Source organism: Salvelinus namaycush, chromosome 7 (assembly GCF_016432855.1).
Source record: "Salvelinus namaycush isolate Seneca chromosome 7, SaNama_1.0, whole genome shotgun sequence".
Taxonomy (NCBI): Eukaryota; Metazoa; Chordata; class Actinopteri; order Salmoniformes; family Salmonidae; genus Salvelinus; species Salvelinus namaycush.
This window is the reverse complement of record NC_052313.1, coordinates 28,404,916-28,549,094: the sequence shown is the minus strand read 5'-3', so window position 1 is coordinate 28,549,094 and position 144,179 is coordinate 28,404,916. Positions and strand designations below refer to the sequence as shown.

The 144,179-nt window shown below is 42.4% G+C and overlaps 2 protein-coding genes across 4 annotated transcripts; one reads left to right on the top strand and one right to left on the bottom strand.

The window, feature by feature from the left end:
* Nucleotides 1–58,168: 58,168 nt before the first annotated feature.
* Nucleotides 58,169–66,341, top strand: LOC120050426 (sonic hedgehog protein A-like). The gene is made up of 3 exons (XM_038997016.1): nt 58,169–58,676; nt 62,576–62,837; nt 64,807–66,341. The coding sequence occupies exons 1-3, from the start codon at nt 58,368–58,370 to the stop codon at nt 65,499–65,501; spliced, it is 1,266 nt and encodes a 421-aa protein (XP_038852944.1). The 5' UTR covers nt 58,169–58,367; the 3' UTR covers nt 65,502–66,341.
* Nucleotides 66,342–73,558: 7,217 nt separating this feature from the next.
* Nucleotides 73,559–131,932, bottom strand: LOC120051173 (RNA-binding protein 33-like). Of its 3 annotated transcripts, none has more exons than XM_038997893.1 (19): nt 131,776–131,932; nt 131,099–131,174; nt 126,224–126,272; nt 125,597–125,667; nt 125,218–125,467; nt 123,472–123,579; nt 113,267–113,447; nt 112,824–113,044; nt 95,987–96,281; nt 92,644–92,705; nt 88,848–88,974; nt 87,875–88,245; nt 86,853–87,158; nt 86,308–86,619; nt 84,067–84,717; nt 81,787–81,954; nt 79,593–79,799; nt 79,109–79,197; nt 73,559–78,935 (listed from the first exon to the last, which is right to left on the bottom strand). In XM_038997893.1, exons 1-19 carry the CDS (start codon nt 131,792–131,794, stop codon nt 78,887–78,889), a joined length of 3,612 nt encoding a protein of 1,203 aa, XP_038853821.1. In that variant the 5' UTR covers nt 131,795–131,932; the 3' UTR covers nt 73,559–78,886. The 3 variants fall into 3 exon arrangements, with proteins under 3 accessions (XP_038853821.1, XP_038853823.1, XP_038853822.1); XM_038997895.1 differs by having other exon boundaries at nt 87,887–88,245; XM_038997894.1 differs by having other exon boundaries at nt 95,987–96,278.
* Between the last annotated feature and the right edge of the window lie 12,247 nt (nt 131,933–144,179).

The following is a 144,179-nucleotide window of genomic DNA, read 5'->3' as shown; positions in this document are numbered from 1 at the left end:
CGCACATAGAAAATATCTACCGCTTCTTAGACCGGCTTTTAATGAGAATGACAGATCTATAACTCAAATATCTATGACAATTTGGTCGGGTCACCCAAAAAAGTTACATATTGCAGCTTTAAGTATTGACAATTCAATGAAGTGAACACTCCATGCCTATGGAAACCATCCACCTTACTAGCCTTTGCTTCCAGACTACATGTATGCCCTCTAGTCTATCTACAGATGAAACAAACATTTTTGCCCCCCAAAAAAGGATAAGCTTCCTGAAAGGGGCAATCTCCTGTTGCTACATCAATTTTTTGGAATTAATAAAATATACCCATTGATTCTTGAAGAATATAACTGATAAATGCTTCATGAACTGTTCAACTCTCGTACGCCATCAGAACCCATGTAAAACCCATGTAAAAGCTGTTCACCTTTCGTACGCCATCAGAACCCATGTAAAAGAAAAACACTGTATAGCCTCAAAGCATGGTTAAAACTATCATTTTGATATCGTGGATGATCAGTCCTTGCATCCATATCTCTGTCTATGGTGTTAACATTTCCCCAGGCCAATCCCTCATATTATTTACCAAAACAGAGGTGGGGTGCCACTTTGTTATTATTTCAACTGCGGATTGGCCCTTTAAGCCAGGCCAATTGCATCTTCATTATAGCTGAAGTTTCCCATCTCTGCCGTCTCCTCTGCAAGCCTTTTCCATTTGCCCTGCCACATTGTTCATATCTCAATGCTGAGCTTCAGACAGCGGTTGCTATAGCAATACAGTAGCTGTATCTGACAAAGACTCAGGCAAACTCCTGATTGAAGAAAATATTACCTTGTGGAGAATTTCTGCCTTTAACAGGTTGTGCTGCTGTGGCTCAGAAATGTCCTCATAGATTTTTCCCCTGTGACCTGACATTCCTATTACTATTAGTGAGCAGTTAGGTAGAATTGAGTTTTGAAATGAAAGGCAGCAGAAATTATATTGACTTGACCTTCAGAATTATTTTCACCTATAATACTTTGCTGTTCTTCCTTAGAAATGCAATTATATCATCTGTACGTTCAGATTTGTTTTGTTGCTATTTAGAACCTGAAAGGGTTCTTCGGCTGTTCCCATATGAGAACCCCTTGAAGAACCCTTTTTGGTTCCATGTAAAACCCTTTACACAGAGGGTTCTACATGAAACCTAAAATATTTCTCCCTGGAACCAAAAATGATTCTCATATGGGGACAGCCGAAGAACCCTTTTGGAACCCGTTTTTCGAAGAGTGTAGGTATTTTAAGCAACTGGTAAAGAGATAAGGAAAAGTCTATGACAAATTGTTGAGGGGCCAGTGTCTTTACCACAGGTACACGTAGTTTGCCTTTCTGGCGGTTTAAAGGAGAGACAGATTTGAAGTATATTTGGCTACAGATGTTATATTAAAGGAAGGTTTGTTGCACTCCTCGCTTCACTTCAGACCAGCTTCACGACTCGCTCGTTTTTAAATAGAAACACTCTCTCTGTTGGTAGTGCTACCTTGGTTAAATAAGGGAATTCAATTATTCAGTAGAGTTGGTCTTTTAATGGCATTAACCTCCATCTCAACGGTAGTGCAAAAGCTAGACAGTAAATACTGTGACTAAAAATAAATAATTAACCAAATAGATGCATAAGTAGACAATTGCAAACCTATAAGGGATGCATAGGGGCTAATCATCTTTGATTCAATTACTTTTGCCATTTGAGAACCTCTGAACAACAGATGCCTTCGTTGGACTGTCTGCATATCCACTGTATAAGGATACATTCTTTTGAAACGTAGTCTGTATTTGTCAGTATTTTTATGGGTTAAAAGACGTTATAAATAAAAGATGTATTACTCTTCAGGGGCACTTTGCTAAGACGTTGTGTTGCTGAAAACATCACTTTGCTGTCAGGTCAGATAGAAAGTTAGTTTTGACACATTTCCATGTTGGAGATGGATAAAATATACACTACTAACGACATTAGAAATAATAATTGCTTGTGTCTTATGGATCTTTGATGTTATGAAGCTATTTTGCTTCCACTGGTCCTGGTGCCCTTGTTAATGACTTGGCCAAAAACGTGGTTGTCTCTTCCAGGAGGCTGAAACTTGGTTGCAAGTGAATCTTCCAGCAATACAATAACCCCAAGAACACATCAAAATCCACAAAGAAATGGTTAATTGGCAACAAAATCAACATTTTGTTGCCAAGTGTCCGGACTTCAAACCCATTGAAAACCTGTGGTTTGAATTGAAGCGGGCAGTCCATAAGTGCAGACGAAGGATATCAAGGATCTGGAAGGATTCTGTATGGAGGAATGGGCTAAGATCCTTGTCAATGTGTTCTCCAACTTATAAAACATGTTAGAAAAAGTCTCACTGACGTTATTCTCGCAAGGTGAGGTATTGAAAGGTATTGAAAAAGGGTACCAATAATTTTGACCCTTACCTTTTTGACAAAGAATTATTACGATTGAAACGATTGATATAGCCTCTTTCTCTGAGCAAATGTATTAGTATAAAATAACATAATTGTAACGAATGTCGTCGGGAGAACGAGAAGAGGACCAAGGTGCAGCGTGGTACGTGTCCATATTTATTATATGAACACTGAAATAACAACGACCGAAACAGTTCTGGCTGGTGCAGACACACAACAGGAAAAAACTACCCACCAAGCACAGGTGGGAATGAGGATACCTAAGTATGGTTCTCAATCAGAGACAACGATAGACAGCTGCCTCTGATTGAGAACCACACCAGGCCAAACACCTAGAAATACAAAACATAGAGCAAAACATAGAATGCCCACCCCAACTCACGCCCTGACCAAACCAAAATAGAGACATAAAAAAGGAACTACGGTCAGGGCGTGACAAAAATTCTCCAATATTTTTTTAGCAATCAGTATAGCTCATTATTTGAATTATTTATTTTATAGTCATTTTTGCTCATCTTTATCAAGGGTGTCAATAATTTCAGACCCCACTAAACAGTATATCATACAAGAAAACAAGGCTGAAAACAGTAGACACGGGGAAATAAAAAGACAAACAGACGCAAACAAACAAACAAACAGACAGACAAAACAAGAATAAAACATATATAAAAAAGACCATTAATCAGTATACCGATCATAGACACCAGGGATGTAACGATTCACTGATACACATCGGTCCCCGATTCAAATGTTTAAGATACGCGGACCCCAAACCGATCCAAATGTAGCGTGCATCAGTCAGAAAATCGATTCAAACGTCATGAATTGCCAATTCACCAAAATGTTTTGATCTCATCTGGCAACCTGTTGAACGGGGTATACAATTGGTTTTATTTTCGATTGTTCAGGTTTACCATCAGCAAAAGTTTTGGTAGTTTTACTACAATCAGTGTATGGTCATATGGTCATTTGTACATATACAGGGTAAAGTTGATCATTTCATAACAAGGACAGTAATCACTTTGCGAGACGCACTGCATGGCCAAAGCGGGAGGAGAAAAAAACTCACCAAAAACTTCCAAATGGTAAAAAACATTTGATTTTGAGATGGGGGTGAAATCCAAAGTTCTGTTATGTATTCATTGGCAATGCCATAGCTTTTTATTTATTTTAAATTTTTAAATGTAATCTTTATTTAACTAGGCAAGTCAGTTAAGAACAAATACTTATGTACAATGACGGCCTACCAAAAGGCAAAGGGCCTCCTGCATAGACTGTTCTCTCTACTACCGCATGGCAAGCGGTACCGGAGTGCCAAGTCTAGGACAAAAAGTCTTCTCAACAGTTGTTACCTCCAAGCCATCTCCAAGACTCCTAAACAGGTAATCGAATGGCTACCCGGACTATTTGCATTGTGTGCCCTCCCCCAACCCCTCTTTTAAGCTGCTGCTACTCTCTGTTTATCACATATGCACAGTCACTTTAACTATACATTCATGTACATATGTACATACTACCTCAATTGGCACAACCAACCAGTACTCCCACACATTGGCAAACCGGGCCATCTGCATTGTGTCCCGCCACCCACCACCCGCCAACCCCTCTTTACGCTACTGCTACTCTCTGTTCATCATATATGCATAGTCACTTTAACCATATCTAGATGTACATACTACCTCAATCAGCCTGGCTAACCGGTGTCTGTATGTAGCCTCGCTACTTTTATAGCCTCGCTACTGTATATAGCCTCGCTACTGTTTTTCACTGTCTTTTTACTGTTGTTTTTATTTCTTTACTTACCTTTTGTTCACCTAATACCTTTTTTGCACTATTGGTTAGAGCCTGTAAGTAAGCATTTCACTGTAAGGTGTATGTTGTATTCGGCGCACGTGACAAATAAACTTTGATTTGATTTGATTCGATTAAACATTTAAATATAAAAATATAGGGCAAAAAACACATGCCGACAAGATAGACAACACAATGCTAAGTAAAGAGAGACCTAAGACAACAACATAGCAAGGCAGCAACACATGACAACACAGCATGGTAGCAACACAACATGACAACAACATGGTAGCAACACAACATGGCAGCAGCACAACATGGTAGCAACACAAAACATGGTACAAACATTATTGGGCACAGACAACAGCACAAAGGGCAAGAAGGTAGAGACAACAATACATCACGCAAAGCAGCCAAAACTGTCAGTAAGAGTGTCCATGATTGAGTCTTTGAATGAAGAGATTGAGATAAAACTGTCCAGTTTGAGTGTTTGTTGCAGCTCGATCCAGTCTCTAGCTGCAGCGAACTGAAAAGACGAGCGACCCAAGGATGTGTGTGCTTTGGGGACCTTTAACAGAATGTGACTGTCAGAACGGGTGTTGTATGTGGAGGATGAGGGTTGCAGTAGAGATCTGAGATAAGGGGGAGTGAGGCCTAAGAGGGTTTTATAAATAATCATCAACCAGTGGGTCTTGCGACGGGTATACAGAGACGACCAGTTTACAGAGGAGTATAGAGTGCAGTGATGTGTCCTATAAGGAGCATTGGTGGAAAATCTGATGGCCAAATGTTAAAGAACATCTAGCCGCTCGAGAGCACCCTTACCTGCCGATCTATAAATTACCTCTCCGTAATCTAGCATGGGTAGGATGGTCATCTGAATCAGGATTATTTTGGCAGCTGGGGTGAAAAAGGAGCGATTACGATGGGAAAAAAACAAGTCTAGATTTAACCTTAGCCTGCAGCTTTGATATGTGCTGAGAGAAGAACAGTGTACCGTCTAGCCATACTCCCAAGTACTTGTATGAGCTCTAAACCCTCAGAGGTAGTAATTACACCTGTTGGGAGAGGGGCATTCTTCTTATCAAACCACATTTCCTTTGTTTTGGAGGTGTTCAGAACAAGGTTAAGGGCAGAGAAAGCTTGTTGGACACTAAGAAAGATTTGTTGTAGAGCGGTTAACACAAAATCCGGGGAGGGGCCAATTGAGTATAAGACTGTATCATCTGCATATAAATCGATGAGAGAGCTTCCTACTGCCTGAGCTTTGCTGTTGATGTAAATTAAGAGGAGCGTGGGGCCTAGGATCGAGCCTTGGGGTACTCCCTTGGTGACAGGCAGTGGCTGAGACAGCAGATGTTCTGACTTTATACACTGCACTCTTTGAGAGAGGTAGTTAGCAAACCAAGCCAAAGACCCCTAGGAGACACCAATACTCCTTAGCCTGCCCACAAGAATGGAATGGTCAACCATATCAAAAGCTTTGGCCAAGTCAATAAAAATAGCAGCACAACATTACTTAGAATCAAGGGCAATGGTGACATCATTGAGGACCTTTAAGGTTGCAGTGACACATCCATAACCTGAGCAGAAACAAGACTGCATACCAGAGAGAATACTACAGACATCAAGAAAGCCAGTCAGTGGATTATTGACAAGTTTTTCCAACACTTTTGATAAACAGGGCAAAATAGAAATAGGCCTATAACAGTTAGGATCAGCTTGATATCCCCCTTTGAATAAAGGACAAACCGTGTCTGCCTTCCAAGCAATGGGAACCTCCCCAGAGAGGAGAGACAGGTTAAAAAGGTCCGAGGTATGCTTGGCGATGATAGGGGCAGCAACCTTAATTAAAGAAGAAAGAGTCTAAACCATCTGACCCAGATGGTTTTTTGCAGTCAAGTTTAAGGAGCTCCTTTAGCACCTCGGACTCAGTGACTGCCCGCAGGGAGAAACTTTGTAGCGGGGCAGGGGAAAAAGAGGGAGGAGCGTCGGGGCTAGTCGCATTAGAAATTAGGAAATGTTGGACAGGCAAGGAGGTATGACTGAGTCAAATAGGAATCCCGACTTAATGAAATGGCGATTAAAGAGCTCAGCCATGTCCTTCTTGTCAGTAACAACCATATCATCAACATTAAGGGACATGGGAAACTGTGAGGAGGAGGGTTTATTCTCCAGGCCTCTAAAGGTTTTCCAGAACTTCTTGGGGTTAGAACCACAGGGTTAGACCCACTGCTCCTTAAAGTAACTAACTTTGCCTGAACGAGAGCCAGTCAGCCTGAGTATGCGTGTGCCGAGCCTTTTGCCAAATGCAATTCTTGAGGTGGAGTAACTCTGCAAGATCACGGTCGAACCAGGGCCTGAACCTGTTTTTAATTCTCATTTTCCTTATGTGGGCGTGTTTGTTAACAATACCACAAAAAATATCAAAAAAGAATGTCCAAGTGTCTTCGACAGAGGGGATCAAGCTGAAACTATACCATTTTACAGAGGCCAGTTCATGAAGGAAGGCTTGCTCATTAAAGTTTTTTAGCAAGCGTCTATGAAAAATCAGGACAGGTCATTTCACTGAGCAGCCGTTATGAACACAGGCTGTAAAACAGTGATCACTAAGGTCATTACAGAAAACACCAGACTGATACCTCATGATTATTTGTGAGAACAATACAGAGGAGAGTAGCCTTTTCTGGGTGTTTGGATTCATACCTTGTGGGATTGGTAATAATCTGAGAAAGATTTAGGGAGTCCTATTGCTTTAGGACTTGGTCAATTGGTTTAAGCATGTCCCAGTTTAGGTCACCTAACAGGACAAATTCAGACTTAGTGTAAGGGGCCAGGAGAGAGCTTAGGGCAGGTAGGGTACAGGCCGGTGCTGATGGAGGACTACAGCAGCCAGCAACAATCAACAAAGAGCTATTTGAAAGTTTACTGCTTAACCAGCAAATCAAATTGTTTCAGGACAGACTTGGTGGAGACAACCGAGCACTGAAGGTGATCCTTGGTAAAGATTGCCACTCCCCCACCTTTGGAAGATATGTCTTGCCGAAAAAGGTTATAACCAGAAAGGTTAACAGCAGTACTCAAAACACTCTTCCTTAACCACGTCTCAGTAATGACCAACACATCTGGATTGGAGCTGTGAACCTACACTTTCAATTGATCCATTTTAGGTAATAAGCTTCTAGTGATAACGTGAAGAAAACCCAGGCTTTTACGAGCGCAGAAATCAGTGAAGCAGATATTAGAGCACAAATCAGAATTGGGGCTAGCAACAATAGATGGGCCAGGGTGTACATGCACATTTCCAGATATCATCAACAGTAATACAATGAAGGCATGGCATAGTACAGGGAGAGCTCTGCAGTGTTGATTTATGACATTTGAATGTGCATTAGATGGCAACAAGATCATATTGTACAGCAATTGTATCAGGTAACATGAATACAAAGCCGGCGAGAGGTGGTTAGAATAGGACGGGAGGCCAAAAGTCAGTGTAACCAATAGAGAGTCAGAGTCCCGAGTGTGGGAACGAACATAGTCTGTCCCACGGTTGGGTAAACAAGAAATGTCATAGTCAACTAAGCATGCAGGAGTCAAATAGCAAAATAGCAAAATGCACAAGAAAAAAATAAAATATATACCGACTTCTGGCTAGCCGTTGTAAGTTCAGAGTCACTCGCCCCAACAGTGCGTGTGTGCTGGAGGCGAGTGAAAGCTCGGGAGAGAGGGGGGAGTGTGGTGGGGGTACCTGTACCAGACAGGGGGAGACAGGCCAGGGCAGACAGTAAACAGATGCCAGGTGGAATCCAAGCAGCAGTGCAGCAGGCAACAGGAGTAGGTGTGACACCCACTTGGGAGAAGCTTTTATTTCTGGAGGAAGATTTCTTGTAGAAAAGGCCAGTGGATGGTCTCTGAACAGTGGGAGGGGGCTTCAAGGCCTCTGGATTTAGGTGGGGGGCAGGCTGCGAGAGACTCCTGCCACTTGTTGGGCCCAAAGGCCTCGACACCTCTCACTTCACACCTCAATGCTAATTGAAGTTGTATCTGGTCGGTCCTTGCAAGCCTGGCAGCCTTAACTCAGCATTCAGTCCCCATAAAGTGAAATATATCATTGTAATGTACTTTATATTTAATTTTTCTTTTTCTTCTTGGCTTTCAAAATAGCATCTGACAAAACACTACTCACTCAGTTCCAGGTTGGATAGTGTCCTCAGGTCTCTGCTGTTTGTTTGCCAGAGCACCCTCTGTATAGCTTGGAAAAAGGAATCCTTGGTAGCAGTTATCCCTCCAGGTAATTTAGTCTAAAATTAGGTTGTAGGTTTGGAGTTTTGATCTGGAGTGAAGGCCATGCTGTGGAGGGTAGCAGTGCACGCTGACCAGGTCGCTAGGTGTACAGTGTTTCCTCCGACACATTGGTGCGGCTGGCTTCCGGGTTGGATGCGCGCTGTGTTAAGACGCAGTGCGGCTTGGTTGGGAGGACGCATGGCTCTCGACCTTCGTCTCTCCCGAGCCCGTACGGGAGTTGTAGCGATGAGACAAACAGTAACTACTAACAATTGGATACCACGAAAAAGGGGGTAAAAGAATGTAACTAAAAATAATTGATAAGGCTTATTTTTCAATGCTGTAGAGAGTTATAGCCTCTTTAAAACATTGCTGACTCAGTTATATCACCTCAGTTTGAGTTATGCATATGATGTGGCCTAAGAGCAGGCAAAATGGGATCATGACCAATCTTGACAGTATTTTCTCAGATACTGTATGAGAGGGTTATGCATCTCTTGAGGAACATGCTTTCCAATTAAATAGTTACAGGTGTAGGATTGTGGATAGGATTGGATAGTTATTGCAGCTGTGAGTCTTTCTGGGTAAGGCTCTAAGAGCTTTGCACACCCAAGATTGTACAACATTTTTTTTTTTTTTTTTTTTCAAACTCTGTCAAGTTGGTTGTTGATCATTGCTAGACAGACATTTTCAAGCAGTCTTGCCATAGATTTTCAAGCCGATTTAATTCAGACTGAACCAGGTTTTCCTCTAGGATTTTTCCTGTGCTTTATTCCATTTCTTTTTATCCCAAAAATTGCCCTAGTCTTTGCCGATGACAAGCATACACATAACATGATGCAGCCACCACCATGCATGAAAATATGAGGAGTGGTACTCAGTGATGTGTTGTGTTGGATTTTCTTCAAACATAACGCTTTGTATTCAGGACATAAAGTTAATTTCCTTGCCACATTTTTGGCAGTTTTACTTTAGTGCCTTATTGCAAACAGGATGCATGTTTTGCCTTCTTTTCACTCTGTCATTTAGGTTACTTTTGAGGAGTAACTACAATGTTGTTGATTCATCCTCAGTTTTCTCTTATCACAGTCATTACATTCTGTAACTGTTTTAAAGTCACCATTGGCCTCATGGTGAAATCCCTGAATGGTTTCCTTCCTCTCCGGTAACTGAGTTAGGAAGGACGCCTTTATCTTTGTAGTGACTAGGTGTATTGATACACCATCCAAAGGGTAATTAATAACTTCGCCATGTTCAAATATTCAATGTCTGCTTTTTTGTTTTTACCCATCTACCAATAGGTGCCCTTCTTTGCGAGGCATTGGAAAACCTCCTTGGTCTTTGTGGTTGAACCTGTGTTTGAAATGCACTGCTCGACTAAGGAACCTTACAGATAATTGTATGTAGGGGGTACAGAGATTGTATGGGGTACAGTCATTCAAAAATCATGCTAAACACTATTATTGCACGTAGTGTGAATCCATGCAATTTATTATGTGACTTGTTAAGCACATTTTTAATCCTGAACTTACTATAAATAAGGGGTTGAATACTTATTGACTCATGACATTTCAGCTTTTCATTTGAATTCATTTGTAAACATTGCTAAAAACATAATTTCATTTTGAAATTATGGGGTATTGTGTGTAGGCAGGTCCGTGACACAAAATCTCAATTTAATCCATTTTAAATGTAGGCTGTAACACAACAAAATGTGGAAAAAGTCAAGGGGTGTGAATACATTCTGAAAGCACTGTACATCTGTAGATTGTGCTATTGACATTTTTCTCATGATCTAGTTAGCTAGTCCAGATCTCAGAGTGCTAACTGCTCTTCGCTTGTCTCATAAAGGGCTGGGTTATGTTCACTTATCTAACATATTAGTTGTTAAGGAATAGTGTCTGAACCATGCAATCCTTTTATGAAGGGTTTCTAATCTCTAGATTTGGGAGTTCCTTCACACATATACTGGGAATGAATCAATTCCTCTTATCCCTTGGTAAAAGTGTCACATTTAGCCTGTCTTTATCAGTAGAGCTCGTGTTCCTTCTTGACACTGTCAGAGCTCATTTACTCTCCTATAACTGATAGTGTTCTGTCATTGGGGTTCGGTGTAGGGTGAAGTCCCTAGATGCTGATCTTACGTCAATTTTGCGTTTCCCCCACAAATGGTTAAAGGGACAATCTGCAATTCAAACAATAACAAATCTTTACCCCGTCAATGCATCCGTAAACAGCTGATGGATGGAGCTGGAGGAATGTAACCACTCTCAAATTCAGAGACAGAGTTATGGATGCAAGGACTGACCATCCATGATATAACAATTATTTTTAACTATGTTTTGAGGCTATACAGTGTTTGTTTACAATTTCATTATTTAAATATAAAGTTTATATTTTCGGTTCTGATTGGTTAAAAAAGTTGAACTAAGCTCATGAAGCATTTATAAGTTATATTCTTCAAGAATGAATAGGTATATATAATGCATTTAAAAGTGAAAAAATGTGATACAGCAATCACAGATTGCCCATTTAAGGTTATGATTTGGCGAGCAAAAGCTGAGCCTAGATTTGTAAATAGGGGAAACTTCAACCCGGAGCGAGTTCTTCAAGGGATGAAAAGTTATGTTAAAGAATAGGCCTACATCAATTTGGTACCTCTTGGAAGTTACTAGCTTTTAACTGCATTGTTTTGAATAATAAACATGTTGACTTTTATTGTGTGTAACTTCTAATCTGAAAGAGGCTGTCGGAACTTGTGGAAAATGACAATACTGGTATAAGAATCAAAAAAGTAAATCATATTTTGGCAGTCATTTATTTGTATATTTATCCTGACCAACACAGCGTAATCATTTACACTGTGGCATAGAAAAACATTTCCATGGACATGCTCTTCTAAGGAATCATACCCACACCTATGCATTAATAATTTTAAACCCCCATAAAATGTATTGTTATGTGGGTAAATCTGATAGGGTTTGGTGATAGCAACAACCGAAGACCGATACTCGCTTAGGCGAGGACAGATAATCTACTACAACAACAGTTTCTGAATTTTTTTCCCCAGTTAACATTCTGGTTAAATATAAGTTTCCCTGTGGGAATGGCATTCCACTGAGCTCATTATAATCCATTGGTGTTATTGTGTTATTGTGACTGTATGGATCCGCTTAGGACTCAGGAGAATGGTGTTGACAGAGGAATGTGACTAGGTACATAGTCTACATACAAAGTTTGTTCTTGCTTTCAGCTGACAAACCAATGGGCTATGGAGATAGATTTCTGTCAAAATGTTGTAATTGAGTAACGATGTGAATTTTGACAGAAAGCTATCTCCATACTAACCTCTACAAGGAGATCAGGGCATTAAATTACCCCAAAAGTAAAAAGTATAAATAAGTATAAATAATTTCAATTTCCTTATAATAAGCAAAACAGACGACAGTTGCAGCAATGAAACAAGACTTTAACTACCAATTGGATACCACGAAATTAGGGAGAAAAAGGGGAAAGAAATAACAAATACAAATGTAACGAGTACTTTTGAGTGTCAGGGAAAATGTATGGAGTAAAAAGTACATTATTTTCTGTCATGTATATTAACAGTTTTTGTGACAAAGCCATCAGTAGAGTTGAAAATGAGATAGAAACCCATTTAACTTGTATTTTTCATTTGGTACACTTTAATTTAACAGCAAATGTTAGTTTTATGTGCACTACACTGAGTAGTGCGTTCGGAAAGTATTCAGACCCCTTTTTCTGTTTTTCATTTTTTATAAATGAACTACATTTGATAAAAACCTGTTTTTACTTTGTCGTTATGAGGTATTGTGTGTAGATTGATGAGAAAAATACATCTGTAAAGTAATGAAATGTGGAAAAAGTCAAGGGGTCTGAATACTTTCCGGATTCACTGTACAAAACATTAAGAACACCTGCTCTTTCCATGACATGGACTGACCAGGGGAATCCAGGTGAAAGCTGGTCAGCCTTGAGACATTTGAGACATGGATTGTGTATGTGTACCATTCAGAGTGCGAATGGCCAAGACAAAAAATGCAAGTTCCTTTGCTTGGAGTATGGTAGTATGTGCCAGGCGCACCAGTTTGCAACGCTGCTGGGGTTTTCACCCTCAACACTTTCCTGTATGTATCAAGAATGGTCCACCACCCAACGGACATCCAGCCAACTTAACACAACTGTGAGAAGCATTGGAGACAACATCGGTTGCAATTCAATATTAGGAAGGTGTTCCTAATGTTTGGTATACTCAGTGTACGTCATCACGCACAACTTTATATTAGCAAAAAGTAAATTTGATGAAAAGACATCTCCGGTGGGAAATTGTTGTTTTATGTAGATTTTAAAATATTTGCATGAAAATCTGTCGAAAATTGGATGGAAAGCTAGCTATTGACATGGAAATGCTGAGACGGCCAGCTTTTACACTGACTACATTATAAAGAAAGGGGGTAGTACCCTTTTAAAAAGCACCGGACAAATGCCCAGGTGACCCTTGATATCACCAGTCCTAGAATATGTCTCATTGCTGCACTCAGTGGTTTGAGTAGGAACTGCATGTCATCCCTGCTCCATCTGTGACTCTGGGTGTGTCCAAATAATATCTCCTTTCTCCTGAAGTGTGCACTCGTTCACTACTTCCAACCAATCTAAAAGCATTGGATTGAAAAAGCAGGTCCGGAACAACGTAACGCGTCAGGTGATACAAGGTAGAATGACCAAAAGTTGTCCGTTTAGGTAGTCCTGAGGCATGGTCTTAGGGGCTCCTCGAGCGAGACAGCGCGCGAGAGAAAGAGAGAGAGAGAGAGAGAGAGAGAGAGAGAGAGAGAGAGAGAGAGAGAGAGAGAGAGAGAGAGGTTCGAAACAGCAGATAACACAGGACACCAGATAGGACAGGAATATTTGAGATCATACAGTACACCAGATTGGACAGACTGACCCTAGCCAAACACATGACCGAAGCACCTCCAATCACATGACCAATGTTTAGAGTGAGCGTGTGCAGGCGGAGCTCTAGTAGTCCTTGTGAAATATCCTGATATCTAAGCCCCACTGCCAGACCATGTAATTAGCTTTTGACCTACATTTCTCCAAGGCTTTCAATGCATAAGGCAGTTTCACTGGGATTACATCTTGCCACTTCCAGGCAATTATTTTATTCTTCCCATCACAGATGTGACTTTAAAGAAGAACAAGTACCTTGACAAATGTCTCATGACATTTGCCAAACAAAAATTACATTTCCATTTCACAGCTAACAGCTGTTCATGGTTGCGTGGCCTCAAACTGGGTTATGACGGTGTTTTAGCATCCGTCATTCAAATAGTACATGTTAAAAGATTACTCTGAAAGGCGGAGAATAATCTTGCCTTGAGGAGATAAGGGCATGGGTGAAGCAAAACTTCCTTCAACTGAACAACAGCAAAACTGACACCCTACTTGTTGGCATCCTACACCAGGTCCAGCACTCCCCAATAACACATTGCTGGACAGAACATCCCTCTTTCCCCCTCAGTTTCCAATCAGGGTGTAAAGCTTGATTCCTCCCTTTGACAGCCACATCAAACAACTGTGTAAAGCGTCATTCTATCACCTCGAGGACATGGCCAAACTGTCCCACCCTCACTCAGTCTAATGCAGAGAAGCTGATCTCCTCAAGGCTGGACTACTGCAATGCACTCTTCATTGGGATCGCTGGCAGGAGTCTCCAGACGCTCCAATACATCCAGAACAGCGCTGCCAGGATCCTGATGAGTGCGGAAACTCCATCACATCGCCCCCATACTGGCATTTCTGCACTGGCTCCCCGTCTCATTCCGGATTGAATTCAAAACCCTCCCGCTGACTTTCCGGTGTATTCATGGAAAATCTCCCCCTTATCTAAAGAAAATGCTCTCCCTCCATAACTCCACCGGCACCCTCAGGCCAAACGATAGGCTGCTCCTCCACGCCCCCAGGCCCAAGCTTCGCTCTTTGGGGGATCGGGCTTTCAGCTCGACCGTCCCCAGCCTCTGGAATGCCCTCCCGGACCACCTGAAGGCACCACCGACTCTGGGTTCCTTTAAAACGGGCCTGAAGACCTTTCTCTTTAGGAAGGCTTTCTGTTGACAGCTGTGCTCCTTGGTGTCCTTGTCCCTTGTAGTGTCAGCTATGTTCTTTTTGTCAGTTACCGTGTCTAGTTCTGTCAAAAACTATTCTATTTGGTATTTAATTTTTATTTTATGCACTTGATGAAAAGTGATTTACAAATGTAATAAATTATTATTATTAGCTTTGATCAACACGTGGACAGGCAAGTCAGTCCAATGATTCTTAAGTTATTATGCTTACAAGTTGACTGACAGTACCTGTATGTCCATCCACAGTTTTGATCCACTCAGGGACGGACTGGGACCATAAATTGGCCATCCATTTCTAAAACACCAGAGGTCTCACTATTAGCCAAATAAGGATTATTATGCGCAAAACCCCCAATCTACATAGAAAGTTCACTGGGCTTAAGGTGGACCAGCCCATCTGGCAGTTGCCAGAACTGCCCAATGGTCAGTCCATCCCTGGACCCACCTGTTCTCTGAGTCTCCTTTTTGACAGTTTCTCTTGGAGGTAATGCCGCTGCCCATTGAGACTTCTTACCCCCCAAAAGAGAACAAAATAAAGCTTTTCAAAATTAATCTTTTAATCTCCATAAAAAGGTTCCAATGTACATACCGCTGTTAAAGGATGGAGATTTATGAGTCGATACAGTTCCATGGCTGTTTAAAATGAAAGCACATCATAGCTGCCAAAACGTCTGTGGATTAATGACAGAATTTATTAAAAAATTAAGAGACTCTTAATTTATGGCAGAAACTCCTAGCAGGTAGCATTGCAACCAAACACAACTTAGTACACAAACTATATTCCGGAAGGAATGACTTCAAGTTTCAAAGTTTATTTGCCAATGCAACAGCTGTAAAACAGGGCAGTGAAATTCTTACCTTGAGAGCTCTTTCCAAAAAATACAGTCACAATAATAATATAGATAACAATAGAAAATAGAATAGAAAATACAAGTATGAATAAAAACCACACGAGAAATACGATGAGAGTTAAAGAACAGAGAATGCAAGTACATCAATGTGCAGGGGTACTGGAGAGGTTGAGGTGGGTTTATACATAACACGTGTCTGGTAGTAGGATATACTGTACATGTAAACAGGGCTGAAAAGTGACTAGTAGCAGGAATATACAGTTGAAGTCGGAGGTTTACATACACCTTAGCCAAATACATTTAAACTCAGTTTTTCACAATTCCTGACATTTAATCCAAGTAAAAATCCCCTGTCTTAGGTCAGTTAGGATCACCACTTTATTTTAAGAATGTGAAATGTCAGAATAATAGAAGAAAGAATGATTTATTTCAGCTTTTATTTATTTCATCACATTCCCAGTGGGTCAGAAGTTTACATACACTCAATTAGCATTAGGTAGCATTGCCTTTCAATTGTTTAACTTGGGTCAAAGGTTTTGGGTAGCCTTCCACAAGCTTCCCACAATAAGTTGGGTGAATTTTGGCCCATTCCTCCTGACAGAGCTGGTGTAACTGAGTCAGGTTTGTGGGCATCATTGCTCGCACACGCTTTTTCACTTCTGCCCACACATTTTCTATAGGATTGAGGTCAGGGCTTTGTGATGGCCACTCCAATACCTTGACTTTGATGTCCTTAAGCCATTTTGCCACAACTTTGGAAGTATGCTTGGGTTATTGTCCATTTGGAAGACCCATTTGCGACCAAGCTTTAACTTCCTGACTGATGTCTTGAGATGTTGCTTCAATATATCCACAATTCTCCATCCTCATGATGCCATCTATTTTGTGAAGTGCACCATTCCCTCCTGCAGCAAAGCACCCCCACAACATGATGCTGCCACCCCCGTGCTTCACGGTTGGGATGGTGTTCTTCAGCTTGCAAGCCTCCCCCTGTTTCCTCCAAACATAACGATGGTCAGTATGGCCAAACAATTCTATTTTTGTTTCATCAGACCAGAGGACATTTCTCCAAAAAGTACGATCTTTGTCCCCATGTGCAGTTGCAAACTGTAGTCTGGCTTTTTTATGGCGGTTTTGGAGCAGTGGCTTCTTCCTTGCTGAGTGGCCTTTCAGGTTATGTCGATATAGGACTCGTTTTACTGTGAATATAGATACTTTTGTACCTGTTTCCTCCAGCATCATCACAAGGTCCTTTGCTGTTGTTCTGGGATTGATTTGCACTTTTCGCACCAAAGTACGTTCATCTCTAGGAGACAGAACACGTCTCCTTCCTGAGTGGTATGATGGCTGTGTGGTCCCATGGTGTTTATACTTGCATACTATTGTTTGTACAGATGAACGTGGTACCTTCAGGCGTTTGGAAATTGTCCCAAGGATGAACCAGACTTGTAGAGGTCTACAATTTTTTTTCTGAGGTCTTGGCTGATTTCTTTTGATTTTCCCATGATGTCAAGCAAAGAGGCACTGAGTTTGAAGGTAGTCCTTGAAATACATCCACAGGTACACCTCCAATTGACTCAAATGATGTCAATTAGCCTATCAGAAGCTTCTAAAGCCATGCCATCATTTTCTAGAATTTTCCAAGCTGTTTAAAGGCGCAGTCAACTTAGTGTATGTAAACATCTGACCCACTGGAATTGTGATACAGTGAATTATAATTTAAATAATCTGTCTGTAAATAATTGTTGGAAAAATTACTTGTGTCATGCACAAAGTAGATGTCCTGACCGACTTGTCAAAACTATAGTTTGTTAACAAGACATTTGTGGAGTGGTTGAAAATCGAGTTTTAATGACTCCAACCTAAGTGTATGTAAACTTCTGACTTCAACTGTATATAAATACTTATGGTAATATACTAATGGCAATATACACTAGGTGTCCTTATTTAACCTGTCTCCTCCCCTTCATCTACACTGATTGAAGTGGATTTAACAAGTTACATCAGTAAGGGATCATAGCTTTCACCTGTATTCAGTCTATGTCATGGAAAGAGCAGGTATTCTTAGTGTTTTGTACACTCAGTGTATACATACAGGAGTAATATTGACCAGTAGCAGGATAAATAGATAAATATTAATGGTAATGGCAATCAATAATCAATGGACAGCAGCGTAAAGGAGTAATAATTCGAATCAATAATAATTTTAGCAGCAGCGTTAGTTGTGTCTGAGTGGGTAGAGACCTGTGGATGGGCATACAGTCAGTATGGATAGTCTGTGGGAGAGGGAGAGCAGTAGTTGTAAGCCACTTAACAGTCTTATGGCCACTGGATAGAAGCTGTTTAGGAGTCTCTTTGTCTGAGCTTTGATGCACCGCTACCGCCTGCTGAACGGGAGCATGGAGAACAGTCCATGTCTCGGGTGGCTGGAGTCTTTGGCAATTTATTGGGCCTTTCTCAGACACCGCCGGGCATGTACGTCCTGGATAGCTGGGAGCTCACACCAAAAGTGATGCGCTGGGCTGTCCGCACCAAACTCTGTAGGCCCTTCTGGTTGCGGGCGGTGCAGTTGCCATACTAGACTGTGATATAACCAGTCACGATGCTCTCAATGGTGCACCTGTAAAAGTTCCCGAGGATATGAGAGGCCATGTCAAAACTGTTCTGGTGTGAGAGAACCATGTTAAATCCTCAATGATGTGGACACAGAGGAACTTGAAGCTCTTCACCATCTCCACTGTGGCCCCTGTAGTCCATGGATGAGCTCCTTGCTGAAGTTGAGGGAGAGGTTGTTGTCCTGGCACCATAGTGCCAGTTCTCTGACCTCCTCCCTTTTAGGCTGTCTCATCGCTGTTGGTGATCAGGCCTATCACTGTTGTGTCGTCAGGAAACTTGATGATGGAGTTGGAGTCGTGCATTGCCACACAGTCATGGGTAAACAGGGAGTACAGGAAGGGGCTAGGCACACACCCCTGGGGGGGCCCCGTGTTGAGGGCCAGTGTGGCAGAGGTGTTGTTGCCCACTCCAACCACCTGGTGTCAGCCAATCATGAAGCTCAGGATCCAGTTGTAAAGGGAGGTGTTCAGTCCCAGGGTCCCGAGTTTAGGTGAAGAGCTTTGAGGGCACTATGGTGTTGAACACTGAGCTGTAGTCGATGAACAGCTTTCTTACTTGTCCAGGTGGAAGAGGGCAGAGTGGAGTACAATTGAGATTGCATCGTCTGTAGATCTGTTGGGTCGGTATGCAAATTGGAGTGGGTCTAGGGTGTCTGGGATGATGGAGGTGATGTGTGCCATGACCAGCCTTTCAAAGCACTTCGTGATTACAGATGTTAGTGCTACAGGGCGGTAGTCATTCGGTAGGAAGCCTTAGAGTTATTGGGAACAGGAATGATGGTGATGATCTTGAGACATGTGGGGATTACAGACTGGGACAAGGAAATGTTGAAAATGACAGTGAAGATGCCTGCCAGCTGTTTTGCACATGCTCTGAGAACGTGCCCTGGAATACAGTCTGGTCCCGTGGCTTTGCGAGTGTTGACCAGATTAAAAACATAACCCACGTCGGCCTTGGAGAGCGAGATCATCCAGTCCTCTGGGACGGTGGGGGCCCTTATCCACAGCTCGGTGTTGTTTTTCTCGAAGTTAGTTCCAGGTAAATGTTGCAATTCTTCAGCCATTCCTGAACCTGCAACCATAAACAAGCTACATATGGATGGTACCAAAACAAATGATCTAATGATTCATTTTAGCAAATGTATGAAAAATACAAAACTGAATTATCATATTTACATAAGTATTCAGACCCTTTAACCGTTACTTTATTGAAGCACCTTTGGCAGCGATTACAGCCTTGAGGCTTCTTGGGTTTAACGCTAAGAGCTTGGCACATCTGTATTTAGGGAGTTTCTCCCATTCTTCTCTGCAGATCCTCTCAAGCTCTGTCATGTTGGATGGGGAGCGTTGCTGCACAGCTATTTTCAGGTCTCTCCAGAGATGTTCGATCGGGTTCAAGTCAGGGCTCTGGCTGGGTCACTCAAGGACATTTAGAGACTTGTCCCAAAGCCACTCCTGAGTTGTCTTGGCTGTGTGCTTAGGGTTGTTGTCCTGTTGGAAGGTGAAAATTCGCCCCAGTCTGAGGTCCTGAGTGCTCTGGAGTAGGTTTTCATTAAGCAGGTTTTCTCCAGTCCTGAGTGCTCTGGAGCAGGTTTTCATCAAGGATCTCTCTGTACTTTGCTCCGTTCATATTTTCCTCGATTCTAACTAGTCTCCCAGTCCCTGCCGCTGAAAAACATCCCCACAGCATGATGCTGCCACCACCATGCTTCACTGTAGGTATGGTGCCAGGTTTCATCCAGACGTGACACTTGGCATTCAGGCCAAAGAGTTCAATCTTGGTTTCACCAGACCAGAAAATCTTGTTTCTCCTGGTCTGAGAGACTTTATGTGCCTTTTGGCAAACTCCAAGCGGGCTGTCATGCGTCTTTTACTGAGGAGTTGCTTTTGTCTGGTCACTCTACCATAAAGGACTGATTGGTGGAGAGTTGCAAGGATGGTTGTCCTTCTGGAAGGTTCTCCTATCTCCACAAAGGAACTCTAGAGCTCTGTCAGAGAGACCATCCGGTTCTTGGTCACCTCCCTGACCAAGGCCCTTCTCCCCCGATTGCTCAGTTTGGCCAGGCGGCCAGCTCTAGGAAGAGTCTTGGTGGTTCCAAACTTCTTCCATTTAAGAATGATGAAGGACACTGTGGTCTTGGAGACATTCAATGCAGCAGAAATGATTTGGTACCCTTCCCCAGATCTGTCCCTCGACACAATCCTGTCTTGGAGGTCTACGGACAATTCCTTCGACCTCATGGCTTGGTTTTTGCTCTGACATGCACTGTCAACTGCGGGACCTTATATAGACGGGTGTGTGCCTTTCCAAATCATGTCCAATCAATTGAACTTACCACAGGTGGACTCCAATGAAGTTGTAAAAATATCTCAAGGATGATCAATGGAAACAGGATGCCCCTGACCTCAATTTCTTGTCTCATTGCAAAGAGTCTGAATTCTTATGTAAATAAGGTATTTCAGTTTTTATTTTGAATCAATTTGCAAACATTTCTAAAAACCTGTTTTCGATTTGTCATTAGCTTTCTGTCAGTGGAGAGATGTGTGTCAGTGCTTGCATTCATAGGGTGATAGTTAAAAAAGTATTCTGCACTGTTACAATAGCACAGCCTCATTTTTCTATACACTTAGCATAATTACTTAATTGATGTGAGAGCTCATGTGTACAACAATGATAAACTGTCTAATCCCAAACAAAATGTCCTTGGATCGCAGATTAGTGCAATTATAAAACGATCAACTGGTCACAAAATCAGTATAGTTTCTGTATGGATAGGGAAACATCCAAACCAGGTGGAGTGGATAGAGGAGTCTATTGGTCAGTTGGGCTGAGGAATGGGGCCACTGGCTGGTATGCTGTGCAGGATCCCCAGTCTACTTATCAGAAAGTTCTCACCATAGGAAAATAAAAGATTTTCCAAAAAGACAAAGTAATTCGCCCATCTTTTGTATCAAATCCTACAAGAACTACTCAGCCCTTAATTTCATTATAAATCGGATTTACACTAATCCCTCTCCAAGTGGAGTTGCCCTTTGTCAGGTCTCTATCCCTGGGTGTCAGAAAAAGCTGAATGGAGAAAGTGGGAGTCCACTATTAAATTGGGGGTGGGGGCAGCTTGGGGATGTTGCGTGTTTATGATCATCCCAAGCCCTCAAGACTGTTTTTGTTTCCCACTTTATGAGAAAACTTCAGAGTAATCCCCTCAGGATTCCCCCTCGAGAGTTCATTAGCTGCCATAAATTACACATTCAACCGTCAAAACCCAACATAGTCTCTATAGAGACTGATATGATAATATTAGAGGATTGGTGGGGGTTTCATCTTCTCTGTCTAACCTTTCCCCAAAATAATGAACCTACAGGTAAGCGAGCCATGGGATTGGTGGACTGGTGGCATCTCTATTTATGTACATCCGGCCCTGGGTCTCTCCAACAGATGTTGTGTATTATAATTTATAATACTGTAATTATTTACTCCTGTCAGATCTCCAATGTCTCCCATTTTAAGTGGCTAATTCTGAATGTCTGCATTATATGAAGAAAGGATGTGGGTAGCATAACATTGGCAATGAGTTAGGCGACATAATGCATGGGCATGTCTTCTTTTCTTCACAAATATTCATGTCATTTGCACACATTGGTGGATTATGGGGTAGCTTAAAGAGCTTAAAATGAGTTCCTTTTGTATGTGATCAAGTCTGATCAGTGTGCCATATAATGAACTGCTGAAAAGCAAAGGGCCTTCTCACAGCACCCCTCTCCTACTGTCTGAATAGCTGACTATGACAGCCTTACCCCGATTGCAGATATGCCAATAGGTGTTACCATGGAAATGGCACTCAGTCCACCGTCTTTGTATGTATTCGATTCTGGGGCAAACTGCTGAAGTCATAAAGACATTTGCTGGTTAACGCAGTCAGTTTGTAGTTGCTCAGATTCAGATAATGCCAATTTACTCAGAAATATGAAATATGTATCTTATACACTGAGTATACCAAACATTAGGGACACCTTCCTAATAATGAGTTGCAATCCCCCCCCCTCCATCAGAACAGCCTCAATTCGTTGGGGAATGGACTCTACAATATGTCGAAAGCGTTCCACAGGGATGCTGGCCCATGCTGACTCCAATGCTTCCCACGGTTGTGTCAAGTTGGCTGGATATCCTTTGGGTTGTGGACCGTTCTCGATACACATGGGGAACTGTTGAGCGTGAAAAACCCAGCAGCGTTGCAGTTCTTGACACAAACCGATGCGCCTGGCATCTACTACCATACCACGTTCAAAGGCACTTAAATATTTTCTCTTGCCCATTTGCCCTCTGAATGGCACACATACACAATCCATGTTTCAATTGTCTCAAGGCTTAAAAATCCTTCTTTAACCTGTGTCCTCCCCTTCATCTACACTAATTGAAGTGGATTTAAAAAGGGACATCAATAAGGCACCATCACCTGGATTCACCTGGTCAGTCTATGTTATGGAAAGAGCATGTGTCCTTAATGTTTGGTATACGTAGTGCATATACCCTCATTATCTGCACTAATTGTCTCAGAATCCAGCCAACCAGCTTCATAAATAAAACACATTTTCATAAAATTCTTGACACAGATATCAGATGAGAAGTCGGATGTTCTATCATCGGTTTAGTCAACGCGTTTAGTCTTTGGTCTGTGCTCTTGAAGACATGAGACTTTCAGTTCTTGGGTTTGTAGGATGTAATCCCTGTACTAATCACTTTCAGTCCAGACACCATTAGTATTTTCCTCAGGTCTATACAATGCATCCCAAAGACAGTCACTAAAGAACACAAAAACATGTCATCGGGGAGCGAGCCCCATAAGTCATCAGCAACCACGTAATCTGAAATTTGGAATGTCTCTGTTTGAAGTTGGCTGCTGGAGTTGGAGAGAAACGTTGAGAGACAATTATCTTGTATGTCCTCAAGAGGTCTGGTGTTTTGTAGGACAGCTTCAAGAGATCAGAGAAGTGGAGTACATATATACATACATCTGAGGGTTCTTTAGATCCAAGGTTTTACCAACAGACACTTGGAAAAACAGTCCGCGTGTCATGTCTTTACAACATTTTACTGCGCCTATCAACCAACCAATATTCCCCAACGAAGACCCCTTATGATTTTGCAAGCATAAACGAGGTCTTAAGCTTCCACAGAAGATGAATGCGGAGTGCTAAATTAATTTGAAGTATTTTCTTTGTGTGTCAACAAAAGCAACCAAGTTTGTACTGGTTCCTATAGCTGATGACAGATCATTGGGCTCCAGTGTTTGCCCAGGTGTCAGGCCTCCTAACTGAGACAGCAAAAAGGGTTTGTCCAGGTCTTCAACCTGCACGTCTACACTTTCCAGTGCCTTTATTGTATACAGAACCTTTTTCAATAGCTCTGAATTCTTTATTTTATAAAGATGGCCAAGAACCTTTTAAACACAAACTCCTGTGACAAAATCCGTTTGTGACCAGAAAGATTTGAGTTGAATAAATAACTACCTTTGAAACTGTGTAGACATTCACAACACGTGAAACTCTTCAAAAAGGTCTGATGCTTGACTTGTATCCTGTTGATATATTGTGTGAATCCTTATACTAGCTCGGTAGCTCTACTTTTCCCAACCAACATTAATCATGAAGCCCATAATTCACCTTGCACAATATGATTACATTGTGTGCCGCTGGAATGAAGTGCATAATTGCTAAGGTGTGTAAAAAAAGGTATCTCCTGAGGCGGTTGGCAACATCCCGGGCAGTGTGCGTTAAAGAATTTCTCGATAGATAAATATAGACGCAGCAAAGCAGCTGAAACAGTGGTGGAGGACTTCATATTAAATGTGTGTGTTGTTTAAAAGTCCTCGAACAGTCGGGCTAAGGTTCGGTCCCTGTGTCTCGAGGTGCCATCCCAGGTTTGGATCCTGTCAATCAGGTACTTTGTTATGTCTGCATTCGTGAGGACTGGGCAGAGTGATAGCGGCACAGCTGGCTGGATTTATAAATTACATCTCACTGTGATAGAGGAGAGACACCAACTACCAAACCGAACTTTAACCCTAACCTTTACCTTAACGTTAAAGGGACATTTCTAAATTGTCCAACTACATATTTGTCATCTCCAGCACCGCTCCAACATCAACATATATGAAAATGGCACGTTTCTATGTTTTGTATTAAAAAAGATAGAGGAAGATAAGTGTTTCCAATGACATCATCAACCAATTAGTAGACAATTACTATGCAATTAGTAGGCAATGCACATGATCGCATGATGTACACCAATGATGTCATTGGAAACACTTATCTTCCTTTATCATTTTTTTTTACTACAAAACATAGAAACGGGCCATTTTCACATGTTGATGTTGGGGTGGTGCTGGAGATGATGAATATGAAGTTGAACAATTTTGAAATTTCTAATCCTGTCCTTAGCTTTTCTTTAAGCCAGGCCTAACTTCTTCCTTCCCCTCCTTAACCTTCCAAAGCGCTAGCTTTAGTTCACATCCCCTATAGCACTACTTAAGCATAGCATGGCATGTTCTACCCATTGTAGCTAAATGCTCAAGCAAATGTACTGCTTGTCCAAATAAAATGAGCATGATATGCATGCTTTACAGTGATATTAGTGTAATAACACTCCTAGACAACAGTTTGCAGTGATGTTTGACAGGCTTTGAATGCATATTATCCTTTGTGTCCTGTTAAATCAAAGATGCCTTAAATCATCCTTGCTGCTTAGTCTTAGGGAGCGTCATTTACACTATTCCCTCCGTCGGGTTTTACTATGATGTATTCAGCCTTTTGAAAAACTTTCACCTTGGACCACAGATCATGTGCTTACATGCTGTTCCTGCAAGTTTATATTTGTCCCCCTTTTCGACACTTGGAAGTTGATATAAAAAAAAAAGAAAGAAGAAATGTACAAAGTTGAAAAATGAATTTTCTTTAATGCCACGGCTTTACGAAACAAAAGAGTGAGCAAATTATTTTGCCACCAGAAGAAAGCAGTACAATTAAAAATCTCTGCCACTTAATTTGACGGCCGAGTCCAGCCCTGTTAAGTTTTGTTTTTCTAAGCCTCCAACATAACAGAGTGTGCCCTGCCGTCAGCACCTTGAGCAAGTAAAAGCATTTCCTTTATGAACTACCCCGCCAAATATTTGCTTTGCGAATCTCTGCGAGAAGAAAAGAGAGAGGTTGCTGCACTGAATAACTTTTAAAACACCGTGTTCCAATGGAAAGCAGCAGACATGAAAGAGCAGGAGAAATGAATTGAATGTCGTTTTTCCCCCCCCTTCCCTAACTCGATGAAAAAGGCTGCCGATGGGATCTGAAGCTCTTGGCCAGGTGATTCATCACTGATCTCTGTCAAAAGGCGCTTTCCACAACATGAGACGAACAATGACAGTGTGATTGCGTACAGAGAAGCTCTGATTGAAAGATATCAGCTGCATTCTATTCTACATTCTACCCCGGAGAAGGCCGTTTGCATTCTCAGAGAAGACGATCCACTAACTGATGAAAACGTAATATCTTAACCCTACGGCGTGTGTGTCAAGAGAGCTGTTTCGGGAGGTGTTGCGTAACAAAAGCTTCCCAATTTAAATTAACCAAAACAATTTAACAGCTCCTTAAACATGAACAGAGGAGCTGGCAGTCAGATTGATTGCAGATGTAGCAAAGTACGTAACACTCGAGGTAGTGCCTGCGTTTCAGTGGCACTGAGATCTCAGCTGGGGAGTGGAGCTGAACAGATTGTGGACGACTGCCAGATCTCTTGATCACACATTCATACCTGGTTCACAACGACATACAGAGTTCACCGGAGAAAAAATACTTACCTGGCTAAGTAGTTGTAGCCTTTCTGCTCTCTATTGAAAATGTTGCGCAACAGGCAGAGCTCTGCAGAGCTCGCAAATTCAATTGTAACTGACAGTGTTGGTTTTAGTGTCAGCCTTTACATCTTAACACCCAATAATAATACTGATATTAGAAACTGTATTAGCCAAACCCGTGCCACTCCTGAGGTAGGTGTAATATGTAGGCTAGGGCCTTCCTAACACTGCTCCAGAACAGGCCTCACCCCTGCCTTTACCCCAGTGCTCTACTCCACAGTACTCCACGTGAGAGCAGAATAAATATCACCTTAGATACTATTTACATTTAGGGCCGAGGACTACCATTACCTTCCCATCAATATCAGCACTTACAGGCCATAATACGATGAGACAGGCCTCCAACCTGTAATTTTCATAGGCCCTAATTCATGGTAAAAGGAAATAATAGATGAGGTTATTCAACTAAACAATGATGATACTTACACATAATTGCCAGAGATGACTAGTATTGCCACTGCTAGATCAGCCTCAATCTATCATTTTCATGGGAAATTACATACTAAATTATGAGCAGTTTTACAAGCCATTTTACAGTCCAGCACCCTCAGAATGAGGGAAGCACTTGCAGAGCAAACTTTCTATTTACCTGAACTTAATACATCTTTTTATTTAATAGTACATCATATAACTTTCTATTTAATAGAATTTAAAATAACTTTCTATTTCTATTTAATATAACGTTTTGGCATATACACAAACACATAGATAAATGTCCCGTGACGTACAATTGTTTACTCATGAGTTAACCATGTAGATGTTGAGTGAGATGTTATGATTTGTGCTTAGTAATTATTTGCCACATTTCAGTTTGGAGGTGCATTTCCTTCTCTTGCCCCCAGAGGGACAGAGAGAGATGCAGACACAGTAGCCATCCATTCTCGCCCATATTTTACAGTTCCATTGAATACAGTAGTTATTGAATTTTATATTATCCATTAATCCCCATGATTAACTGATTGGATCAGAGAGTTGCAGCAGAAGTGACAGCAGGATGACAGTATGTATAGTATTTGAGACAGTATTTACAATAGTTAAAACCACTCCCCCCATCAGAACGCTGTTGAATTCAGGAATCACCTGAACTGGGTCCAGAGCCGGATAGTCGCCAGCAGAAAGACAATCCTCCTTCTCCTAGGTAAGCTGGCTGTGACCCTGGATGGAAATACACTGCAGGCTCTGACAAAGCTCACAGGAATGTCTGATTGATCCCAAATATGGATGTGCCAATTACAACTCAGATAAGAGAGGGTGATTTATATAGAGATGTATATACGCATTTTCTCCTTTCCAATAAAATGTGAGTGAGTTCCATCTTGATCGAGAGAGGGTGTGGCCTCTGGCTGGTCTTGCAGGCTGTTTTAGAAGAGAATGCTATCGGCCTATCAACAGGGTCCAATTTTTATCTGATAAAAGCATAAAGACAATTTAATGCCAGAGGTTTAGGCATAAAAGTAATAACGTAATGTTAAATGCCCAGGAGCGTTCCCGGCTAAAATCATAACTTTACTTGATTTACCATTTGAATTTATTGCCAGGAAGTTGGATCAAAGGTAAATACACAGAGATGCAGTTTCCTTGAGCCAAATTAATTAAATGTTGGCCCTCCTTTACTGTCATCAATTATTATAATGTAATTAGTCAGGAGATAAATAATGTGAGTTTGTGTTGCAGGGTATTCTGTCTGCAGCAGGGTAAGGGCACTGTGAAACACGGTGAAATCAAATGAATATTAACATATTCTTCTCAAATAGTTTGTCCACCAACCACACATAAATGTATTTCTTCATTGAAGGATGTTTTTTTTAATGATCAATGCATGCGATTCAATGTGGTTCTGGGTTGCTAAGATTTTGAAAAAAAGTTAGCTACATCATTTTCATTGACAATATTCAGTGATTTGCCCAGGCATAACATACATTATTGATACAAGCTTTAAAGGCATCTAATGGCCCTTTTCCCCAGACGGATGTGCAAACGGCAGATAGTGAAAATAGATGATGCAATGTTAAAAGTGTCAAACAACTATTCAGGGGATGTAATTGCCTCTTCCTGCACCCCAGTCGTTCCTACTGGGAGTACAGTCATTGTACGTGTGCCAAATGGCAGTCTATTCCCTACATAGTGCACTACTAACCTATGGGCCCTGGTCAAAAGTAGTGCACTATGTAAGGAATAGGATGACATTTGGGACGTAGCCATTAAAAGCTTCCTCCCCCTCTCCCAACTCTTCACGAGCATCCCGAGTCGCTCTTTTTCCCCCACACTACTTCACATAATTGAAAAGCATCTGCTGCACGATAAAAGACGCCATCGTCGCCAAATTAGCGCCATATTCAAAAAGATCTGAAAAGCCGCTGAGCGTTTACAATGGCGCCTTCAAGAGCATCAACGGCTCAATCATCCTGTGTGTGTTTTTGTTTTCCCTGTTGTCAACTCTAAGAAGATGCCAAAGTGAAGGTTGTGTCCTTTTCCCCCTTCCTTGTTCATTATAGTAGATGAAGTAGCAGATTCTTATCTTATCTTATCTTATCTTACTATAACACTATCTTTGAGTGAAGTGAGGATTACATCATTGGAACTTCCAGCTCAGCTCAATGTGACACAGAGGCAGATAGTTATGACTCAACAACTCCCACTGCGATCAAGTTGATCCTGTATTGTCTTGCACCAGCCAGTCAGTCAACCAGCCAGCCGACCTGGGAATGGGTAGGTATGCTGGCAGTGCGACTGGAGCCATGACCCGGGTCGGGTGCTTCTAGGCTGGGCTGAAGTGCTGCCCGTAGCCCCAGTGAGGACATCTGTCAGCAGCACCAACACCAGGCCAGATCCCTACTGCTGCAGCTGCCTGCTTCTCAAGATTGACCCCCCCCCCTGAGTTGAATCCTCTCTACCATCATCAAACAGAGAGAGAGAGAGAGAGAGGAGAGAGAGAGAGAGAGAGAGAGAGAGAGAGAGAGAGAGAGAGAGTTAGAGTTATAGGGACATAACTCTTGTAACACATTTGACAGAGGATGCTGTTAAGTCAAGGAGCTTGAAACGGTATCTTCAGCTCTTGTATCGAGTGACATCCTGGCAGGGCTACAAGAAGCTCTCACTCTCCTGGTTGGGAGGGGAGGAGGAATGCAGATCAGTGCTCCAGAGTAAGACTCCTGCTTCACACCTGCCTTCACACTGACTCCAGATCAGATCACCGAAGGAATGGAACACAGACATAGAACGTTTTTAAACTAACAAAATATGTGAAGTAGGATCAGATTTGCAACTTTCTATTTACAATATCCTTACATTAGCCTTGGGTTTGGTGTGGCCAAAGCCAAATTGAGACGCCAGAGCCGTCTCTTTACACTATAAAAGCACGAGTTATGTGCAAAATGTCTCTTCGAAACTGGTTTTAGTACGCTATCCACTAAGGTGGTGTAGCAATGGCGTAGAGAAGTCAGAGATAAATTAGATTTGCATCTTTACATTACTGTTAGGTATAGGCGGGTATTTTTGCGTTAACTCTCGTAAATTCATCGTAGTGCAAAGAGCCCCTAGCTGTGTGTAAAAAGGCTCATAAAGTATACATCCTCGCACATTACAGAATGGTAGACATAACAGTTCCTGCGTAAACAATATTAGAGAATCAGAATTATGTTTCATCATTCTTTAAATGGTTCTAGTTATGTGCACTTTCCAGAACATAATGAGAATAATTTATGTGAGTTATAAAAACATAACCTCTCCAGGCACCAGACGCCTAGATCGTTTTTCATTTTATTTAAGGACACACAAAGAAATCCTTCGTGATTTTATATCACTGTATTTTATATTCCTTAATATACAGTACTCTCCCCCTCTGAGAATGCATGGCAATGGGTTCAGATGAGGCATTGGAATTGTAACTCAGTCGGGGAGGGTATTTTAGAGTGCCTGGATCAAAACAGGTTTGCACCAGTGACCTCATGTCACCATTTAAGTAATCACTTACTGAGTCACACAACAAGCCATTTTCAATTAAGAATAGTGAAATAAAGTATTCAAAATGTAAATATTTTGTTTACATCATATTGGAATATCATACAAACAAAAAAAAACATTTTGACACGTTTCTCAGGTTCTAGGATGAATACGGCTAAGCTCTCAGCCAATTGAGTTAGAAATCAACCCAGCAAACATATCCTGTGTTCAAAGGTTCGAGCTAGAGAACATAGAAAAGGAGACATGATCTTCTATGTATAACTTCACAGCAGTCCCTTCATCTTCTGTGCCAGTCAACTGCATTTAGGAAATCAGAAGACAGTGTGTCTGACAGTATGCAGGCAGGAGCAGTTCAATAATTCCTCTTGATACCTGTGCATTAGGGCTGCTGCTACTCACAAGGAGAAATCAAATGGAGATTCCCCCCCCCCAAAAAAATACAACTCATGAAAAGTCATATGAGTATGTAGGTAGATTTCTGTCAAAATGAATGAGATCATTCATTTTGAATATTTTGACAGAAATCCACCGTGTCCCCGTATATTAAGCCCGTGTTTAAGACTATGCTGATGATTTTTCCCAGAAACTCAGGACACATTAGAAAATAGGATATTCTCTACTAGTTGTTGCAATCTCACCCATTGAATTACAATAATTTGATTAGCATAATACCAAACTACAAAGAAGGCAATGACACACTGGATTATTATTGAGTCATACAGTAAACTGATACCAGGTTATTACCACAATGTAAATGACACATGAAATAAGGCTTTGCTTGGGATGATGACAATCTCTACACAGAAGGTTTGTTCGGCTAGCGTTCGTCACTCACTTAGACGAAAATGGACCGTCTCTTCGTTATGGGATAGCGGCTGTTTTCTGGACTCACAGAAAGAATCATTGTTTTGATTCTGAATACATGAATAAAGAAGACGCAACAGCCTGGATCCCAAATGGCACCCTATTCCCTATGTAGTGCATTACTTTTGACCAGGGCAGTTGTGCACTATATAGGTAGTAGGGTGTCATTTGGGACTCAATCTTCCCTGGGTCTACTAAACACTGTAGACAGACAAGTAAACAAGCCTGGTCCTGTGTTAGACCTCAAACAGCAAAAAAATCCCTAGAAATTATGAAGGACAAACAACGTAACGTGCTGCCACACCAATAACCCAGACAACGTTTAACCGCACGGCGTATACTTAATACGCTATTTCCAAGCAGTTGCCATTTTTTTAAGAGCAGATGCAGGCTAGATGACCTGAGATTGAGAAACCACATGTGAAGAGAAGAGCATAGAAACAGAGTATCATGTTTACCTTATAACATATATGGTAATCCCCCGTTCTCCTCCCCTCCTTCTTTCCTCCCCCCATCAACTAGCAATTATATCCAGTTAGAGATTACGTGTGCTGCCCTGTCTTCTTCACAGGAACCCACCGAGTCAATTTGGACTGATAATAATAATAACGGTCTGATGTGTTTTAGCCATTCATTTGATAAAGTGCTTTTCACCTTTTAGCTTTAATTATGCCCAGACATGCCAGAGGGAGGGGTGAGGGGGGGAGGGGGTGAGGGTGAGGGTGGAAGAGAGAGAATCAGATGGTAGGAAGCAAGAGCTGTGCATCAGTCTTAGAGGATAGAAGGAGCTGAGGGAGAGGAAGAAAAGAAGAAGAGGACGTCTTGAAGCGTCTATTTTTGTTTTTTTCGAGACAGATATATCCTGTTGACTGAAAGCGCCTTGGTTCATAACAGAGCATGTCTGCTAGCAACAGCTTAGCTGGTCCACTGAGGTGTCTGTCCACATGTCTTATGGGGGTTTCTTTAAAGGCGATGACTACAGCAGTCTCTCCCAAAAAGCTGAAAAAAATATGTTTATTTTGATGACTCCGCTTGACACTGTGGTGCTGCCTTCGACTTACAAAAACACGCTACTCCAACGGTTGACTTTCAGACAGCCAGGCAGAGAGATATGTGAGAGACTGCATTTTGAAAGTCCAATTATCCACATTGATGACATTTCTAAGTGTAACAATCTATCTTTTTTGGGGTTTACATTTCTTCGAGCATTGTAGTTGTACAGTCTGATCGTGTGGAATAGTAGTGACACTTGGTTGACAGGGGTTTCCTTGAGGAAATGACTGACCGCATCCCAAATGGCACCTTATGTGCACTATACTGTATAGTAGGGCTGTCACAATAACCGTATGACTGTGTAACTGACGGTTATGGATGAAGACCGTCCTGAAAATAAAATAACCGGGGGGTTTTGTGTATGTGTGTGTGTGTGTGTGTGTGTGTGTGTGTGTGTGTGTGTGTGTGTGTGTGTGTGTGTGTGTGTGTGTGTGTGTGTGTGTGTGTGTGTGTGTGTGTGTGTGTGTGTGTGTGTGTGTGGAGTGGGGTGGGGTGGGGGGGGGTTAACGAACAGCTGACTGAAAACGGGACAGCCGGGCATTAGTGCGGTTGAGTTCGCTTCATGGTAACATGGACTCTTATAAACCTGATAAAAGTGTGTTACTCATTGCTGAAACAAGCAAAGTGTTGCTGCAAGCGAGCGCACATTGAAAGGCGTGGCAAGGTGCAGCCGCAGCACACAGAAATATAATACACGGCAGCACATGCAGTCAGGAACGGAGGAGAGGAAAAAATGTGTCTAATTATTATTATAATATTTTTTTTGCTATTCTAACGATTATTACGGAGACAGCAGTCATTTGGCTGGCCAATTATCATAATCCAAAATTCCATGACCGTGGTTGGTGCCCTTTGAAGATGAGGGAGGACAAAAAAAAATGTATGAGCATGGCCTTACTTCTATTACATCACATTGGATGACTCTCATTCATATTCCATTCACCCAGCTCAATGTAACATCAATAGGTTTATGCTACTACATGATACTCAAATTTTCCCTATACCCATCATGAGGTTGCTACAACCTAGCCTATGAATGAAAGTTTACAATGTGCACAGGTCGAGAGAAATTTCAGTAATCAAGGTGACAGACATTGACACATTCAATGCCGCCTTGCACACTCTTGCCTGCGTCTAGCTGACCTAGGGTGTAATCATTAGTCCAACACTTGCAAAGAGAGTTTCTATTGGATAAATTCAGGTGTGTTTATCCCCGTTTTGTTCCGTTTGCTTCTGTTTAAGAAACGTTTTTCAGCAGAATCGGCGGAATGAATACATCCCTGATCACACGCAAACACAGTTCACTTTCATAGCAGCCACATACAAACAGCATGATCACTTTGCTCATGAATTTGTTCTCGCATCTATTCGATCTCATCCTCTCACCTTCTCCCTTCACTTGTGGACTTCAGTGCACAACACATTAGCTGTCTGTGATCAGGTGAAAAACTTTTCCAAGCCAAACCTTCATATCATAACGTCATAGTCAACATAGTTACTAGAACTAACGCGTTAGTAAAACCGCTACAATCATGCAGTATAGTGTACAGTCAGCAGCAAGCAGTTTAGCAGTTACGCCGGCGGCCCCCGGTGGCAATACATTTGTAAAACCAAAACCTTACCTTGACTTGGAAGAGTTCCAGCGTTGGAAGCCATAGTCAGCTAGCTAACATAGCATCTCTCTCTGTTTGAGCTGGATGTTTGAGTAGGCTAAACTAGCTAGCTGCATTCCATAGCTAAGTAATTGTAAATAAGTAAATAAAATACAACAAATATAGCTATCTCTCTCTCTCGCTTCTCGCTTCTCCTTCATTTGTGAAGAAATTACTTTGTTCAAAACTGTTCAATCGTTGTCTTTCGCTCACTTTGAGTCAACTACTCACAACATTTTATGCACTTCAGTGCTAGCTAGCTGTAGCTTATGCTTTCAGTACTAGATTAATTCCCTGATTCTTTGATTGGGTGGACAACATGTCAGTTCATGCTGCAAGAGCTCTGATAGGTTAGAGGACGTCCTCTGGAAGTTGTCATAACTACTGTGCAAGTCTATGGAAGGGGGTGAGAAGCACGAGCCTCCAAGGTTTTGTATTGAAGTCAATGTACCAAGAGGAGGACAGGAACTAGCTGTCCTCTGGCTAAATCATGATGCTACCCTACAGAGTGCTGTTGAGGCTAGTGTAGACCTTCATTTAAAACAGTGTGTTTTAATTTTTTGGTGACGTGAATATATTTAGTATAGTTTTATCTAAAAAGGATAACTTTTTTAATGTTTCACTATTAAAAAATATATAAATTCACTGAGGAGGATGGTCCTCCCCTTCCTCCTATGAGGAGCCTCCACTCGTCACAGCCCTACTACCTACTAGCCCAACTACAATCATGCTATTTTAATTTTTTTTGCGTTGTTTGTAACTTGTTTTGTACATAATGTTGCTGCTACCGTCTCCTATGACCGAAAAGAGCTTCTACACATCAGAACTGGGATTGCTCACCTCAAACTGGACTTAGAGTTTTTCTTCAATGAGTCGGACGCGAGGGATATACTGTTGACACCCGACCAGGCCCCGATCCCCGTGATTCACTGGAGAAGGAAACGGCGATTCCGAGGCAAAAGATCAGGGTGCCTTGTGAGGACCAGGCGATGAGTGGCTAATCTGCCCTTGCCCTCCGTTCTGCTAGCTAACGTTCAATCACTATTAAATAAATGGGACGAAATGAAAGCATGTATATCCTACCAATGGCACATAAAAAACTGTCATATTTTATGCTTCACCGAGTCATGGATGAATGACAACATTAAGAACATAGAGCAGGCGGGTTATACACCATATAGGCAAGACAAAACAGCAACCTCTGGTAAGACACGGGGAGGGAGCCTATGCATTTATGTAAACAACAGTTGGTGCACGATATCTAAGGAAGTCTCAAAGTTTTGCTCGCCCGAGGTGGAGTATCTTATGATACGCTGCAGACCTCACTATTTACCCAGAGAGTTTATCTGTTTTTTTCGTAGCTGTCTATATACCACCACAGAGCGAGGTTGGAACTAAAACCGCACTAAATGAGCTGTATTCCGCCATAAGCAAACAGGAAACGCTCATCCAGAGGCGGCGTTCCAAGTGGCCGGTGACTTTAATGCAGGGAAACTTAAATCAGTTTTACTGAATATCTAAAAATTCTAGACCATCTCTATACCACACACAGAGACACGTACAAAGCTCTCCCTCGCCCTCCATTTGGCAAATCTGGCCATAACTCTATCCTCCTGATTACTGCTTACAAGCAAAAATTAATGCAGGAAGCACCAGTGACTCGGTCTATAAAAAAGTGATCAGATGAAGCAGATGATAAACTACAGGACTGTTTTGCTAGCACAGACTGGAATATGTTCCGGGATTATTCTGATGGCATTGAGGAGTACACCACATTAGTCACTGGCTTTATCAATAAGTGCATCGAGGACGTCGTACCCACATTGACTGTACGTACATACCCCAACCAGAAGCCATAGATTACAGGCAACATTCTCACTGAGCTAAAGGGTAGAGCTGCCGCTTTCAAGGAGCGGGACTCTAACCCGGAAGCTTATAAGAAATCCTGCTATGCCCTCCGACGAACCATCAAACAGGCAAAGCATCAATACAGGACTAAGATCAAATCGTACTACACCAGCTCCAACGCTCGTCGGATGTGGCAGGGCTTGCAAACTATTACAGACTACAAAGGGAAGCACAGCCGAGAGCTGCCCAGTGACACGAGCCTTCCAGACGAGCTAAATAACTTCTATGCTCGCTTCGAGGCAAGTAACACTGAAACATGCATGAGAGCATCAACTGTTCCGGATGACTGTGTGATCACGCTCTCCGAAGCCGATGAGAGTAAGACTTTTAAACAGGTCAACATTCACAAGGCCGTTGGGCCAGACGGATTACCAGGACAAGTACTCCGAGCATGCGCTGACCAACTGGCAAGTGTCTTCACTGACATTTTCAACCTCTCCCTGTCTGAATCTGTAATACCAACATGTTTCAAGCAGACCACCATAGTCCCTGTTCCCAAGAACACTAAGGTAACCTGCCTAAATGACTACCAACCCATAGCACTCACGTCTGTAGCCATGAATTGCTTTGAAAGGCTGGTCATGGCTCACATCAACACCATTATCCCAGAAACCCTAGACCCACTCCAATTTGCCAACCGCACCAATAGATCCACAGATGATAGATTCTCTATTGCACTCCACGCTGCCTTTTCCCCTCTGGACAAAAGGAACACCTATGTGAGTGTCACGACTTCCACCGAAGTCGGTTCCTCTCCTTGTTCGTTCGGCAGTCGGCGTCACCAGTCTTCTAGCCATCGTCAATCCACTTTTAATTTTCCATTTGTTTTGTCTTGTTTTCCTCCACACCTGGTTCTCATTTCCCTCATTAAGTGTTGTGTATTTAACCCTCTGTTCCCCCCATGTCTTTGTGTGGAATTATTTGTTGTAAGTGCTTGTGCACATGTTTACTGGTGTGTGTCGGGTTTTGTACCCATGTTAGTTATTTCTTTATGCCGTTGGTTGTGAAATGAAACTGCTCCGGCTATTACCTAGTTCTGCTCTCCTGCGGCTGACTTCACTGCCACCAGTTACGCACCACTTTACAGTGAGAATGCTATTCATTGACTACAACTCAGTGTTCTACACCATAGTGCCCTCAAAACTTATCACTAAGCTAAGGACCCTGGGACTAAAAATCTCCCTCTGCAACTGGATCCTAGACTTCCTGACGGGCCGCCCCCAGGTGGTAAGGGTAGGTAACAACACATCCGCCACGCTGATCCTCAACACGGGGGCCCCTCAAGGGTGTGTGCTCAGTCCCCTCCTGTACTCCCTGTTCACTCATGACTGCATGGCCATGCACAACTCCAACACCATCATTAAGTTTACTGATGACACAACAGTGGTAGGCAACGATGAGACAGCCTATAGGGAGGAGGTCAGAGACCTGACCATGTGGTGCAAGAAAAACAACCTCTCCCTCAACGTGATCAAGACAAAGGAGATGATTGTGGACCTCAGGAAATAGAGGACCGAGCACGACCCCATTCTCATCGACGGGGCTGTAGTGGAGCAGGTTGAGAGCATCAAGTTCCTTGGCGTCCACATCAACAACAAACTAACATGGTCCAAGCACACCAAGAAAGTCGTGAAGAGCGCACGACAAAACCTATTCCCCCTCAGGAGACTGAAAAGATTTGGCATTGGTCGTCAGATCCTCAAAAGATTTTACAGTTGAGCTATCGAGAGCATCCAGACGGGTTTCATCACTGCCTGGTATGGCAACTGCTCGGCCTCCGACCGCAAGGCACTACAGAGGGTAGTGCGTACGGCCCAGTACATCACCGGGGCCAAGCTTCCTGCCATCCAGGACCTCTATACCAGGCATCAGAGGAAGGCCCTAAAAATCGTCAAAGACTCCAGCCACCCTAGTCATAGACTGTTCTCTCTGCTACTGCACGGCAGCGGTACCGGAGTGCCAAGTCAGGTCCAAGAGGCTTCTAAACAGCTTCTACCCCCAAGCCATAAGACTCCTGAACAGCTAATCAAATGGCTACCCAGACTATTTGCACCCCCTCCCCACCCCACCCCCACCCCCACGCTGCTACTACTCTCTGTTATTATCTATGCATAGCCACTTTAACAACCCTACCTGCATGTACATAATTATCTCAATTACCTCGACCCCGGTGCCCCCGCACATTGACACATTGACTCTGTACTAGTACCCCCTGTATATAGCCCCGCTATTGTTATTCACTGCTGCTCTTTAATTATTTGTTTTTCTTATGTCTTACTTTTTTCTTAATTTGATTTTTTTTGTTATTTTCTTAAAACTGCATCATTGGTTAAGGGCTTGTAAGTAAGCATTCCACTATAATACAACACCTGTTGTATTCGGCGCATGTGACAAATAAAATCTGATTCGATTTTTTGATTTGATACTATATAGGGAATAGGGTGCAATTTGGAATGCATTCATTGTGTAGAAGTGTGGTATTTCAGAGAATGTGTTCACCTGCGTAAGTCCCAGGGCTCTGTAAGCAAGCTGAGCACCTCTGCTTCATACTGTTGCCATACATGTGAGTGTCATGTTCAATGTGAAATATCACATTTTTAGATGACAACACACGCCCACAGGTATGAGAAGGTGGGAAGAGGTGAAAGAGAGAGTGTGCGTGTGTTTACTTCCTCTGGGTGAAAAAAGTAACACCTCTGTCTGGCAGAGCGCATGAGTATGAGAACTGGAAATAGGAAAGAAAGAAACACGAAAATGGCTTAACATTTCTCCTGACTACTTATGGGGTTTACAGACAATCTGGAATTCTTCCTGACCCGGCCTTTGTTTAGTAATAGGAAATACGGGGCTTTGGAGAATGGGATCAGTTTGCGGTGGTCAGATCTGTGTGTGTGTGTGTGTGTGTGTGTGTGTGTGTGTGTGTGTGTGTGTGTGTGTGTGTGTGTGTGTGTGCGTGTGCGTGTGTGTGTGTGTTGATTCTACCATGATTTTGCATAAATATCATACCGCCTGTTATTGGTAATGGTGAGAGTTTAGCATGTCTTGGGGGTATGTATGACCTTTGTGCATCTGTAACTTTCTCACTCATCATTATTCATGATTCATTCATGAATATCCGTAATCATGGTAGAGTCCACATTAATGTAGAAGGGTTCAGAAACATATTCTATTCTTATTTAGAATAAAAGTGACTCCACAACATAATCCAAAATACAACAAAAACTGCAAATGCATCCAACAAGTTTGTAGAGTCACATGCGTGATGTAGTCATTGCGTGCTAGGAATATAGGACCAAATACTAAACTTTTTACCAAACGTAATACAATAGTGAATTTGTCCAAATACTTATGACACCTTCAAATGGAGGGACTAGATACAAAAACTGCTTTAATTTCTAAATGGTAAAACAGACATGCATGAAAATACCCTAAAATAAAAGGTTACATTCTGTACTGTAGCCTCTAATCCAAAATGATGGAGTACAGAGCCAGATCAAAAGTGTAAACTTTATTGTCCAAATAAATACGTAGGGTAGTGTATGTGTGCTACAGTATGTGCGTGTGTCGCATGGTGATCACATGATCATGTGACCAGTAAAGTGTGTGTGTGTGTGTGTGTGTGTGTGTGTGTGTGTGTGTGTGTGTGTGTGTGTGTGTGTGTGTGTGTGTGTGTGTGTGTGTGTGCGTGCGTGCGTGCGTGCGTGCGTGCGTGCGTGCGTGCGTGCGTGCGTGCGTGCGTGCGTGCGTGTGCGTGCATCTGTATGGCTGGCTGGCTGCTTGTGTTCATGTGTGTTGTGAACATTTGTACGAATGAAAATGTATCATTCTGTGACAACCCTCCAATACAAATGTCACATACACACATCTCACACATATCTGATATTTCTCCTGCACTCCTACACTACAGTGGCTTGAGTTAGCAAATAAGGCACATTTTCGGAGGAGGTAGCTTTTAATATGCTTAGGGAATTGTAATCTTTACTTTTAATACGCTTCTGACCTTCTTGCGTCTGCGGTCTATAATTGGAAAGTCTGGCGGTGAGTTAGATTGACAGAATGCTGTGTCTTAGGGAGGTAAAGCCTTGTCCCACCGTCGGTCGCTTGACCCTTCTAAATCACCATGCGCCTGCATGAGAAATGTTTAATCTAACAAATTGGTTCCTGTTTTTTTTCACTCTTTCATTTCACCAATCCGTATTCGGACTGGAAGGTGATGTCATAGTCTTGTTCTTTTAAGAGTGACTGTGGACCATATATTTTGAGAGGAGAGCGAGAGCAGGGAGAAGAAAACTTAATGATCTCTTCCTCCTCTACTCCAGCCAAATCACATTGTGCCCCCTTCTTCTCAAGTTCAAGTATCCCACAGAAGACATGATGGAGATGGTTTAGCTATGTATCTCTGTGTGTTTGGACTTCAATATAATTTATACAATGGAATTGTTGAATACTTGTTTCTGTTTGGCTTGAAAGGCATTTTAGAGTGTGCATTATTTCCCTCTAACACACAGTATATTTGCACGGTAGAATTCAATGGCTATAGTTCATTCTTACATGGTCTATGTTTGAGTGTCAAGGCTCAGGAGAAGACCCAAATGCAGACAGTAAAGCCCCCCGGCCAAACCCTCCCCTAACATGGACGACGCTGGGCCACTTGTGCACAGCCCTATGGGTCTCCTGGTAACGGGCGGTAATGACACAGCCTGGGATCGAACCCCAGGCTGTAGGGACACCGCAACACTGCGATGCAGTGCTTTAGACCGCTGCGCCACTCGGGAGACCGGATGAACACATTTCTACCGGCCAATCTATGCGTTCTCTGGAAAATAATGCAACTCCGTGGAAGGTCAGCTCCACGTCGTTCATTATTTTCCATAGAACGTATAGCCCCCCGTTGTTTGTCTCTGTGGACAGTTTGTCCTCTGACAAGTCAATGGTATGTTTCGGTGTTCCTCAAGGTTTCGTTTTAGGACCACAATTGTTTTCACTATAAATTCTACCTCTTGGTGATGTCAATGTCAACTTTCACTGCGATGACACACAGCTGTACATTTCGATGAAACATGGGGAAGCCCCAAAATTGCTTACCCTGGAAGCCTGTGTTTCAGACATAAGGAAGTGGATGGCGGCAAATGTTTTACTTTTAAACTCGGACAAAACAAAGATGCAAGTTCTAGGTCTCAAGAAACAAAGAGATCTGCTGTTTGATCTGTCAATAAATATTGATGATTGACTATCCATGTGAGAGACACAGATTATGTCTCAACCTTTAAGTCTTTACTGAAGTCTCATTTCATCAGTAGGTCTTAAGATTGAGTGTAGCCCGGCCAAGGGGTGCGAAGGTGAACAGCAAGGCACTGGAGTGACGAACCGCCCTTGCGGTCTCTGCCTGGCCGGCTCCCCTCTCCCCACTGGGATTCTCTGCCTCTGACCCTACTACAGGGGCTGAATCACTGGCTTACTAGTGCTCTTCCATGCCGTCCCTAGGAGGGGTGCGGCACATCGTGCCAGGATTTTTTCGCTATACTTGACTTGAGTGGGTTGAGTCACTGACATGATCTTCCTGATCTTCCTGATCGAGAGCATCCTGACTGGTTGCATCAGTCAACTGGCAACTGCTCGGCCTCCGACTGCAAGGCACTACAGTGGGTAGTGAGTACGGCCCAGTACATCACTGGGGCCAAGCTTCCTGCCATCCAGGACATCTATACCAGGTGGTGTCAGAGGAAGGCCCTAAAAAGTGTCAAAGACTCCAGCCACCCTAGTCATAGACTGTTCTCTCTGCTATCACACGGCAAGCGGTACCGGAGCGCCAAGTCTATGTCCAAAAGGCTTCTTAACAGCTTCTACCCCTAAGCCATAAGACTGCTGAACAGCTAATCAAATGGCTACACAGACTATTTGCATTGTGTGTGTGTGTGTGTGTGTGTGTGTGTGTGTGTGTGTGTGTGTGTGTGTGTGTGTGTGTGTGTGTGTGTGTGTGTGTGTGTGTGTGTCCATCCCCCACCTCCTCTTTTACTCTGCTGCTAAACTCTGGTTATTATCTATGCATTGTCACTTTAACTCTACCTACATGTACATATTACCTCAATTACCTCGACTAACCTGTGCCCCCGCACAATGACTCTGTACCGGTACCCCCTGTATATAGCCTCGCTACTGTTATTTTACTGCTGCTCTTTAACTATTTGTTATTTTAAAAAATGTACTTAGCAATTGTTTACTTAACAATTATTTGTATTAATACTGTATTGTTGGTTTTGCGCCCCCTCGGGTTCGTGCGGTGGAGGAGATCTTTATGGGCTATACTCAGCCTTGTCTCAGGGCAATACATTGGTGGTCTGTTTATATCCCCCTAGTGGTGTGGGGGCTGTGCTTTGGCAAAGTGGGTGGGGTTATATCCTGCCTGGTTGGCCCTGTCCGGGGGTTGTTTCCCCCGACCTCACCTGTCTCAGCCTCCAGTATCTATGCTGCAATAGTCTATGTGCCGGGGGACTAGGGTCACTCTGTCCTGTCTGGTGTCCTGTGTGATCTTAAGCATGCTCCCTCTAATTCTCCCATCTTTCTCTCTCCCCTCCCGGAGGACCTGAGCTCTAGGACCATGCCTCATGACTACCTGGCCTGATGACGCCTGGCTGTCCCCATCCCCAGTCCACCTGGTCGTGCTGCTGATCTAGTTTCAACTGTTCTGCCTGTGGCTATGGAACCCTGACCTGTTCACTGGACATGCTACCTTGTCCCGCAGACCAGCTGTTTGAGACCCTCCCTCTCTTTCTCTCTCTCCCTCCCTCTCTCCATCTCTACCGCACCTGCTGTCTCAACCTCTGAATGCTTGGCTATGAAAAGCCAACTGACATTTACTGCTGAGGTGCTGACTGGTTGCACCCTCTACAACCACTGTGATTATTATTTAACCCTGTTGGTCATCTATGAATGTTTGAGCATCTTGAAGAACGATCTGGCCTTAATGGCCTTGTACTCTTATAAATCTCAACCCGGCACAGCCAGAAGAGGCCACCCCTCAGTGCCTGGTTCCTCTCTAGGTTTCTTCCTAGGTTCCTGCCTTTTTAGGGAGTTTTTCCTAGCCATCGTGCTTCTACATCTGCATTGCTTGCTGTTTGGGGTTTTAGGCTGGGTTTCTGTATAAGCACTTTGTGACATCTGCTGATGTAAAAAGAGCTTTATAAATACTATTGATTTGATTAGATACAGGAAGCAGTAAATTTAGCGCTGGTCGTTTATTTACTTGATGCCCTTGCTGGAATGTCCTTGGTAAATGAAGGCGAACTATCCAGAGCAGCACGTTGCACACTCACATACACACACATGCATGCGTGCATGCACAATCATGCACACAAATGCATGCACGCACGCACGCACACAAACACACACCGTCCTTCGCAACCTCTATGGTCACAATCCCATCCAGGTATATACGCTATCAACGTACTGAGGAGCCAGTGTGTTTCAAATTGTTTTAGTGTCATTTGTGGGTTTGTTGGTGGTAGAGTGGTGTTTTTTGTGTTGTGGTAGTGTTGAGCGCACAGCTTCCCTATGGATCAACGCATCTCTATGGTGCTCCTGAGACATCCCTCTTGTTCGTGCGGCATTCCAGGTCCGTCCTTCCTGTCGCTCCCCTTGTATGGCGCTGATTGACAAGCGTCCGCTCCTCTCAGCCTCGTAATCAATCTGCTAATTGGTGTCGGAGGGTCGGATGCTGTTGAAGCGTCCCCGGTCTTTCTTTGCCTAATTAATCTTTGTCACCACTGAGGAGAAGGAGAAGGAGTTAGGAACGTTTTTTTTCTCTTCTCTTGCCCTCTCTCTTTCTCTCCCTTCTCTCTCTCTCTCGCCCTCTCTCTCTCTGGCTCTCTCTTTTCGTGCTTTGTCATGACTCTCCTCAGAGACGAGTATGTTATTCCCTTCATGGTTTATGCATGTTACTGTGCAGGGTTCATTGTGTCTGGCAGGCAGAGTCTTTGAGGGGAAGGTAAATGTTAGGCTTGCTGTTTCCATTAGTAACAAACAGGCCTGGAGGAAACAGAGAGGTCAACCTGCCAGGCCTTAGTTCACTCTGTTCACCTATTGCGTCCCAAATGGCACCCTATTCCCTATATAGTATAGGGAATAGGGTGCCATTTGAGATGCACACAAATTCTAATTTCACAGACAGTATCCATATGCTTTTGTTACAGCTACCCTTATAGCATCATGACTATCCATAGCAGTGCATTGAAATTTCCCATTACAGCTATACCTTCAAAATGAATCATTGTCTTGTGGGTCGTGGTGATGGGAAGAATTCACATTGACTGTGTCCCATATGGCATCCTATTCCCTATATTAGTGCACTATTTTTGACCAGGACCCATAGGCCTCTTGTTGAAGGTAGTACACTATATAGGGAACTGGGAGCCATTTGGCACGCAAGCTATGCATACTCTTTGATGGCAGGGGCCCTGGAAACAGCCCACTCCACTTCTTCACCTCCTGATTATTTAACTGGCTTCACCGCCTAAGGTGCCAATCAGTTGCTGATTGGATGTCAAAGACCTGCAGGAATTTCAATAGACCCTGGGCACAGTCAGCACTGTGCTGCGTAGAACACGAGGACAAAGTGACATCAACAGCCTCTTTTACACCATATATAAATTTCTATACATATAAAAGAGGCAACATATTTCACTCTATTCTCTATTGCCCAGTTTAAGATGATAATGAAGTCAAAGGAGTGTGTCCATCTAATTCAGCACATTTCCCCAATCTCATGGCTTGGCCCCCCAGTGCCCCCTATTGGCCCCCCACTCATCTGTTGCCTCCATGGACCTAGTTTAACTTACTCTAAATTATGAAATCCACTTTGATTAGAGAATAAAGAAAACATTGCAATTGCACATTTTTACAGATTGTGGTTTTCACAAGAACAAACATAAAAGCAGGAGGAGTCTCTGTCCTCCCCCTCCCCATTCTCTCTCTCTCTCTCTCTCTGAGAGGGATGCAGGTTGATGCAGGAGTGAGTTGAGGTGTTCTGATGAGAGTGATTATTATGGGAAACAGCGAGAGCGAAGGTCCAATTCTACCCCTGTCTACCTGTTCGCTCCCTCACTATCCCACTCCCTTGACAATAACAGCAGTTGCAATTCTCACACATTGATCACAGACCCATTAGAGTTATTCAGTCCCTTTTATCTACGCATATTTTTTCCTGTGAGCAATCTTTGCTCTATACGGGCTTGAACTGCTGCATCAGCCTGCCGCTGTGAGCTCAGAATGCACTTCTCAATGCTTTTGACAGCAGCCATTATTACGACAACCTGCCCAGGAGGACACATCAGGCTAGGGCTGCATCCTAAACGGCACCCTATTTACTATTCCCTCTATAGTGCACTAGTTTTGACCAGAGCCCTATGAGCCTTAGTCAAAAGAAGTGCACCATATAGGGAATAGGGTGCCATTTCGGACGCAGACTAGGACATTATGCAACGGAACCTTTTCAGTTAATGTCATGTTAATAGAACAAAAAAAACGTACTGTATATTTATGGCCTGATTTGACGTTATTGCTTGTGCAAGTACGTTTTCTCTCAGGGCAAGTAAGGCTCTTAACATAGTTTGGGGATCAGAAACTAGCTTAGCAATCTTATAGTCATTATAATCCTAACGTTATAAATGGAATGCCCAATTCTCAACATGTCCTTTCAAAGCATGTCCACTGAATGTGTTGAGCTCTCCATTATTCCTGAGACGGTGTTCACGAATGAAAAACCGCAGAGATTCAGTGGGAGAATTTAATATGTCTCAGATTCACTGTGGAGTACATATAATGGCCATTCCTACAGCAGTGATGACAGTAATACAATGACAAATAAATAATGATGTGTGAAAATGGATGGAAACTAGACATAACTAAGTAATACTATTTTGGGGAGCTGTTGGTGCCCGGTGACGTGAACTAAGGTCATAAAGGTCATCAAACCTGTTTATCAAGGTGGTTGGAGGCTCACATCAAAGTTCCCTGGGAGGAGATACAAATTGCCTGTGACTCCCAAGGATCATGCACAATGCCAGCCAGTTGGATGGTCTCCACAATCACATATAATTGGTCTGTCTGTATAGCGCTGCTTCCTGACCGCCTGCAGCTCGTCGTGGCGCACGTTCTTTAGAGATGTGTTCTGTCCAGCTCCACTCTGACCACTCAAATGTATCAAATACCCATACCTCTCTTCAAGTACTCTACAACAATTAGAAATCCTATTCATTTCCCATATCTGTTTAACGTAAACTGTAAAAGTCCAAGTCACTAAATGAACTAAGGAGTGGTATCTTAAACACGAGCAGTAGTCACACTAACTTGATTACATTAAGTCAAACAAACTCAATTCCTCAATGTGTCTCTCTTGACTAACAAGGAGTTGTTGCAGTATAAAGTACTGACAAAACTCTGTCAAATCAGTTGTGCTTAACCATAGACATTAAAACCAGTATTTAGTTAACCATAGACATTAAAAACAGTATTTAGTTAACCATAGACATTAAAACCAGTATTTAGTGATAGCGCTGACGACATCCACGTATTCCTATGGAAAACTCCCAATGGCATATGAAGCCGGAAGTATTTAAATTTGAAGTGCACCATTTTGCACCAAAATAAGCACCAAAATAATCACTAAGGATCATGGTGAAAGTGGCCGTAACTAGCAAAACATCACAGTCGATATAGTTGTTTTCATCCTGCCTGAGAGAGTCAACCTTAATGTCTGTGGAGCCTCCTCGTAGCCTGACGGCCCGTGATTGGTCTGTGTCAGCACGTGGTCCTGTGTGACGACAAATGTAGTAGTCAGAATGGATCACTATTTCATTAAATATCTTGATTTTGTAGCGAACGTTAAAATAATTCACTGTGGGGATCTTTCTTAATCGTAATAAACACATTTTTGAGCCCGAAGCGACCGTCCCCCCCCAAAAAATTGGCCGTTCTGGCGATCGTAATTTACATCGGCTTTCCAGGGCAGACCAGGGCTTTTGGCACCGCTAGGTTGCTACGTAGTAGCCGACCAGCAGAGCTTGTGACTTCACGCTCCTGCCCGGACACTGTGGCCTGCGCTTAACAGTGAGTGTCATGTCTGTTCCCAGCCCAGTTCACAAAGGCAGAGATGTAGGTCAAACCGAGTCCAGCTAGATCGAAATGTGATGAGAGGTACAGTATAGTGCCCAGGATCACAATCATTCAAGTGAAATGGTAAGAGTTCACTCATTTTTTGTGTCTGTTTGAAATTGCAAGAATCCCTCTCCTCGACTCCGAGGCATTTGAGGCAGTAAATTCAACACATTTTTGATCGCCGATGTCCAGTCTGGTCAGGAGCGTACTCTAGAATGTAGCGAGTAGGTGAGTTTTTACACACTTCCCTGTCAGTTTTCAGGGTGCTTCGCAAGCAGAGGAAGAGGCGAAGTCTGACGGGTCAGTCCCAACTGTAGCACCGCCGGAAACCGGACTCCCTCAATCCACATCGCAGAAGTTTCACGGAAGATCCGCGTTATAGCGTGACTGAAATGTAAAGACAATGTTCCCGCGTTCACGGAGACTGCGTTCATGGTGAACACTGCATATGTCAGCTTAATCCAAAATTGCATTTACATTTTACGCAGACCTTACTTTGTACGAGTAAAAAAAAACATAGCCAATGTATGAGAAATATGTGATTCTCCTTAACCAACATAGCAACGTTCCCGAAACCTTTAAGGACCATTAGGGGAACGTTCTGTGCTCTCTGGGGTTAGAGCACGTTGGTGTGTGAATTGCTCAGCTTCTCAACAAACCTTCACATTACAGTCATTTTCAATGATTCTACATTGTAGACACTAACAATTACAGTTTATACAGAAACCCTATGATTATCACAATGATGACGTGTCTTTACAAAGATGGCGTAACTCATATGATGTGTTTAATGGTTTAATGGTCCACTGCATCGGAAAGGCCTCAATCCCTTTCCTCAAACAGGTAGCACCTGTCTAGTCCCCCTGTGATCCCCCTAGCCTGTGATCTGGGCCTTTTATAGACTTTACTACCCACAGTAGCCTACAGAAGCAGTGCAAAAAGCTTTAAACCTAACCCCCCTCCTTACCTGATGAAGCACCTACCTGCTGCAAGGCTGTAAAGATAAAGGGCGGGGTGTTTTCCCACCTGCACAAAGAGACCTGAGATAAGCACAACTTCCGCTATTCCTGTCAGTCACACAGCACACTACTGTTTCTCCGGTAGTAGTATACACCATGCTTCACCATCTCACTATTCTAATTTACTGTATGTTTGATTTGTAGAATCATTTAAGATTTATAGCACTGGCGGTTGTACTTTATTGGCTTGATCGTGACGTTCGTCTTTATGACTACCGTCTAAAATATATTGATGTTTGGAACTCCTAAATCTACATGATGTGTTAAAACATGTCTCCCAGCTAACAATTCTAGGAAGAGAGAACGTTTTTGTAATGTGACCCGCAATGTTCCACTGATGTTTGAGGGTCCAGTCTTCCGTTATTGATGGGAAAATTCTATATATGTTAGCAAAAACCTCTTGAGAAGCTTTTGACCATGTTTTAGCGTTAAGAGTTAGGATAACGTTCCCTTAATGTCAAACAGAACTTACCCAGAACATGGTTAGTATGTTCTCATAATATCCAATAGTAATGTTCTAAACATGTTTCATGGGACGTTGCAAGAACATTAATGTGTCCAGTTTTATGAGGGTTAGGAGAATATTCCATCAACTTTACACCAAATACACACAGAACATGGTTACCATGTTCTCAGAATATAAGATATGAATGTTCTAGACACATTTCATTGGAACGTTTCAAGAACATCCCTGTGTCCAAGGACGTTTAAAACATAGGACATTCTGTCATGGTCCCCTGGAGGTTTTTGTCTAGTTCCCGGCTTGTTCCGGGGATGTCCCTAAAGATCTTTTTAGGACGTTGCCTATTGGTCCCAAAGAAACGTTCAACGTTTTTTCATTCAAAGCTCTTTGTCTGTTGGCAAGGTTAGGGACACCCACACACACTTTTCAAATGACATATATTACACACTATGACATACATGATTCATTTATACAGTACTTATTATTCAACATGTCCTCACAACCTCTTGGTTCACAAATTTCCGATCTTCCTGCTACTCCACCATGTCTATGTCAATGACTGATTTCACCTGTATTGCTACACTTTGCATTTCGAAGTAAATCTTAGCTCTATTAAAAGTACACTCAAGAATAAACAATAGACTACAACAGCATATAGAAAACCCTAAAATTGCTCAAATAAGTCAATTAAATCAATGATGAGAGTATAGTTAGATCAACTAATATCTGACACAGACAGGGTGGCGTAGCAAGAAGATTGGAATACCGTAAACCAAGAGGTTGTGAGTTCAAATCCTAGATGAGGACATGTTGAATAATAATTACTGTATAAATTAACATGTACAATGTAATCATGTGTGTCAAATGTGTAAGTTAAAAGCACTGTGGGTGTCCCTAACCTTGCCAACAAACAAATGAATCAGTGGTTCACCCAATCAGGGTCTTGATGTGCTCGGCAACAGTAACCTGGTGTGGAAAGAAACACTTTTTTTTGGAGAACGTTTCTTCGGGACCATCAGGCGACGTCCCAAAAAATGTGTTAAGGGACGTCCCTGGAACAAGCTGGGAAATAGACAAAAACTTCCAGCGGACCATGACAGAAAGTCCAATGTTTTAAACGTTATTGGACACAGGAATGTTCTTGCAACTTTCCCATGAAACATGTCTAGAACATTAATATTGAATAGTCTGAGAACATGGTAACCATGTTCTAGGTCAGTTCTGTTTGACATTAAGGGCCCTATTCAATCTGTAGTGCTGAAGAGCCGCTTTATAGCGCGATGGACAATTAAAGGCAATGTTCCCATGGTCGCGGAGACTCCATTTCACGGTTAACACTGCATTCACGGTACTTATTCACAGTAAACGCTGCATTCAAATATTACCTTTGCATTTTAAAGCGGATCTTCCGCGATACTCCGGCGATACGGATTGAATTCAGCCCTAAGGGAATGGTCTCTCGGAAACAATCCTTGCACTCCACAGGAACATTCATATGAAAACATTATGTAATGACCTAATGAGACTCTTAAGGGAACATTCTCTCAAGTTTGTTGTGTGCTAGGCTTTTACACACATATTCTAAACTTCTGAAACAATGTTAGCATTTGTTTTTTTGAATCTTTGAAATGTATTTCTTTTTTTTTCCGGTGTGGTCTTGTTTTCCAGCCGCCACAGGATTAGTGGCAGCTTACCGAGTTTACTGCCAGACTTTAGTCGTCAGGAAGGAAAGAGTGGCTCCTTCTTGCTCTTTGGACTATGATCCCAGCAGGCTTGAGTGTCAAAGAATTGGTATGGTTTCACTTGGAGGTAGAGGAACAGGACTCAGGAGTCAACATCACAAATGGCACCCTGTTCCCTTTATAGTGCATTACTTTCGACTAGGGCCTATAGGTCAAGTCTGTCTCGCTGGTCAAAAGTAGCGCACTACATAGGAAATAGGGTGCCATTTAGGAGAGTACCAGAGAATTGGAGTCAGACACTGTCTGGTGAGACAGATAACGAGGACAACGTGATTACGTCACAGAAGGGAATGGACGATCAATGGCAGCAGCCTGCGATCGATAGCCATGCTCTTTAGGTTGGAGCCGCTGTAGCTGGGCTTTGTCTACCCCACAGTAGTTTATCCCAGCACTAATCTAACACGCCAATGTTATATCTCTACTAACAGCACTATAATTCGCAGACAGAGCGAGTGAGAGAGGCCCCCAGAGGAGAGAAACAGATAGAGATGGAGCGGCAGAGAGAGACAGATTTTCTCTGCTCCTTTCATAGGGGTGGTATTATCGGTGTGGTATGTGAGGTGTGGACTTACAATGTAAAGGACACACCTAGAAGAGCTGGTGCAAGTCCATCTGTCTGTCTATCTATCTGTCTGTCATTCCAGCAATAGCGTCGATTTGAGTATGTCCTCTTCCCGGAAATCAGTTTGATGACCTGAAATGAGGTACCAGAATACGATAGAGTTTAGTATGGAACATCCACCAGGTACGTATGACACATTAGACACAGGTATGAGAAGATACATTTCTACACAGTTACTAATCAGACATGAAAGCTGTTTTAATAGGGGTCAAACCACAATTGTGTGCGCAACCACTACAGAAGGTACATAAACACAAGTGTCTTCAATGTATCACTTCCATGTGCTCTCAAACATTTAAAAAATGACGAGATCCGTGAGCAATAAGCACATCTTTTTAACAGGGGCCTGATTGGTTATTGTTATAATAGTCATGTGTTGTTTGAAGTGTCTACGAGGCTTCAGAGCTGAAAGTCTGTGAAAGGGGAGGTGAGCTTGACGGTCTGAGCTTGATCTCCATGCTAACACACCGTGCGCATCCCAAATTGCACCCTATTCCCTTTTGGGTTCACTAATTTTGACCAGAGCCTGTCCCTGGCAATTCCCAGCCTTACCTCACACTATTCCCATTATAGTGCACTACTTTTGACCAGCGCGCGTCAAAAGTAGTGTACAACATAGGGAATAGGGTGCCATTTGGAGAGACACGACAACGCGGCAGCAATACGCAGACACGACAACAACAGAAGTGATAAGACTGAGCCTTTGTTAAGGTGCCTTGTTTGCGAGGGAGATTATATTATTCTGGGAGGTGGTGAGGGGGGATGAGGAAGAGGTGTAGGGGGGGGGGGGGGGGGGTGAGGTGGAGAGGTGAGGGGGGGTGAGGAATGACTGGCAGGGGGTCACTAGGAAGGTGTGACTCAGAGGTGCAGCGCCGGTTGAGGTCTAATCAGCTCGCTACTATCCAGGCTCATCCTCCAGAGCGCCGTTTGACATATCCCTTCAACGCCGCTCACAACTCTGCTCTCCTCACCTTGGTTCTTCAGTCTCCTCCACACTGGGCTGGTCTCTCAGCATGCTTCCCAAATGGCACCCTATTCCCTATATAGCGCGCTACTGTTGACCAAAAAGTGCTCTGGTCAAAAGTAGTGCGCTATATAGTGAACAGGGTGCCATTTGGTATGCAATCTCAGTCTAAGCCCCACTACCTGTCTGCCTACCTGCCACACTCTATTGACATAACCCACTCCGCTATCAGTCACTCGCCTCATTAGCTTCTGTTTTGCTGTTTTTCTAAAAGCTAGTCTAGGCGCACACGCTCACAAACACACGCACACTCAGAAAACTCACAATTCTTCCCAGGAGTAAGTCAGTTTGACGGTTTGACGTTTGGAGGTTGATTGTGAACTATGTAGACGACTCTCACTCCCGGTGTGATGTCCATGAAGAGAAATGATCATCAAAGTCGCTCGCTGGTTAGGTAGACTGAACTGGGTCTGTGTCAGTTGTATTGGTATGAGGTAGTTGTCTACTTTTGACTCGTTTGCTTTATGATGTCTAAGCAGACATTACAAATATGCAGCCCGTGACTCATGAAGTTAATGGTTACTTTACCTTTGGTTAATATCATAATCAATTAGGAAATAGGCACCGACTGTATCTTCAGACAGCATGAGCAGTACTTTGGAATCAATCCAGGACAACATTTCCTCCAAGCTTACTTCGGACAAAGAACCAACGAAGTGAGAATCTGATGCATTGTTGCTCCAAGGACAGAAATTATTAACTTAGATGGGAAAGAGCAGATTGAGAAGACGTGTGCTTGGCAAGCATGTTATCATACCATAATAACTAGCAGATACTGGGGTGGTTAGGGGTGGTTGGCATGAGGAAGCGCAGTAGCCTGTTCCTGTGGCATATTTAAGCTATTTGGCGTTTGCAAGGTTCCTGGGTTAATTTATAGACTCTATTCGATAGGCCTGAGGTGAAATGGCACACACTTGAAGGACTCGGGATCATTACACAGATAGTATCTGTGTCCTCAGGTTTCGAGAAAAGAAAACGCAGATTGAACAGATCAAGCCGAAGCAGAGTTTTCTCACCATAAACATTGTGACCTTGCATATCCAGATTTGTCACGCCAACGCAATTATCATTTGTTTGTTGTCTGTGTGGCTGAAACGGCCATTACGGTTTCACAACAGAAGAGGGCCTTGATTTCATGCACATGAGTCATTGTGTTTTTGCCCTTGGTTTCTAGGTATGATTTCAGTACATTTAAACATCCATATGTGTGACAAACCACTCTTATCACAGAAACACAGGATCTATTTAGCCATCCTCTAAAACAATCTATAATTTGGTATTTGTGTGACTACCAGTGAAGGAATTAGGACTGATGTTACACACGGAATGTGATGTGTCAACAGAAGTGGAATGAGACTCTCTCCTAATCAAGCATTATCCCAGTTAAGGCCTGGATGTTCTAACCATGCCCCTCCACCCCTCCCCTGCGCGTTGGGTTCACCCTACTCCGTAGTTCAAAGTGGTTTTGCCTGTCTAGCCTTGGCGCTTAATGTTTAAGTATTGGGAGCGGCTGCAGGGAGCAAATAAAACATCTTTACAGACTCTGTGACACACCGAGAGCTACAATCCCAGGTACTGTTATTGTGCAATCTCCATTGTAACTCAAAATGAAATGCCTTCAGGACATATCAATCCTTTCAATACAAATCATGACCAGTGTTCTCTAAAAGCGTGATTGTACCGTCTTAAGTGATTCAAAGATAGAAAGGGGAAAGGTTGTGGCATAACTGGCGTAAGTGTGCCAGTTTCACCTTTCGCAGATTGTCAAAGGTTCAGGCCAGGATGAAAGCCCTCAAGCCCTGAATCGGGACACCTGCCATTTGAAACTATCAACCTTGTCCTTGGTGATGGTTTTCTATTGGGTCGAATAAAGGAACCTTTTACCAAACAAAAAGAGAACTAGCTGGCACAGGGTGTGTGTGTGCGTGATCACTCTGCAGTGTTAATCCATCAAAACCTCAGACAGAAGGAGGACTTAGAACAGTCATGGAAGGACTTAGACCAGCAAAAGCTCTGTTCAGCCCCTTTCATTCTACCTCGCCACATGCTTGGTTAACACTGTGTTGTGCAAAATTAGCCACCTGTTTAGCTTTGAACAGATCAGAGGCAAATCGAGATCCTCCATGCCGGCTCAAACTGGTGAGGGGAACATGCTCAAACAACCAATGAGTGCTTTATTTGGGTATGGCTGAGGTGGATGGGTGTTTTCATTCAAGGCCTATGGAATATGGCCCCAATCACATGGCAGAAAAAAAGGGTTTGCGAAGGTGGTGTAGGCTGCATCCCAAATGGCACTCCATTCCCTATATAGTGCACTACTATTGACCAGGGCTCTGGTCAAAAGTAGTGCACTATGTAGCGAATAGGTTGCTATTCCAGGTGACTAGGACATACCCGTAGTCACCTGGAAGGGAGATGTATGGAGATGGCCATGGAGAGAACTGATGAGTCATCCATCTCACTACTCCTCACAGTGGATCATCCATCACATGCAACAGGCTCAGTGGCGCTACACAATCCATAATGCCCTTCAATCCCCCTTTAATGATTTCATCAAACAACTCTTATTGTTGCCGTGTCACTCCTGGTAGCAGTTAGCATGGCTCTCTGCTACTGCTCTGCTGTCCCTGGTGACTATGTTCTACTATTTATGAGTGTTTTCTCTAAATGGACTAGTCTCTACCACTGTATAAATATTATGCTGTTGAGATTCTGCCCCGGTGTTCAGATCATCCAGATATCTCACGTCCCCTCCCCCACCACTTTATTTTACCTTTCTTTAACTAGGGAAGTCAATTCAGAACAAATTCTTATTTTCAATGACAGCCTAGGAACAGTGGGTTAACTGCCTTGTTCAGGGGCAGAACGACAGATATTGACCTTGTCAGCTCGGGGATTTGATCAAGCAACCTTTCGGTTACTAGTCCAACACTCTAACCACTAGGCTACCTGCCCCCCCCACCCTCTGTCCATGGCCTCAGAGTAGGGTGAAGTTGCCCATAGATGCCGATCTTGGGTCAGTTTTGCATTTCCCCCACTAATAGGTAAGGATTGGGGGAGGGGAAGCTGATCCTAGATCTGTACCTAGGGGAAACTTCACCCCGGAGGCTATGGCTGTGTCAATGCTGGAGAAGAGATGCTTGGCTGGGCTGTGTTCTTGTCGTCAGCTGTGCTTCCAGTGGACTGGTTGGTTCCCTCGGAGCCCAGGCAGCAGCCCAGCCTCCTAGTCGTCTGTAGAGGTTGCATTATTCATGGCCTCCAGTCTGCATTATTTACATTGCTTACCATTTTTACATTTCACACATTTAGTTACCAATTTACAGGGAGGCCTTTTTCTCTTCTCCTCGTGTGATTGAGGTAATGTACCCAGTTGGTTCGTTGGTACAAGACATCATGGCATCAGCCACCAGGGCAGGGCGGATGTGGTGGTGGGTTGGTGGAGTCTGAGGGTAAGGGCGCCACCTGCCTCACCAGTCCCCACCACACCGCGCGGCAGTCCCTGTGATTTTGAGGCACCTGGGTGACATCACTGGCATGTCTGCCTGGGTCTACATCTCAGAGTAGTGATACCTGAACTCCTGTTCACTGCCTGTGACCTCAGCTTTAACACTGCCCTTGGTTTTGGAACGTCTCCTGCAGCTGTAGGCTAGTCCTCCCTGTGTTTACTTAGGACTTCCATGTTGACGGCTGCTGAAATGTGCCTACTGCCGAGACAACTGAGATTCTCCTGTCACTCTGGAAACAAAGAACATAGAGGCATTTCAAGGGTGTGTGCACAGCTATACGTAGATAATCAAGTTATTTTTCTTGTACTCAGAACAGTACTCGTACTTGTACTCGGTTTGGCCTGACGCTCTGCTAGCTAAATTGGTCATCTTTTGGCAAGGGCTTCATCATGTTCCTGCGCACATTAAGTGACATGTAGCATCACCTGCCCTAATATCACCTGCCCTAAGCTGGCATGAGCCTGGCATGGGCCACGGACACAGTGTTGGCAGTGCTGAAGGTCAGCCAGGGCAGGTTTAAGTTAGACCTAACCTGTCTCTCCTGTGGTGCCAGGATCTCCCCCGCTCTGGTGCCACATACAAAGATATGTTAATCATAACTATTAATATTTCTGCATGATCACTATGATATGGAACACCAATGTTAACCAATAGTTCACCCAGGATACATTCTTTTTACATATAGCCATTTTTAAGAATAATCTCCAAATGCTAAGTAATCCATTGTTTGTTCGACCCAAATCAGCACCTCCTTACTGAACAAAGGGTTTTGTGATTACGTACAAAGCTCCTCCCATTAGACTTTTAGTCAACCGAGCCCCAGATTTTTTCTGTGATACTTATTTATGTAGTAATATGCATATATAGTATCAGAGCAGAGAAATACTACAATTTACAATATGCACTTTTCCAGAGCGACATACATTTTCGAACTGGTCCCCCGTGGGAATCGAACTAACAGCCCTGGCATTACAAGCGCCATGCTCTACCAACTGAGCCTCACAGGACCCCTATTGCTTCTACAATGGTCATTCACTGTGGTAATATCCTGGCAATATCTTCAAGGCCTCTGCTAATGTTTTATATTGTGTCAGACCAGAGTGGTTCACACATTGCCAAGTCATCGACAAGGAGTTTACTTAGATAAACCCAGAAACTATTGATGAAAGCAATCTAAACAGATCACAATCTCTTTGTGAAGCTCAGATATGAGCTGCCATACAGCATCAATTGGATACTGATGAACGTTCTTGCATACATTGAGTTTTGGTCATCTCCTGAAGCAGAAACAAATCATTATCTGCAATGGGGCCTGCTAACAAAGGCCTGACCATCGAGGAGCAGAGGCAGAGCGTTAATATGTCTCCCAAGACAAACAGACACCATCTTTGAGAGCGGTCCTGCAAACGTGTGAAGACAAGAGAAAGTAAGACAATTAACGTACATACCTCGCCTGCTGCTATGGACCAGTGAATACATTGGTTACCATGGCGTAATCTGTCAATGAAGTGGACTTTGGGGGACAAGCTTTGTGGTCTGATCCCTGGCCCAAACAGACAGCAGCGTGTTTGTGTACACTTGACAAGCCATTTCCAATAACCAATGGCCCAGGATGTGGAGGAAGGAGAGGCCTGGGATAACAACCTCAGAACACCCCAAGTCTCTTCCCCCAAAACACCAGGACACCTTTTTGTGCTGATCTGGTTTTATCCATATTTTGGGGATTATGGTTCTGTTCATTTGGGGTGAATTTATTAAGATAGGCCTAAACATAACTATATTCCATAATAGGCCTGGATGTTATTAGTTTGGAAAGAGACTTAATAATAAAAGTTGTTTAAAAGTTTAAAATGTGTTTTTAAATGTTTAGTGCTAAGGAATTCTCTTAGTTCCAAGGCTGAACATCTGAACATGTAGGCGATGCTTCCACACAACATACTTTTAGGCCTATTGTAACAATAAAGAAAATGTCATTCAACATTTGTATTAAAAGGTGTTACACAAAGTAACAGAAAAGTGTTGGCTACTCTTATAATTTGTGTTTGCACATGGTATTGCAGTGTCGTTTCAATAATTACCATTTGGCGAATTTTGGTAAGGCTGATGTACAGCGCGCATACCGCATGTATCATTAACATAGAATTTGAGTTAGACCTAATTTGCCAGTTTTGTCCATTTAAAAAAAGCCTGCTTCCATGCAACGCTTTATCTGAAGACAAAATTGGATGGTGGCTCTAAAACGTGACATGCATCCACATAGCAGATGTGTGCTCCACGGCCTATGGCAGTGTCATGCGCATTGATATGTTTTATTTCTTTTTATGCAAGAAAATAAACGCATGGTTTTTCACATAACATAGGATGTTCTCTTTTTATGCAATAGCAGACTAAAATGCTTACACTAAAATGAGGGGTTTCGTGCCCGAGTCAAATGGTATAGTTGGACATGTGTGCATACATTAGTTTAGCCTAAATCATACTTCGTAATAGCTGTTTTATTTTTATTTTATTTTGGTCCTCTGACCCGTCTAGTTTCCAACCAGCGGCTATGAGAAGCAATACTAATACTGGGCTGTATGGTTAACCAATTGTACAACTTCTTGACAACTTCTGGCTTATTCATGCAGCCTTTCCACCCAGACACTCTAACATAGACTCACTCTTACACAGTGAGGAACACCCAGTCAGTCAGAGACATGCGCACCCGTGCGTGCACACGGATTTTCAAGCTATTTCCCACAAGTGGGGAGTCAACGTGTACCAAAGTTGATCTAATAATTCTAGACACAACATTCGAATCACCCACACTAAGTCAAATAGCATAACAACATAGGCCTATAGGCTAATAGGTGGGTTTTCATCAATTGGTTAGTTTTAGGAACAGAGGAAGAGAGAAAAAAAGTGTAATTGATGTTTTCCCATGGAGTACAGCCCCTCCCCTCTAACCCACCCTTCAGGTGGAAAAAAAATCTTTAAAGATTGTTTTACTCTTTGTGGGATAACATCAGAAGGGTTTGTCTGGGCGAACCAATCAGGTCCCTCCCTGCCATAGATCGGTGCTATAATACATAGCAGTAAAAGCGGTCTGCTCGCACAAGCCGCTGTAGCTCGACTACGCAGAGATTCCGTGGCTAATTTTCTCACTTTTTACCCACGCAGCAACGTCTTTCCTTCGATGTGTTCCGTTATTATTTTAAAGAGGCGTTCATTTCCGCACCTGCCACGGTAGTGATCGGGGGGCACGGTAGCCTACAGACGAACTAGAGGTGGAGACAAGGACATTGTGGAAGCAGCGGAGCGAGAGGCAGGAGAGACATAGAAACAGCCGCCGGTTGACAACATACTGACAGGCTCCGAGTAATTTAGATTTTATGGACGAAATGCTGCTGTTGACAAGAATCGTTCTGGTCGGGTTGATCTCCTTGTCCTTGGTGTCCTCTGGGATGGGTTGTGGACCGGGCAGGGGCTACGGGAGGAGAAAACATCCGAAGAAGCTGACACCTCTTGCGTACAAGCAGTTCATCCCAAACGTCGCGGAGAAGACCCTAGGAGCCAGTGGCAGATATGAAGGGAAGATCACACGGAACTCCGAGCGATTTAAAGAACTGACTCCCAATTACAATACTGACATTATCTTTAAGGATGAAGAGAACACCGGTGCGGACCGGCTCATGACTCAGGTAAAACGAATACGTGTTTAATGCCGTGCATCTTCTAGCACACTGTCTAACACAACCTTTCACATGAGGATGAAGATTGCGCACCACAAATAAGGACATATTTAGGTCTCGGGTCTGTGCTTTTTAAAGCAGATGTGTGAAAAGGTTCCGTTTCAATCTCAGAGCATTGCACTTTTGATTAGGTCCTGCATGGGTAAGGCTTTCATAATCAAACCAGAGACATGACATAGGCCTACTGGCATTTCGGTAAGACACCCGGCTTTCATGATTGTGGCAGTTTATTTGAAATATTTATGTGGTTCTCTCTCCTCATATCTATATTTGTATCAAGGCCTTGTCTTGTACAGACGCGCACAGGCTGTTTATGCATTAGCCTACTATATATCAATAGGATATTCACCTATTGCACCGTTAAGATTTAGATTACATCTTAATTTCAGTCATCTGATCTGGCATCTATGACTGTAGCAGCGGTGTTGTTTATGCATGGTTGGCGCATGCAGATATATTCTTGCATAATGGTATTCACCCTTTCGCAGTATAGTGTTTATCGGCGCATGAAGACTGACATTTCTTTGAGAATGTTCTGAACACTGTCACTACTTCATAAATGGGTGGGACGCGGCCAATTAGTGCAATGATATAGCAAGGCGCACCGACTGCACCTTGCGTAATGCATTTGCTTTGGAAAGGCTAAGTGGCAAATAAGCATTGTAGTTTCTGTGAATCAGATTTCCCTTAGCCGAATGCTAGTCTATGATGTCTTCATAAGATTCTGGGTGGCTAGTTTGCATGCATTGTCCATAAAAATATGGGTCAGAAATGCACAGTCTGGATAGCATGTCTCGCGCCCATAAGGTTACTTGATTTCCAGCTACTGTTTGGCTAAATTGGGTGTTTATTACGCTTATGCCGCACTTGCTGTGCTGCTATTTTAATAATAACCGAATTACTTCAGTCCGGCCACCTTAAAATGCGACTGAACCTGAAGTAGTGTGGTAGAGGTGCGCGAGCCGGACTCCCTGGACCGTCTACAGCGACATGGGCACGAGCTCTGATTAAATATTCACCCTGCGTGCAGTCTCAACATCTCTCTTAAACGCTCCCTTCCCTTCCTCCAATATATACGTTATCACACTTTAAATGGAGGCTAGAGTGAGATTCAACCTTATATTCTGTCTATAGCCCTCGGCCACTACCCGTTAAAGCTGTGGTTGAACAGGGAATTTTGCCAAGGACTCTGCTTTTTGGACACACCATGCGCTTTCATCTCCATTTACCTGCTTTCTTTATCGATCTGAATAGAGTAGAGGGTGTATTTTGTGTTTATTATGTTATGACTGCATAAACAAATGCGCAAAACCATTAAAAACCATTAATTCCATTGTGAGTGACAAAATAATCTAATTTCTCTATGTTTTGTGCTAGACTATAATTCAAAGAAAGGACATGTTTCCATTAGATCAACCAGGCAAGGCAAAGGAGGCTCATAAACATGGGCGGGGGCATTTGAACGCATGACCTTTGGTCAATGAGAAGAGGAAGCATAAACAAAGTTCAGACAAAACATGTATTAAGTATGGAGTGCTCAGTATTTATTTGCTGTTTAGTGGCGCACTGCGTAGCCCTAATGTATAGATGCACCTGCAACAACGGCACGAGTTAGAGATAAACCAACGTAATATCTGAATAATAGGAAGAGCTAATGGTTAGCATCTAGAATATGTTTGCCATCTTCTATATTGGATGGTTGTTGTGCGTAAAGGTCAATCATCCAGTGGGCTGTCGTGGGGACCGCGCGGACGCTCTGTGGGTGCACAGGCGCACTGAAAGTTCTAGGCTATACGATCGATTCCTGGAATAGTCTCACTATTGTTTAATCAAACTGTCATTTCAACTGAGATTAAACGTGTGTCTGTTGTGGTTTCCTAAATGTAAGTAAAACTCCAGTTAAAGTGATGACTATAAAAGCGTGGTGCCCCAGGCTGCGCCAACTCATTTTGAGTGAACAGGTTAACCTGCAAGCAGCTCCATCAACTACAAAAACAAGTTCGTTTCGAGGAAAGTTAATGACGTCCTCGCTTTACCGACACTTTTAGCGCGCAGCCCCAGAAGAGTCTGTCGCGAATAAAAACATCACATGGCTGTTTGTAGCAAGCACAGCTTAATGTGAACGTAATATTGCCACGAAAACGAGGCGATATTGAGACGGACCAGTGGGTTGTTTGCACTGACAGGTAACTAACTGATAAGTATTTCCTCTAACCAATTCATTTGTGGGAAGATTAAGAGGCAGGCTGCGGGCTAGGCTTGTTGAACAACTATAGTCTGAGCACAAAGCGCCGCTGAGGGATCCTGCTGGGCTTCACGGTGGCTGAACATAATTTGGCTTGATTTGCGGCACACGACCCAATGAATTAATAAATAGTTTAGTCTTCACGGCTCTTGACTCCGGCTATCGTACTCAGAATGTTTTTTTCACCCACTGCATGCTACAAGTGCGAGTATAATATTAGTTTGTTTTGACCTCTGGCAGGAAAGACCGGTTAGGCTAATTGAGATACCACTGGTAGACTAACCTTATGACCAGCATGTCTTGGGGATCGTTGCCTACAAACGGAAAAGGATGGTGTGTGCGTGTGTGTGTGTGTGTGTCAACCCCCGGTTGAGTAGTCCTGTCACGTCCCAAGAACTGTGGCGACAAGAATAATTCAGCTTTCCCTCTGGTTGCGGTGAAAATACGCTTTTGTGATGTTTTATTTTACATTGGCCCTATTTGTTAAGTGTTGAGAAGAGTTGTCTTGGAGATGGCCAAGCATCTCACAAAGGGTCCCGAGATAGGTTAGGAAGTGCAACGTTCCAATTACAGGAAACTATTTTATAACCCAGTTATTTCTGAAGATTATCCTCAATATCAATTATTTATTCAAAGAAAACACACATCTTAGCCTGCTAAAGATTCTTGGTTTCATGAAGTGATATATTTTTCCCATTCTAATGCGTTTTAAATATGTAATTCATTCCAGCATTTCGTTTTATTGGAGTCTATCACATCTTATATCATCTTGGGTCTTGGGAGAGAGTACAAATAGGCCATTGAGCGGTCGCACCTGTCCAAGGATCAGATCTATATATTTTAGGCCAGTGAAGCGAATGCAATGCCTTATCAATTTTTCATCACAAGCTTCTCTATCTGAGATGTGCCCCTCTGACGCTGCTCTTCACGCAGAACATTCGAGCTTAGGTAATTCAAACAAACCATTCACATTGTGAGTAGACATATATCCCCATCACATAGGCTATATCACTCCATACAACAGGGGTGTCAAACTCATTCCACGGAGGGCCTAGTGTCTGCAGGTTTTTGGTTTTTCCTTTCAATAAAGCCCTAGACAACCAGGTGTGGGGAGTTCCTAACTAATTAGTGATGTTAATTCATCAATCAAGTACAAGGGAGGAGCGAAAACCCGCAGACACTCGGCCCCCCGTGGAATGAGTTTGACACCTGTGCCATACAACATCACGATGGACGGTATTGATTTGAATAACAGTTGACGTTTAGTGTGGTGGAATCTTGGAGATATTCAGGTTTACCAGATGTAATGAAATGTTAACTATTTAGTGATTTGTACTTTGGAAAGACCATTGAAGACCTTGAAATATAGTAAAAGGGCAACTCTATAGGACAATGGTTTTGGCCTCGAACCATGCATCTACAAAATCGCCCATACCTTCAGGCATTGAATTAAGATTGTGAGCTTAATATCATAATAGTTTAATTTATTACTTAGGCTTAATACCCAGGCCTGATACACATGAAAAGGTATTAGCATCTAGTGAGCATGATTCGTGAATTTTCTATATCTTAATAGACAACTGGTCCATTTTCCTTTCCCCAGAGATGTAAAGACAAGCTGAATTCCCTGGCTATCTCCGTCATGAATCAGTGGCCAGGGGTAAAGCTCCGCGTCACCGAGGGCTGGGACGAGGATGGGCACCATTTCGAAGAGTCCCTACACTACGAGGGAAGGGCAGTGGATATCACGACCTCCGATCGAGACAAGAGCAAGTACGGCACGCTGTCCAGACTTGCAGTGGAGGCTGGATTCGACTGGGTCTACTACGAGTCCAAGGCCCACATCCACTGTTCTGTCAAAGCAGGTAGGGTGTCAAGTTAAGAAGCAGTTCGTCACCATCACTGACATTAAAAACGAATGTGAATGGGAAAGATGGTAATAACAGGGAATATAGCCCCCTGCCCTCCCCTTCAAAACATTATTATGTCCGATTTAAACTCGCACATTTAACTTGTCTAAATTCCAGTTACTGACATTAGTCTACCTTGTATAAAGGCCTATTTCTCACCGATGAACGAATAAAGTTATTGATGATAAAACTGTTTTTCTTTTAACAATATGCTACTCCAGCTAGACAATTCATCAACATAGATTATTGGATAGAAATAAACAACGTTTCTATAAATAAATCAAAACGTTTCTAGGATATTATTTGATGCTTCCTCGTTAACCAACCTTCAGAGTTTTCCACTATGTGTCCTCTCGCTATTCACTTGTTATACCGTGACCTCTTATCCTTCCATTTTAGGCCAATCAGTTATATTTCTTCTAGATTTATAGGCCTATTTAGATTTCAAATAAGTAGGCCCACTCCATCTTTATGGTAGTTGTGTTGTGTATGGGTAATTTCCTGTTTATGTTTAATGCATACACCCTACCAGACTTTTTCATGATCTTTTATTGCCCCACACCGTCTCTCAGATGGAACCACGACCATATATCTCACAAAATCTATTCCCACACTCATAAAATGCCATGACCTATACTTTGATTTTGTGCCCTGTTCCTGTAAGCTAACTGATATGCTATGGACTCCGAAATCATTGCACGTCAAGAGAAGGCTATTCGAGTTAACTAAACACATTGCAGCTTTAGATGTGTAGATTTGTATTATTTTTTCGAACGAATCAATCCATTCTAGGCCTATGTTTGGATCAGTGTTGGCCATCCAAAATGTATATGAATTTTACCAAAGTACTTCAGACAAATCTTTTGGGTTAATATCATCTCTTGAGTTTCCTAAAAACCATATGGAAATCGACTTAGCCCTATTCTTCCTGAAGAGCACATTTGCGTTTTGAATTGAATGGAACATCTATTTAAAATTCAACACACTCGTTTTGACATCATATATTCCGTGTCATTAGGGGTCATGTGACTTTACCAAAGGGATTTAGACTTACAAATGTTGAATTCGTTTGGGGCAAATCTAGTTTTCAATTGTCACCTTATTTCATGCCACGGAATCTTAAAATAAGATTAGATCCAGAAATTCAGAGCGGGTCGGTTCTATTCTGTGGATGTGTGTGTTTACTGACAGTGTGATCCTGGAGATCAGAATGTGAAGAGTTCTCCAAAGGCCCGAATTATTGTCATCAAGATTGACAACAAAGCGGGGGAGAGGTGGTAAAAAGAAGGGACATTGATGTTGGTCGACTGCAAGCATTTAGAGTCTTGGCCCTCATTTAAATTCAAATCTGCATCTTGAGAGGCTTGGAAAAGTGGCTCCACTGGGTAAATAGTCTTTGCGGCGCTCATGTTTTTTTTCTGAGAGTACTAGGCTATGTGTGTGAATTGTCACATAGAGGTTTCTGCACCTGAGCAAATATGGGAAGAGAAGCTGGGAAAGGCGCAAGTGTTCTTTTCCAAGAATGGCTCGGTCCACAAGCTGATTTAGAATGACAATGTCCGCTCTTTATTGGTTTTTAATTAACGTCAGCAGACCCAGGGCTTTCGGTTTTCTCCTCTAATGCAACAAGGAGCAGCCAATAGGCCTACGTTTTTGTGTGTGTGTGTGGGGGGGGGGGGGGGGGGGGGGGTGTAATGTAACCTATAGGATATTGATAAATACGCCTAAAATCACAATTTTCTTTCCTTTTAAAAGTATGGATAGAGACAATAGGCTTATGTGGCAGTGGTTCATTCATAGTCAGGTCCATGCTACATACATATTCCACAGTGCTGAGCTCAACTCGCCCTGCTCTCATGGGTAAATCAAATAATTGATGGGTATATATTCACAATCACTAATACAATCTCTTCTATTTCAACAGAAAACTCAGTTGCTGCCAAATCAGGAGGCTGCTTCCCAGGCACCGCTTCGGTAACTCTCAAAGATGGAAGCAGGAAGGCAGTGAAAGACCTCAGAGTTGGCGACAAAGTGCTGGCAGCCAACAGTGATGGGAACCTCGCATATAGCGACTTCATCATGTTCGTGGACCAGGACTCTGCAACCAGAAGAGTGTTTTATGTGCTAGAGACTAAAGAACCAGCCCAGAAAATCATCCTTACTGCTGCACATCTGCTCTTTGTGGTCAACAACTCCACGGATGATCTCCACAGCATGTCAGCAGTATTTGCGAGCAAAGTCAAACCTGGACAAAAGGTGGTCGTCTTTGATGATTTGCATAACCAACTGAAGTCGGTCACCGTGGAACGGATTTACACGGAGGAGCACGAGGGGTCATTTGCGCCTGTGACGGTTCAAGGAACCATCGTGGTAGATCAGGTGCTTGCGTCATGTTACGCGGTAATTGAAGACCACAATCTAGCGCACCTGGCGTTTGCACCTGTCAGAATGAGCTACTGGCTGTCCTCGTTGCTATCCCCGAAAGACTACTCCATGCCCAACGCCACCTTACACGAGGACGGAGTGCACTGGTACTCCAAGATTCTATATCAATTAGGAACGTGGCTCTTGGATAGCCACGCGCTTCACCCACTGGGGATGTCACTAAACTCAAGTTGAAACCTCATATGGAAAAGCAAAATGAGACTAATGTAGAACAATAAACAATAGTAGAATAAAAAAGACAGGCCCCAGCGGAGTTGGGATATTTATTTCAGAGACTTTTACATGTGTCCCTTTCAAAGAATGAATGGAGCCTTAAAAGTTTTATTTGAATAATTTATTCTCATGTGAACTAGCTGGTATCACAGGGATGGATTCTAAAACTGTGTGACCAGCAAATTGTGCAGAATCTATTTTTGTATATCTCAAGTAAACCGCAAAGAAAAAGAAGACCATGTAAAAAGCAGCAAACTTCTTGACAGGTTGCAATGTTCTGTGCATATTATGTGCAACTGACTGTTATATTTTGGGGATAAACAAACTTCGTGGGGGTCCATAAATTATATTTTTTATACACAGAATTGTAAATTAGATTTTGACAGATCGTTACCGAATCACATTTCGTTATTTGAAATAGTGTAAGATACGAGAATATATTTTAATTTAAATAGTTGGGAAACGACTTGGACATCTTGTACTGTTTTGTTTATTAAGAAATCTATTCTTTTAGAAACGTTTCGTTTGAGTTGTCAGAGTGGGACAGATATTCTGCCTCATGTATATTTCCTCTGCTTTTGTTGTATTTCTTTTTTCTATTTCTTTGAGAAAATGTGAAATGCACATTCTGACAATTCAGTAACAGTATAAGTAGTAGCCTATAGAAACAACGTTTCGTTGAATAAATGAATAAGTAACTCCTGTAAATTTACTAAAATGTATTTTTCTTTTCATATTTTGTAATAGGGAAATAGTTTTATAGAAATTACATGCGGCATATGCACAGTTTGGATAGTTTATAGCGTTCCAGTTAACTTTCATAACGATGTGTCAAAAATGTCTAGAGTTTATTATTTATATGTTTATTACAAAATGATATAAAGAAAATATTCAAACCTGCAGTTGTTACATGTCTTTTTCTAATAGCTCTTGGAAATTGACATTCTGGGTCCATAAGGGAACATAGACTACCAAAATTAAAATCAAAATTCGAACTGTTGCTTCAATTGCACAACTTTGGCGCAAGTCTCCCTTTGACACCAATGCATGTGTCTAAAATGCGAGTTAAGCGCGTTTTTACTCAATAGTTTGGTGTTTAGCTATGAATAAATTAAATGTGAAGTTTAACGTATCGAGATAAAATTGCAGGAATTCCGCTCTGCTTTGAACTGCCTAATGTCTGCTTGTGAAATGTAGAGACCCTACGTCAAATTTAACGAGGTTAGCCTTTCGCAAATAACTTCTGAAAAACTTACAGACAGAACCGTGTTTGTTAGCCCTAAACCTGCTTGAAGACTCTGTGAGCAATTCCATTTACAGGAAACGTAGTTAAATCAAATATTTGCTCAATGAAGAGTTCACTGCCACATAATACACAAATGCCTAATACACAAATGCCTGTCCATTCAAGGAACAGCGACTGTTGCGCTAAGACAATGGCGCAGTATTCCAAGTCCTGCTGGATGCATGCCCACCAACGCATGGAATACGGTCTGTATTTACTTCACACATTATGGTCATACAACTGAAAGATAAGCTGGCAAATGATTAAGCTTATATTTACATTTGAGTAATTCAGCAGATGCTATTTTCCAGAGCGATGTGCCTTGCCTCAAGGGCACATCGACAGAGTTTTCTCTTGGTTGACACGGGCATCGTACCATAAACCTTTCGGTTACTGGCCCAGCGCTCTTACCCGCTAGGGTACTTGTCGGCCTAAATCTATTGAACGTCTGTGTTCTGGTCATCATGACCCATTCGATTATCGACACACATCAAATCTATGTGATTTTAACTCAACCAAGTGAAAACGGCGGCATCAAGTCAATCTGTTAACATGTAGAAGTGCGACACCATGTGGTTGAGGCACTTAACATGTTTCCTTACTCAAGAGCAAGAGGGGGACACAAGCATCAACACCCATGACTTAGGTTCTATCTAGGGTGCAATTGTCTGAACATTCTTTAATCTTCCAATTAAGAAGTGACTAGCCAAAATGGACCAGCAGCAATAATAGGAACACAACTTTTGGTCAATTGGTAGGATGTCCCAGACGACTATACTGTTGATGAGATTGCTGATGCTAAATGTTTCGTCGTGTTCTGTAAAAGGCTCTGGCTGGGAAAGTGGTGCAATGGTATTGGACACATAAAATATTCCATTTATTTGACACACAGTGCATTCGGAAAGTATTCAGACCTCTTGACTTTTTCCACATTTTGTTACATTACAGCCTTATTCTAAAATTGATTAAATACATTTTTTCACTCATCAATCTACACACAATACTCCATAATGACAAAGCAAAAACTGTTTTTATTTCAGAAAATGTATTAAAAATTAAAAACAGAAATACCTTATTTACATACATGTTCAGACCCTTTGCTATGAGAATCAAAATTGAGCTCAGGTGCATCCTGTTTCTATTTCTTATCCTTGAGATGTTTCTACAACTTGATTGGAGTCCACCTGTGGTAAATTCAAATGATTGGACATGATTTGGAAAGGCACACACCTGTCTATATAAGGTCCCACAGTTGACAGTGCATGTCAGAGCAAAAACCAAGCCATGAGGACGAAGGAATTGTCTGTAGAGCTCCGAGACAGGATTGTGTTGAGGCACAGCTCTTGGGAAGAGTACCAAAACATTTCTACAGCATAGAAGGTCCCCAAGAACACAATGGCCTCCATCATTCTTAAATGGAAGAAGATTGGAACCACCAAGACTCTTCCTAGAGCTGGCTGCCTGGCCAAACTGAGCAATCGGGGGAGAAGGTTCTTGGTCAGGGATGGTCGCTCTGACAGAGCTCCAGAGTTACTCTGTGGAGATGGGAGAACCTTCCAGAAAGACAACCATCTCTGCAGCACTCCACCAATCAGGCCTTTATGGTAGAGTGGCCAGATGTAAGCCACTCCTCACTAAAAGGAACACGACAGCCCGCTTGGAGTTTGCCAAAAGGCACCTAAAGGACTCTCAGACCATTAGAAACAAGATTCTCTGGTCTGATGAAACCAATATTGAACTCTTTGGCCTGAATGTCAAGCGTCACATCTAAAGAAAAACTGGCACCATCCCTACGGTGAAGCATGGTTGTGGCAGCATCATGCGGTGGTGATGTTTTTAAGCGGCAGGGACTGGGAGACTAGTCAGGATGGAGGGAAAGATGGAACGGTGCAAAGTACAGCAAGAACCTTGATGAAAACCTGCTCCAGAGCGCACACAGCCAAGACAACGCAGGAGTGGCTTCGGGACAAGTCTTTGAATGGCCCAGCCACTCAAGGACAAAAAAAAGAATAAGGCTGTAACGTAACAAAATGTGGAAAAAGTCAAGGGGTCTGAATACTTTCCAAAAGGACTGTATACATCAAATACACACCCCAGGTAAAAGGTAGTTAACACTTTACATGAAGGGGGTATGCATAAGGCATTTATAACACCTTTATGTATGTTGCAGTAGCATTCATAACACATTTATTCATTCATAAGTGGTCTTCAAAATAAAACTCAGTTTTGATTCTAATACAAAAAGTTATGTTAGTAGAAAAATCTGGTGGGAGTAAGCCAAATGGTTATTGGTGTTACTGGTTGGGTGGGTTAAAGCCTGGGTCTTCTGCGCACCACAATGGCAGCTAAAGTCTAGGGCTAAGCATTCGTTTGTGGATCTAGTACAAGTCTTCAGGTCTCAGTTAAGATTGCTTAGCACCACATTTCAATGACAAACAATTGCTCAGGCATCCAGTTCAATAGTATAAAAAATCTTTCAAATACAGTGAGCTTTCCCATGAGCCTGCCTGAAGTGCCAGATGGTCAGGTGGGGTTTTCACTTTTGGGACTATTCCATTGGGCCAGGCAAGCTCAATCAAGCACAGCTAGCTTGTATATTTAAATATTTACACTGAACAAAAATATAAACACAACATGTAAAGTGTTGGTCCAATGTTTCATGAGCTGAAATTAAAGATCCTCGAAATGTTTCATACACACAAAAAGCTATTTAGCTCAGATTTTGTGCACAAATGTGTTCACATCCCTGTTAGTGAGCATTTCTCCTTTGCCAAGATAATCCATCCACCTGACAGGTGTGGCATATCAAGATGCTGATTAAACAGCATGATCATTACACAAGTGCACCTTGTGCTGGAGACAATAAAAGGCCACTCTAAAATGTGCAGTTTTGTCACACAACACAATGCCACAGATGTCAAGTTTTGAGGGAGCGTGCAATTGGCATACTGACTGCAGGAATGTCCACAAGAAGTTTTGCCAGAGAAGTAATTGTACATTTCTCTACCATAAGCCGCCTCCAACGTTGTTTTAGAGAATTTGGCAGTATGTCCAACCGGCCTCACAACAGCAGACCACGTGTAACCACGCCAGCCCAGGACCTCCACATCCGGCTTCTTCACCTACGGGATCGTCTGAGACCAGCCACCAGGACAGCTGATGAAACTGTGGGTTTGCACAACTGAAGAATTTCAGCAAAAACTGTCAGAAACCATCTCAGGGAAGCTCATCTGCATGCATAAGCTACAGACAACGAACACAATTGCATTTTATTGATGGCAATTTATATGCACTAAGATATCGTGACGAGATCCTGAAGCCTAATATCGTGCCATTCAACCGCCGCCATGCCCTGATAATGAACAGCCCCCATGTCGCAAGGATCTGTTCACAATTCCTGGAAGCTGAAAAGTTCTTCCATGGCCTGCATACTCACCATACTTGTCACCATTGAGTATGTTTGGGATGCTCTGGATCTACGTGTACGACAGTGTGTTCCAGTTCCCGTCAATATCCACCAGCTTCGCACAGCCACAATCAACAGCCTGATCAACTCTATGTGAAGGAAATGTGTCACGCTGCATGAGGCAAATGGTGGTCACACCAGATACTGACTGGTTTTCTGATCCACACCCCTTAGTTTAAAAAAAAGGTATCTATGACTATATTCCCAGTCATATGACATCCATAGATTAGGGCCGAATTCATTTATTTCAATTGACTGATTTCCTTATATGAACTGTAAGTCACTAAAATCTTTGACATGTTTGTATGTTGTTTATTTTTTTGTTTAGTGTATTTAAAAGATACACCCAGCGCTGGTGCCCTCCCCTACAGCCATTGTGGCCTTTAGCAATTCATTTAACCCTCAAAACTGTTACAAGGGTAATGCCCTTAAGGCTGACCTTGTGCTTCTCCCAACATGCTGGGTGAATAGTTTCTCAGAAGGTTGGGTACTGTGACACTAAGAACACACATTTCAGTTGTAAAATGGATGAATCGAGTTTAATTTGAGGGGACTCATTTTGAATACTCCTTATAAATGATGTTGAATTCACGTGTTATGAATGATACTGCAACATTCAACGGTTTTATGTATACCCCCTTCATATAGTGTGTTGTCGAAAGGTAAACAAGGAATGATGACTTTCAGAGGCCGACCGATCACAAATACTAAGACTTAGGCTTCACTCTCTTGAATAGATTGCGGTAGGATTATTGACCTATTATATGAACGAACTGTGATAAAAAGGTCTACAGAGCCAAGGTATGGTTGAAGGTTGGTCAATGTTTAATGCTGAACTACTGAGTAGCTCTCTACATCTTATACTGAGCAGAGTGTAAGAGCAAACGAAGACTAGAAGTACAGAGTAAATTCCCCCCCCCCCCCCCCCCCCCCCCAAGTCTCAAAAAGAGGTAGGGCCACTGCAAGGTTTCTGAAGTCTGAACACTGTTGCAACACGACTAGGAATTCCACTTCCTTCTCTAGAGTCACCTACATTGTGTATTGTTGTTGATATTGTGAGGTGGAAACTTGGGAGACAAAGCGGCACGTCTCCTCCAGAGCGTTGACCTTGGGTCTCTGGCAGATACAAAAGCGGCTGAGAGAAAGCATTCCGCAGAGCAGGTAAATAAAGCTCTCGCTAATCCCTGTGGGGGCCTCATGTTTGACTTCTGCAGTTTGAACAACCATTTCAACAATCGGGGACATTTGCAAACATGAGTAGTCATCTGGCATTTTGAAAAACACAAATTGGTTTCTTAGCGGGTCACGTTGAAAATGGAAGTTTGCATCATTTATTTGGTGTAAACTTTTGATGTATTGCATCTGCTGTCACCAACAACAAGTAGGTGTGTCTGCAACACTGTAACTGGTTGGTAGTAAGATGGAAAAAGCAACACAGGCTCTTCCTCAAAGAGCACATGTGCATGAGTACATAACTCCAAATGTTCAAAGCAATTTACAGTTGAAGTCAGAAGTTTACATACACTTAGGTTGGAGTCATAAAAACTCATTTAACTACTGCACAAATTTCTTGTTAACAAACTATAGTTTTGGCAAGTCAGTTAGGACATCTACTTTGTGCATGACATGTAATTTTTCCAACAACTGTTTACAGATTATTTCACTTATAATTCACTGTATCACAATTCCAGTGGGTCAGAAGTTTACATACACTAAGTTGACTGCCTTTAAACAGCTTAGAAAATTCCAGAAAATGATGTTATTGATATAGAAGCTTCTGATAGGCTAATTGACATAATTTGAGTCATTGGGAGTACCACCTGTGGATGTATGTCAAGGCCGACCTTCAAACTCTGTCCCTTTGCTTGACATCATGGGAAAATCAAAAGAAATCAACCAAGACCTCAGGAAAAAAAATGGTGGACCTCCACAAGTCTGGTTCATCCTTGGGAGCAATTTCCAAACACCTGAAGGTACCACGTTCATCTGTACAAACAATAGTACGCAAGTATAAACACCACGGGACCACGCAGCTGTCATACCGCTCAGGAAGGAGATGCGTTCTGCCTCCTAGAGATAAACGTACTTTGGTGCAAAAAGTGCAAATCAATCCCAGAACAGCAGCAAAAGACCTTGTGAAGATGCTGGAGGAAACAGGTACAAAGGTATCTGTAAAACGAGTCCTATATCGACATAACCTGAAAGGCCGCTCAGCAAGGAAGAAGCCACTGCTCCAAAACCTCCATAAAAAAGCCAGACTATGATTTGCAACTGCACATGGGGACAAAGATCGTACTTTTTTGAGAAATGTCCTCTGGTCTGATGAAACAAAAATAGAACTGTTTGGCCATAATGACCATCGTTATGTTTGGAGGAAAAATGGGGATGCGTGCAAGCCGAAAAACACCATCTCAACCGTGAAGCACGAGGGTGGCAGCATCATGTTGTGGGGTGCTTTGCTGCTTGAGGGACTGGTGCACTTCACAAAATAGATGGCGTCATGAGGCAGGAAATTATGTGGATATATTGAAGCAACATCTCAAGACATCAGTCAGGAAGTTAAAGCTTGGTCGCAAATGGGTCTTCCATATGGACAATGACCCCAAGCATACTTCCAAAGTTGTGGCAAAATGGCTTTAGGACAACAAAGTCAAGATATTGGAGTGGCCATCACAAAGCCCTGACCTCAATCCTATAGAAAATGTGTGGGCAGGACTGAAAAAGCGTGTGCGAGCAAGGAGGCCTATAATCCTGACTCAGTTACACCAGCTCTGTCAGGAGGAACGGGGCAAAATTCACCCAACTTATTGTGGGAAGCTTGTGGAAGGCTACATTTGACCCAAGTTAAACAATTTAAAGGCAATTCTACAAAATACTAATTGAGTGTATGTAAACTTCTGACCCACTGGGAATGTGATGAAATAAATAAAAGCTGAAATAAATAACTACTATTATTCTGACATTCTTAAAATAAAGTGGTGATCCTAACTGACCTAAGGCAGGGAATTTTAACTAGGAAAAACAGAGTTTAAATGTATTTGGCTAAGGTGTATGTAAACTTCCGACTTTAACTGTACATAGGCATACTTTTATTATCGTAAGAATGACTTGAGCATAATTTGTTTCTACCTATAGTTAGCGCGTCATACTAGGCATCAATCGCACTGCGATATTTCACCTGGTTAAATAAAGGTGAAATACTTTTTTTTTTTTTTTTATCAATCGCACTTCTTTTAATTTCAAAGTTAATTAAAGAAAACCAAAAGACAAAATACATTGGTGTTTATTTAGGTATGGAATCACTTAATTATTCAACAATGCACATTGTATCTTGTATATTTTGTAAAAATAATAGCATATTTCAACATGTTGCATCTCAGTTTACAAAGGCATCTCAAGCAAACATTTCACAGACAAACACTGACATTCTTGAACAACGTTGGTTTGTACAATCTTGATTGATCAACATTTCTTTCAACACAAATGTGAAACATACATTTTGGTATATTTTCAACAATTCAAGTCAGTTTTTTCAGTGCTTGACAATATCACACCGTACACGGTATAAGAAATCAGTGGTGTCTTTTTTATGATCCAACCAAACATTTGAATGCCGAGCATAGCTGGCATGACTTGGGTGGAGTGGAAGCGTGTGGCTTTAAGCGTGTCTGATCTGTGAACCCGGGTGTCGTCACAGAGATGTTAACCTCCATCCATTGGGCTAACAAACAAAGGTAATCCAGGCAGGGCCCCTGCTTGATACAGAGGGTTAAGAGCAGCAACAACCACAATAACAACACACCTCAACTGAGTCAATGCCAACCTTGGAGGTTGGGAGGATAGGGTTACAGGAAAAGGGGTTGATGGAAGAAGCGCAAGTCTGGCCAATTGGGTTTGAGGCCCAAAACCATGCTGCAAAATCAACTGAATTATCAAGAGGAAAAAGTAGTCCATCGTGTTCTCACAGGACCTGCAAACAACCAAACCGTGTTAGCATTGAGGCAAGGCGCCAGTCCACGGGATCACACCTAAAAATAAAAAAAAGAAGAAGAGGAAAGGAGTCAACTATGGATATTCAGCCGTGGTCCTGCAAAAAAAACAACGCGCTTCTGGAGCCCATCCAATACACCTAAGTGAAGAATAAGAAACGTTAGTAGTTTCAAAGTTCGGAAATCTTTTAAACGTCAGGCGCGTCTTCAACCCAACGGCCACGCTAACATTTTAAGCAGCACGTACAGTAGTTGTATCTTAGAAAACCATTGACATTTAAGATAAAATAATCAATAGCAAACAATTAGATGATGTGAGCAGATCAGTCAAATCAGTAGATGTAGCATCCTGTTTAAAACCTAAATTAGTGCAGCTTTCCCCCAAAAAATCATCAACATTAAAACAGCTAAAGTGGAGTGCTCCAAACCTGATGACACAAAAAGCACAACGTTCATCATAAAGTACATGCAAGTACAACGGCAATAAACACCTTAGAAACAAGGTACAAAAATAGGTCCAATATGAACCTGGTTCTCTGTTACAAGACATAACCTTCATGTCTTTTACTAATGCGACTTAAATGGCATTGCCAATACTTTTCAAATCCATAGGATTCAAATTTAAATTCAACACAAAAAACATTGAACAACGTGCAAAGAAGCAGCCAGTTCAAACATCTAACATAACAAAATAAAACCTCAGTCAGTGGAGTCAGAGAAAGCACAAAACGGGAACAGTGACAAAACAAAACTTAAAAATTGGACTCGATTGTAACATGTAGCCCCTTTATGACTTTCCAAGGAGTACAGGAAACCGCTAGGTAACACATGCGTCTTCCTCTGCTCCTTATGCTGACAGCTAATACTATGGCATCTCAAATAATTCATTATCAGTGCTGTGTGTTGGGGAGGATGGGGGTAATTAAATGTAAACTATGAATATATACACTATGAATAAAGATACTCAAATACTTAACAAAAAAAGAAGAAGATTCATTGCCAGAAATAATGGCAGATCGTACCCAATTACCATGTAATGGAACTATGTAGCCTACATTAAAACTATGTAGCCTACATTCAAACTATGTAGCCTACATTCAAAAGCACAAGTTACCTAATCTTACTCATACACCTAGTTCCCAAGTTGAATTGGGCAACAGGAAATTGTTAAAGGATTTGGTGAAACAACACAGGGAGGGGAGTCAGTATACTGGAAGAGACAATAACCAGGGAGGATAAAAACTAACCAATACCTTAAGAAAAATATTAAATTACAATGAATGACAGCTGGCATCCGAATTGAGCTACCTCACCGTAAAGACAAATAGACATGAGACACACAAAGTTGCGGGCTAGAATAGTTCAATCGGCTTCACATAACCATATTTTCATGGTATATATAGGCCATATTTTATTTTCCCTTTAAAACGTCTTCAAATATCTACAAACAGAAACAGGGTCCAGGCTCTCAAGTTTTTGTTCTACATACAAATGAAACATGTAGAATAATGAAAGTCTGGACACACACACACACACACATATCTATATCTACATATAGATGTATATATAAAAATAAAAAGGTTAACTTGATACAACAAAGCACATAATGAGAACTCAAAAAGTTTGGAAAAGTGATAAACATTCAGTGACAGTTATAATTGTTTGATGTTATGTACATGACTACTAATACACTGACAATGGTTGCCCCCACACCTTCCCAAATGGAACAGGTACTGGCACTAAATTATACTAAATCATGGAATTATACCGCAACTGTTTTATTCTCATCTCTTATTATAGGAGGTTGGTCACTTTTGGAAGCAAAATAAAATAAAAACCTAACCAAGCCTTGATCCAGCAATACTGAAAGGTACTATGTTGTCCACTGATACAAATATGCATTTGTTGCACCAGATACCAGGTTTTAGTAAACCTGAAATCCATCATTAATAAATAAAATGCACCATGATAAAAAAAAAAAAATGATGTATGTATGTATGCATGCATGCGTGTGCATGTGTGTGTGTATACGTTCATTATCTAGATAATCACTCAGTATAGAATGAGTTTGTAAATTAGTTTTTTAAGTAAAAAAATCAAGTATGAGATTTCCTTTTGCAGCTTGGTGTTCTAATCAAAATTCTAAACAACAAAAACATAGATTGGCAAAACATAGATGTGGCCTAATGCAAAAACCACAAACCAGTATCCTTGTTTTACTATTGAGTCAAAGTAAAATGTATTATTAAATTAAAGTTTACTATTAAATTAAAAGTTCTAGCTCAGGTTAGAGTTCTATATGATCAGAAACAAAACTAAACTTCCAACTGTTTCTAAATGACCCATATCAAAAATCTTCTGAACGTACCGGCCAACAATAATCATATCAGCAATCCAATACTGAATCTAAATTTATGGCAACTAAAACACATCTGCTGCAATGTAGAAATTGTACCCTGCAAAAATTGGACGCCTCAAAAAGTTTTTTCTCCAATCAATCTTTAAAAGATTTTGTTGACAGACTATAAAACTACCAACCATACTCAGCATTTGAATCATTATACCAATGTAGCATGACAATCATAAACCCAGTGTTTCCCCTGTATTCATTTCACAGCGGCGCACTGGTGCTGCTAAATTGTTGCCGCCACACCAAATATATATTTCAAAAAGTGGAATGGAAAAATGTTTTGTGTAAACTTAAATGACAAAAACCAGACAAAGTACTTAGAAATTATAATTTAAATATATTTTTTAATAATATAATCTTTGAGAACTAGAAATCCACAAAATTAAGGCTAGACAGTATATATTTAAAATGTTTGATTCGCCCTATGAATTTATGAGTATTTTTGGCCTGGCTGGATTACCCATCGGGCACATACCCATGGGCCCCGATTGGTGTACCCATTGCTTTTGTTATAATGTGTGAGCATAACACAGCCATGGCAAAAAGCAATACATAGAATTGCAGGAAATTTAGCTGAGAAACAGTACATTTGTCTCCCCACCGACAATTCTGGATCGAATTAAGCTGCGCCAACGGGCTGACAACGCCAATGATCACGCCCCCCCCCAACACGAACACCAGATAAACCCCTTTATGATCCTTGCCTGACCCCCCCACCCCCCTTCTGCGACAGTTGCCACCACTGCTAAAACAAATTCTAAGGGAAACACTGATAAACCTTTAAAATGGAACTGTAATGACAATTTACTATGGAGCGAACACACCCACTAAACCTGACATGTACCAATCAAATCAGAATATGCCAACAATATACAAAACTAAAGTTGAGCGCATCCCAAAAATGTCAATAAAGTCTAAAACGGATTCCGAGATCACACAAGCGTAGAAGCCCTATTCATGTTTACCCAGTTAAAAGACAAAACTAACGGCTCCCTATTAAAGTACACCTTTTTCCAATGATCAAGTAACGCTAACGGTCAAAATGGACACACTAGCATCATAAGGACAATTAAACCAGTCTTTCCGCGTAACATCAATGAACTTTAATGTAGAGAAAACCTAACAAACACACACTATTTATCCATGTCATCCAGCCTAGTATTCCTCCAGAAGTGAAAGGTGACGACATGGTGGCCAGGCAAAACGGCTTTCTTGAACAGAACTGTGAAATTGTGTTAGGAATAGGCTAAGAACGTCCTATATTTTGCATGGCTAATCAATCTAAATTCTATTTGAATAAAACTCGTTGGAATCGTTACCTGATGCAAGTACAAGTTTGAATCACCATAATCATACCCTCAAACCAGATTTTTTTTATTTAAATGGCTTAAATTCTCCACTAGGCTGTGCCATTTACTCAGAAATGAAACACTACTTGAGGAAGGGCTCTACCCAAAAAGTCAACCCATCGCATCCAAACCACAATAATTATGAAATGCTGCCATCTGTAGAAGGAAAATGGCACTGCCAGAAAGGAAACTATGTAGTGGCAAGCTTCGCACCAATTCTACACCTGTTTCTTTCAGTCAAGACCTACATCAGCAGCTTGCCTTGAATCAAAAACACCTGTTCAGAAAATGTGTAAAATCTCCAGGTACAAGTTAAATCTCCTAAAATCTTTTCCCTAATCGTTGATATAGATGGTGTTCACAACTGAGCTGAGGATGGGAGCAACCATTATCCAGTGTCAACCACTACTTCTTGTTGTCGTTAGTGCCCGATGCACAAACCTTTTACTCAAACCTTTTTTCATCTCAGATTTCTTCTGTCAAAGTTTGAAAAATAACAGACTATCCAGCATCTTCCCTCTAGTCACGTCTGTCCAAGTGTCCAGACCAGCGACCGTAAACATATTTGTCATATGAAACCGGCATTGAACCTCCCCCTTAACGGCAATTCAAACATGAGCAAAACATGCTGCTTTGTGTTGACGTTTTCCTCAGTAGATAGTCAGCAGGCAAGGCGGTCGGGGGTGCTTGTTGTGAGGAGGATGAGGGTGCTGTGTAGGTTCTTTGTGTTCCATAGGGCTGTGGTTACATATAGCTGAAGGAGCTGTACACCGGAGCCTCCAAGCCACATGAGCGTCAGGCGTGACGTCCTGCACTGGGCACTCGCCGCCACCCTCTACCGCGCGCTTCAGACATCAATCAGTGACACATCAATATGGGACAAATCTATCATATGCCTGTGTGGTTCCAAAAGAAAGATGCATCGATGAGTAAGCGTTCTAATTTGGTGTTAGGTGTAAGCCCTTTTCATAATGATAGATTTTTTTTGGGGGGGGGACTATATTTTCAGAGTAGTGACAGAGGATTGTGGGTTTTAAATAGTGAGAGTGAAACAAAGTGGTGTATTTACCTGTTGAAGCTGACTTGGAAACTCAAGGCATGCTGGGGATTGTGAAATTTGGCAATGGCTTTCCTCTGCTGGGGCAGCATTTTGAACATCTGCGGCAGCATAAGCAGAACAAGGGGAGAGCAGGCGTGTTTAGAACTGAGCAGTTGCTGCTACCCCCATCGCAAGCTTCTCTCATCCACAAGAGGGAGCAGGGGTGGATGGGGGAGGCAGGTGTGGTTATATTACATTCTGTAGCTAGAGGGTGCTAGCAGACCACAATCGGATCCACCAATATGAGCGGGAGCATAGAAGACTTTCTACCGGTGGAGCAGAGAAGCATGGAGGGAGAGTAGGGTAAGCGTCCCAAATGGCACCCTAGAGTGCCCTACTTCAAAAAATACATATAAAAAATAATAATATATATAGCATTTTTTATTTAAAGTAGAGCACTCTAGGATGCCATTTGAGACGCAAATACAGATGGAGACAAGGAAAGAAGGCCTACCTGGATGGGGCCGATTGAGTTGAGCAAGTTTCGGAGCTGCGCGTCAGTGGTGGATGTGGAGAGGCCGTCTATGGACACAGTGCAGGCCTGGCTGTCCCCTGCCCCTCTCTGGCTCTGTCTGGTAGGAATCAGGCGCCCACGGCCCAGCTGACTCGCCCCTCCCGCTCCCGCTGCCCCTCTGGCTCTGCCACACCCCGGGACAACCACCTGCACCAGGCAGGGAGGAAAGAAAGGGGGAGGGGGGAAAGAGAGGAAACTGCTTGAACCTCTTATGTGGTGTGGCAACGAGATGCGTGATATCTACAGTGCATTCAGAAAGTATTCAGACCCCTTGACTTTTTCCACAATTACATTAGACTTATTCTAAAATTGATTAAATTGTTTTTATTCCTCATCAATCTACTCACACAATACCACATAATGACAAAGCAAAAACAGTTTAGAAATCTTAGCAAATTTATAAAGAATAAGAATTTACATAAGTATTCAGACCCTTTACTCAGTACTTTGTTGAAGCACCTTTGGCAGCGATTACAGCCTCAAGCCTTCTTTGGTATGATGCTACAAGCTTGGCACACCTGTATTCTTCTCTGCGTATCATCTCAAGCTCTGTCAGGTAGGACGAGAGTGTCTTTGCACAGCTATTTCCAGGTTTTTCCAGAGATGTTCGATTGGGTTCAAGTCCGGGCCCTGTCAGAGTGACAATCGGGTTCTTGGTCACTTCCCTGAACAAGGCCCTTCTCCCCGATTGCTCAGTTTGGCCGGGCGGCCAGCTCTAGGAAGAGGCTTGGTGGTTTCAAACTTCTTTCATTTAGGAATGATGGAGGCCACTGTGTTCTTGGGGACCTTCAATGCTGCAGAAATGTTTTGGTACCCTTCCCCAGATCTGTGCCTCGATACAATCTTGTCTTGGAGCTCTACGGACAATTCCTTCAACCTCATGGCTTGGTTTTTTTCTCTAACATGCACTATCAACTGTGGGACCTTATATAGACAATCATGTCCAATCAATTGAATTTACCACAGGTGGACTCCAATCAAGTTGTAGAAACATCAAGGATGATCAATGGAAACAAGATGCACCTGAGCTCAACTTCAAGTCTCATAGCAAAGGGTCTGAATATTCCTGTTTTTCTTTCTTATAAATGAGCAAAAATGTCTAAAAACATGTTTCCGCTATGTCATCATGGGGTATTGTGTGTAGATTAATGAGGAAAAAACTATTTAATCAATTTTAGGATAAGGCTGTAACGTAACAAAATGTGGAAAAAGTCTGAATACACTGTACATTTACGTCCTTTAGCAGTCTTATCCAGAGAGACTTACATCTACCAGGGTCTACTGTTTTTCAGCATTAGTAAAAATTCAAAAACCTGCTGTTTTTTTCTCCTCCATTTTCTCATAAACATCTCCGGGCCGCTGAGCTGGTGCTTTTGCTTGATTGACTTATTATATTTCTACATACAGCGTCAACGTCAAAACATGACTTCTGCCTGCGCGCATCTGTTGCATCTTCTTCATACGAGAGCGAGCGAGCGAGGGAGTGGTGTGTCCGTTCGTCAGCCGCCGCGGCGGAAAGGGGGAGCGAACCCAGAGTACAAAGAAGGAGAGAGCCAGCCAACCAGGCGTCATGGTGGCTGCCTTTCCCTGTCAGTGTCGCCGAGCCAAGAGCGTCCGTCCCGTCCGCCGAGACGGCGGGCTGGTGACAAGCGTGCAGAGAGGCCAGGGGACCCCGTGTAGCAGTCGTGTCACACTGACTCTCAGCTTGTCAACATTACTACACCTGGCATACTGTCCTGTCTTAAGTTATTACCAGACCTGCTCCAAATGGTACAGCTACTAACAAACAGCAGGGGAACGCCAGAGGCATGAAAAACATAGCGAATAGCAATGTATTAAGAGAGGATTTTCTTACATCTATATTTAAAAGATGAAAGTTCTAGGTAGCGTTCCTGTCAAAAATACACCTGCCCTTAATATGACAGTACTGGCTGGTGGACAAAAAAAACATTTTTAGGCCCTGGTAAGTAACGCTATAGCATGTTAGCTCGGCCCTGTTTAGAGTCCACTGGTTCCATCCCAAATGGCACCTCAAATGGCTATGTAGGGAATAAGGTGCCATTTGGGACACATACACTGTTTTTTTGTGTAGTGCTCGTAATGGTGATAGGTATGAGTAGATATAACAACCTACCCTGTTGCCCATGCCCCCTCTGCCCCCCTGTGTGACCAGGCCCTGTATGGGTTGTCCTCCGGGGGGGCTGGCCAGGGTTACCTTCCTCACTGGGCCCTGGCGGAGCTGGGGGGCTGGCTTGGTGGCCTGCTGCTGGATTGGGGCGCTGGCACCACTCACATCTCCTCCCTAGAGATCACACAGTACAGGCAAAGTAAATAGACTGCAGGGTTGTGTCCTAAATGGCACCCTATTCCCGTTATAGTGCACTACTTTTGACCAGAGTCCCATTGGGGGGCTCTGGTCAAAAGTAGTGCACTTTGTATGGAATAGGGTGCCAACGTAGTGCACTATCGCAGGCCATAGAGTGCCATTTGGGGCGCATACGCCGACCAACAGACTTTCGACTCATTTCTCGATTTTAACTGTTACACAGTGTGGTCTGGATGGAGTCCCTCGATTGGATCCAAGGGCCTGGCGACGCAGAGAACACAAGACCGGTCACGGATTCCAGACATCAAATCGAACATCAAAACGGTTGAAAAAGGTCCTGTTGAAATGCGCCCTTCAGCAATATCTGAAGCCAGTCTGGCTTTCCTGTTCTCACACCACAATACCCATGAAGACATTAGCTTTGCGGCGGAGCGCTGTGGGCCTCATGCTGAGAATGGATCCAACATGGTTACGCTCTCGTTATTAAATAGTTACAGATAGCTAGGGCCGTACAGCCTACACACATACACACCCACACGCGGAAAGAGATGAAGGCTGTCTCTTCTCTCCTCCTCCTCCTCTTAATGTGACAGATCAATACAAGGAAAAGAGAGAAAGACAGCAGTGCTATCTGACTTTGACCGGTCTCCTGCCGTCATCCCACAGTAAATGGATTAATCCTCCTATAGAAATCTACAGCTGCTGATTGCACCCATCAGATGCTAAGCTGCATTACACCCGAGTGACACCGGCTTCACATGTTCCCCGTCCCTTTACCCCACCCCGTCTCCTCCCCACCCCCCTGGCTTTTGTAGCGCATGTTGCATTGTAGGGCCCTATTCTGCCTGATTAAACCCCCCCCCCCCCCCCCTTATCTGCACTGCCTAAGCTATACAAATCCAATTCCCTCAAAAGTGGCGACTCTTTCTTACACAGGTATTATGGCGCAGAGCCGCCCTGCTAAGGGAAGATTAATTGACGCGAGTCGTGGGTTGACGTTTCTATGGCTCACACACCTGAGAGGCGGCTGCTGGAGAGAGGGAGGGAGGGAGCGAGATAACATTGTCAGGCTGCCGATGACAGCGGAACAATGTGTGGCGGAGGAGAGAGCATCTGGAGAATCTGCTTTTTCAGCACAGCTATGGGCTTCCTCTCTCCCTCGGAGATGCGGCACTTCAGATAGCTAGGAACAGGTTTCTATTAACGTGGCTGACACTCCGTTATCTTCATTTAGGGCAGCAGAGAGAGAGCCTGTGATGCAGCCTTTACAGCCTTATCCTCTGGGATGTGAGCAAAGCAGCTTACTCCAAAATACATCACATCTCACAACTGCCTCAACGACAGATACGAATGTTTATACACAAAGCCTTTTCCAATTTACAACCGTGATTAATTCATAATTAAGGCGTCAGTAGTGATTTGAACCAACAAGAATAAAATGATCCAACGCTGACAAAGGAGGGATTTCTGAATCTGGACCGAGTTGGCTCATAACCGTCTTGCCTGTTTTACACTTAAAGTTCCCCCGTCTAGATCTTTTAAAAACAATATGGGTATGCCTTCAAAAAGGACAAACACCAACCTTTAAGAGCAGTGGTGTCTCAAACACCAATTACATTTAATAAATGTCAGAGAAATGCCAGACAGTTCACATTAATGACTGGTTTCTATTAGTATTTTAAAGCTAAGATGAGTGTGGAAGCGCCTCATCTTCAATACCACCACAAAAACAAAGGAAATGGGACACTTTATGGATACATCTTGCCAAAATGAGAGCCATATGGCATTCCAAATAGGTTACAAAACATGTGGTCCTAGTGAGTGGGTGACCTTTAAAAGTATCTGGAAATTCTTACGTTGAATTCACTTTCAAGGAAACAATAGAGGGCACCGAACGAACTGCAGGACAAAGGCAAAACGAAACAAAGATGCTGTTTATTTAGGATTGCAAAATTCTGGTACATTTTCCCCAAATTCCCAGGTTTTCCAGGATTTCCTGTTTATTCCCTCCGGATTCCGTAATTCTCCTGGAATTTTGCAACCCTATGTCTGTCAGTCCAAAAGCAAATCACCAAACCAGGAACTCACCCCTCCTAGAAGCTTGACCACTCTAACTTTCTGTGGGACTTGTGGGCCCGCTCCGTCTCCACTGTTGGCTCGCTGCATCACAGTTCTCTTCACCCCTGATTTAGGCCCCAGAGACTGGGCCTGGCCTGAACCCAGAGCCGCCATCGGGACTCCCTGAATGGGCATGTTCCCCATGAGAGGGGCCCCACCTGGTCTGATAGGGTTCAGCTGGGTAACGTGTTGCTGTTGCCACTGTGCCTGCTGGTGAGGGTTGGGACCAGGGCCCCCGGGGCAGGTGTTACGTCCCTGCTGGCCGCCCTGCCAGCCTGGAGCCGGGGCTTGCTCACCCTTGGTCAGGCGGGTCTTGACGTTCTGGCGGAGTGCGGGGGGCGTCTGTGGGGTGCCGTTGGGAGGGAAGGCAGAAGTGCCTTGCTGGGGCTGTTGAGGTTTAGGAGGAAACTGACGCTGCAGTTGTTGTTGGTGGTGTTGCGGCTGTTGTTGTTGTTGTGGTGGGTCACCCTGGCCGTTGATGCGTTCCAGTAGCTCCTTCTTGCGGACGCTTGCCTGCATCTGCCTCCTCATCTCCTTCCTCTTCAGGATCTCTTCCCGGAGACGCTTCTGCTCCTCGATCTTCAGACGGTACTGCCGCGTCTCCTCGTCCTCATCCGGATCCTACAACAAATCGAACAATATGAGAAACATCACAAAGACACAAACTCACAATGTGCTAGTAACACAGGCTTGCTTCCCCAATGGAACCCTATTCTCTATATAGTGCACTACTTTTGACCAGAGCCCAATGGGCCCTCAGACTACTGATGGGGAAAGAAATCGATAGTTTCATATCGGGATATTATTTTTGCCGATATAGCGTATCTTTCCGACAATATTGCATTATTATTTTTGCGCTAGCTTGCTGTACCTGCACCAAAACTCCAGTGTTTATCCTTCATAGCTTGCTCTTTTTAAATAGGGAGCCCATTTTGTTTTCAGCACTTTAATTTCCACGATTGATCAAAACTGGTTTTCTCATGGCTCTCTCTTGTCCCTCTGCAGCACCCTTTTACACTCAGAACAGCCTCAATTCATTGGGGCATGGACTCTACAAGGTGTCAAAAGCATTCTATAAGGATGCTGGCCCATGTTGACTCCAATGCTTCCCACAGTTGTGTCAAGTTGGCTGGATGTCCTTTGGATGGTGGTCTATTCATGACACACACAGGAAACTGTTGAGCGTGGAAAAACCCAGCAGCGTTTCAGTTGTTGACACACTCAAACCGGTATGCCTGGCACCTACTACCATCCCCCGTTCAAAAGGCACTTAGATCTTTGTCTTGCCCATTCACCCTCTGAATGGCACACAATCCATGCCTCAAGGATTTAAAAAATCCATCTTTAACCGATCTCCTCCCCTTCATCTACACTGACTGAAGTGGATTTAACAGGTGACATCAATAAGGGATTACAACTTTCATCTGGTCATTCTGTCATGGAAAGAGCAGATGTTCCTAAAGTTTTGTACCCTCAGTGAATACATAGAATTGTGATAATAGCAATACACAATCGTATTGTGAGGTCCCTGGCAATTCCCAGCCCTGCCTCACACTATTCCCATTATAGTGCACTACTTCTGACCAGCGCTCGTTAAAAGCAGTGCACTATAGGGAATAGGGTGCCATTTGAGACGCAACCACAGAGTTACAGTGTTTACCATTGGAACCGTCTAAATTGGTGTGACATTCACAGTAGCAATGAAAAGCGATATCCCCCCCAGAGAAATATACCACGATGGTATTGATTAATTTTCTAATGGACTCCTCTGTGAACGAGTCTCATCTCATTTCTAACCTTATGATCGGGCCATTAAATAAATAGAACTACCCCACTTAGGATCACGGCGGGCTTCGCTCGGCTTATCTCAGGTTACTGAAAATTACAGGCACACCGTCTGTCAAAATAAGAAAGCATTCTCAAATTAGCTCCATGCCTTGAATATGTGATAAAACAGAGAAAACGATTAACGAAATAAAACCTATTGCTCATTTTCTAAATTCTCTCTATATTGCGAATGAGTCGCACATAGAAATCCCAGCCGTTTCAAGTTGTTTTCCCGTTTTAGCCACAACACTGTTTAATTTAGACACTCCTTTTAGGTGTGTCTGAACTGGCATCTTATTCCCTACATAGTACACTACTTTTGACCAGAGCTTTATTACATTATATAGGGAATAGGGTGCCATTTACATGTGGTGCAGAACTGACCTGTACTGCTGTGTTTGGCCGAGTGCTTGTGGAATCCCTGCGAACCACCGTTCTTCCATGTGGCCCAGGTAGCTGTGCTGCAGCCTTGTTGGCAGCAGCAGGCTGGGCTCTTCCTCTGCCACCGCCGGGTACCGGCCGAGGGTTCAGGCCCGGTCGCGCCCCTCCTTGCATTGCCCTGGCAACGGGCCTGACGTTGGAGGCGTTTGGCGCAGAGGCGGGGCGGACGTTGTTCGCGTTTTGGTTGCCAGGTGCCACGGGGAGCTCGCGGAGGTTGCTGTTGCGCTGGGGAATGACTTTGGGGGCAGGAGGGCTCTGTGGAAAGGGGAGGGATGATTTGTATTGACATTTGCTTGATATGCGTAGCCTACATAACCAATGTGATTTTCTTTTTGTGCCCGTTTGGGTTTTTGATTGAAAGTAAAGCATGTCAATTCATTCAAAAATCGTTTGGAACCATAAACCCAAACAGTCCTATGACCGATTGTGAGCACAATCATTTCACAATTCTGAAACGAAAAGGGAAAAACTAAAACGCGGCTCCTCACCATCCTTGGCCTGATGGGGGCGTTACGCTGCTGGAGGTTCTGGGGGCGGGGCCCGCTAGGGTGCATCTGTCTGGGGCTGCCGTGCTGCTGCATCTGCTGCTGGTGGAAGGGGGGCTGGCCCTGCCCGCCGCCATGGTGCATCATGAGGCCTTGCCGCTGCTCGTTGGGATGGGGGTGAGAGTGGTGCTGGAGGGGCGGCTGAGACAGGTCCTGTCTGTGGTGCTGCTGATGTTGTTGTTGCTGATGGGATAGAGGCAAGTCATGATGCTGGAGCTGCGAGTGGAGAAGGCCGTGCTGCATCAAGCCCTAGTTTTAATTTAAAAACAAAAAAAAGACAAAGCGGGCAGAATGAGTGAGTTTAACTTTGACATGGTCTTAAGACGTACGGTTTTGACAAATAATTCGAATAATTTAATAATAATTTGATGGGAAAAAGCCACAGTTCTGAATTGTCATACGCACACGATTCAAGCTTCTTCAAGGAGAAACTGTTACATGCATTTGATTAACCTCCAATCGGTGTCCTCATATAGCCGCGGTAACCGAGGTAGAACTATGAGTCGTACACTAGAGGGCACTCTTGTCTGTGGCTCACCATACATACCACAAGGGAGGGAGGTCTCAGAAATACTAACCGTTTTTATGACTGCTTCACTAACAGGGAATATTCAACGTGCTTGACTTATTTATGTGATCATTACTCGGGTTTCCAACATTTTAATAATCCAGAGAAAACTGGGTGAAATACACGATTGGTTTATAAAATAAGAAAAGGCCCATATTTCACATTTGACATGCATCTCAACAGGCACTGAATAATTACAGATCGTGAAGAAGCTTGGAAAAGCCAGAGTTTACAATACAAACTGAACAGATTCCCTTCCATGCAGAGTAAACAAACGAATTAACAAATAGATAACATTCCCATTTGTGGACCAATGCTTAAATCATTCCGCACGCCTCTTGCGCAGGCAGAGTGCAGGCCACCACCACACATGTTAATTGGTAGTAGATTCACTTACTCTCATCCGTACCTGCATCCCAAACTGGAGCTGCTGTGAGGGGAACGGCCCGGGAGTCCCCTGCTGCTGTGGGAAACCGGGCTGACGGTGGCCCATGAAGAGCCTGGTGTTGGTGGGTCCACTGTGCCCAGTCAGGCTGGCCATGCCCTGGTGGCGGCCCTGGGGAGGCAGGTTAGGTCTGGGGGGCTCTCTCTGGAACATCCCTAGCTGGCCCCCTGGGCCCTGGCCTGGCTGGTTGAACCCCCCTGGGCTTGGCTGGTTGAAGGCCATGTGGCCCTGGCTGGAGAGCTGGTGGTTATTACTGTTCATGAGCAAGCCGGAGTTCTGGTGATCGAACATGAGCAGCTGCTGCCCTGGGAACCGCCCTGGCTCTATAGAACAGGAGGGGAAATAGGAGGGAGGAAAGAACCACAACTGAGACTTCAAGTTGTTTGCCGCATCTCCACTCACTTTCAATACATCAGACAGCGACTGCCAATACATAGGCGTACATTTATTTTAACAGAACACGACACAAATATTTGATGGTATTCTCATTCCACATAAGCAGTAAATGGAGAAGTGATACGCATGTACATTAGGAGCCCCGACTCATTTCAAATGCATGCATGAGCACATACATAACATTAATTGAGTTAATGGAACTCCGCAATTACCCTTGCAGCGTACCCTGAAGGTGTACTGCTAGGGGTTAATGCCCAGAAGGGTTAGATATGCTAAGAGAGAAGACGTAAACCCCTTAAAGGCAGGGAAGGAGGCATGGGTGGGTGAGTTGGGTGTGTGGGGCTAGGTAAGGAGGGCTACGTCCCAAATGGCACCCTGTTCCTTATGTGGTGCACTACTTCTGACCAGAGCTCCCTGGTCAAAATTAGTGCACCATGTAGGGAATAGGGTGCCATTTGGGACAATAACAAAAAATAGTGCGCTAAAAAGGGAATAAGGTGCCGTTTGGGACGCAGGGCTGTGGTCTCACCCCCGATGAAGAAAGGCTCTCTGTCCTGGGGGGTGGGGGGAGGCTGGTTCCTCCAGGGCTCCATGTGATGGGAGGGCCTCTGCCCGAAATTACCCGGCACGTGCTGTTGCTGGAAGTCCCCCGGTCCCTGTGATTGGGGGAGAGGAGCACACAAAAACACTCATGCATTTAATTCCACATTGGGAACCACTGTAATCACAAACTAATTAAACCCCCCCCCCCCCCCCCCAAATGGACATTTCGGGTAATAATATTATACTAGAAAGGGAGTGAGTGCTCAAAATGTAATGGCTAGGATTATTCTCATTAGGCACGATGTTGACTCGCGTGAAATGTATAGTTGTGCACACAAATATTCAGAGAAAATACCATTGAGAATAAACCTCTATAACTCACTAGAGTAGTCATTGGATCATAGCAAATCAAGTTAAGTTTATTTTTTTCGTTTATTTTTTATATAGCCCTTCGTACATCAGCTAATATCATCAGCAACATGACAAAATCTGCCATTTTGGTCAAGAAAACGTCCATTTGAGAAACGGTTCAAATATTGTAAAATATCGTATGAAAAAATGTGAATTACAGCATCGCTATTGTAAACCTGCACTAAAGCCACCATATAAACTTTGTTTACGTGACCTGCTCGCATTCCGGGAACAAGGATGGCAAAGCATTTTGGGCTTGGGTTAAATCAGTGCTAATTTCTTTGTTCCAGCCACCCATTTTGTATGTACAACAGCTTTCCACTTTCCACACAGCACACAATCCCCCCCACCGTGCGGCGTCTAATCTACCTTCAAGGAAAAGCAGCAGATAACGATCCGCTAATCCCTCCTTGGAATAAGAAGCCCCCCTTACAGCCCGTCTCTCCTTTATCCTCTTAAACATCAGTCTCTGTTGAAAAATTAACCTTCAACTCAACATGTGGCACTTCCACAAATGCGGTGCTTAGACCTCCCTCCCTCTTTGCCGCTTTATAAATGACTTAAGATGCTATCTAAGCTTAATCCATCCTGATTCGCCGGTAGACTGACGGCATTTAGAGAGGGATCGAGGGGTGTTTTTGAATGCTGGACTGGAGAGAGTCGCCAAAGTTGCTTAACAGAAAGTTAATCAACGGGGCTTAACGAAGCAGAGGAGGAGAGGGAGCGGATCACATTGTTAGTTTGGACGTTAAAGCTCTGTTGCAAAGGTCAGTCCGGTATACACAATGGAGGCTTGGGTGTATACATAATACCTCTGGAAATTTGTATGAATTTGATAACGCGGCTCATCCTCTGAGTGTTAATCCTCGATAAACAGGCTGAGAGGTGCTCAATGTGTAACTGATGCTGCAGATATCCCCCTCGGAAAGAGAAGAGGGCTAGCTAAGACAAATGTCATACAATGGACCGGGCCAAATGTCAAACCATTCAATGAGAAATGGAAACGAAGAGGATTAGAAGTGACATTTCTTTTGGTTGTTCCCTCTTTGGACATAGTGTTTTGTACAAATTGCATATTGTTGCCACTGATGAGGGAGGGATTTCACCTTTCTAAGGACAATGGTGCTGTTGACCAATGAGTCTGAAAGACATGTTAGATAAGTGCCTCTACCGTCGGACAGAAAATGTTCCCGATGGGACTTCAATGTCATCGTTTAAAGTTCTTTGTAGCTTGGACAATGTGGAACCAAGGCTACTTTCATGTTTTCAATATCTAACCTGATGATATTACAATGTATTCATATTTGAAATAAAATGGCTAAATATAAATGATACTTTCACCACAGTGTTTCCCCTAGGATTCTTTTCAGCAGCGGTGGCAAAGTTAGCATGGGGGGGGGTGTGATTTTGGGCATGGCCAATTGCGTGGTGTCCGACCAAAGATTTTAAAGGCTATCCTCTTTGGCTGCTTTAAAGTAAATTTCCTGCAATTCTACACATTTTGCCAGGGGGCAGAGAGAACATGTTACTTTAAAAAAATGAATTTCCTACAATTCTACACATTTGACCATGGCTTATGGCGTTTTATGTTATCTGAGTGACTAAAACATAACAAAATCAATGGGGGCCCCCCCATGTCATGATATTTTTATTTTAGATTCTCTGACTAGTTTTTATTGCCGATCATTAGTTCTCAAAGATATATAGCTCTTTTATCTTTTCTATATACTTTATATCTGGTTTAAGTTTTACCATCGCAATTTTTATTTTTATTGGCATGGCTGCAACGATTTAGAAGCAGCGGCCAGCCACTGCTAAATTAATATACGGTACGGCACCACCAAGCACGTGATATAATGGATACTATTTCAACTACATGCAAATTACAAAACATAAAAATATATTCTTGACTAGCAGTTTTTTCATCATTATAGCCCCCTAATGAGCTCTTAATTGGACCCCCTGATTAACAATATTGTTCATATAACGATATTACAGAATATTAGAGGCATAATCTCAATCTCTGCCGCCTCCTTGAACAATTACATTTGATAATATATGATAATCATCCGTAACCTGGTGCCCAGTCGTACATGGATATTGCAGGTCTTTTTGTCACATGTATTTCAAATCCCGTCTGTGGCAACAGCAGCCTAAAAGTGATTGACAGCTGGGCAAACCAACACTATGCTTGGCGTCAGCTTAGCCTCTCCCTCAAACTCTGACAAAAGTGTAAAACAGCTCTGCTACACACACTGAAGCACTCTCTCTGCTATCAATGTCCACCGCCATCACAGACTGATGGAAACTGGCACTGGAAAATTGAAAATGGAGAGGAGACGAGGAAGACTGAATAAAATGTAGGCAATTTCCAAATAACAGACTAACGCGAGACCCTGGCTCATTTGTAAACCTTTTGCCAAATGCAATTGGACGCAGCCATTTTCAAATGTTTAAGCTGATTTGCATAAATCCATATAAAAACGCTCATCCCGGGAAGGTGTCAGTCAGCACCAGCGCCACCTGATGCCTGGGCATCATTAGCTGGGAGAACTGAGTCTGCATCCCAAATGGCACCCTATACCCTACATAGTGCACTACTTTTGACCAGAGCACTATGGGCTCTGACCAAAAGTAGTGCACTATGTAGGGAATAGGGTGCCATTTGGGATGTAACAGAGTAACTTGAGGCATATTTGGCTGCCTAGCCAATCCACTTCCCCCACAATGTTTGTAATCACTTTAAAAAAGCATTACTTTCCTGTTATCTCTGTAATGGGTTCTAGTTTACTCTGAGGCTCTTCAATGACTCCATATTCCTTTCTTTGACTACCTGACTATCTTTTTAGCCCAGAGTATGAAACAAAACTGTGTTTTGGGCATGTTTTACCCATTCAAACAGCCTTCTAAAAGGACTGTTCTGCTTTGGGACAAACTTGTCCTAAAAAGTGGTATTTTCACTGGCGAATAAAAAGTGGTATTTTCACTGGCGGTGGTAGGCTTTATCTCGGGCTGCGTGCCAAATGGTACCCTATTCCCATAGGGCTCTGGTCAGATGGAGTGCACTATGTAGGGAATAAGGTTCAATTTGGGAGGCAGCCCTGATTTCAGGATTTCATTATGATGCCAACCTCAGAGTCTGAGCCCTAGCGCATCCATGAAGAGTGCAAACTAAACTAAGCCTGCCACCATAGCCACTGCCTAAAGCCCCTATCAACCATTTCCAGTTGTGCAGACAGATTTGGTATCAGAGTTTACAGATTTGCTCTAACAGTATTTGGATCCGAGTGGGCATCTAATTGCCATAATGACATTTCTCTCACAAAAAGGTCCACACTGTTAACGGAGAGGGGGGAGCAGCTGCTACTCACAGGGAACCTCTGAGGACCCACAGCAGGTCTGGGCTGGCTCTGGGCAGGAGGCAGCAAGGGCACTGCAGACAGAGAAAGATGTAGAAGATTGGGGGTCGAGAAAGAAATGGGAATAGGAAGAGAGAACGAGTGTGGGGAGAAGGAGAGGCAGTCCATTAGACACCCCTCCGTGAGCTGTTACACAGGCACGTTTGAAGGCTCTCACACGTCGCACCAAATGTGGATCTAGCGTTTGTCTGAGAACTGTTTTTATATTTCACCTCCAAAATGGGCTCCCACTTGCACCCATCTGGACAGAGGCAAAAAGGAATTAAAGAATAAACATAGTAAAAGCATGCGGTTGTAGTTCTCTTAAAGGACTACAGGTTAAGGTAGATGGGTACATTTGGCTCTGAGGCCACTTCATCATACAGTATTAGCTAAGCTTTTTGACTTCAGTAAATATTACATGCATCTTCAATTCATAATCAGTTTGATGTAACTGGCAATGGGGATTAAATTAACAGCAGAAATTGTAAAGGACAGTACGTTGTATATACAGCACATTCGGAAAGTATTCAGACCCTTTCCCACATTTTGTTACATTACAGCCTTATTCTAAAATGGATTAACCTCTCTGGGATAGGGGGCAGTATTTTCACATCCGGATTAAAAGCGTGCCCAAAGTAAACTGCCTGCTACTCAGGCCCAGAAGCTAGGATATGCATATAATTAGTAGATTTGGATAGAAAACATTGAAGTTTCTAAAACTGTTAGAATAATGTCTGAGTATAACAGAACAGATGTGGCAGGCGAAACCCCGAGCACAATCCATCCAGGGGAAAAAAAATCGAGGTCACTGTTTTCCAATGGTTTTCTATGGGAGACCTGATTTATTAGGGCCCAGATTGCAGTTCCTATGGCTTCCACTATATGTCAACAGTCTTTAGAAATTGTTCGATGTTTTTCTTTTGAGAAATGAAGAAGTAGAGCTGTTCTTTGTAGGTGTCACTCTGAAGGGCTTTAGTCTTTTGTTGCGCGTGAACTGGAGCGCGCTTCACGTTGTTTTTATCCGGTATTAGAAACAGTTTATGTCGTCATCATTTTACCGTCATCTCTTTCTACATTTTAGGATACCTGAGGTTGGATTAGGAACGTTGTTTGAAATGTTTGGACCAAGTTTACAGGTAACTTAGATACTTTGTAGTCATGTTGGAAACGGTCTATTTCTGAATCAAACGCGCCAAATAAATGGACATTTTGGGGATATAAAGAAGGAATTTATCGAACAAAACGACCATTCATTGTGTCACAGACATTTGAGATTGCAAAAATATCTTCAAAAGGCATTTATTATATGGCTATTTCTGACTTTTGTGTCGCACCTGCCTGGTTGAAAAATTATTTTCATGTGTTTGTATGCGGGGCGCTGTCCTCAGATAATCACATGGTTTGCTTTCGCCGTAAAGCCTTTTTTAAATCTGACACAGCGGCTGGATTAACAAGAAGTTAAGCTTTATTTTGATGTATTACACTTATATTTTCGTGAAGGTTGAATCTTGATATTTCTGTAGTTTGAATTTGGCGCGCTACAATTTCACTGGATGTTGTCAAATCAATCCCGCTAACGGAATTCGAGCAGGATTCGCGCTTAAGGGATCCAATAGAGGTTAAATTATTTCCCCCCCTCATCAATCTACACACTATAACAAAGTGAAAACAGGTTCAGACATTTCTGCAAATGTATTAAACCTAAAAAACAGAAATAACTCATTTACATAAGTATTCAGGACCTTTGCTATGAGACTCGAAATTGAGAATCTTGTTTCCATTGATCAGCCTTGAGATGTTTCCACAACGAAGTCCACTTGTGGTAAATTCAATTGATTGGACATGATTTGGAAAGGCACACGCCTGTCTATATAAGGTCCCACAGTTGACAGTGCATGTCAGAGCAAAAACCAAGCCATGAGCCCCCAAGACAGGATTGGGGAAGGTTACCAAAAAATGTCTTCAGCATTGAAGGTCCCCAAGAACACAATGGCCATCACCATTCATAAATAAAAAGTGGTTTGGAACCACCAAGACACTTCCTAGAGCTGGCTGCCCAGAGAAACTGAGCAACTGGGGGAGAAGGGACTTGATCAGGGAGGTGACCAAGAACCTGATGGTCACTGAAAGAGCTCCAGAGTTCCTCTGCGGAGATGGGAGAACCATCCAGAAGAACAACCATCTCTGCAGCACTCCACCAATCAGGCCTTTATGGTAGAGTGGCCAGACGGAAGCCGGGCGTCAGTAAAAGGCACATGATAGCCTGCCATAAAGGCGCCTAAAGGACTCGCAGACAATGAGAAACAAGATTATCTGGTCTGATGAAACCAAGATTGAACTCTTTGGCCTGAATGACAAGCGTCACGTCTGGAGGAAACCTGGCACCATCCCTACGGTGAAGCATGGTGGTGGCAGCATCATGCTGTAGGGATGTTTTTCAGCGGCAGGTGACTGGGAGACTCGTCAGGATCGAGGGAAACATGAACGGAGTAAAGTAGAAAGAGATGACGGTTCACCTTCCAACAGGATAACGACCCCAAGCACACAGCCAAGACAAAGCAGGAGCGGCTTTGGGACAAATCTCTGAATGTACACATCTGGACAGAGGCAAAAAGGAACTAAAGAACGAGGCTGTAATCACTGCCAAAGGTGCTTCAACAAAGTACTGAGTAAAGTGTCTGAATACTTATGTAAATGTGATTTTTATTTGTCATTATGGGATATTGTGTGTAGATTGAGGAGGGGGAAAAAACGATGTAATCCATTTTAGAATAAGGCTGTAACGTAACAAAATGTAGAAAAAGTCAAGGGGTCTAAATACTTTCCAAATGCACTATATGGGTTCAGGGACATTTGCCAACCTCGTTAAAACACTCCCGTTATCCTGTCCCCCTCCACACACACAGTCACACACACACACTTCAATGGCAGTCTGGAAAGACAGGGCAGATAAACAGATTGAGGAATGGAGATGCTGGCAAAAAACAACAAACTTATTACTGGCTTTGAGAAGTATCCTCATGTCATTCAACCCAAACATAACACTTTTCAAAGCAGTGCACCGATAACTGCCAACGAAATTGCATCTTATGCCTTCACCTAAATTGCACACTCACAACATTCAACAGAAGAGGCACCATCATTAAAATAAGTCAGAAGCCAATGAAAGAGGACCAGGTGTGCGTATCAAATAGCACCCTAATTCCCTATATAAAGCACTACTTTGACCAGGGCCAACAGTTGTGCATTATCTAGGGAATGGGGTGCTATTTGGCCCTGCAAACATGCAGAGCAGCCCAAAGTGCAGACCTACCTTGTGCAGGGGAGGATGCAGGGCCCCTGAAATGGGGGTTGATGTGGATGTTCTTGGGCTGCTGCTGCTGTTGGTGGTTGTGTGAGGGAGGGGGACTCATCATGCGGTGTGGTGGTTCCATCTGGGGCCTGACTGGTGCCCCGCGTTGGGCCATGTGCAGAGGGAGAAGGGGCTGCAGGGCCAGCGTGCTGCCGCTGTGCTCCTGGAAGGAGGGCCCTCGAGGGCCACCCTGACGATGGTGCTGCTGATGAGGATGATGACGTTGGTGAGGGGGAATCATTCTCGAGGGAGACTGCTAATTGGAGGTAACGGGAGTGATGGAGAGGGAGAGTGATGGAGAGAGGGAAGACCGACAAGTCAGAGATGTCGAGTAACATAGGTTATATATAGCACAGTAAATGAGTATGTATCAAGAAAGGTCCATCACCCACAGGTCATCCAGCCAACTTGACAACTGTGGGACGCATTGAGTCAACATGTGCCAGCATCCCTGTGGAATGCTTGACACCTTGTAGAGGCCATGTCCCAACAAATTTAAAATGTTCTGATGGCAAAAGTGGGTGCAACTCAATATTAGGAAGGTGTTCCTAATGTTTTGTACACTCCCTGTACAAACAATGCAACAAAAAAAATGATCCAAACGGTACAAATAAAATAAGGTGTTAGTGTGTCCCCTCACAGTCCCCCAAGTTATTTTGTAATCTGTTTTTTTTTAAAGGTAATTTTGCTGTTTGCTTGAGTAATTAGAGATGGGAGTTCCATGTGATCAAGAGTCTAAAACTGTGCATTGCCATGATTTTGTTTTGGACTTGGGGACTGTGAAGAAACCCCTGGTGGCATGTCTTGTGGGGTATGTATGGGTGTCTGAGCCGAATGTTATTTGATTATGCAGAAAATCTGGAATTTGTGTCACTAATATTTATCATAACTAAAAGAGAAGCAGTTAATATCTCAACCAGGAAACACTGGCCTGCATGTTGTTCGTTCTCTATGCGCAGTTAAGGGCAAGGCATGCGGCTCTGTTTTGAGCCAGCTGCAGCTTTGCTAGGTCTTTCTTTGCTGCATATTACCAGACAGATTGAACAAGACCAGAGCCTGAACAACAAACAGTTAATGTGTCAAAAATCTTTACAACTTTGTCAATATGACTTGCCCATGATAACTGACCATCCAATGTTCTACAAAGAAGTTTAACTTCCTTAATGGTCACTCCCTTTATGTACAACTCCAATTGAGGTTAAGAACTAGTGTATCTATCATTTCCTATACAACATGTATTTTTTAGTTATGTTTATGAATAGTAATTTGGTCAGAATATGTGTGTCAGAAAAAGTGTCAGAAAAATATCCGGACGTTGTGGGAAAAAGATGCTACGTTAGCACAATGTATAACCACTGATTTCAGCTCTAAATATGCACATTTTCGAACAAAACATAAGTGTATGTATAACCTGATGTTATAGGACTGTCATCTGATGAAGCTTATCAAGGTTAGTCAAAAATTATATATCTTTTGCTGGTTTGTTACGATCGCTAACATTTGCTGCTGGTAAATGGCTTGTGTTTCTGGCTATTGTGGTAAGCTAATATAATGCTATATTGTGTTTTCGCTGTAAAACACTTAAGAAATCGGAAACATTGGCTGGAATCACAAGATGCCTGTCTTTCATTTGCTGTACACTATGTATTTTTCAGAAATGTTTTATGATGAGTATTTAGGTATTTGACATTGGTGTCTGTAATTATTATGGCTGCTTTCGGTGCAATTTCTGATTGTAGCTGCAATGTAAACTATGATTTATACCTGAAATATGCAAATTTTTCAAACAAAACATAGATTTATTGAATAACATGTTATAAGACTGTCATCTGATGAAGTTGTTTGTTGGTTAGTTTGGTTGGTTCTTGGTTAGTTAGGTTGGCTTTGTGCATGCTACCTGTGCTGTGAAAAATGTCTGTCCTTTTTTGTATTTGGTGGTGAGCTAACATAAATATACGTGGTGTTTTCGCTGTAAAACATTTTAAAAATCGGACATGTTGGCTGGATTCACAAGATGTGTACCTTTCATTTGCTGTATTGGACTTGTTAATGTGTGAAAGTTAAATATTTCTAAAAATATATATTTTGAATTTCGCGCCCTGCACTTGAAGTGGCTGTTGTCATATTGATCCCGACTTAGGGCTTGCAGCCATGAGAAGTTAAGGTCTTAGAGAATGTTTTGAACCAAATACAATGCTTTTAAATTTAGATGTATTTATTATTAAAATCACCCATTGTGATACTGACTAACTCCTTAATAATTTCAGTGAGTTCACTAGCATTGGGTGCTGACATGTAGAGTATGGAATAATCCGCATACATAGTCCTACACTGAACAAAAATACACGCAATATGCAACAGTTTCAAATATTTAACTGAGTTACATATAAATTCAATTTACAGTTATATTGAAATAATTTCATTAGGCCCTAATCTATGGATTTAATCCTAATCCACTCTTCAATGCCGATGCAAAGTTGCTGGATATTGGCGGGAATTAGAGAATTCTGTCCTTGCGACATGGGGCTATACATTATCAAACTGAAACATGAGGTGATGGCATCGGATGAATGGCATGATAATGGGCATCAGGATCTCGTCACGGTATCTTTGCATTCAAATTGCCATTGATAAAATGCAAATGTGTTTGTTTTCCGTAGCTTATGCCTGCCCATACCATTACCCCATGGTGGCGGTGAGGTTCTGTTCACAACATTGACATCAGCAAACCGCTCACCCACAAGACACCATACACGCTGTCTGCCGTCTGCCCTGTACAGTTGAAACCGGGATTGATCAGCGGCCATCGAAGGTGAGCATTTGCCCACTGAAGTCCGTTACGACGCCGAACTGCTGTCAGGTCAAGACCCTGGTACGGTTTGTGCAGAAATTATTTGGTTATGCAAACCCACAGTTTCATCAGCTGTCCGGGTGGCTGGTCTCAGACGATCCCGCAGGTGAAGAAGCCGGATGTGGAAGTCCTGGGATGGGGTGGTTAAACGTGGTCTGCGGTTATGAGGCTGGTTGGACTTACTGCCAAATTCTCTAGAAACGCAGTTGGAGGGGGTTCATGGTAGAGAAATTAACATAAAATTCTCTGGAAACAGGTGTGGTGGACAATCCTGCAGTCAGCATGCCAATTGCAAGCTACCTCAAAAACTTGAGACATCTGTGGCATTGTGTTGTGACAAAACTACACATTTTAGAATGGCCTTTTATTGTCCCCAGCACATGGTGCACTTGTGTAATGATAATGCTGTTTAATCAGCTTTTTGATATGCCACACTTGTCAGGTGGATTATCTTGGCAAAGGAGAAATGCTCACCAACAGGGATGTTAACAAATTTCTGCACAAAATTGAGAAATAAGCTTGTTGTGTGTATGGAACATTTATTTTATTTAATCTCATGAAACCAACATTACATGTGGCATTTATACTTTTTCAGTATAGCTTTGTGTTAAACGATTTGTAAAAATAGAGAAGATTAACGGCTCAAGGCAAGTGCCCAGAGGGACAACGCACTGTACATATCTGATATTAGAGAAGCTTCCATTGAAGAACAAAATCCAGGTTCTATTGGATAAATAACTCTCCAACCATGATGGCAGGCAATGTATAGCCATAGCAAGTGAGTTTAGTTGTCAATAACAATTTATGATCAATAACATCAAAAGGCGGCACTGAAATCTAACAATACAGCTCCAACTATCATGTTATTACCCATTTATTTGAACCAATCAGTCATATCCGAGTCAGTGCAGTACTGTTGAGTGCCCTATATGCATGCTGAAAGTCAGTAGTTAACTTATTTGGGCAAACACAATTCTCTCCATCAGTTTACTAAGAACAGGTAGCAAACTGATTGTGCAGCTGTTACAACCAGCAATGGGTGCTTTACTATTTTTAGGTAGTGGAACTACTTTAACTTCATTCCACACCTGTGGACACACACTCCTTTAGTCTTTGGTTAAATATATACAGTGGCTTGCGAAAGTATTCACCCTCCTTGGCAGTTTTCTTATTTTGTTGCCTTACAACCTAGAATTAAAATAGATTTTTTGGGGGGATTGTATCATTTGATTTACACAACATGCCTACCACTTTGAAGATGCAAAATATTTTTGTGTGAAACAAACAAGAAATAAGACACACAAAAAACAGAAAACTTGAACATGCATAACTATTCACCCCCCCAAAGTCAATATTTTGTAGAGCCACCTTTTGCAGCAATTACAGCTGCAGGTATCTTGAGGTACGTCTATATAAGCTTGGCACATCTAGCCACTGGGATTTTTGCCCATTCTTCAAGGCAAAACTGCTCCAGCTCCTTCAAGTTGGATGGGTTCCGCTGGTGTACAGCGATCTTTAATTCATACCACAGATTCTCAACTGGATTGAGTTCTGGGCTTTAACTAGGCCATTCCAAGAAATGTACATGTTAATCCATAAACCACTCGAGGGTTGGGCCTTTCAGTGGGGCCTTTCAGAACAGGTGTATATATACTGAGATCATGTGACACACAAATTATGTCCACCTGTGTGCAATCTGACTCATTATGTGACTTCTGAAGGTAAATGGTTGCCCATATCTTATTTAGGGGCTTCATAGCAAAGGGGGTGAATACATATGCACATTCCACTTTTCCTTTTTACATTTTTTGAAACAATTTATAATTAAATCAGAGCCGGAGATATAGAACTGCTAAAACGAAAGCTTTTCAGGACGCCATTGTGATGTCCCTCCTGCGTCAGGCGCCCCGTTGAAAAGGTCGGACCTTCCGTTCCATGAGCTTTTATAGTGCCCCAGATGGTGCAATCCACTCCATTCAAATTCTCACCGCTTACTGACATCTAGAGGAAGGCGTATGCAGTGCATGTAGCCCCATAGCTTACATGGGAATTTATAAACTGACCCTAGAACAGAGACCTCGATTTCAGAAATCTCACTCCTTGACAGGAAGTGTGCTGCAGAATGAGTTCTGTTTCACTCAGAGAAATAATTCAAACGGTTTTAGAAACTAGAGAGTGTTTTCTATCCAATAGTAATAATAATATGCATATTGTACGAGCAAGAATTGAGTACGAGGCAGTTTAATTTGGGAACGAATTTTTACAAAGTCGAAATGGCGCCCCCCTATTAAGATTGATTGTTTTTTATAAAGATCCGTTTAATGCTAGCTAGCACCTTACAGTGGCTCCTTGCTGCACTCGCATAACAGGTAGTCAGCCTACCACGCAGTCTCCTCGTGGAGTGCAATGTGATCGGCATCCAAAAATGCCGATTACCGATTTGTTATGAAAACTTGAAATCGGCCGTAATTAAATCGGCCATTCCGATTAATCGGTCGACCTCTACTCTCACGCATGCTTCAGTGTTGCTTGCCTTGAAGCAAAAAGCATGAAGAGGCATTTAGCCTGTCTGATAGGCTTACATCACTGGGCAGCGCAGCTCGCGTCACTGGGCAGCTGTAGTCTGTAATAGTTTGCAAGCCCTGCCACATCCGACAAGCTTCAGAGCCTGTGTAGTAGGGCTCAATCTTAGTCCTGCTTTGCCTGTTTGATGGTTCGTCTGAGGGTATAGCGGGATTTCTTATAAGCGCCCGGATTAGTGTCCCGCTCCTTAAATGCAGCAGCTCTAGCCTTCAGCTCAGTGCGGATGTTGCCTGTAATTCATGGCTTCTGGTTGAGATATGTACGTACGGTCACTGTGGGGACGACGTCGTCGATGTACTTATTGATGGAGCCGGTGACTGTGGTGGTGTATACTCAATCCCATTGGATGAATTCCAGAATATATTCTAGTCTGTGCTAGAAAAACAGTCCTGTATTGTAGCATCCGCGTCATCTGACCACTTCCGTATTGAGCGAGTCACTGGTACTTCCTGCTTTAGTTTTTGCTTGTATCAGGAGGATAGAATTATGGTCAGAATTTCCAAATGGAAGGCGAGGGAGAGCTTTGTATGAGTCTCTGTGTGTGGAGTAAAGGTGGTCTAGAGTTTTTTCTCCTCTGGTTGCACATGTGACATGCTGGTAGAAATTAGGTAAAAAGGATTTAAGTTTGCCTGCATTAAAGTCCCCGGCCACTAGGAGCGTCGCTTCTGGATGAGCATTTTCTTGTTTGCTTATGGCCTTATACAGCTCGTTGAGTGCGGTCTTAGTGCCAGCATTCATTTGTGGTGGTAAATAGATGGCTACGAAAAATATAGATTAAAACTCTCTTGGTAGATAGTGTGGTCTACAGCTTATCATGAGGTAATCTACCTCAGTCGAGCAATACCTCAAGACTCCCTTAGACATCGCGCACCAGCTGTTATTGACAAATAGATGCCCCCCACCCCTTGTCTTACCGGACGTAGCTGTTCTGTCCTGCCGATGGAAAACCCAGCCCACTGTATATTGTGTCGTCGGTCAGCCACAAATCGGTGAAAGATAAGATATTACAGTTTTTAAATGTCTCGTTTGTAGGATTGTCTCGAACAGAGATCATCCAGTTTATTCTCCAGTGATTGCACGGTGGCCAATAAAACGGATGGTAGAGGCAGGTTACCCACTCGCTGACGAATTCCCACAAGGCACCCTGATCTGCACCCCCTGTACTTCCTTCGTGCGAATTACGGGGATTTGGAACTTGTCCGGGAGCAACATTATATCCTTTGTGTCAGACTCAACTCTTTGTCCAGTTTAAGGTGAGTAATCGCTGTTCTAATATCCAGAAGCTCTTTTTGAGATGGTAGCATCAACATTATGTACAAAATAAGTTAAACAATGCGGAAACACAAAAAAATAGCACAATTGGTAAAGAGCCCGTAAAAACGGCAGCCATCCCCTCCGGCGCCGCCATTCTTCAATATCTAAAGGTTTAATTACAAATTACCCATCAACTTCAATGAACAATGGAGATTAATTGGGTTCTGCTCATGATATCATTTAAGGTAGTCCAAAGTATTTTTCCCATTGTGTTTTATCTCGTTTATCTTTGCTTGGTAATATCCTTTCTTTGTCTTTTTCTTAAGTTCAGTCACAACATTTCTCAATTTACAATATGTCAACCAATCAGCTGAGCAGCCTGACTTTTTGCCAACTTGCACTTAATTTCTTTGACCCATACATTTATTTTAATTATCATCAATCCAGGGGGCTGTAATATTTTGCACAGTCAGTTCCTTAACAGGTGCATTCTTGTCAACAAATAGCATGAATAATTGTACAAATAATTCCAGTGCTGCATTTGGATTCACCTCCTCATACACATCAGACCAACATACATTTTTTACATCTTCAACAAAAGAATCCTGAGAAAAGATGTATGATCTGTTATAAATTACTTTGGCCCAAACTTTGGCTTTCCTTGTTATTTCCTCAACGTTATGGTTACTATAGCCAATGGAAACTGATATTGCTGTGGAGCAAAACTCTGCAGCATTAGTGAAGACATGATTAATTCAAGTGGATGTCACAGATCCAAAACGAATTGTTTGCACTCTAGTTGAATGAGTGATAACATGGGTCCTACTATATATTACAGGCAGTCACAGTAGCTTCGCTCTTGAGATGACAGCTAGATGCTATCCAGACAATGTTCAGGTCACACAGAAAATAGAACTCTTAACATCAAACATTATCCAAATACTGACTGTTAGCACTTGGTGGCCTATAGCAGCACCCCTAAAAAAAGAGGCTTTAGATGTGTCAGGTGAACTTGCAACCACAACACTTCAACAACATTTGACATGAGATACTCTAAGCTTTACACGAATATGTCTCTGAACATATACAGCAACACCTCCCCCATAGGCATTCCTGTAGATATTATATCCCTGTATTGCTTCTCCTGTATAATCAAAGGAATTATCTAAGTGAGTTTCAGAGATGGCCAGTATATGAATGTTATCTGATGTTAGTAAGATAGCTTTACAAATAAGGTTCATGAAATCTATGGGCTATTCTTAGCCCTTTCCTTGGTAGCTTATTGGAGAAAGACATAATATGGAGACTAAATAAATAAGTGTGTGTGTGAGAGATGTTGGGTTGAAGCTACTGACCCGAAGGCTTGGCGCTCTCAGCCTGTTGTAGTGGACTTAAGAAATGTTCCCATGCTCTCTGGCAGATTTCATCGCTGGGATAAGTTCTTTCTGCCTCTGGCGCACAGCTTCAGAGAAGTTCTCGTTGAAGATGTTCTTCTCAAGTTCATGGCTCTCCACCGAACAGCCATCTTGTCCTTATACCTCATGAACTTTACCACTAACGGTCTGGGTCTGTCACCTAGGCTGGTTACACGTTTTCCAGACATGTGGGCGCGCTCCATCTCAATCTTTGTATGATCCAGCTACAGCTTTTCAGTGATCATTTTTCTTACTTTCTCCTCAGACTCGGCCCGGTTCACATGTGAAGACTCTGGTTAGCCATCCACAAGGACGTTATTCCTCCTGGATTGTCCCTCTAGGTAGTCTGTTTTCCCAGTCATTTTTAATAATGATTCACAGAGTGCTGATATCTCGAGAGGATTTACAGTTTGTCACCTTGCTGCAAGTCTCTTTCAGGACCTCCACCTTACCATGAAATGCTTTGTATTCATGTTTGCCAACTATCTGAAACTTCTTCACTGAGGATAACTCTGATGCTATCTATATGGCTGTATTATCTCTGTGGTTACTTTCAGCTGTACAGGGTGAACACTGAATTACTACTGTACATCTCAGGAATTCTGTCTTATTTACATTGGTCTCATTCCCCACAAAAGCCTTTAAATGCTGTGACAACCTGTGGAGATTGGGTCTGGGCGTGTTTAGGTTACTATACATTTTGATTGGTCAATGGTGGTTGGTTTTGGGTAGAAAGGTAACCCCTTCGGATGTTATAAATTGTATATATTGTTTTTCTTCGTATATATATATATATATATATTATTTTTTTAAATCTCATTTTCCATCTACTGATTGAACATACTCTGACGGCAACCCGCCTCACCCAAGGAACCCCCTTCAGAAGCTAGCCAGATAACTAGCTGCTAGCTAGTATTCAGTTAACGGTGATTACCGCTAGCAGTGGCAATCACCGTTAACGCGGACTGCCAGCCTCAGCCCAGGCAACTCCTGCCAGCCTGCACAGCGCGATATCTTCCCAGAGCATATTGGACTGCTTTTCCCTACCGCAAGCTCTGAACCTTTACTCCGGATCATCGCAGCTAGCTAGCTGCTATCCGAGTGGCTACTACTGTCAAACGTCTCTGTCCCGAAGCAAGCACCAGTTAGCCTGGAGCTAGCCTCGAACTACGCCCATCTCCCGGCTAGCCTAAGAGATTCCATCAAGCAATTCCTGGGCTTCAAGTACCTCTTGACAATTGGCCTGGACCTTTTGCTGCCGACACGGAGCCCCGCCGATCCATCACGACTGGTCTACCGACGTAACCGTCCGAGGGGGTTTCTGTCCTGAAGCAAACGCCAGTTAGCCTGGAGCTAGGCCCTTCTCCCGGCTAGCCGAAGAATTCCATCAGATAATTCCTGGGCTTCAATACCTCTTCTGCCAATTGGCCTGAACCCTTTGCTGTCGACACGGAGCACCGCCGATCCATCACGACTGGCCTGCCGACGTAACCGTCCGAGGGGGTTTCAACAGACTCTCCCGTTGCGAAGTTCCCCTTAGGCCCATCTGCTAGCCCCGGCCTGCTAGCTGTCTGAATCGCCGTGCCTCCAGCTCGCCTAGCTACTCACTGGACCCTATGATCACTCGGCTACACGTCTCTCCCTAATGTCAATATTCCTTGTCCATTGCTGTTTTAGTTAGTAATTTTTGTCTAGTTAGTAATTTAGTTAGTAATTTTTTGTTTTTTTGTCCGTCATACTGCCTGCAGAGTTACGTCATACTATCCAGGTCTGTGCCCAAACAATTCGAGCTTCTACTATTAAAAATACACCTTTCTAGAAACAAGTCCCTCACCGTTGCCGCTTGTTATAGACCCCCCTCGGCCCCCAGTTTCCCTCATCACTGTCAAACGCTCCCTAAAACACTTCAGCGAGCAGGCCTTTCTACTCGACCTGGCCCGGGTATCCTGGAAGGATATTGACCTCATTCCGTCAGTAGAGGATGCCTGGTTGCTCTTCAAAAGTGCTTTCCCTCTCCATCTTAAATAAGCATGGCCCACTCAAAAATTGTAGAACTAAGAACAGATATAGCCCTTGGTTCACCCCAAACTTGACTGCCCTTGACCAGCACAAAAACATCCTGTGGCGTTCTGCATTTGCATCGAATAGTCCACGCGATACGCAACTTTTCAGGAAAGTCAGGAACCACTATACAATCGTGGCCAAAAGTTGAGAATGACACAAATATTAATTTTCACAAAGTCTGCTGCCTCAGTTTGTATGATGGCAATTTGCATATACTCCAGAATGTTATGAAGAGTGATCAGATGAATTGCAAAGTCCCTCTTTGCCATGCAAATTAACTGAATCCCCCCCAAAAAAATCCACTGCATTTCAGCCCTGCCACAAAAGGACCAGCTAACATCATGTCAGTGATTCTCTCGTTAACACAGGTGTGAGTGTTGACGAGGACAAGGCTGGAGATCACTCTGTCATGCTGATTGAGTTCGAATAACAGACTAGAAGCTTCAAAAGGAGGGTGGTGCTTGGAATCATTGTTCTTCCTCTGTCAAGCATGGTTACCTGCAAGGAAACACGTGCATCATCATTGCTTTGCACAAAAAGGGCTTCACTGCTGACAGTAATATTGCACCAAAATCAATCATTTATCGGACCATCAAGAATTTCAAGGAGAACGGTTCAATTGTTGTGAAGGCGGCTTCAGAGCACCCAAGAAAGTCCAGCAAGCGCCAGGACCATCTCCTAAAGTTGATTCAGCTGCGGGATCGGGGCACCACCAGTACAGAGCTTGCTCAGGAATGGCAGCAGGCAGGTGTGAGTGCATCTGCACGCACAGTGTGGCGAAGACTTTTGGAGGATGGCCTGGTGTCAAGAAGGGCAGCAAAGAAGCCACTTCTCCCCAGGAAAAACATCAGGGACAGACAAATATTCTGCAAAAGGTACAGGGATTGGACTGCTGAGGACTGGGGTAAAGTCATTTTCTCTGATGAATCCCCTTTCCGATTCTTTGGGGCATCCGGAAAAAGCTTGTCCGGAGAAGACAAGGTGAGCGCTACCATCAGTCCTGTGTCATGCCAACAGTAAAGCATCCTGAGACCATTCATGTGTGGGCTTGCTTCTCAGCCAAGGGAGTGGGCTCACTCACAATTTTGCCTAAGAACACAGCCATGAATAAAGAATGGTACCAACACATCCTCCGAGAGCAACTTCTCCCAACCATCCAGGAACAGTTTGGTGACGAACAATGCCTTTTCCAGCATGATGGAGCATTAAGTGGCTCGGGAAACAAAACATCGATATTTTGGGTCCATGGCCAGGAAACTCCCCAGACCTTAATACCATTGAGAACTTGTGGTCAATCCTCAGAGGCGGGTGGACAAACAAAAACCCACAAATTCTGACAAACTCCAAGCATTGATTATGCAAGAATGGGCTGCCATCAGTCAGGATGTGGCCCAGAAGTTAATTAACAGCATGCCAGGGCCGATTGTAGAGGTCTTGAAAAAGAAGGGTCAACACTGCAAATATTGACTCTTTGCATCAACTTCATGTAATTGTCAATAAAAGCCTTTGACACTTATGAAATGCTTGTAATTATACTTCAGTATTCCATAGTAACATCTGACAAAAATATCTAAAGACACTGAAGCAGCAAACTTTGTGAAAATTAATATTTGTGTCGTTCAAAACTTTTGGCCACGACTGTACTCAATCAGTTAGGAAAGCTAAGGCTAGCTTTTTCAAACAAAAATTTGCTTGCTGTAGCACTAACTCCAAAAAGGTTTGGGACACTGTAAAGTCCATGGAGAATAAGAGCACCTCCTCCCAGCTGCCCACTGCACTGAGGATAGGAAACACTGTCACCAACAATAAATATTAGATCATTTCAATCAGCATTTTTCCATGGCTGGCCATGCTTTCCACCTGGCTACCCCTACCCTGGCCAACATCTCAGCACCCCCTGCAGCAACTTGCCCAAACCCCCACACTTCTCCTTCACCCAAATCCAGACAGCTGATATTCTGGAAGAACTGCAAAATCTGGATCCGTACAAATCAGCTGGGCTAGACAATCTGGACCTTCTCTTTCTAAAATTATCAACCGAAATTGTTGCAACCCCTATTACTAACCTATTCAACCTCTTTCGTATCGTCTGAGATCCCCAAAAATTGGAAAGCTGCCACGGTCGTCCCCCTCTTCAAAGGGGGAGACACTCTAGACCCAAACTGTTATAGACCTATATCCATCCTGCCCTGCCTATCTAAAATCTTCGAAAGCCAAGTTAATAAACAGATCACCGAACATTTCGAATCCCACCATACCTTCTCCTCTATTCAATCTGGTTTCCGAGTTGGTCATGGGTGCACCTCAGCTACGTGCAAGGTCCTAAATGATATCATAACCGCCATCGATAAAAGACAGTATTGTGCAGCCGTTTTCATCGACCTGGCCAAGGCTTTCGATTGTCGATCGCCACATTCTTATCAGCAGACTCAATGGCCTTTCTAGGGAGTTTTCCTAGCCATCGTGCTTCTACACCTGCATTGCTTGCTGTTTGGGGTTTTAGGCTGGGTTTCTGAACAGCTCTTTGAGATATCAGCTGATGTAAGAAGGGCTATATAAATACATTTGATTTGAATAGCCTTGGCTTCTCAAATGACTGCCTCGCCTGGTTCACCAACTACTTCTCAGACAGAGTTCAGTGTGTCAAATCGGAGGGCCTGTTGTCCAGACCTCTGGCAGTCTCTATGGGGGTGCCACAGGGCTCAATTCTCGGGCCGACTCTTTCCTCTGTATATATCAATGATGTTGCTCTTGCTGCTGGTGATTCTCTGATCCACCTCTACGCAGATGACACCATTCTGTATACATCTGGCCCTTCTTTGGACACTGTGCTAACAAACCTCCAAACGAGCGTCAACGCCATGCAACTCTCCTTCTGTGGCCTCCAACTGCTTTTAAATGCTAGTAAAACTAAGCGCATGCTCTTCAACCGATTGCTGCCCGCACCCTCCCGCCCGACTAGCATCACTACACGGTTCTGACCTAGAATATGTGGACAACTACAAATACCTAGGTGTCTGGTTAGACTATAAACTCTCCTTCCAGACTCACATTAAGCATCTCCAATCCAAAATTAAATCTAGAATCGGCTTCCTATTTTACAACAAAGCCTCCTTCACTCATTCCGCCAAACATACCCTCATAAAACTGACTATCCTACCGATCCTTGACTTTGGCGATGTCTTTTACAAAATAGCCCCCCAACACTCTACTCAGCAAACTGGATGTAGTCTATCACAGTGCCATCCGTTTTATCACCAAAGCCCCATATTCTACCCACCACTGTGACCTGTATGCTCTCATTGGCTGGCCCTCACATCTGTTGCCAAACCCACTGGCTCCAGGTCATCTAAAAGTCTTTGCTAGGTAAAGCCCCGCCTTATTTCAGCTCACTGGTCACCATAGCAACACCTACCCGTAGCAGGCGTTCCAGCAGGGACATTGCACTGGTCATCCCCAAAGCCAAGACTTCCTTTGGCCGCCTTTCCTTCCAGTTCTCTGTTGTAAATGACTGGAACGAATTGCAAAAATCTCTGAAGCTGGAGTCTTAGATCTCCCTCTCTAACTTTAAGCATCAGCTGTCTGAGCAGCTTACCGATCACTGTACCTGTACACAGCCAATCTGTAAATAGCACACCCGACTACCTCATCCCCATACTATTACCTACCCTCTTGCTCTTTTGCACCCCAGTATCTCTACTTGCACATCTACACATCTATCACTTCAGTATTAATGCTAAATTGTAATTATTTTCACCTCTAGGGCCTATTTATTGCCTACCTCCCTACATTTGCACACACTGTACATAGATTTTCTGTGTTTCTTTTCTGTACGTTTGTTTGTGTAACTCTTGTTTTAGTCGCACTGCTTTGCTTTATCTTGGCCAGGTCACAGTTGTAAATGAGAACTTGGCCTTAAATAAAGGTGATTTTTTTAAATAAATTTTTTAATGGAATTAAATGCCTCTTCTCTCTTATCCTGTTTCAAAACCATGGAGGAAGGTTGTATGATCAATTCTCCTTCCCTAGGCTTCCAGGCCCCTGGCCGAGTAGGCATCTCTTTGTTCATGCTTTGTTCTGTTCTGTAATCTTAGGATCTATATGCTTAGAATAATGCATTGTAATGCTTAATGCCTTGTTTGTAAATCCATTCATTGTACAATGTTAATTAAATATCTGCCTTTGACATCGACCATTTTCATACCAATTCTTGCTAGTCGACGTCAACTCATTGCCTAATGCTAGCTTGTATATTTTAATGTATCTGTATATCTTTATTGAGTCAGATAATGTTAATAGGCTAATTCTTTAGTCTAATTACGAGTCGCATGTGATGTATATATAATAGACTGTATAAAAACATGTCAAATATTGCTGCCCACAATAACAATCCCAGCCACAAGGACTAACTGCATCACAGGCTGTGTTCAAGCTGTAAAATAAATATGGCTAGCTAGTTAACAGCTAGGCTAGCTGCTACGCCAAGCAGCTCTTCGTTCTAACTTTTGGTAGGCAGGATCCCTGGACAGATATAGTGGTCGCAGCAACTGAGGCTAACTGAGTTGCAGGATCCCCCCCCCAAAAAAGGGAACTAGTAACCAAACTTTTTCATTCGAATAATTTTGCCAGAGACGTTCAAAACATCAAACCGAGCTATCCCTCTTTCCGCATTCAACAAGTGACCTTCAACCTCCAAGGCGTTGCATACAGTTGAAGTCAGAAGTTTACATACACCTTAGCAAAATACATTTAAACCCAGTTTCACAATTCCTGACATTTAATCCTAGTAAAAATTCCATTTTAGGTCAGTTAGGTTCACCACTTTATATTAAGAATGTGAAATGTCAGAATAATGGGAGAGAATGATTTCTTTCAGCTTTTATTTCTTTCATCACATTCCCAGTGGGTCACAAGTTTACATACACTCAATTAGTATTTGGTAGCATTGCCTTTAAAAATTGTTTAACTTGGGTCAAACGTTTTGGGTCGCCTTCCACAAGCTTCCCACAATAAGTTGGGTGAATTTTGGCCCATTCCTCCTGACAGAGCTGGTGTAACGGAGTCAGGTTTGTAGGCTTCCTTGCTCGCACACGCTTTTTCAGTTCTGCCCACACATTTTCTACAGGATTGTGGTCAGGGCTTTGTAATGGCCACTCCAATACCTTGACTTTGTTGTCCTTAAGCCATTTTGCCACAACTTTGGAAGTATGCTTGGGGTCCTTGTCCATTTGTGAGACCCATTTGCGACCAAGCTTTAACTTCTTGACTGATGTCTTGATATGTTGCTTCAATATATCCACATAATTTTCCTCCCTCATGATGCCATCTATTTTGTGAAGTGCACCAGTCCATCCTGCAGCAAAGCACCCCCACAACATGATGCTGCCACCCCGTGCTTCACGGTTGGGAAGGTGTTCTTCAGCTTAAAAGCCTCCCCCCTTTTCCTCCAAACATAATGATGGTCATTACGGCCAAACAGTTCTATTTTTGTTTCATCAGACCAGAGGACATTTCTCCAAAAAGTACAATCTTTGTTCCCATGTGCAGTTGCAAACTGTAGTCTGGCTTTTTTAATGGCGGTTCTGGAGCACTGGCTTCTTCCTTGCCGAGCGGTCTTTCAGGTTATGTCGATATAGGACTCGTTTTACTGTGGATATAAATACTTTTGTACCCGTTTCCTCCAGCATCTTCACAAGGTCCTTTGCTGTTGTTCTGGGATTGATTTGCACTTTTCGCACCAAAGTACGTTCATCTCTAGGAGACAGAACGCGTCTCCTTCCTGAGCGGTATGACGGCTGTGTGGTCCCATGGTGTTTATACTTGCGTACTATTGTTTGTACAGATGAACGTGGTACCTTCAGGCGTTTGGAAATTTCTCCCAATGATGAACCAGACTTGTGGAGGTCTACAATGTTTTTTCTGAGGTCTTAGCTGATTTCTTATGATTGTCCCATGATGTCAAGCAAAGAGGCACTGAATTTGAAGGTAGGCCTTGAAATACATCTACAGGTACACCTCCTAAAGCCATGACATAATTTTCTGGAATTTCCCAAGCTGTTTCAAGGCACAGTCAACTTAGTATATGTAAACTTCTGACCCACTGGAATTGTGATACAGTGAATAAGTGAAATAATCTGTCTGTAAACAATTGTTGGAAAAATGACTTGTGTCATGCACAAAGTAGATGTCCTAACCGACTTGCCAAAACTATAGTTTGTTAACAAGAAATGTGTGTGGAGTGGTTGAAAAACGAGTTTTAATGACTCCCTTTAATGACAACCTAAGTGTATGTAAGCTTCCAAGTTCAACTGTATATGGATGAACATCTTAAATAAACGGATTATATGCTTCAAGAGATGTCTAATAATAAAAAGGCCACGAGAAACTAAATCCAATATGCCATGATGACAATGGCATGTGTGAGAACAAGAAAAAAATAGCCTACATAGCTGTTATTATTAGTTTTGCAAGTAAACATTGCGACAATATTCAGTAAGCATAGCTTTAAATTGTCTTGCACACATACACTCAAGTAAGCTAATCGTAAACAATTCTATAATTTAAAGTGACATTACAGAATATCAAGAGATAATCCTTTTATATTGTGTCAGATTATTTTAATAAGATTTACCTGCATGCCCATATGTAGAGGCACCATTGGGAGCCTCATGTCATTCATTCGTCCTCTTCCTCCACCGAAGTCTCCCATCCCAAATCCGGGGAACCTCCCTCTTAATCCTCGACCTCTGAATCCTCCTCTATCTCCTCCTCGGCCCCCAAAGCGGCCCTGCTTCCTCTGGCGCTCCTTCTCCTCAAACTCCATCAGGTCTGCTTTGGCCTCTTCAGACAGCTCTGGAGGGCAAAACACATCCCCACGAGGTTAACATTAGAACATTCAAATACAAGCCATTCAGTAAGAATTGCTCAAGCTGCACTTGAGCATTTTCTTTTGATCCAAATTGTTTAGGTACAGGAGTTAAACTTGAAATGCCCTTCAACCAAACAACGTAACCAAACAAAGCACACAAATATATTACAGTTTATATAACAGTGCAAGGTTGTACATTAATGTACCTAATGTTTCAGGAATGTTCCGTCTTTTGGTTCCCGCATCCGCCAGCCGCACAACACCAGACGTGACATCTTTACGCTCCGTTTTGAAACGCAACCGGCCAGACTCTCCATCGTCGTCTTCCTCTTCATCCTCGTCTTCCTCCTCCTTCACTTCTTCCTTTGGCTCTGGTTCATTCTCAACCTTGAGAAATATAGGGATCAACAACCCCATCAGATACAGGTAACTGCCAAAATAATGGAAGACTTAAAAAAAAAAAAAATAGGGATACATTGTTATATTGAAAGCAGGTGCTTCCACCCAGGTGTAGTTCCTGAGTTAATTAAACAATTAACATTCCTTCATACTTAGGCTTATGTATACAAATGTTGGGCAGGCCATTATTTTGGCCCCATATTCTCCCCCCCCCCCAAAAAGGAAGACGATGCCCCTATCAACAAGACAGGAGTGGTTACTGAATGGGTTGATGAGCATGAAAACAATGTAAACTATATGCCATGGCCGTCTCAGCGTTCTCCACCACCATCAACAGAACATCAAATGATGGAATTTCTCATGGAAGAATGGTGTTGCATCTAGTGTTGTCACGATACCAACACTTTACTAAGGATACAATACCAGGCCAAGTATCACGATATAGAGTAGTTTCACAGTACCATGGCGTAAATTATTATTATTTTTTAATCTGTGGTCTGGCGTCCTGCTCGCACCATCATGTACATGTGCTACACAAAATCCTGTCACTGAAATTCACTCTTCTACTCAATACAACACATTGAATTTAACTTGACACTGTTCGGTGTATAATAGAATACTGCAGAGAGCTGATAGCTCATATTTGCAAAGGCATACCTTGGATTTGGCTGGAGGAATGGGAGGAAGGAATATATTAATATACATGCATGTCATTGTGGCAGTAAGGGGAAAACTTGCCTAGTTAAATAAAAGGTTAAAAACTAAAAAACAAACACGGCATGAAACCTTTACTCGAGTTAACAGGCGCACACTCCCTCCCCCACACACACACACCGTCTCCCTTGCTCTCAAACTCACACCACTCTCTCGCTCTCCCACAAACACTGCTCCCAACTTTTAAAAGGTTAGGCACCGAACAAAATTTAAGGAGCGCCAGAAATAGATTTTTGATATAGTTTAGGCTTACATTAGGCCAATATGAATCCTACCTTTGAAGCACATCATGAGTAGCAGACCCTTTTCCTTTCTTCCTGTGCCAATGAAATTTACTTAAACCTACTGTCAAGTTACCAGGTTGTTAGCTAGCTAGGTAACATGACTGAACAACGTAATTTGTTATCAAACCAATAATCAGCGACCAGGGATTAGTTCAAAAAACGACACACGACATGGTCTGTGAAATGACATTAAATGCGCGCAAATCCCGATAGAAAAAAAGGCATCTCTGGTAATATGGGTCATACTGTTTTGAACCGTTTATGCTAGTTTTCTTTGCTGTAAAGCTGCAAGCATGGCTGTCCATTTTTCCCTCTGGCACTCAGAGGCTGCATGAAGGTGATCTTGCAAAGTCTACTCAGACTGACCTTTGCTCTTGCTTATAACAGGTGATGAAATGATACAATGTATCAACATCGCTCCCTGTGCGCTCTGCTCCAATGTAACAAATGTACAAATCTAACAACCTTAGACTCATCTGGGTCTGCATCCCGCTCACCATCACGGATAAATTACACTGAACAAAAATATAAAACATATAAAAAGGTGTCGGTCCCATGTTTCATGAGCTAAAATAAAAGATCCCAGAAAGATTTCATAAGCACACAAAGCATCTCAAATTTTGTGCATAAATTTGTTTACATCCCTGTTTGTGAGCATTTCAGCTTTGCCAAGATAATCCATCCACCTGACAGGTGTGGCATATCAAGAAGCTGATTAAACTGCATGATTATTACACAGGTGAACCTTGTGCTGGGGACAATAAAAGGCCCTCTAAAACATGCAGTTCTCACAACAATGCCACAGATGTCTCAAGTTGAGGGAGCGTGCAATTGGCATGCTGACTGCAGTAATGTCCACCACAGCTGTGCCAGAGAATTGAATGTTAATTTATCTACCATAAGCCACCACCAAAATCTTTTTAGAGAATTTGGCAGTACATCCAACCGGCCTCCCAACAGACCACAAGTAACCACGCCATCCCAGGACTTCCACATCCAGCTTCTTCACCTGCGGGATCGTCTGAGACCAGCCACCCGAACAGCTGATGAAACTGTGAGTCTTCAAACAAAGAATTTATGCAAACTGTCAGAAACTGTCTCAGGGAAGCTCAACTGTGTGCTTGAAGACTGCAGTTCGAGGTCATAGCCGACTTCATTGGGCAAACACTCACCTTCGATGGCCACTGGAGAAGTGTGCTCTTCACGGATGTTGTGAACAGAGTGCCCTATGGTGGTGGTGGAGTTATGGTATGGGCAGGCATAAGCTATGGACAACGAACACAATTGCATTTTATCGATGGCAATTTGAATGCACAGAAATACCGTGATGAGGAGATCCTGAGGACCATTGTGCCATTCATCTGCCGCCATCACCTCCCAGCATGATAATTCACGTCCCTATGTCACAAGGATCTGTACACAATTCCTGGAAGCTGAAAAAGTCCCAGTTCTTCGACGGCCTGCATACTTACCCAATGAGCATGTTTAGGATGATCTGGATCGACGTATACGACAACGTATTCCACTTCCGCCTAATATCCAGCAACTTCGCACAGCCATTGAAGAGGAGTGGGACAACATTTCACAGGCCACAATCAAACAGCCTGATCAACTCTATGTGAAGGAGACGAGGCGCGCTGCATGATGCAAATGGTGGTCACACCAGATACTGACTGGTTCTGATCCACGCCCCTACCTTATTTTTTAAAGGTATCTGTGACCAGATGCATATCTGTATTCCCAGTTATGTGAAATCCATAAATTAGGGACTAATCCACTGATTTCCTTATATGAACTGGATCTCAGTAAAATCTTTGAAATTGGAGGTTGCGTTTATATTTTTGTTCAGTGTATATTTTAAAAGCTGATGGAGGAATAGATGCGCATGAAGAGCAGACAGAGAAGCAGGTGAGTGAGGACTGATTACAGGACTAATTACAGCTGCCACACGTGATATGCACATGAGTGAAGTGGATATTATTGGCCCTGCGCATACAAGAGACTAGTGGCTATTGCTTGAATTCAACTGAATTTATAAACTGACTTTATAAACATGCACCAGCAGGATCTTTAGGTCAGTAGAGATGAAAAATATGGTAGTATGATATGAAACGGTACTACGGTATAAAATAATATATTGGTGTCAGAAGTATTATGACGTTTTGGTACCGTGATACCGGGGCGGCAAGTAGCCTAGTGGTTAGAGCGTTGGACTTGTAACCGAAAGGTTGCAAGATCGAATCCCCGAGCTGACAAGGTAAAAATGTCGTTCTGCCCTGAACAAGGCAGTTAACCCACTGTTCCTAGGCCATCATAGAAAATAAGAATATGTTCTTAACTTCTTTGGGAAAGGGTGGCAGTATTGAGTAGCTTGGATGAATAAGGTGCCCAGAGTAAACTGCTTGTTACCCAGGCCCAGAAGCTATGATATGCATACAAGTAGGAGATTTGGATAGAAAGCACTCTAAAGTTTCCAAAACTGTTAAAATAATGTCTGGGAGTATAACAAAACTCATATGGCAGGTGAAAACCTGAGACAAATCCAACCAGGAAGTGGGAAATCTGAGGTTTGTAGTTTCATTTAAGTGATTGCCTATGCTGTGTCTATGAGGCCAGATTGCACTTCCCAAGGCTTCCAGCAGATGTCAACAGTCTTTAGAAAGTTGTTTGAGGCTTCTATTGTTGAAGAGGGTCGAATAAGAGCTGTTTCAACAAGTGGACTAGGCTGAGGCCAATGAGTTGTTTACTGCGCGGTCACGCCGTTCCTTCTTTTTCTTCTGTAATGAATACGCTATTGTCAGGTTGGAATATTATTGAAGATTTATTGTAAAAAGACCCTAAGGATTGATTGTAAACATCATTTGACATGTTTATACAAACTGTAATGGAACTCTTTTGACTTTGTCTGGATTTTGCGCTTGCGCATTGTGCCTTTGGAATAGTGAACTAAACGCGCGAACGGAGGTATTTGGACATAAATATGGACGTAATCGAACAAAACAAACATTTCTTGTGGAAGTGGGAGTCCTGGGAGTGCATTCCGACGAAGATCAGCAAAGGTAAGTGAAGATTTATAATGCTATTTCTGACTTTTGTTGACTCCACAATTTGGCGGGTAACTGTATGGCTTGCTTTTGTGGCTGAACGCTGTTCTCAGATGATTGAATATTGTGCTTTTGTCGTAAAGCTTTTTGAAATCTGACACAGCGGTTGCATTAAGAACAAGTTTATCTTTAATTCTATGTAAAACATGCATCTTTCATCAAAGTTTATGAGTATTTCTGTTATTTGATGTGGCTCTCTGCAATTTCTCCGGGATGTTGGAGGCATTTCAGAACATGGCGCCAATGTAAACTGAGGTTTTTGGATATAAATATGAACTTTATCGAACAAAACATATGTATTGTGTAACATGAAGTCCTATGAGTGTCATCTGATGAAGATCAAAGGTTAGTGAATAATTTTATCTATATTTCTGCTTTTTGTGACTCCACTCTTTGGCTGGAAAAATGGCTGTGTTTTTCTGTGATTTGGCGGTGACCTAACGTAATCGTTTGTGGTGCTTTCGCTGTAAAGCCTTCTTGAAATCGGACACTGTGGTGGGATTAACAACAAGATTACCTTTAAAATGGTATAAGATACTTGTATGTTTGAGGAATTTTATTTATGAGATTTCTGTTGGTTTTGAATTTGGCGCCCTGCAATTTCACTGGCTGTTGTCGAGGTGGGACGCCAGCGTCCCGAACGATCCCAGAGAGGTTTTAACTGACTTGCCTAGTTAAATAAAAGGTTATTTAAATGTATTTTATTTTTTAAATACACTATGCAACACTAATCGCATCCCTCAAATAGAATTCCAGACAACCACTGAAGTGGTTCTGGCCCAATGCCTTAAGACACTATGTTGGTGTCCCTTATTTTTGGCAGTTACCTGTACAGCATATGGATAGTGTTCTTGCAGGCCTATAAACTGCAACCATGTATTACTTGAACATCTGGGGCATTATCAGATTTCACAGTACTTCACAAAAGACAAAAGTCTAAAGTATAGAATAAGCTACAAACAACATTTATCATTTGCATATATTATACATTGTTCATAGCAGAATTGCAGCCATTGACTCAATGCAAGGCACCAAAGAGGCATTGGAGAGAGAGGGGCTTTGACTTATTGGTCAGTGTCCCTGACCCAAATGGCACCCTATTCCCTATATAGTGCACTACTTTTGACCAGAGCCTCTTAGTTGTGCATTATATAACAGGGCTCGACATTAACGCTTGCGCTCTTGTTCAGGTACAAGTTTAAATAAATAGTCGGACAAGAATATAGATTTAAAAAATATATATATTTAAAAATCTTTAAAAACATATAATCATAACAATCTAACAATTATAAGATCAGAGAAGCCTATAATTGGATCAGAGAAGCAAACATGGAAAAATAGATTTTAATATTATTTCAATGTACATAAATAATCATGTTTGACAAATATAATGAAGGATAATTAACATTAACGTCTAAATGGTCACAAGACCAGGGAGTGAAGGACAGTGCCTGTTGCGCACCACACATCACCCACCTTGAATCTGAGCGGAGGCGGTCAGCATTTAGAAAATGAGTCAACAATAAACTTAATTGGTTTTAAAACTGGACATTCTATATCATTTTATGAAGCATGTCTTTCTTCAGAAAGTATTCACACCCCTTGACTTTTTCCACATTTAGTTGTGTTACAGCCTGAATATAAAATGTTTTTGTCACTGGCCGACACACATTACCCAAAAGTGGATTTTTTGGGGGACATTATTACAAATAAAAAGCTGAAATGTCTTGAGTCAATAAGTATTCAACCCGTTTGTTATGGAAAGACAAAATAATTTCAGGAGTAACAATTTGCTGAAAAACTTACATAATACATTGCATGGACTCACTGTGTGCAAAAATGGCTTAACCTCTCTGGGATAGGGTCTAGTTTCCTGAATTTCCGCCTGATTGACGTGCCCAAAGTAAACTACCTGTTACTCAGGCCCAGAAGCCAGGATATGCTTATAATTGGTAGCATTGGATAGAAAACACTTTGAAGTTCCTAAAACTGTTAAAATAATGTCTGAGACTATAACAGAATTGATATGGCAGGCGAAAATCCGAAGAAAATCCACATGGATTTTTATAAATATTTTATTTTTTAGGTCCCAGTAGAAACCTATTGTTCCCATGTAAATCCGTCTCCCCAGAATGCAATTCCTATGGCTTCCACTAGATTTCAACAGTCTTTATTCAAGGTTTCAGGCTTGTTTTTTGAAAAACAAGCAAGAATTTTGAGTTTTAGTGAGAAGAGCACCGGAACAATATCAGTCTTTCGGCGCGCGAGGGAGAGGGCGCGCGCTTACTAATTTTCCTTTCCTATTGAACATACTACTTTCCGTATGAAATATTATAGTTTATTTACATTTTAGAGTACCTGACAATTAGACAGAAACGTTGTTTGACTTGTTTGGACGAAGTTTAGCAGTAGCTTTTTGGACTCCTTTGTCTGCATGTTGAACGAGTGGATTACTGAAATCGATTTGTGATTTTATGAAGCCTGTGCTGGTTGAAAAATATTTGATGTGGGGCGCCGTCCTCAGACAATCGCATGGTATGCTTTTGCCGTAAAGCCTATTGTAAATCGGACCATGCAGTTAGATTTTAAATTATATAAGATACTTGTATGTTCATAAATGTTTAATATTACGATTATTTATTTGAATTGCGTGCCCTCCAATTTCACCGGATGTAGTCGGCTGGTCGCTAATGAACATTACCCAGTCACTACAAAAGATACAGGCGTCCTTTACTTCCAGAGAGGAAGTAAACCACTCAGCGATTTCAGCACGAGGCCAATGGTGACTTTAAAACAGTTTAATGCCTGTGATAGGAGAAAACTGAGGGTGGATCAACATTGTAGTTACTCCACAATACTAAGCTAGAGTGTGAAAAGGAGGAAGCCTATACATAATACAAATTTTCCAAAATCTGCATCCTCTTTGAAAGGTACTAAAGTAATACTGCTCAAAATGTGGCAAAGCAATTGACTTATTGTCCTGAATACAAAGTGTTATGTTTGGGGCAGATCCAACAACACACAACTGAGTACCACTCTCCATATTTTCAAGCATAGTGGTGGCTGCATCATGTTATGGGTATGCTTGTAATTGTTAAGGACTTGGGAGTTTCAGGATAACAAACGTAATAGAGCTAAGCACAGGCATAAAATTTGGTTCAGTCTGCTTTCCACCAGACACTGGAAAACAAATTCACCTTTCAGCAGGACAATAACCTAAAACACAAGACCAAATCTACACTGCAGATGCTTACAGAAGTCAGTAAATGTGGTCGATTATCAGTTTGACTTAAATCTACATGAAAATCTATGGCAAGGATTGAAAATGGTTGTCTAACAATTTGACAGATATTGAAGAATTTTGAAAATAATAAATGGGCAAATATTGTACAATCCAGGTGTGCAAAGCTCTTAGAGACTTGTGTGAATAGTTATGTAAATAATACAAAAATGTTTCAGTGTCATTATGGGGTAGTGTGTGTAGGTTGATGTTTTATTTATTTTTTCATCCAAGCTGTAACAACAAAATGTGGGAATAGTCAAGGGGTATGAATACTTTCTGGAAGGCACTTTACATTGTTTCAAAGTAGCCTAACCAAAATATGACCATAGAAATTGAGGGAATTATTTACTTAATATGCCATTGAAACTAGTATTTTCCCCATGCCATATTAGTTTTCAAATCAACGTTTTATTGTCCAGCAGCCAAAGGCATAATCCTTGTCATATCAGTAAACAATGCTAATTGATGCATCTTTAGGTCTCTCCTCTCTTCATTTCTAACATATATTTTCATCTCTGTCACATGAAACTGCTCACGTGTGCGGTGCACTTTTGATAAGTGTTTTCCCGCTAATTGCATGTTGAAACATTCGCCAAGCCTACAGCCATATGTGTATTGTTGAGCTTATAATATGAATAAATAAAACTTTGGCAACATTTGAAGCTCAATGGTCTGATCTGTTGCATCAGCCTCAGTGATAGATATTTTTCATATAAACTCAGCAAAAAAAAGAAACGTCCCTTTTTCAGGACCCTGTCTTTCAAATAATTCATAAAAATCAAAATAACTTCATAGATCTTCATTGTAAAGTGTTTAAACACTGTTTCCCATGCTTGTTCAATGAACCATAAACAATTAAATGAACATGCACCTGTGGAACGGTCATTAAGACACTAACAGCTTACAAACGGTAGGCAATTAAGGTCACATTTATGAATACTTAGGACACTAAAGAGGCCTTTCTACTGACTCTGAAAAACACCAAAAGAAAGATGCCCAGGGTCCCTGCTCATCTGCGTGAACGTGCCTTAGGCATGCTGCAAGGAGGCATGAGGACTGCAAATATGGCCAGGGCAATGAAATGCAATGTCTGCACTGTGAGACACCTAAGACAGCGCTACAGGGAGACAGGACAGACAGCTGATCGTCCTCGCAGTGGTAGACCATGTGTAACAACACCTGCACAGAATCAGTAAATCCAAACATCACACCTGCGGGACAGGTACAGGATGGCAACAACAACTGCCCGAGTTACACCAGGAACGCACAATCCCTTCATCAGTGCTCTGACTGTCCGCAATAGGCTGAGAGAGGCTGGCCTGAGGGCTTGCAGGTCTGTTGTTAAGGCAGGTCCTCACCAGACATCACCGGCAACGTCGCATATGGGCACAAACCCACCGTCGCTGGACCAGACAGGACTGGCAAAAAGTGCTCTTCACTGACGAGTCGCTGTTTTATCTCACCAAGGGTGATGGTCGGATTCGCGTTTATCGTCGAAGCAATGAGCGTTACACCGAGGCCTGTACTCTGGAGGGGGATCGATTTGGAGGTGGAGGGTCCGTCATGGTCTGGGGCGGTGTGTCACAGCATCATCGGACTGTGCTTGTTGTCATTGCAGGCAAACTCAACACTGTCCATTTCAGGTAAGACATCCTCCTCCCTCATGTGGTACCCTTCCCGCAAGCTCATCTTGACATGACCCTCCAGCATGAGCAGTATGGCTGGTGGCATTGTCGTTCTGTGCGTGATTTCCTGCAAGACAGGAATGTCAGTGGTCTGCCATGGCCAGCGAAGAGCCCGGATCTCAATCCCATTGAGCACGTCTGGGACCTGTTGAATCGGAGGGTGAGGGCTAGGGCCATTCCCCTCAGAAATGTCCGGGAACTTGCAGGTGCCTTGGTGGAAGAGTGGGGTAACATCTCACAGCAAGAACTGGCAAATCTGGTGCAGTACATGAGGAAGAGATGCACTGCAGTACTTAATGCAGCTGGTGGCCACACCAGATACTGACAGTTACTTTTGACCCCCCCTTTGTTCAGGGACACATCCAATTTCTGTTCGTCACATGTCTGTGGAACTTGTTCAGTTTAGGTCTCAGTTGTTGAATTTTGTTGTTATGTTCATGAACATAAACGCAGTTGACAATGAGGACGTTTCTATTTTTGGTGAGTTTATGTGCAGTGGTTGTATGAATTTTGGATCTGTCGTCCCAGAGTCTGTTTTGAACCGTAGACATGTTTTGGGGGGTCGTAATTGTAATGTTGCAATATTTTATAGGCTCTCAAGGGTGGCCAACCATCCTCCAGGAGAGCCTTAAAGGGGCAGTGTTTTATTTTTAGACGAGTTTGAATATAAGAATCCAATAGTGTAGCCTACATTTTTATCTGTTTCTCTATGGTAAAAAAGATAGTAACGCATTTTATTTTGTAAAGTGGTTTCTTGCATCATACAATGATGTAAAAATGGTGCGACTTGAGCTTTTGGACAAGTTACAATAAAAATATGAAAGTCCTACTTGTCCTAAGGATAACTGGCTAAAATGTAAAGTCCTGTCTAGGGAATATAGAGGGAATAGGGTGCAATTTAGGACGTAGCCAGTGAGTGAAGGAGACCTGTTCTGTTCCTACCTCTGTGTCTGCGAGCTGAGAGACTTCCTCCTCCTCTGGGGCTTCCTGTTGCTCTGCCTGCTCCTCCTGCTTTTCTCCACCCCCATAGCTTGGTGAGTAATCATCCACCTACAACAACAAGTGGAGAGATCCAGAGTCAATATTCAAAATAGGCTAAGTGTCATAGATGTATTGTACATTCTACCATCCTATTATGGCTCATATTTACTATCAATGCTAGCAGGATATTAACACTGGCCTGAGATTACAGCCTGTGTGGGTTTAGCCTAACTTTATCCCCATGGAAATGTGAAAGGAATAACGGTTGAACCAAAAATACTGCCGTGTAATATGAAAATATTAACAGCGAGCATAAAAGGAGAAATCATTGAAATGTTATGAGGGGGGGGGTGTTAGAAAGGGGGAGCCTCTTGAATTAACATAACAGTGGGAGCAGGCTTTGTTACCAATTCCTGACGGCATTTGAAATTCTATGAGATGTAAATGTTTGACATGATATACAGAAATGTGGGGGGAGATAAAAACAACCTCTGGATCAGTGATGAAAATATCATCACGCTAGCTACTGCTTTAATGGCCCACTCTAGAAGTTCACGACTCAATGCCAGGAGGAGCATCCCACACAGGAAGCTGACTACAGTTTCACGGTGCCGAAACCCGGGATTCCATTTATACGATAATTCCGGTAATAAAAAAAAAAGTGTTGGCTCTCCAACGTGTACTTGATATACCATGTGGTCTCAACTCACGTAATTACACTCATTTCAAAACATACTTCCAGTGAGAAGCCACTAGGTGATTCATGACTGTCAAATGAAGTCAGTGTGTAGGTCGCAGGACAGTGTTTGGTGTTCTGCACCATTAACCTGCCAACCCAAAACATAATATTTCAGACAAATACCCGTTGCAGCAGCAGGAGACGGACAGACTGTCCCGAGGGAACAGAAAGGAATTAATCCTTTAAACTGTTCCACATGTTACCTCTGAATACCACCGCAAACAGAAGTATTTAAGCCCGGGCAGTCGAGTGACCTTGTAAACATAGTTATTACACACAAACGTGCTCTACGTACTCACTGGGGTTTTTCAAAGTAAGTATGAAGTAGAACCGTGCAACCCTACTTAGAATATCAAAGGCTTTATCTTCAGTTAGTAAAAACAGTGATGTGTCTTTTGTCAGCCATCACACCTTAGTAAATAGGACTATAACAGACGTCACATGGATCTAGTCTTATCTTTTCCCCTCTTCACTCTTGGCTTAGGGATTTGGGAAATAACTAGAGGAAATCGCATCAATCATTTCATCCCACTTCAGGACCGTATGGGCTGTCCTTAGGAAGGTCAATAATCTTTCCACCAATGTGAGACTTTATCAGAGTCGAGTGCCCGATATAAAAGCCCCCCGCGTTAACCTCTGCCGATTGGCAGCGCGTCTTCCTCGCACAAAGTGGCTCTTTAGCCAGACAAATATACAGGGCCCAATGGCACCAGGCGTCACAGCCGACAGACCCCAGAGCATTACCTACCTACTGCCAAACAAGATGTCAACACCAACTTCGTCAACGAAAGGAGAAATCAACTGGCAGAGAGTGATAATGAATCCCCCGCACACCACCTTCAACGCACATCCCCTTTAGCGTTCCCTGAATATATTTGATACGTGCCCCCTGAAACCTGAGACAGGAAAATAAATCTAAGTTATCGTTTCAATGGAGTAAAATAGAAAGAGGGGAGACGAGGACTCACTTGAAATTCATCGTCTAGAGGCTCATTGATTTGAATGTCTAACACGCCGTCGCCCCCAGCCTGTTCTCCTGAGTATTCCATTTGGCCGTCTGGTATCTCCATGTCATTGGGCAGGCTGTACTCGTCCACGTACTCTCCCCCCTCCCGCTGGTAGCCCCCCTCTATATCTCCTAGTTTTTCTAGGTAGTCTATGGGGTTCACCTGCTGGTCAAATTCGCATAGAGTAGCATTGAGGCTAACGCCCTGGTCGCTGAAAGGCAAAAACACACAATTATAAACAAAGGACACTGTAGCTCAAAAATTGGCACATCAAGTGTCTAAAGACTAAGTATGGAAACGCAAATAGCATGATCAGACAACGTGGATACAATTAACTTACATGTTTTGATCTTCTTCATCGCTTTGTAGAAGGTCATCGTTCAATTCCTCATCTGACACTTCTGAGGGATCCTAAAAAAACAAGATAAACAAGCCAGAACGGATCAGTATGTTTTAGCTCATGTTGTTTATTTCTTGCAAGCCCAGGCTTTAAAATGGCAAGGTCGACTATAACACAACTCCCCGAATTTTAACCAAAAGTTACATTATGATTGAATGTGTAGGCCTACGCATGTTCAAATCAGATTGCTAATCTAACAGATTAAGTCAATATTTGAATCAATAAAATAGTGAGTTGAAATAAACATGGGGGGGGGTCTCCTCCAGTCCAAATGTATGCTTTATTCCCATGTGGTGAAGGCAACCTGGGCAGGTTAAGATGCTTTTTTTGCCCACTGTACTTCCTCCTGGTTCACATCAATAAACGCCCCTGTGGTGGAGCCCCCTGTCAAAAGACTACTGCAAAATTCCACGTCACTGTGAATTCTAACTACGGGATCAAGACTATTTCACCTATCCTACAGCTGGTAGGCTACATTAATAACGGCATGCAGGTTAGCATGGCAGAGGCATCTATGAATGCTATGAAAGTAATCACAAACAGAAGCCAGGGAGTTTTTTGTCTTACCTTTTTGGCTGTCAGCCAATCCTCCTCGAGCAAATCACTCTCAAGATCACTTTAAGAGAAGAGATCAACCAAGTTAGCGAGATAAACAGAGTCAGCGTAGCTCCTTTTACAAAGCTAGGTATTGGTCTACTCTCCACGCATGTTTACAGCTAGTCTAGACAAGATTATTTAATGAAGCCTAAATTGTCATTCTCATGAGCAAGGCCAGGCAATAGGCTACATTCTTACACGGCATGTTTACGATAAGCAGATCCCAATGTTCCACAATATTTACACTAGGCCTGACTCTGCAAGGCCCATATAGTAGTGATAGAAATGTTGTTCTCATAGGCTGCAGTCACTATCGTTCCTGGGTCATGTTCAGTTGGTCTCAAACAGGAGAAAGCACTTCAAAATGTACCACCTCAATTACTCTCCTACCAGGTCTTCTCATATAAACCTACATCATATTCAGATCATAAGCTCATTATAGTCATATTGTTTCTTATAGTGTTGTGAAAATTGTTTAGTCAAATTACAACAGTATACTTTGTGTATATAATCGCCAAGCTCCATTCATGAATACACATTGTGACAAAGTCTCCACTGGAGACAGTCTCCGCCTAAAATCTATTTTAGGCCTATATTTTGTGTATGAGTTATGGGCTTCATAGTTGGAGTAAGGAACTACTGTACTAGTATAGCCTAATGTCAGAGGACAAGCCCAAAACGGCCTGCAGTATAGGGAAAAGGCATGCAAAACTTGAACAAAGGTTTAAAACAGTCATGTTACACCTAGCCCTTGATCATGTCTCTAAGTTTCATTACACATAAGAGTCATTGGACGAAGGCAACTTCTGCATGGGGAAGTGTTGTTTAGAGCCCCGACGCTAGTTCTGAACATTAACACCCATCGCTTGTGGTACAGTTTTGGAAGCATAAGGACCTTATCTTTCATATCTGTGGGAAATCATAAAAAAAAAGAAAAAAAAAGTTAAATTGATACACACTTTTATAGAGTTAGTGTTCCCACACAGCCATATCGCCATCTTACAAAGTTTGTTTACGGAAAACAGAAGGAAGACAAGAGGCGACCGACCACCTGTGCTAATTAGCTATCTAGGGGCACGGCCTGAGGCCGTTGGCCTATTTTAAAAACATTTGCGGACGTATAGTAAGGGACCGTACATTTGGAATATGGAGATCCTCATCAATCATACGGGAAATGCCATCGGCTTCCCTTATGTAGGTTAGTGTTCCCACACAGCCATATCTCTAACTTACAAAGCTTGTTTACGGAAAACAGAAGGAAGACAGGACCACCTGTGCTAATTAGCTATCTAGCATGTTCCGAAACACCTGTGGGTAAGTGTAACTCGGGAAGTGTAGAAGTGTACTTTCGTCAGATGGATGCACCCATAGCTGTATGGATCTGTGCAAAACTGCTACAGTAAGTGTATATTTTATTTTATTTCAGTATTCTTTCTCGCTGATGAAAGATCAGGGCCGTAACGCAAGCAATGATTATTAATAGTTGAGAATGGCGCAGGAGGGGATGGCTGCCGTTTTACGGGCTCCTAACCAAGTGTGCTATTTTTTTTACATAACGTTGCTGCTACCATCTCTTATGACCGAAAATAACTTCTGGACATCAGAACAGCGATTACTCACCTCGAACTGGAGAAAGATTATTTCTTTAACGAGTCCAACGCGAAGGATATACTGCTTTCCTCGGGAACGGACCCAGATCCCCGTCATTTGCGTAAAGAAAAGACGTAGAAAAAGGGGGCGGAGGTCGGGCTGCCTTTTAAGAATTCGTAGGCGAGTGAGTAAACCCCCACTACCATCCGTTCTATTGGCCAACATGCAATCATTGGAAAACAAAATGGATGATAAACGATCAAGACTAGCCTACCAATGGGACATATAAGATATTACAGATTTTGTTTCACCGAGTCATGGCTGAACGAAAACACGGATAACATAGAGCTGGCGGGATTTTCCAACCATCGGCAGGACAGAGAAGCTACATCTTGTAAGACGAGAGGCGGGGGTGTGTGTATTTGTCAATAACAGCTGGTGCGCGATGTCTAATATTAAAGTCTCGAGGCAATGCTCGCCTGAGGTAGAGTATCTTATGTAAACTGTATCTACCAACACTATCTACCAAGAGAGTTCACATCTATATTATTCGTAGCCGTCCATTTACCACCACAAACCGAAGCTGGCACGAAGACCACACTCAACGGGCTGTGTAAGGTCATAAGCAAACAAGAAAATGCTCATCAAGAAGTGGTGCTCCTACTGGCCGGGGACTTTAATGCAGGCAAACTTAAATCTGTTTTACCTCATTTCTACCAGCATGTCATATGTGCAACCAGAGAAAAAGAAAAAAGAAAACTCTCGACCACCTTTACTCCACACACAGAGGCGCAAACAAAGCTCTCCCTCCATTTGGCAAATCTGACCATAATTATATCCTCCTGATTCCTGCTTAAAAGCTAAAACTAAAGCAGCAAGTACCAGTGACTCGCTCAATACAAAAGCGGTCAGCTAGCATCCGCTTCACAGGACTGCACTGATTTGCTAGCACAGACTGGAATAGGTTCCAGGATTCATCCAATGGCATTGAGGAGTATACCACCACAGTAATCGGCTTCATCAATAAGTGCATTGACGACGTCATCCCCACAGTGACCCTGTGTACATATCCCAACCAGAAGCCATGGATTACAGGCAACATCCGCATCGAGCTAAAAGTTAGAGAAGCCGCTTTCAAGGAGTGGGAAACTAATCCGGATGCCTATGGGAAATCCAGCCATGGCCTCAGACGAACCATCAAACAGGTAAAGCGTCAATAAGATTGAATCCTACTACACCGGCTCTGATGCTCGTCGGATGTGGCAGTGCTTGAAAACTATTACGGACTACAAAAGGGAAACCCAGTCACGAGCTGCCCAGTGACGCGAGCCTACCAGATGAGCTAAATGCCTTTTATGCGCGCTTCGAGGCAAGCAACACTGAAACATGCATGAGAGCATCAGCTGTTCCGGACGGCTGTGTGATAACACTCTCTGCAGCCGATGTGAGCAAGACCTTTAAACAGGTCAACATTCACAAAGCAGCGGGGCCAGATGGTTCTTCCTGCTTTAGTTTACCAGGACGTGTACGCAAAGCATGCGCAGACCAACTGGCAAGTGTCTTCACTGCCATTTTCAACCACACCATGGCCGAGTCGATAATACCGACATGTTTCAAGCAGACTACCATATTCTGTGCACAAGAAAGCAAAGGTAACCTGCGTAAATGATTACCGCCCCGTAGCACCCACGTCGGTAGCCATGAAGTGCTTTGAAAGGCTGGTCATGGCTCACAACAGCATCATCCCAGATACCCTAGACCCACTCCAATTTACATACCACCCCAACAGATCCACAGATGACGCAATCTCAATCGCACTCCACACTGCCCTTTCCCACCTGGACAAAAGGAAAACCTACGTGAAAATGCTGTTCATTGACTACAGCTCAACACCATACTGCCCACAAAACTCATCACTAAGCTAAGGACCCTGGAACTAAACACCTCCCTCCGCAACTGGATCCTGGACTTCCAGACATGCCACCACCAGGTGGTAAGGGTAGGTAACAACACGTCTGCAACACTGATCCTCAACACTGGGGCCCCTCAGGGGTGCGTGCTTAGTCCCCTCCTGTACTCCCTTTTCACCCACAACTGTGTGGCCAAACACAACTTAAACACCATCATTAAGTTTGCTGACACAACAGTGTTAGGCCTGATTACCAACAACGAAGAGACAGCCTATAGGGAGGTCAGAGACCTGGCAGTGTGATGCCAGGACAACAACCTCTCCCTCAATGTGAACAAGACAAAGGAGCTGATTGTGGACTACAGAAAAAGGGGGGCCGAACAGGACCCCATTAACATTGACGAAGCTGTAGTGGAGGGGGTCGAGAGTTAAGTTCCTTGGTGTCCACATCACCAACGAACTATCATGGTCCAGACACATCAAGACAGTCGTGAAGAGGGCTCCTGAGGGAGACTGAAAAGATTTGTCATGGATCCCCTGATCATCCATAAGTTCTACAGCTGCACCATCGAGAGCATCCTGAACGGTTGCATCATCGCCTGGTATGGCAACTGCTCGGCATCTGACCTTAAGACGCTAAAGAGGGTAGTGCCTACGGCCCAGTACATCACTGGGGCCAAGCTTCCTGCCATCCAGGACCTATATACACTAGGCGGTGTCAGAGGAAAGCCTCAAAAATTGTGAAAGACTCCAGTCACCCAAGTCATAGACTGTTCTCTCTGCTACCACATGGCAGGCGGTACCGGAGCGCCAAGTCTAGGACCAAAAGGCTCCTTAACAGCTTCTTCTCCCAAGCCATAAGACTGCTTTACAATTAATCAAATGGCCACCCGGACTATTTACATTGACCCCCCCCCCGCATTTGTTTTTACACTGCTGGTACTCACTGTTTATTAACTATGCATAGTCACTTTACCCCTACCTACATGTACAAATTACCTCGACTAACCTGTACCCCCGCACATTGACACGGTACCGGTACCCCCTGTATATAGCCTCATTATTTTATTGTGTTACTTTTGATTATTTGGTCAATATTTTCTTAACTCTTTCTTGAACTGCATTGTTGGTTAAGGGCTTGTAAGTAAGCATTTCACCTGTTGTATTCGGCGCATGTGACAAATAAAGTTTGATTTGATGTTTCTAAACGTTAAAACACAGTGTCGGGATCGTAGTTCCCATGAGACAGTCGTGGGCGAAGTGAATGGCTGAGAACCGTAAGGAGGAGGCAGAATGCCGCCTAGAGTTTGAGAGCTACAGTATGTTACACCAAGCGGCTGAGATACCTGTCTAAATCATCTTCTCCTCTCCTCCTGCGTGATCTCTCTGCACCTGGCTTGTCATAATCTTCAAAGTCATCGTCTGAAAACAAAAAGACAAGGTTCTGTTAACTTGTTGGATGGCAGGGTCTTCAACCCCAGTCCTTGAGGGCCAGAGACATTGCACATATTTGCTTTCTAATTGGCAAATGATGATGATGTGGGAAACCAGATGTGAAAACTCGGGCCAATCAATTAGAGAAACGCAATACCGCAATTGACAACCTATGCTGTTTCAATGAATGAATGGTCAACGAGCTATGACAGTTTACTAAACAACAATTGTTTAATACTTTTAATGATATTTAGGCTGTTTTAGATAGTTCAAAGCAATGAAAATGTAGCAACAAGCTAACGTTAGCCAAATGCAACGTTAGTTAGCTAACGATAGCTAGCTGGCTAACTGTGGCCTTTCCCACTTGGTTGTTGGCTAAAAATATGAGCACCCTAGACAACACGGTAACATGCATATCCAAACTTTGGAACTAAATACAACACAGCATGAACTTGTATCATGATGCCTAGAGTGTTTATGGATTAATTATCGTAGCTAGCTACATTTTAGGCCTATCTCGTCTGGCTAGCAAACCAAACGTGTTAGCTAGAAAGCCAAAAGTCTACCGAAATAATTGTGGTAACCATACCTCCGGGGCTGTCCGCCATTACGCAAGCCGGTTTCCTCAGTGTAGGCGAAATTCTATATAATTGAAGAATACATTGAAATGTTTACTCCTTCGTGTTTAAATCAAGCTAACGTTGTTTACCACAATCGGCAGAGAATCTGAACATAACCATTACAGAGTGAATAAATTCTGATGCATTCTGGGATAGAATAATGTCCTTCCTAAGCGCTGATCCGAAGAAAGTTTATTTTGCCTACACATATCCATTTAATATTTATGTGTAGGATAAACTGATCCTAGATCTTTTTGTCAACCTCTGCAGTTCATGAGACCCAATAAGTATGCACGATATCTAATTACATTAATACATAATGAATGAAACTGTAAAAGTATACATATTTTCTTAATTAGAGTAGGAGATACTGAAACATTAAATATAGCCTACAATACACTAGCTATACAATATCAGTAATTTGGGTAACGTGGAATAACTAGCCCCCTAACAACAATGTCCAATTGCTGACACAAAAAAAAAGCGAAGTTTGGGGGGAAAAATGGTATGTGGATGATGGTAATGCTTAGGCAAACAAACTATGAAGGGAAATTAATAGCTACAGTTTACACTTTTTAAACTTTTTAACAAAATGGCAATGCACATCTCACTATTAATATTCTCACTATGATGAGATTTTGATGTAAGGTCCCTCTTCTAATTTCCGCATCAAATCATGTCCAAGTCATCCTAAAGTATCTAAAAAAATTACTGTGTAACTCAATTAAGTTACTTGTAGATGATTTCGACATGATTTGGAAAATGCTAATTTAGAAACCATTGATTTGCATTGGGTTGCTGGGGGGGGGGGGGGGGGGGCAAGTTTCCCCATGGGGGGGGGGCAGTTTCCCCCAACACACTCATCTTAAATGTTACTGCTTTATTACAATTGCTATCTCTAAACAACTGTATTATGTATCTTTAGGCTCCCCTAATGGTATATACAGTTGAAGTCGGAAGTTTACATACACTTAGGTTGGAGTCATTAAAACTTGTTTTTCAACCACTCCACAAATTTCTTGTTAACAAACTATAGTTTTGGCAAGTCGGTTAGGACATCTACTTCATGCATGACACAAGTCATTTTTCCAACAATTGTTTACAGACAGATTATTTCACTTATAATTCACTGTATCACAATTCCAGTGGGTCAGAAGTTTACATACACTAAATTGACTGTGCCTTTAAACAGCTTGGAAAATTCCAGTAAATGATGTCATGGCTTTAAAAGCTTCTGATAGGCTAATTGACATCATCTGAGTCAATTGGAGGTGTACCTGTGGATGTATTTCAAGGCCTACCTTCAAACGCAGTGCCTCTTTGCTTGACATCATGGGAAAATCAAAAGAAATCATCCAAGACCTCAGAAAAAACATTGTAGACCTCCACAAGTCTGGTTCATCATTGGGAGCAATTTCCAAACGCCTGAAGGTACCACGTTCATCTGTACAAACAATAGTACGCAAGTATAAACACCAACACCATAAACACCACACAGCCGTCATATCGCTCAGGAAGGAGATGCGTTCTGCCTCCAAGAGATGAACGTACTTTGGTGCAAAACGTGCAAATCAATTCCAGAACAACGCAAAGGACCTTATGAAAATGCTGGAGGAAACAGGTACAAAAGTATTTATATCCACAGTAAAACGAGTCCTGTATCGACATAACCTGAAAGGCCGCTCAGCAAGGAAGAAGCCACTGCTTCCAAAATCGCCATAAAAAAGCCTGACTACGGTTTGCAACTGCACATGGGGAAAAAGATCATACATTTTGGAGAAATGTCTTCTGGTCTGATGAAACAAAAATAGAACTGTTTGGCCATAATGACCATTGTTATGTTTGGAGGAAACGGGGATGCTTGCAAGCCGAAGAACACCATCCCAACCGTGAAGCACGGGGTGGCAGCATCATGTTGTGGGGGTGCTTTGCTGCAGGATGGACTGGTGCACTTCACAAAATAGATGGCATCATGAGGGAGGGAAATTATGTGGATATATTGAAGCAACATCTCAAGACATCAGTCAGGAAGTTAAAACTTGGTAGCAAATGGGTCTTCCAAATGGACAATGACCCCAAGCATACTTCCAAAATTGTGGCAAAATGGACAACAAAGTCAAGGTATTGGAGTGGCCATCACAAACGCCCTGACCTCAATCCTGTAGAAAATTTGTCGGCAGAAATGAAAAAGTGTGTGCGAGCAAGGAAGCCTACTAACCTGACCAGCTCTGTCAGGAGGAATGGGCCGAAATTCACTCAACTTATTGTGGGAAGCTTGTGGAAGGCTACCCGAAACGGTTGACCCAAGTTAAACAATGGAAAGGCAATGCTACCAAATACTAATTGTAGTGTATGTAAACTTCTGAACCACTGGGAATGTGATGAAAGAAATAAAAGCTGAAATAAATCATTCTCTCTACTATTATTCTGACATTTCACATTCTTAAAATAAAAGTGGTGATCTTAACTGACCTAAGACAGGTAATTTTTGCTAGGATTAAATGTCAGGAATTGTGAAACTGAGTTTAAATGTATTTGGCTAAGGTGTATGTAAACTGCCAACTTCAATTGTTTATAAATGTTTATAGATCTAACTTAATTGTATTATGTATATAGCTTTTTCTAAATGACAAAATATTAGATCAATTTACCTCAGAAGGGGGGAGGGACAGTTACTATGGGGGGCTGTTTACCCCACGTTACTTTACTAACCCAATTACCCATTCTTGAAAAATATTGTTTTTCTACCAAAGATATGGCACCTTTCAGTTTTCCAACATACATATTGAATATGTTTTTTTCAATGCTATCAGGTTTCGCTATTGCTTGGTTACATTATTGTGACTGAATAATATGCTTTCTCGCCAAAATCATGCAGTAGCACCATCGCTCTTGTCTTATTTTCTGTATCAAGGTTAGTGGTGTGCTGCGTTGAAGCATTGCATCAATTTAATTTGTGGTCTGACTGCATAGAGACTTTCCTCTGGGATTGTGATTTGGATAGGAAACAGACCATGTTTATCAGTCTCACTGGCAGCTACAGGAATTAAGAGAGGGGAAATGTCACAAAAATTATTTGAGGATAATGGGTTTGTCACAATGATGCTGGAGTGGAATTGTGAATAAAACATGAAGTATCCTTGAAACAAAAGACTCAGTCCCTTGGGAATAACTTGAGGTTATCAATCACTCTCAGATCCATATTATTTAGTACAGTAACTGACTGGTGTAAACATGACCAATGTAAATAGATTGTATTTTACTTGATGTCTCTAGATAAACACATGCAATTTACATTGACGTCTAGTCATTATGCAATTCCAGAAATGGAGTTAATCTTATTGAAGTGATTCAAGTCAGTCCTTATATTTTTTTATATTTTTGGACCAAAGCCTTTTTCAGTTAACGTTACAAAGGTTTCCATTCTAAATTCTGGGGTCTATTAAGCTCTGAAGAAGGAATCCAAGTAGTTGTCTGTCTGACTCTTCAGCCAGACTTTGCAGCTGGGTCGTTTCACCAATTTAGTGCCTTTTGAGAAGTGTAACTTGGTCCATTTTGGGGGGGGGGGATTTCACCTAGTTAGTCAGAAAGAGCACATGTTCATCTTAATAAAAAACAAGTTTTCCCATCTCAAGAGGTTAAATAAAAACATGACTATAGTAAGTGCCTATTAAGTGCCAAATAATGCAACAGGGTTGACTTATCAAGGTTGACCGCAACAGGGTCGACGATTTCCTCTTAAATCAGCCATAAATCCCCTTGTGACAGGGGGAATGGAAGCTTGTTGTGTGCAACAGGGAGTGGCAATTTAATGCAAGCTTCACAATTTGTTTCACTGTTAAACATTTCTAGCCTGTCTATCTATGGGTAACAAGGTTGACATGTTATGCTTGTCCCACTCGGTTTTCCACCACAAGCACCAGAAAATTGCCAAAAAGAGTCAAATCAGATCACTTGCTTTTACACTATGATTTGACTATTAATGTTCAATGTTTCTTTTGAAAAATATATTTAAAAAGGAATCATTTCACCATTTTAAATCGAGAGTTCAGTTCACGTAACAGGGTTGACCTTAAATTGAGGGACAGACGTAAATGAATCACTAATCACATTAAATCAATAATAATCTTCAGTAATGACTACATCAAACAAAATTAGTAGGGCTTTACAATGATGGTGAAAACTTACAGAAAATCTGGTGTTAAGTTGGTTAAAAATTTCCTAGAATTCACAGAGGGTGCATAGAGGGACATGTCAAAATAATACATTTTGGCACTTTAGCAAAACTTTTTCAAATTAAAAACATGAATAAAATATGAAAATATTTATTGAATTATACATTTGGTCTTTATTAAAGGGCACTTCATTTAATATATCATGTTTTTAAAATCCAATGTTGGTGCACAATTTCTACTTAAAATATCGAAGAGATGCAAAAGGCACTATTTTTATGGAACGACCCAGCTACTGCTAAAGTCTAACCCCCAAATTCCTCTAGGGCTGACAAACGTCAACAAAGACCCCTAGAGACACCAAAGAGAGGTGAGCAGTGAAGTGAAGCCTCATTGTATTGGCTTATTATGGGGTCCCGCAGTGAGGAAGAGGCCATTTTGTAGCACCACAAGGTCAATATCTGAAAGCCAGAGCGATGGAGGGGATCAGCCGTGAGATTTTTAATTTGAGAAGGCGTAAAGGGACTTTCCTGGTGAAAGACAGTCTGTGAATTATAATGGACTGTGGGGATTGGGAGGATAGGATGTTGAGCTGGTGAATGTTTTCCTGCTTTCGTGTGGAATGGTGTATTGATAAAGCCTACAGCCTTTTCCCTATTTCTCCATGACTGTCTGTTGCCTGGCATGCCATTTATTTTGGTGTTTGGCAGGTAGGCTTACCTTCTGACACACATTTTTTAACAATATCTCACCAATAGTGTCTGTAAATAAAGACAAGACTTTATGCATGCGAGTACAAAAGGAAATCCTCAAGCAGTGAATAATTAAACCCCTGGGGCTTGTCAAGGATACTCCAAATGTGTGTCCAATGTCCAGTGTACAATGAACACAGAACAACATTAGCTATCAGTACTAACATGCAACCAATTATGGTAAAGGTACAACTGTAAAAACATGAATTGAAAAGATTATAGATGAGCTATAAGTTTCGGAAAATAAAACAATTATCTTGACTACATACATTTTACACATACAAAACAACCATGTCATCATAACTAATAAGTACTTTCATCATGATCAACATTATTGCTATGCATATTAATATTCATTATGGGGATACCATCGTAAGAAATATTAACAACTGAACACAGCTGCTTTTAAGATGCTGTGTGATGTTTTTCTCCCCCAACTAAATGCTGAGAGGTTGTATATACTCATCCCTCGATCCTGATTGTCTTTTCCAAGAATTTTGGGTTATTTCCAATAGCAAGTGCCGAAGGGAGCTGTCACATTCTATTACGGCGCCCTGAATGATTCTGTGCCCTTTTCCAAATCCAGCGGTTTTCCATAACAATGCGAGGGTGCAATGCCAAAGGCGACAATCATTTATCATTTTCAGTTAACGGAGAAAAGTTCTTCCCACAACAAGTCTGTCAATTTGCCTTGTGTAGATTCACTTGACAAAGCCTCAACCTCATCTTGTTTTGTTTTTGTGTGTGAACCATTTGTATGTGCAAATAATGAATCATTATTACAACAATGCAAACTATCCTGAGAAAGCCCTATAGCATTGCTACCAAACATGTACAGTACCAGTCAAAAGTTTGGACACACCTATTCATTCAAGGGTTTTTCTTTATTTTGACTATTTTCTACTTTGTAGAATAATAGTGAAGACATCAACACTATAAAATAACACATATAGAATCATGTATTAACCAAAAAAGTGTAAACAAATCTAAATATATTTTATATTCGAGATTCAAAGGCAGAGGTGACTCTGGGTCTTCCTTTCCTGTGGCGGTCCTCGTGAGAGCCAGTTTCATCATAACGCCTGATGGTTTTTGCGACCGCACTTGAAGAAACTTTCAAAGTTCTTGAAATGTTCCGTATTGACTGACCTTCATGTCTTAAATTAATGATGGACTGTCATTTCTCTTTGCTTATTTGAGCTGTTCTTGCCATAATATGGACTTGGTCTTTTACCAAATATGGCTATCTTCTGTATACTACTACAAATTCTACTACTAGAAATTCCACAAATTAACTTTCAACAAGGCACACCTGTTAATTGAAATGCATTCCAGGTGACTACCTCCTGAAGCTAGTTGAGAGAATGCCAAGAGTGTGCAAAGCTGTCATCAAGGCAAAGAGTCTCTATGAAGAATCTCAAATATAAAATATATTTGGATTTGTTAAACACTTTTTTGGTTACTACATAATTCCATATGTGTTCTTTCATAGTTTTGATGTCTTCACTATTATTCTACAATGTAGAAAATAGTAAAAATAAAGAAAAACCCTTCAATGAGTAGTTGTGTCCAAACGTTTGACTGGTACTGTACATGAAATGATCTATGTAACAGAGCATTCTACTTGTGCAGGTTGTGATATTATCAGAAACACTTCGGAGTGTGAAATAACACACACATAAGACCTTTAAAATCAAAAGGATATAGTACCCAGCCTATACTCTGTCTACTCTGATCCCCTGAAAATGACAATCAACTTGTAATGTAGGCCTACGTGTGACAGGATATAAACCTTAGTTTTGGTCCTTGTTTCTCAGGGAACCATAAGTAGTGGTGAACATGTAAAAATGTATAAAAGCACCCGAAAGGTGGTAGCTAAATGAAGATGTCTTACTCAGGCCATTTACCATTGGGAGGGGATTGGAGGGGGGGGGGGGGGGTGTAAGTGTTGGTCTGCCTGACATGGTGGCTCTCCCATAGGCACCAATGTAATAGCAGCTGGATCTGGTCTGCTTAACTCATTTTTATTGTTCAAGAAAAAATGAAGTGGGATGTCTCGCTTCCTCTTCTGTCTCTGTCACCCCCTTCTGTCTCTGGCACCCCTTAAAGTTATGGCACTGCAATAATGGCACTGCAATAATCTATTTTGTTTTCAGTTGGTTTCATGTGTTTGGAGTATCAGATGGGGGGTCCAAGCACAATGAATCTGACCTCCCTTGTCATTGTTTTTGGTAAATTGTGAACTCGGTAAGCAGCTTCTAAAGTCTGTGAAAACACTATAGTATTGTAGGAAGCGATTGAGCCATCCAGTGAAAGTAACAGAGACCTAAGAAGACATTTGTATTTTGCTATGAACCTGTTTCAAACAAGCAAACCTAAGCATTTATACTTAATACATAAACTTTGGTTGTTTACTTCACAGAAAAAACACATCAACTTCACATGTGATCACATGGGATCTTATGTGAAGAGAATGTGATAACATGTGACAGCATGTAAAAGCAACACGTGATAACATGAAACTGCACAGGTGAAAACATCATCTCATGTGAAATAAATGTGATGACATGGGAATGCAAAATCTCTGTGATACCATTCAATTACACATTTGAGCACAAGTGAAAACATTATCTCAATCTGAAATAAATGTGACAGCGTGGGGATGCAAAATTTCAACAGTTTTTCACACGTGAAAAAGCAATTCCACATGGGAGTTCGATTTTCACGTGTTGGTTTTTCAGCAAAAACATGTTATTCTCATTATCTATCTATTTATGTATCTATCCTATGTATCTATCCAGTAATAACTTTATTTTAACAGCTTTATCATTTAATTAAGAAATGAATGTATGGTTGAAGTAAGGGATAAACACTTGGGATAAAATAAAGTTGTTTAATTTATTTTAAACTTCAACAATGCCTCCTTGTCGTTTATACTCTATTATTACAGTTGGCACATACTGTGGTATTCTAGTAGGAGAGTGCATAAAAGCGTAGTAGGCTAGTCTGAGTGTATTTATTTGAGATGAAATATGTGATCTATCTGTCCCACAATCCAAAGTAATAAGGTTGATAAACTACACTATCAAAGTAATAACACCAATTATTTTACTAAATTTAAGTTTGACTATATTTAACTGCTTGGCTTAAGTAAAACATTTTAAACTTCTTCCACTACCCCAAAAATATGTGTTAAGAGTTAAAGCAAGTTCCACCAATTTTTCTTCATGGTCAATTACCGGTCAATTACCATATATGGTCAAGATGTCGGGACGCACCCTATTGGGATTGTCAAGAATAAAAATGTTACATTTCATGATAAACTGTAGCCTCTGTGAAAGGATGTTACATAATTGATAACTGTCTGTCTGCTGGTATTTTGCTCAGTTATTGCATGTAAAATGTGCATTACATACAGTCAAATAATTACTTCAATTGTGCATTAATTCAGTTGAGGATTCATCCAGAATAGGTGCACTACACTAACATATCCACAATGCACTTTATTTCACAATAGATGGGCTAGTCAAGTGTTTTGACAGTTCTCCCAATTCTATTTTCAAGTTCAAGCTTGACACAGTTAAACGTAGCCCAGCCTAATGATTCATTTCAACCCTAGCATTCGAGCACGAGGGCTATCATTATGGCCTTTGTCATTGGATGCCAGGTTCAGATTCACAATGCCATTGGCTCTTTGGCTGTCAGTCTGAAGTGTTGCTCATTTTTTTGCGCGGGTCGTGCACGCGCAACACAGACAGGCACGTAACTGTTTTGAGACTGTCTGGAGTCTGTCTGAAACTGAACAAATTGGAGATGGAGTTTTAAGTCTCCATCTAAATTGATAAGAAATAATGAATTCAACATGGGAATTTACAATCACTCAACAACGCTAGCGATTGAATTACCGCGCAATATAAATCAATATTTAGGCTGACGCTTTGAAAGTTTTTTCAATGTTTATCATCAGACAATTCATTATTTACAGGTAAGACAACCAACCGTCTGTAGAGCGCGATAGGCTACTATTTTATACAAGCTTACTAAATAAATGCTATCGTTCATTGCTGTTAAAATTAATATGTTATGATAAAGAATCGGAAATGTGTTTTTATATAAAAAAATAATCAACAGACATCACATGCTGTTAAATTGACTTCATTGCTGTATATAACGCATGCCTTATGTGATGTGAATTATGCACTGCCAAACAGACAACAACAGCATTGTTGCTTTTGAGGAAATATGCATCCCTCATTCTTCGTCCTGTTGCCTACTTTGTGAAGATGCGCAGGTGACGCACCTTTGCTCACGTGAATACCTATTAACCATTTGAGCACCTCACAAGAGAGTGCCTCTTACTTGTTCAGCATTTTCAGAGCCAGAGGATGATGGCCCTTTTTAAATGTTACACGAGTAACAGTGTGTTATGCCGAGTTCATGTGGTAGTCGGAACTAGGAAACTCGGAAATGTCCGATTTGCTAACTGGTTAAACGTGGCACGTGTATGACTACAACCATTTAACAAGTCGAACATTTCAAAGTTTCGACAAGCACTTGAACGTTGGATACATGTTACTCCCAAATATTTGTAATTTGTTGATGGATTACGACATTGTTTTACAACAACATTGTAGGCTAAATTAGGAAATTGAATTGATGTAGTGTAGCTGCACTGCGCGTGTGGTAAATACCACGCCATTGTTGGCATGTGCTAGTGTGCTCTTAACCCGCAGGTGTCATCTTCTTCCGTCCTGACAAAAAGCCTATTTGCCCGAAGTTTAAGCCTAATGGAGCGTTTCAATGGAGCAGTTATTTGAAAGGTTAGTTCTGGTTGAAAAAGTAAATTACAAGTAAATGATGATAAGTAAATTACTGAGGTATTGTACAATTGGCGTCTACCTGTTAAGGTAAGGCAGGATAGCACATGAGATGGCCCATAACCCAACAAGTACATTCTAAGCTACCAATTGCCAAACGAGCTCTTAGTCATGAAAATTGGATGTTGGAACTGTGTCAAAACACGAGTAACAGGTAGCAGTTTTCTTTGTTCACACAATCAATGTGGGCCTATAGCCCACAAATTGTTATTTCAGGTAAGGCAATATAGCCCTGAAGATTAACCAAAACGTGATTTGTGTCAGCCATTAGGTTTATTAGCCTATGTTTATTAGCTGTAGTCTTCTGTACCTGTCTAAGGTGGTTTCCTGTCATCTCTTGCCAATCACTGAATTTGGTATAGGACACTAGAATTACTGTTAAGTTTTTGTTGAAGAAGCCATTTGAATTGACTGTGTTTAAAAAAATGAAATTGTGTAGCCTGAAACATTTACATAATTCATAGATTTTTCCATTGCATGCACAATAAGCTTCTACAAATTTGACATTTTAGATAAGAAGGTGCTCTTCAGCGGGTATATCCACATTTTTTGTTGCCTCGGTCAGAGATTCTACTTTGCATGTGAAATAGACACCTTTGCTTTGTCATTGTAGCTGTCTAAAGAAACAGTAGTCACATGACTTGGAAGCTACCCTCCCACCCGCCTCTGGTTTGACAGGACAAGATGGCGGCTGCTGAAATCTCAAAGCATTGTTATTTTCTATCGCCTATTGATTCTTTGGCCATTTGATGAATGTAATGAGACAAACCTTGGACAGAATACTTGAACACAGTGCGGTTATCTGCGATAGATCAGAGAAAGCATAGATTTATTTGTTGCTGCTGAATGTAAAGTGAGCATTCATTGCACCAAAACCCCCTTTTTTGTTTCTTTGATAATATAAAAAGAATTCTGGGCACTGTTAGTCTCTTTTTCCCACATCAACCCTGTTGTTCATATGCACACATGATATGGACTATCCCACTGTCTGGTTTTGTTTATCTATCAGCAAAAATATCCATAGTATTCAGTCTTACGCCCCTCGTCGTCACAGTAGAGGGTAGTGACAGAGTTCAGAAAATGAGCAGGGCAGCCTGGAACTTTGAGATCTTATAGGCACAGCCATCAGCATTTTGCTCATGGCACATAGTGGCTCATGGCATTATGGTTTGACATAATATCTTATGCAAGTGATAGACATGTCTTTGATGCTGATTCTGATGTAACAAATGTGGTTAATGGACACAAGATCTCTTAGCCTACATTTAATGTGTGGTTTTGTACACTTTTTACTTTATTATCAGAAGGAGTTGTAATGACAAGTTAATGATGTACAGTATACCTCTAAAGAGAGATCGTAATAGACGCAAGGCCTCTTTGGGTGCTGTTAAACACCCATCAGGGTGCAGTCTGACTGTAATCGCTGGCTCTGTGATGTTTATCTGTGAGTCTTATCAGTGACCGGCCTGGACAGATCACTTAATGATCACCTGCTAAAGCTTGATTTGTGCATCTGCTGTCCAACCTCACCCTCACTGAGTCTTAAAGCAACTGTCTCGAGTTTATATTAATCTATGACCTAATTAATATGACCTATAATTACAATATGATTGAAAAAGTTTTCCTTCCAAAAAATGGTAATTAAAAAGAAGCCTTTCTGTGTTTGAATGGCTTGGGCGTGCCCCAACGACAGAATAGTGTGGGCGTATACCGGTCATTAAAGATATTAATGCTAGTAGACCGCTGATTGGCCATTTCATTTCACTATCCTCTGTGAGGAAATAGCAAGCATTTTCAAAACTGTGTTTGAGATACAAGTTTGAGGTGGAGTTTTTGAAGTGTTTCTTTCCCAGGCCAATGTATGCTTTGGCCACATACGAGTATAGGATGAGTCAATAACGTTATTTGGGTATGAATTAACAGAATATGAACTTTTAAAAGTGAGATTTTCACAGGACAGATACGTTAATGGTTTTTGAGTGGTTTAAGATTATGTTTCAATGTAGCCTAACTTGGGAAGTTTTATCTTTGCAGGTTTGTCCCCAATCTGACCTGAAATGGTTGACATGTACAATATTCCAATTGCAATTAGAGAGGGAGAAAAACATTGCATGCTCATGGTGATGGTCTGTCTGTAAGCATGTTCATGACGGTCCAATGGACCTTTTTTAAATTAAAAAACCACACAATTTGTGTACGATGACATTGTAACAAAATCGGCTTCCTTTGGGAAACCTGCTATGCTCATCAACATATATTTGAAATACATTTTAAGTAAATTTTTCACAAACACTTTACTGAAAGCAGACAGGTACAATGGATTATAATGCAATTATAATGATTAAGAACATTTCAGTTACACTTAAAATAGACTCTGTCCTTAATTTCATGTCTTTAATCCTATGTCAAGCATGGGTTATTTGTTTGTTTTTCACATTAGCAGCATATTAAAATGTTTGTTGTCTTTGTTTACAGAAGGCCCTTATGACATCTTGAACCCTGTACATAAACCCCATGTCTGTGGTGAGGACACTGTTCCATGGCTGATGGTAAGAATATTGTTGACCTGTTC

Coding starts and splice junctions, on each gene's coding strand:
- LOC120051173 (XM_038997893.1), bottom strand. Junction 87,159..87,874: donor GGATGCAGGTACGGATGAGA/GTAAGTGAATCT, acceptor AATTAAAACTAG/GGCTTGATGCAGCACGGCCT. Junction 84,718..86,307: donor GGCCAAACACAGCAGTACAG/GTCAGTTCTGCA, acceptor GATTTGTTGTAG/GATCCGGATGAGGACGAGGA.
- LOC120050426 (XM_038997016.1), top strand. CDS start 58,368: ATGGACGAAATGCTGCTGTTGACAAGAATCGTTCTGGTCGGGTTGATC. Junction 58,677..62,575: donor CGGACCGGCTCATGACTCAG/GTAAAACGAATA, acceptor TCCTTTCCCCAG/AGATGTAAAGACAAGCTGAA. Junction 62,838..64,806: donor CCACTGTTCTGTCAAAGCAG/GTAGGGTGTCAA, acceptor CTATTTCAACAG/AAAACTCAGTTGCTGCCAAA.